The sequence below is a fragment of the Cyprinus carpio genome, chromosome B14, assembly GCF_018340385.1.
Source record: "Cyprinus carpio isolate SPL01 chromosome B14, ASM1834038v1, whole genome shotgun sequence".
NCBI lineage: Eukaryota > Metazoa > Chordata > Actinopteri > Cypriniformes > Cyprinidae > Cyprinus > Cyprinus carpio.
Genome location: NC_056610.1, coordinates 6,692,252 through 6,836,430, shown reverse-complemented (window position 1 = coordinate 6,836,430; position 144,179 = coordinate 6,692,252). Strand labels below are relative to the sequence as shown.

The 144,179-nt window shown below is 36.0% G+C and overlaps 1 protein-coding gene across 1 annotated transcript; it reads right to left on the bottom strand.

Moving 5' to 3' along the window:
- Nucleotides 1-47,827: 47,827 nt before the first annotated feature.
- Nucleotides 47,828-128,698, bottom strand: LOC109076949 (short transient receptor potential channel 7-like). Its single transcript, XM_042737713.1, has 11 exons — nucleotides 128,238-128,698; nucleotides 120,579-121,341; nucleotides 91,906-92,102; nucleotides 85,684-85,703; nucleotides 81,581-81,730; nucleotides 70,714-71,053; nucleotides 52,100-52,295; nucleotides 51,487-51,708; nucleotides 50,523-50,603; nucleotides 50,329-50,404; nucleotides 47,828-50,173 (listed from the first exon to the last, which is right to left on the bottom strand). The coding sequence occupies exons 1-11, from the start codon at nucleotides 128,588-128,590 to the stop codon at nucleotides 50,031-50,033; spliced, it is 2,541 nt and encodes an 846-aa protein (XP_042593647.1). The 5' UTR covers nucleotides 128,591-128,698; the 3' UTR covers nucleotides 47,828-50,030.
- Nucleotides 128,699-144,179: the final 15,481 nt, after the last annotated feature.

Sequence of the window (144,179 nt, the reverse complement as noted above, 5' to 3'; positions counted from 1 at the left end):
TCCAACAAATTTCACATTTTCTTCAACATTCACTTTCAGTTAATTTCCGTACTTTCCATTTCCCAGAATCTTTTATTCTCTCAACATTGCGTGACTCAGTCACCTCATCAGCTGCACTTCCTGTCAACTAACTAAACACGAGCAACACCTTGCCTTGGCAAATACCAAAAATAATGACTTCTTTCCATCATAAAGTGAACATAGAGACCCTGCGCTCCTAAAGCACATCCTTCTGTGAAATGCATTGTTGTTTTACAAGCCAAGGGGTTCAGAGGTGTTTCCCAGACTGCATCTCAATTACATCACGTGACGTCTGAGAATGTGATCTGATTTTAAAGAGCTACAAACACTTATTCTTCTAAGAATAAGTGTTCTTTCTCTTCTTGTGCTCTGGTATGTGAGGTAAACGCTCGTAAACAGACGCAGACGGTAGCTCTGAATCAGCAGTCATGTTTTCCTGGACGTCAGAGCATCGCTGTCGGATACAGAGGGATATGCAATTATTGTTCAACACTCAGGTTTCTTAAAAAAAAGCACCCTCAAAATGTCTCTCCTCTGTCACCTGGACAGACAGGCTTTGGTAGCTTCTGTCAGTCACATTGGAGGCAGTGAATCCTGTTGAATTGAATCTATTTGAGCGTTTCTTATCTTCAGCATCAGGCAGAGTGACTATGCCATCTGTCAGCATTCAAGTAAACTGTAAATACTCAAAGTTAACCATTCACAACCCAAACACAAATAAGGCCATGCTAACAAAAAAAGTCTAAAGTGAACACATTTTCCAAGCGACAAACAAGAGTAAAAGAGAAAATAAAATATATAAACATTTTTTAGATATTATAAATATTATATAATTATATAGATACAATTATTTTCTGTTTTATTTTTAGCAAAATACATAAATATATACTATTGTTCAAAAGTTTGGGGTCAGTAAGATTTCATTTTTAAATAAATTAATTATTTTTATTCAGCAATAAGGATGCATTAAATTGATTAAAAAATATATAGACATTTAATAAAGACATTTAAAATGTTACAAGAGATTTATATTTCAAATAAATTCTGTTCTTTTAAACATTCTTTTCATTACAAGCAAATCCTAAAAAAATAAAATGTATCATGGTTTCCACAAAAATACAAAGCAGCATGACTGTTTTCAACATTGATAATAATCAGAAATGCTTCCTGATCAGCAAATCAGCATATCAGAATGATTTCTGAAGAATCATGTGACACTGAAGACTCCAGTAATGTTGCTGAAAATTCAGCTTTGCATCACAGGAATAAATTAAATTTGAATATATATTCAGATAGAAAACAGCTATTGTAAATTTAAAAATATATATATATATATTTCAAAATATTCTTTTTTTCTGTATTTTTGATTAAATAAAACAGTCTTTGGAGTCTTTTTTCGAAAATAATTTTAATTTTTTTTACTAACCCTACATTTTTGAATGGTTGCAATTTTGCATAAAACAACAATTTCAAGCATATATGATTTTAAACTTTGGCTTGTAAAGCATTAGTTTGGCGCATGGGCTCAGGGTTTGAGTTCTGTCATGTCTGATTGCTGTGTGCAGCGGTGCATGCGATGTGATGCAGTTTTCCATCTGATCTTTCAGATGCACATGAGACCCATCTCAAACATCAGCGTTAACACCTCTGTAAGGAGCAGAAGTGAATGTTGTGAGCATCGGTCTGTCCTGAGAGGCCAAACTCAGCTACACCTGCCCGGGACACAAACCCCACAAGAGACTCATGTTGCATTAACGAGGTGTTTATACACAAACCTACTGCTCAGTGAGTCGATATTCCTCAGTGGAACGTTCTGGAACAAACCATGAGCACCGTCAAGATGAGCAGCATTACAGCTGTCAGGAGACATCCATCAGTGAAGTGAAAACCTGGATGCATTAGTGCACGATATCATTTACAAATTTGTAGTTATTCACTACTTGCAGCTACAGCTGACATATTTAAAATTATGTTTTTAGCCTCACAAAATGTTATATATATTATGTATTGCATATTATACTTTTGCTAAAAGGTGAAACCAGGTTCAAAATATTTAATTTTATTTGAATTAATTGAATTAATTAATTTTTATATTTTTCGGTTTGTATTTTAATTTCTGTGAAAGTTTTTGCTACATTTTTGCATGTTTTTTTTTGGGGGGGGGGGCTGGGACAATAAATCGATGCATCGCAATTCGTGGATCGATTCTGAGATTTTCGGAATGCACCGTGATTCTCTCTCGAATCGATTCTGAGCTTAGTTTTTAACAGCAGATGGCGCTCTAGGCTAGTTTTTAACCCGCACACGACACTCAAATAATCATGAAGAAGAGCACTTGTGCGTCTGGCTGAGTAATGGAATGTGTTTAAATGTACTTTGCACATCGGCTTTTATGTTTTATGAATGCAAGATTAATGTAAAACAGCGCAATGTGAACATCCTTGTAATTCGCTTCAAAAACTCAAATCCTTTTTCGAACTTTATGAAAGCTTATACGATTATTTTTAAGTTCAAGTGGTGCGTGTATAAGGTACTGGAAGCAAGCAGAATACGGCTATTTCCAAATAATGCAGCGCCATCTGCTGTTAAAAACTAAGCTCAGAATCGATTCAAGAGAGAATTGCGATGCCTTCGGAAAATCTCTGAGAATCGATGCAGAATCATGTCTTGTTTCGCGATGCTTCGGTTTATTATTCCAGCCCTAATGTTTTTGTTATTTTTATATTAAGTTTTAAATTTTAATTTACTTTTTTATATTTTAGTATTTCAACTTTAACCAAAAATGAGAAACGTTACCTTGGCAAAAACAGTTTAGCACAATAAATCAACCTTTTAAACACAATTGGCATTTTTCGTTTGTAACATTGTTAATGTTTACTGTAACTTTTAACCAATTTAATGCATCCTTGCTGAATAAAGGTTTTAAAGTCTTACTGACCCCAAACTTTGGAATGTGTTATTCTTTGACAGTGTTGAGTTAGTGTTGTGCAAACATTTCTGATAACTCACAAACCAAGAACATAAAGAACCAAACACCAAACATTTCCCAAACACAAAACACGCCTACATTTTTTTCCTTTTATTGGTTTTTTTTTCTTTAATGAAAAACTTCTCCGCTTCGGAAGCCCCACAGAGATCAACACAGATCACAAGATCCAACACGCACGAGAGGACACTGGAGGGGTACATGACGCAAAAGACTGTTTGCTCTCTAAACAACATAAATCCAAATCATGTACTTATGATCTCTGGAGACAATCTGTAAACATAACAAACAGGTAAAGGCAGGGGAAGAGGATGTGACATCACCAAACACAAACACTGGACCGCGGTGTCTCTCAGCAGAGGGACAAATGTAAGCGGCGACCTGCGGACATTCAGCCACCGATCCAATCTCCCTCACAGAAATGACTTCCGTACTAAAACACGACCTTCTGCTCGTTATAGAAAAACACCAGCGGCAAGTGTGTGTGTGTTTGACATCCTTGCTGAAGGGAGAGTATGAAACCATTGAGAGGGCAGATGAGAGACAAGGACGCTCGGTTCCAGACCCGAAGCACAAAACCGTTCCACACTACTGAAACTAAAATCAATAAAACATCTGAAGGCCTAAGCATAACTTGTAACGGAAACTAAAATACTTTAATACAATACATTACAACAATAAAATAAAAAAAAAAAAAAAAGCAAGATAAACACAAACACTGAACAATCAGAGCAGACTTTAAATCATCTAAACTCCAGATGCAACACAAGGCCTCTTAAAATACAAACTCAGCTTTGAGAAAGCATCTACTTAAGACCCATTTACACTAGTGTATTTTGTTTTAAAATGGCATTTTAAAAACACTGGCATTTTCACTACGTTTCAGAAACAATCTCTGTCTACACAACACGACTGAAAACGCACGTCACATGACCATTCATGCAGGTACAACCATAGATACGTATACATAGATGCCCTATTATTTAGATGGTGAATGCGACAGGCCTAACCATAGCAAAAGTTATGCGTTTTAAAACAAAAACGCACTAGTTTAAACGTATCCTTATTCATTACATTTTTCCCCTAAATTCTATGTTATGTTCCCAAATTCCACTTTTTCAGAAATTCCATTTTATTCTTACACAAAAGGTTTCTGAGGAACAGTTTAGTGAAGCTTAAAATAAATAAATAAATAAATACTCTTTTTTTAAGGCATGTAGTAGATTGTGTGCAACAGGTTTAACAGCAAAGTTGTGATCATGGTGATCATTTAGAGGCCTTAGAAATTTGAGTATCAAATGCAATACAGTAGACTTTATAGGGTTAATGTATAATAGTAAGGTGTTTTGGTGGTTAATTATGGTAGAAAAAAAGCACTCTGCTTCTACCAGACAGAAACCCCACGTGTTCAAACATACAGTGATGGTTTATGGTTTCCTCACATCAGTGTCTAGAGTTTCACTACAACACACCTGTTTGGGACTCTATGGAAACACTGTCTAATGATGCAATATCAGTTTTCCATCAGAACGAAGCCTTATTTGGATTAGCATGGTACCATCTTACAATATTCTGCATAAAATATCCCACTACATCTGCCAAAATGCCCATCTGCCATGAGATGAAAACCTGGCTGATTTCTCCAATTAAAAGAATAGTTCAGCCAAAAAATGAAATGAAAATTTGAAAATGTACTCTCCCTCAGGCCACCCAAGATGTTAATGAGTTGGTTTTCTTCATGGGAACCAATTTGGTGAAATGTAGCATTACATCACTAGCTCACCAATGGATCCTCTGGGCGTCGTGGAGAGACCCATACCAGCTGAAAAAACATCACAATAATCCACAAGCAATCCACACAACTCTAGTCCATCAATTAACATGTTGTGAAGCCAAAAGCTATGTGTTTGTAAGAAAAAAAATCGAGTCTTAAACTGTTTTTGCATTCAATTATTTCAAATCAATAAATCAATATACCTACTAAATAAATAAATAATCTTTTGCACTGGAAGAAGCATTATTATGGATCATGGACTCATATTTCGGGGTCAAAAGCAACACTTTAAAGTTAAAATACCTTCATGATGGATGGATGTTTTGCTACAAACATAGAGCTTTTCACTTCACAAAGATGTTAACTGATAGACTGGAGTGTGTCTGAATAACCGTTTGGACTCTCATTCTGACGGCACCCATTCACTGCAGTGGCTCTATTAGTGATGCAAGTGATGTAATGCTAAAATTAATCCATATCGGTTCCCATGAAGAGGCAAACTCATCTACATCTTGGATGGCCTGAGGGTGAGTACATTTTCCTCTCTTTAATTTAATGAAGTTTCTTCACAATCTCTGATATGGTGTATTAGCAGGTATGTCATAATAATTTTTTACATTCCTTGACATACTGCACTGTACTTTGACCATTAAGTTCTTCAAGCTATGAACTTGTCATAAAAAAAAAAAAAAAAAAAAAAACATGCTCATACTTTTTGCAAACTATATGTAAAAATGTATACATATAGGCTACACATATGTGGATGCGATGGAAGGCGAACTGGGAAGTTCAGACATTAAAAGTGTGCAGCTGGGAGAGCCGCTGGTGGGCGTGGCTTTGACGACACATAATTCCCTCACATTCGCGCTTTTTCAGTTCCACAACTTCCAAGTGTTCTATATAACTAAACACAATAAAACCCCATTAACTCAATCTTCTCCATAACCAAAACATCCAAGCGATATTTACCCAAAGGCAATGAAATTCCTGTTACTGAAACTGTTCTATAATCGACGGCCCCTCTGCGAGTGACAGGCGGCACCTGCAAGCCAAACGATGAAATGGTTACGTTGGAACCGCTCTAAAACATCGTTACACTTCACACTTCAAATGTTAGCCTAAACTTTGAAACAGAACGTTATTACAGTCAGAAGAATGCAACGTAAGCGCTCCATACAGAAACGTATTACCACGGTCTAAAAACATACTTTATATTTTACTATCAGAGGTGACAAGACAAGTTATCTAACAAGAAAAGTCTCCTGAATTGAAAGAGGGTGAGCGTTACTAGTGCTCGAACGTTTTGAGGTCCCTTCCTGATAACTGTAAAACCCTTTGAAGGAACAGTGTGATGCTTCAAAAACACACTTCACACTCGACATCCTCTTCAGAGAAGATTTCTTGCAGGAAATGTGAATTTTCAAACATCCTCTGAGTTTAATAAACGCCTGGTTCAAGCATAAACTCTATTTACAACACCCCTGACGCTTCAGTCCGTTACAGTACCTACTGACAGCAAACAACAGGAGCATCAAACACTTACAAACTACTTCTTTCTTTTTTTCTTTTCCGTCTCCTTCGTCATAGTTCTGTTCCTTTGCTTTTCTTCTCTTTTCGTCTGTTCCCACTTTTGGGTAGTACCACCAGATGCCTGAGATTTGATCCATTTTTGCTCTGTAAAAAAATCACTTATATTATCCTCGAACACAAACACCCCGTTCAGGGCGGCTCTTAACCCGCGGCCTGGTGCTTTCTCTGGCGCGCCGGCCTCTTCCTGCGCTCGTCCTCGGGCACAAAGGAAAGGAGGAGAAGTCAGTCTTCCGTGTTTTCGCGCTAGATTGTCTCAATGGCGAATAAACAAACTTCGAGTTAAGTCTCTAAATCTATCGAACCACCCCGCAAAACTCTCCGCGTCTGCACGCGCGTTTTGGGGCAAGTTTGGCGCGATCGCGAATAAACAAACCACGCGTTAAGTCTCTAAACCTAAGATCCACGCTGTCAATCTATAGAGCTGCCACTTCATGGTAAAGTCCTCAGATCTAAAGACCAGCCACGACAAGATCAAATTAATCATACCGCAATGAGGAGATCAGCTGAAGTTTTCCGCTGGTTCCCGCATTTCCCCCTCTCTTTTCTCTCTTCCTGTGTGTGCTGGCCTGGGCAGGTCAGATGGGCGGAGCCAGCATGCGCACAGACACACACCTGGATTGTATCACCCACACGGGCAGGTTAGACAACACTGACCCCTGCATACCCCTCCTCACGTGTCAGTCATCTAAAATATGAATTAAAAATGGCTTGCATTGTGTGACACATATAGCTATACTCATAATGGATTATTCAGATGTTAAAACTGACTTCCCAATAATGTTTTTACAATGATTCAGCTATGATAACATCTTTATAAATAGTATAAAAGTTTATTATTTAAAAATAAGTAATACTCCCATTCAGCAAATATGTTCAAGTTATCAAAAGTGACAGTAAAGACATTTATAATGTAATAAATTCTGTTCTTTTGAATTTTCTATCCACCAAATAATCGTGAAAAAAAAATAACATGTATCACAGTTTTTCAACATCGATAATAAGAAAAATGGTTTCCTGAGCAACACATTTTCATATTATAATGATTTCTGAAGGAAAACATTGTGACAACTGAAGAGACTGGAGTAACATGATGCCTTAAAATTCAGCTTTATATCAGAAGAAGAAATTACATTTTTAAAATATATTAGCAAGAAAACAAATTATTTGAAAATTTGCAATATTATTGTTCACTATATATATTTCACTCATGTATTTTTAATTTAAAAAATGCAGTCTTGTGAGCAGAAGATCATTGTTACTCCATAAGTCACACACGTTTCGCTTTCTCTTCATGCAATAAAAACTGTATTTATTTTGACCTTTAAACTGAAGGTGGATTTAATACTCCGTTTTAAACTACTGTAAGAACAAACTTAGGAGAAGGTTTTACTGGGTAAATTTATGTCCATATTTCATATGTCCCTGATATTTCTTAGAAAAATGGTAATTAGTTTTTTTTATACATTAGGCCCTACAAGAAAGCAAAATCTGAATGGGGGGGATGGGGGCAAATAATTGTTGTACAGAAAAAAGTACATTTAAATTTAAACGTATAGAGAAATTAATTTAACTTTTTGTTTTAAAACAAACTATATTGTTTTTCTCATCTGTTGGTATTTTTCCTTTCTATATAGTGCATATAAGTGGCAATTGGGCATTTTTAATTATAGCATTTTCTCTATTTCTAATAAAATAAATCGAATAAATAAAATAAAATAAATAAAATTCAAATAAAATCAAATAAAATAAAATAAAATAAATAAAATAAATATAAAATCAATAAAATAAAAACTCAATTTCTTCCTCACGTAACCCTTTGTTTTATTTTTCCAGCGAAGCGCGCCACCCTGCTGGTAAAAGATGATCCGCCTCCGCTTGTGTTTTGTGTTTTTCAAAGCACATTCCATGCATTGTAAAACGCAGGAAAACTTCATGTTAGACTTTGCCTACTCGTTTCTTATCTTTGTCCTATTAAGCAGGTAAAGCAGAAACAGATCCTGATGATTCATGTTGGTGTTAAGGCACTATTAAGAGCCGTTTCATTTTGCTCATCGTTTCCAATTTCAGTACCTTTTGATGGCAGACAGGAACACCGGAGAGAAGCTTCTGACAGTTGACTAATCAGTGTTATTCAGCGGTGTGTGTAATTAACAGGCCTCGGACGGTTACGGGTGTGTGTCATAAAGAGACAAAAAAGAAAAGAAAAGCTCTTTGTAGGTAGAATGTGCATCCATTTCTCTCTTTAAGCGAGTGCAGAATATTTCCTCCAGCTCTGCAGAAATCGGTCTGATATTGTCCTCAGTCAGTCAGTCACGGTGTGTTTCTTTGTAAATGTGCTGACTCAAACCAACCCAGTTTCAAACACTGTATGGTCATTATCATCTACTGCACACGCTCCCAATTTAACCCCAAACTCTCATCTAAATCCCACCACACAGCAAAAAAAACCCAAGGAAATATCAGGGGCCTGTGACACTGAAGGCCCCGGACGGACAGAATGTATGGTAATGATTGGCTGTTTTGGGAAGTAATGAGACATTCCCTGTCCATGCAGGGCTTTTCACCACACAGACATGTCTATTGTTTTTTATGACTGCAGATTACCCACAGACTAACGCTATACATTTTTAGAAATTATTAGTTAGTATCGTTAGGAAGCAGTTCTCTGTTGAGACAGGGAACAAACGAGTGTTTTATTGATGCTGAATACAGTACAAACTGGTGTACAATCGTTTTTTGTTTTAAATGAATAAAAGCACAAATAGCCGATGGGAAATACTGGATAGGTAAAATGAACTAAGAAATAATTAATACTGCATAAAAAGCTTGTTTTAAACACATCAAATGTCTGTATCTTGAACTTATAAGAACTTTTCGACTGCGTATCCAATAATTAAAATCAGATTACCTGTACTGTTTAAAAAGCTTGGGGTCTTGGGATCATGTGACCACATGAGACTGGATTGTAATGATGCTGAAAATTCAGCGTTGCATCACAGGAAAACTTCCATTTTAAAATATATTCAATTGAAACGGTTATTTTACAAATAGTAATAAGATTTCACATTATTACTTTTTTTTATTGCATTTTTTAGTCAAATAAATGCAGGCCCTTGATGAGCAGAAATATTGTATGTATGTTTGTATACATATAGTTTGGTATAGTATAGTTTCGGCCCCTTTTCCAAAAGTTCGAAAGTTTGTTTTAGATGTTCTGGGGACATTTTTCAGCAAAGTTGTCCTCAAAAGTATAGCTAGGTCAGAGACTCTCTCACACTCACACACACACACACACACACACACACACACACACACACACACACACACACACACCACAGACAACACTGCCACTTGATCTGTGGTTTTGTGAGGACTGTATTATATCTCCAAACAGTTGAATATTTTGTGTCAAAGGCCAGAAGCTTTTGCGAGATTTTACAGAGCGTAAGGCTCTTGAGGAAAGAGACACATCCATTTATCTTGGTTTCATATTATAGGCCCGGCTTCTATTTCTTATTGAGTCGCACCTGATTCTCTGCGTCTGTCATCTCGGCTTTGGCGCATTGGATGCGGATTAAGACAGATATCAGATTGATTTATATCTCCGCTGGAGCTGTTGTCTTACGTACTTCTGGAGAATAAAATAACTGTCAGACCAACATCCGGATAGATGATTGGGGCTCAGCTGAGTGGAAGTCAGGTCTAATTGCTGCTGGAGCTCATTTAGCTGCTGTGTCGCACAGGACATCCATAATTGACGTTTGTTCAACAGTATTTGAACCTCAAACCTTTAGCTCAGATCTTAAAGGACCAATTCCATCAGCATGTAAATTAAAATCCTGGCATCATTTACTCACCCAAATACTCAAACCTGTGTTTTGTTATTGGTAACTAGATTATTAAAAATCTTTGTTATTAAAATAATAATGAAATTTAAGAAGACGGAATTTTTATATGAAAAACTTGAACTAAAAATAAAAAAATTTTATCAACTATACAAATAAAAAAAAAAATGTTTATATACAAAAATAATACTAAAAAAAATATATATATAAAGCTGAACAGAAATAAAAATGAATAATTGTTAGAAATGAATAAAAATGACAAAAGTACATAAATTGCAACAATGAAAAATGAAAAACTGAAAATCTAAAAATAAAAGCTTATTAAAATTATTAATACATACTATCATTTTAAAAAAACTAAAATGACAACCAAATTATTAAAGTTAAAAATAAAATTAAAATGTAAAACTGAAAATATACAAAATAAAGAGCTTATCAAAATATTAATACATACTAGCAAAATAAAAATACAATAAATAAAGAATTAACAAAAGCACAAACTAATTTAGCTAAAGCTTAATTAAATTAAAACTGAAAATATAAAAGTTAAAACTTTCAAATATTAAAAAATACTATAATAGTATTTAAATAATACTAAATGAAGACTGGATCCAATGAAGACTAAATGATTGCCTTGGAAACCAACTGAAATAAAAAAAAAAAAAAAATTACAACAAACATATTAAAACAAATTGAACAATTAAAATGAAATCAGTAAAATATACAAATAAAACTTATTCAAAGTATTAACAAATAACAAATAAAATGACTAAAATTATTACAACTATAATGTAATATAAAAACTATTAATAAACTACTATAAAAAAAATCTAAATACTGTAATGCAACAAAAGCACAGAAAATACTAAACTTAAAATTAAAACTGAAAATATAAAAATAAAAGCTTTAAAAATATTAATAAATACTATAATCGTTCATAAATAACACTTGAATAATGAAGATTGGAAAAGTTGCTTTAGAAATAAAAGAAGTTTAAAAAGAAGTACTAAAACTAAAACAAAAAAAAAAAAAAATAAAAAAAAACAAAAATAAAAAAAAAAAAAAGGAGAAAAGCACATACTACAAAAACAAAGTAAAATCTGAAAATATAAAAATAAAAGCTTTTTCAAAATAAAAATCAAATATAGATAATATTAAATTAAAGGTTCTCTATACAACTCATGCATGTAAAACTCATAATTAGTGTTCAAGTCATATGTGTTTAATAAAATACAAAAAAACACAAGGATGAGTAAATGATGACATGAGGATGAAGACAGGATTCCTTAACCGCTAGGCCATACCTGTGTGCTCAGTTCAAAAGCCGCAGAGCTGAGATGATCTGCATGTTTGCTTCTTCTCATCACAACCTCATCCTATCCACCGTGAATCAATATCAGCACCTTTTCCAGACACGGACGGTCCCATGAATGGTGAGATTTAATCAGGATTTAGCATTGTACAAGAAAATAATCTCGTACAAACCGCACATGACTTTGTGATAAAGCGTATGATGGACAGAAAGGCCGTGCGAAGTACACAAACAGTCTTATATGCAGACGGATCGTCACTACGGGTGAGTCCCGGCTGCCCCATCTGGCGCAGGTTCTCTGTTAGCATTCCATGTCAGGCTCAATGGGGTCATTTGTAGGAGCTGCGGCCTCTCAGCAGTGAGCGGTCGTAAGGCATGGAGGCGAAGAAAGAGTTCCTCAGCTGACAGTTGTTAGAAGACGATGAGGAGGACCAGTAGGAAGAGCACCAGGCACATCACCACATAAGTGGCCAGTCCGGTTTGTCGGGCTCGCCCTCTCGCAGGGCACTCCCGCGGCCCGTGGGCTTCAGGAGGGCTGACACGCTCACGGGCCCGTGGGACCGTGTCAGGAGGTGCCTGGGCATGTGGTGTTGCTCAGCAGATCGAATGTCACCGCGCCACTGCCGTGGGGAGTTTCCCTCAGCTCTGCCTCAGCATGATGAATCTAGACTGAAACACACCAATACAACACTCGTCATAACTAATACAGAATTTTACAGTGTTATTCTGTGCCTCTAAGCATTATATATGCACTAAATATAGCTGAAAGCCTGTTTTGTGTTTTATATTTCTTATGTACCATAAAACTTTGACTATTATTGCATTGTATCATGTAAAATGACATTGGGTCGAGTTGTCACGGGTTCCTGTATGTCAGTTATATATCAGTTTCCTTTAGTCAACTTGTACAGATGCTTTGTTTTTTAGCAGAGTTTTTGTGTGTTGGTTTTACCCTAACAGTCTTTTTTTCTGACTTTATTCTCTACAACTACAAACCCAATGTTATATTATCTTAATTATTACATCTGTTGGGCTAACAACTGAAAACATTGAAACCACACAGACATAAACATTAGTACAAAATTCACTATACAGTGAAGATATATTTGAACTTAAACATTGAAAGTGTTCTCAGGACCAGAGTGGCTATTCTATTACAAGGCAAGTTGGGGCAGTTTATCACACGTTATTTATTTTTACTGCTATTTTGTGAATTTAATTTAATAATCCAAATTTTATTTTTGACTATTAAAACCACATTGACATAAATCAAGAGGAGTAACTACTTAGAGACAAAATTCACTATATCATGAGGTATACTTGAACTGAAATGTTGAACCTATTTTTAGGACAAGTGTATTTTACATACCAGGCCAGGCAGGTGGGGCAAGTTGTCACACGGGTTATTTATGTGTATAGTGTTTTACTGATTGAATTGTCATTACTGAAGGAAATCCATCATGATTTCATGTCATGCATTTTAAATGCAACACTTTTTTTAAAATATTTGTTTGCTACCTGTTTATTATTTTATTATTTTCAATCCAGTAATCAATGAACGCCAGCTTCTTATTGTGACAACTTACCCCATATCATTACATGTTCAATGTGTTGTTTCAGTGCCGTGGTCTTTTTATCCACACAACATGATCATGTAAAATAGCGGTGTTTTATTTATTTATTTATTTATTTTGTACTCAAGACTTATGATCTTTGTCTGCACAGTTGACTTTCATAAAATAACCTAACAGACTTTTTCATTGGAATCTAACCCGTGTGTCCCTCTACATGTAACGTTTATTATTAGTAAACTACACCATTGCGCGCCTGGACTCTGCAATAAAAACACTATAATTACTGAAAGTGCCTAAGCTGCGTGGCTCTGCTGTCTGTTGCGCATTATTTAAGAGGTTTCGGAGTTACGCTTAACGTCTGTGGCGCCGCGGACTGCAGTGCGAGAGGAGCGCGGCGCGTTTTGGCTGTTGCGGCGCATGGTACGCATTCCCGACTCCCCAAGACCAACCTCACCGGCCAACACACCTCAGACAGGGGCTCTGATCATCGGCACTACATCCATAGGTGGCTCAATCAGTCTATCCATGTCCCACATGTGTGCTTTTCCATAAATTTATGCGCTAGCGGAGAGAGACCTCTCCAATCACACCGACGGATCCAAATGTCTCCAGATAAACGCGCAGTGAAAGGGCAATAATAACAGCGCATGACGGGTTCTCAGTATCCTCGCACACACATAATCACTCCTTTTCCGACAGTTTTTCCATGGTTTTGGACCGGCGCCCCGTCTACCCAACATCCCGACGCATGTTTATATCCAGGGAAAGTGACTCTCCACACGCACGTCCGTCATCCGTGACCAGACCCAAGGTAAACTGAAGTCGAATCGATCCGGTGCGGTTGGAGAGGAAGAGTATTGTACGAACAAATAAAAGAAACATCAGAAACTACTATAGGCTACACGCGCATTTCTCTGATCGCAATGGAGATGGAGACGCACTCTGTCTCCTCCCTCTAAATCTTTCCAGACAGACTCTTCAATTTGAGACAAAGTGAGTGAAAGAGTTTCAGGAGGGTGCGGAATGTCTCGGAGAGGTTTTACCAGGAGAGAGAGAAACATGCAGCCTATCAGGTGAACCAGACATTTAAAGGGACCATTTGAGAAGCTGATGTCATTAACCCTCTGGTGTTGTTCGGTCATTTTAGACCGAAAATTTTATTTTCATTTTTTTTTTTAGAAAAAATAAAAAAAATAAAAAAAAAATAAAAATACGAAATTTTTAAAATTGCTATCGGATTGAAAAACACTAAAAATAACAAAAAAAAAAAAAAAAAAAAAACAACATAAACAACAAAAAACAAACAAATAAATAAACAAAAAAAAAAAAAAATAAAATAATAAAATAAAATTGTGTACCTAATTCCAATAAGCTAAATGGTCATAAAAAGTCACACTTGTGTTGTTGTCGCGGTCCAAAATATGGACCACCATTGGAATGATTGGAAATATGCAAAAGTACAAAATTTTTTTTTTTTTTTACAGTATACCAAATGATTCATGATGCAGATAAAAATGTCACCGCAATGAAGGGGTGACACTTAAAAAATAGCAGAGAAATGCACCTAATAGACACACTCCACCCACCCCCACCCCCAAAGACAAAACATACTGTATATGGATGCTAGTGTGACTAACACAAAGCATGGTTTCTGCCAATGTGTGCTAAATATAATCATTATTCAGCCACAATGCAGTATAAACACAGACCAAAGGAAAGAGTTACACGCTAAACCTCAAGAGTACAAAACAGACACACACTCACTTTACACTTACACACACTTCGCAACAACACAGGTATTTATACACATACAAATAAACTGGTGTAGCTGTAAGATATTGCAAAATTGCGCCCCAGAAGACTCAGATAAGAAGTTGAAATCAGGCTGATTAAATCTCTGATAAAGTATTCCTGGTCATCCGATATTTGTATTATTATATTTGATTTATTTACTATGGTGTTTATGTGTAATACAATGCCTTTCTCTGTGTCCCGGGTTTGGCTGTAGTAAAATTAATGAGAAAACTGACATTTAACCCCCCCTACAACAACAACAAACAACCCTAAACTTTTACAATAAAATTGTTTTGAGAATGTCTAAAATTTTTTATACAAACCCACACACACGCACACACACCACACCCACACACACACACACACACACACACACACACACACAGACACACACACACACACAAAAAATTTGTCGTAAAACCAACCTAAGAGGATTTACAAGCCTTTTATATAAGGTATAACTATATAGAATGCACCATCCCGTTGCTCAAAAAAAAAAAAAAAAAAAAAAAAAAAAACATGACTCGCCATTGCTATCCATCGCTTCGGCGAAGGAAAAAAAAGTGAAAATGAAGCATGTGCATCACTTTTAGCAGGCCCATAGCCAGCTATTTAACCTGGCTTACACAAAAAAACTGAAACAAAAAAAATTGAAAACGAAGCCCGTGCCGCACTTTCTGCAGGCCCCGTAGCCATCTATTGAGTGGTCATCGGGGGGGGGGGGGGGGGAGTCCGGACCTCGGCAAATGTTTCATGGTTCGGAAAAACATAAAATTTGTCCTCTGACTTGTCTCTATGCTTGTATAAAATCCTCGATATGAGGGGTATGTAGGCAATGACATTATAATTCAAGTTAGATAGTTTGCAAGAATGTTTAGCGTCCGTGGTAAAAATTCACTGTGCGAGATCACTGGCGTAGTGGAACGATGCTCGAGAGAGCAGTTTGAGGAGTGCTACTCGCGTGCCGCACCGCGGCTCCGTTTTGCCGGATCCAACTATTATAAGCGTTTTTTTTGTGAACCTGTCCTATGCTTTTCCACGTAATTTTGACCCTTTATAAAGTTTAATTAAAGGTGGGAAGATGCGTTTAGGGTCGCAATATCTTTTATGTTATCTTATTTGCAAAACTTTTTGGCCTTATTTTTACTTATTTTTCGGTTTTTGTTTGTTTTTAATAGCAATATATTGGCAACACTGGGCGGATCGCCGGCACCTAAACTGACCGTATCAAAAAGGCCCTTGGATACAACATTCGGTAAGTGAAACGATATTATTATCTGTCGAAACGTTATCAACGCTTGGTCAAAAATAGTAAGCATTTAACACTAGGCCACAGATCTGTAGAACAAGTAGTAGGTGACAGATAACGAATGAAACTGGCAAACACTAGCCATGAATTCTATGGCTTTTTTTTTTTTTCACAAATCATGCTATAAACGTTCACAAAGCACTAGACAAAGTTATCAACTATATAGCGATGGTTATTAATAACAACTATAACGTAATTTGCATTATAAATAAACAACTCATAAAAGTTATCCACTCCTAGGACGCTTGCTTTCAGGTACATTCAGACTCCTGTGTAACTTTTTTGGCTGCTATTGAGGTTAATAATGGTCTCCTGTTTATTTACATGTCGGATCGGTTAATATATTTCACCACCAACAAACAAATCTAATATTCCTCTCTAGTTTCCCATGGTGCCATTTACGAAAATTAAGAGCCATAATTTCATCAACCATAAAAACCAAAAATCCTATTGTTCTTAGGACTGGCCATGGTATACTGCCAAGAGTTAACCACATGGTTTTGCTAATTCACCATAATAATTTACAAAGAAGTATTTAGATGAGTATTTTTTTTTTTTTTTTTTTTTTTTTTTTGTTAGAAAAGTAGACCTAAGCCAAAAATAGCCTTTCAAATGACTTTCAAAATGCATTATATAAAACAATGAGTCAATAATGAATGGTTTAATTAACAATTATATGGTTTCATTCAGAACACTGTTAAAATACATAATGTAATACAAAATAAACGGATTTATGTACATTGCATGTTATTGACAAATTGCCTGCCAAGGGAGCCAAAAGCCATTAGTTGCTGCACTTACAGGAAACAAGTCAAACCTTTGTTGAATATGCCCTTACTGACTAAACATTTAATTAAAAGATCCACTCAATCTTTTATGTTTTTGGCCACCTTTTTGTTGCTATATATAGATGACACAGCCTCTATAATATCCTTCACACAAAAACATGTGGACATCAAACATCCTTACAAAAATTAACCATGGTAGTTTATTGTAGTAAAAACTGCTTAATTTTCTTCGGGTTTGCATGATTTCTGAATGCTTGAGACTATAAATCAATCAGACAACTGTATTAATTAAAATCATAGCCATCTGGTAACTGTCTAGATTGTTTATTGTCATATTTGTAAAACATGCAAATGCTATGCCAGTTTATTTACATTTTTAGATTTTATTAAAGTTCGATTCTCTGACCCCTATAGTAGGTGTTTGTTTTTTTTTTTTTTTTTTTTTTTTTTTACTTCCATAATAATTGAGGAGGGGGGCACAACAATACAATCCTGCTTAGAGCACCCATTTGACCAGCTAGCGCGGCCCTGTTGGCGTCCAAACCAACACACCATACGTGTAAACCTATTGTATAGTATAAGGCTATAAGAATCTGGAGGGGCACAACAAGGAATCATCAGCATTACAGCACAAATACCACTCAGATATTTCTCAGAAAATGTAAAAATCTAGTTTTTCATTAAAACCTGATGATAGACAATGGAGTCTGGTGGATTTGACATCTTTTACTTTCTCCTCAGAAATAAACCTGGCATACTGTATAATGTGCCAGTATAGTCCTTAATCTCATCAGTTCCTCTAAAATTAGCCAAACTGACACCATGCATTACAAGTTTTCTTAACAAGTAAGCACTGCTGTTTGATGTTCAGCTATTATAATGAATGCATTTTTAAAGCCTGAGGACACGCCCTCTTTGTGGTAAACACTACTGAAGAGAAGACTGTCAAGCTCATTAATATTAATGTTTTAAAGCCTGAGGACACGCCCTTCTTGTGGTAATCACTGAAGAACATCATATCACAGCTCAGAGGTTAAACGGCTCATCAATATTCATCAGCACCTGTCTTGAATTAGCATCGCACGCATGAGGTTGAATGGAGCAATCAGGACAGAGTCATATTGGTTGGGTGACCCTGCTAAAGTGAACAGACGGGCCGATTGGACACGACCACAAAAAGTCATTTAGACACAAAAGTGTTTATGCAGCATTAAAGAACTGCTCACACCTCAAGGACATTAACTAAAACGATAAAGTTTTTAATAATCAATTTCAGAAGTATTTTTTCCCCAGGCTAATGTAAATAAAATTCCAATCAGAATCCACCTGTCTTTAAAGAGTGCAGCATTTGAAGGTGGCAGACAACAAACTGCAGGTGTGTTTTATAACAATCCTACAGGAGACATCCTACTGTCCCATGTCCCTCCTTCGAAGGCTCCTTCAAGGAATGCATAGCCTTCAAATGCTGCCCTTCGTTTTGCTGGGAAAAGAAGGGTACAATAGCATGGACACTTCCTGTCCCTCGCCTACCCCAGAATTCATATGTGCAGCCAGCATCAGGTGACGACAGGATTCTTTTAAATAGAAAGTTGGCAGACACTTACTAAAATTACACTTTTTATAGTTCATAATTATAATAATTAGACTTATTAACTATTGAGTTATAATTATTTGAAATAATCAAATTTATTTATGATAAAACATAATGGTCAGAAAAAAAAAATAAAAAAAAAAAAAAAAACCAAATAATGCCTACAATAATACTAATAATAATAATAATAATAATAAGAATAATAATCAATAATTGGTGGTTCCGATGTTGACGTATTTACCAAGAAATGTGATTTTATATAGTTTATACACTTTGTTTACTTTTTGCTGTACTCAGTACAAACGCAACTGTTGATCGTTAACGGTCAGCTGTCACATTTTCTATGCCGACAGGAAGGAACAGTCCTTTATGAGAGCCCCACACATGGCATGCAGGGAAAACATAGTAGGCAAAATTGTGTGCATGATTTACTATTTCTTTCCCCTCAATTTATAAATTATGCGCGCCCCGATTTACTAATTAAAATCCCCTCGATGTACTTAAATGTTTCACACTAATTCTATTTTGTTCCCTCGATTTACTATTTCTTTTCATCCCTCATCTGCTAACAACTGTGCACTCATGATGTTAACCTAATCAGAGAACGAATAGTACAACTTGTGTGCACAATTTTAGCAAATGTGAGGGAAACGAAGTAGTAATCGTGGCGATGTCATGTTTTAGTAGACTCGACATGGCTAGGGACACAATGCACGTGGTTTAAATTTTTTTTCTTGCATGGCCATAAGTTCTTCTTAGGATCGTTCCCATTTAATCAACCCCATAGGTCCAACCTTTCGCTCACAATCTGAAGGTGTGGCCTTTTAAGTCTGAGTCCTTCCCAAGGATGCAACCTTTGAAGTTGAGTACACCATAAAAAAGTGAAGCTCTAAAACATTTTGTGCATCGCCATCTGGTGGCTGGCTGCTGCAGTATAGGTTCCTAAACCCCACCCTCTCCATGTAAATGAAGATGGACATAACCCAACTAAAAAAAAAACAAAAACTAAACAAAAAAAAATTAAAAATTCAAAAAACCCATCATTTTTAGTTATTACTTAAATCAATTATTTTTTCTAGAATATTTTTTTCTAACAAATTAACTTTTATTATAGATAGTTATTTGATGCTATAAAAAACGGGGTGTGGCATCGTGATTGTGTGCTTGTGATTAAATCTGCGACAGTTTGGGTGGAACTTTGATACCACAGCTCCGGCTCACGGTCCACTAAAGCGCAGACTCTGACTCCAAATCACCTCATTAGCGCAAGATGACAGTGGCTATACCTGAGCTGTTTTTGGCTTCACAACTTTCTATAGTGGAAGGCAAATAAAGACACATCATCCATATTTTTTTACAGTCTACAATCCAGATGCAGTTTTGACTGCCTAAGGTTTTTTAATTGCTTATATGAAGATTCAAAACTGCTTTTCACGTTACATTATAGGTTCTTCAAATCAGTGTTTGGTTTTTGGGCTCTTTAAAACACCACTAGTCAAGTCAAGTCACCTTTATTTATTATAGCGCTTTAAAAACAACAAAAAGATTGCATCAAAGAAACTGAACAACATTAATTAGGAAAACAGTATGTCCAGTAATGCAAAATGACAGTTAAAGGCAGTTCATCATTGAATTCTAAGTGATGTCATCATCCTCAGTTCACGAGGGGGGTTAAATAGTACCTGTGCAATAATTTTCAATCAAGTCGACGATATTGCTGTAAATGAAGTGCCCCCAGTGCTAAGCAAGCCAGAGGCGACAGGTCGGCAAGGAACCAAAACTCCATCCACTCCACTACACTTAAGAACTAGAAAATAAAAAGGCTTTTTTAGAGACTACACTTACAAATGCTCAGCCTGCAATTTGCTAAAAACTAAAGTCCTTTGAGAGTCACTGTGTGTAAAGTGTATAGAAGAAACAGCTTTCTCAACTCTGTCTGTCCCAATCTGAATAGAACTAAAATAAGCATTTCCACTATCTTACTATGTCATCATTACTTGTGTAGTGGTAATCTGTAACCAACAATATTTAGAATCACACAAATGTGAAAATATAGCAAACCTTGAATGATTAGCATTTATAAAGAATATTCAACCTCACGCAGTAACTTAAAGGGGTCATGACTGTGAATAAAAATTTCTGTACATTTTTTTGAACTCAAATATTTTTTGGTTAGTCTAAAAACAGCTTTTAATTGTAGGCCAATCTGGCCAAATGACAGCTTTTTGAATGAAGGCTCCAATTGTACGACTTTGTACTCGACTATGGTGGCTAAACATGCCTCCAGAGAAGAAAATCAACTGCCTGCTTCTACATCGCTGCCTTTTTTAGCCCCACCCACCGATTTGTGCATTTAGTGTAAATAATGAGAGAGGCGAATGCCAGGTCTACACCAAGCGGCAACCTCCTGCTCTCTCTCGTGAAGCCAACAAAGAAAGTGACATAAACTGTAATTCAAAAGACTGGCTGTTAGAGGCTGGCTGCAAACGGGCAGTCAACTCCAACACTATCTCATGACCAATTCGTACGTATTTGTATGAGGTGGCAATTCGTACGAATTTTGTATGACTTCACTCGTACGATTTTATGCGATTTGTCCTAAACCCCAGTGTTTTGGGTAGGTTTAGGGGCGGGGTTAGGTGTATGGGTCCATTTGTACAAGCTTCATACCAACTGTGCAACTCTTAAAATACGTACGATTTGGTAAAATTCGTATGAATTTGTGTACGAGTGTAGTTATACAAATTCATACAATTAGCCACCCTCGTAAAATATGTAGGAATTGCCGTGAGATCGAGCTCGTCAATCCCATAGATTCCCCATGTTAAAACGCCCAACTTTACATCAAAAAAATATGTTTTACAGCCTGGGACAAAAAGTCGTTTTGGTCTGGTATAGCTAATTCTGCCCTTCATGACCAAACTGTGAGGGGGTGAATTTTTTTTTTACAACTCATCCGTTTAAATTATATTAAGCCTTAAAGTTCTGCATAATTAAGGGCGTGGCCACTTGAATGACAGGTGGATTGCAGCTGCTGACACTGCCGTCGAGCTAGGTGGGCATGGCCAGTCAGCAACCAGCTCCCCACCTTTTTTGCCTATTTTCGATTATCCGGGAGTGACGCGTGGTGACATGCTGTCTATGATGCGACGTGACCGCCTCTGCCCCTTTGAGCTTCGGTCTAACGCTCTTGGTCAGAAAACTACGGGGATGTCACGGACACTGCGTCTTTGCGTCCATGTGTTTTATACAGTCTATGGTTGTGCTACACAGAAACACACATGATAAAGATGGCTCCGAAGAACAACAGGAACCCGTACAGTGTCAAGTTGTGGAAAAATTGTTTTTTTTTCTTCGTATCCAAACATTTAAGAAAGAGTGGATGAACTTTATTTTTAATGAAGTTCTAGACTGCGACAGTAAGAAATTTGTGATCCTTTGGATCACCTTCATTTTACCATGGATTCATTAACAAACAAGTCCACAAGTGTGTTTATTGCAGGGTCACTATTTGCTTTTGTCTGGTTATTACAGAGTCAGGTTTGATAGGAACTGAATATTTATTGCTTTTTTAACCTAAATCACAGCAGTGTCCATTTGTGAAGGATGTAGGCCATGTCAAACATACACAATAGTTAGCCAATCATAGCAAGTGGCCATTAACTTCCGAATTTAACAATCGCCCCCCCTATTCAACCGAGCGTTTTTCGTGAGAGGGGGGTCAAAAACAGGAACATAAAATAGCCTATTACTTCTAAATTTCTTTGTTTTGAGTTTTGTTTTGTTTTTTTTATGAAAAAACTTAACATTACAAGTGGACCTCAGAGAATAGTACAAAATAATAAAAAGGCAGTTCACGACCCCTTTAAAGTACGTCCTGAGTTTGTTTTGAAGCATCACATAGAAGCAAAATTCTTGCAAATCACTTCTAGATCCCCTAAAACACCCTTAAAAGGTTCCGCCTTGGGTAAGCATCTTACAAACCAACATTAGATGACCAGGTTAATGTTCTCTAGGAAGACTTTGTCGCCTTGGGTAAGCATCTTACACATGAACACTTTGCCGAAAGTGTAAAAATCTCCTTGCCACAGTTAAGCATAAATATCCTCCGGTAGTATCTGCATCCGCTGGAAGGGAAGAACGTAGCTGTAATTGCGGCAGGCTAAGGAGATTATAATTGCTTTGCAACTGACACTTTTCCTCTAAAGGGCCCGTTTGCCACCAGGAAACTTCCTGCCTCCCCCACCAAAACACTGACCCATTTTTCTGTTCTTGCACTGTCCAATTCAATCTACCTCTAATCCACTCGCTGACAAACTAAGTCGCTCGCCTTTATTAAATTCCACCTGGAGGGCCGTTATGATTGTAGAGATAGAGTGGACATGTACAGGAAGCAACTGAGGAAGAGAAAATAAATGTAAGGGAGTATTTTTAGACAACCAAACAACATCTCTTTGTTCACCCTCATTAGTATCTGGCCTGGCAATAGAATTTTGCACATATATGTTAAGAAGAAAATACCATTCCAATGGCAGAACAGCGCTCCATTACAAGAGGCGATGTGCAATCTTCCTCCTACGATCCTGCTGATGACAGGAGTGCGTTCTCGGCAGGGGAGACACGGGGTAATGCGAGATAAGCCTTCCCGCCACGGGCCTGCTGACACATTGGATGTCAGCCACATGAGTCTCGCTAACGAAGATCCGCAATTCATCATGTCAAACTCTGGGTCTTTTCGAGGTTATGTGAACTTAGCATCCCACTGCCGTTTGTGACTGGGTCACTGCGTGAGGTTATGAGCACAGTGTGAGTTTGCAAAAGGCGCTTGTGACAGAAATGCACACGAGGTGAAACGGGGTATGCGTGGAAACAAATATTCATGTAGAGATACGCTATGGAATTAGTTATACACCTAAAATAGATCACGTCATGCAGATTATATTTACTGCATGTAACAGACATACTTGCTTAGAGCGGCTTATGAAAAGTGCTTTAGCGTCAGCTGATGGCTAGCATACAATTTAGGAAGTTACAGTATAAAGATTTGGATTAAGAGTGGTTTACTAGTGTACATACAGTACATTTGTAGAAAATATTTAAAATAAGAGCCTTCAAATAATCTTTAAATTTAAGTATTAAAATAGTTCAATTAAGAAGTGTGGTGATTTACTTGCTAGATAATAATAATAATAATAATAATAATAATAATAATAATAATAATAATAAATATCTTATAGGCTATAGGCTGTGTCCGATGGCTAAAAAATGCTGCTTCTGCAGGCGGCATATGGAGGTAGGAAGGCAACAAGCCACATCTGAATCTAATGATAACATCACATCGTGTCTATTGAGACACCTTATTATCAATTTTTTAAAGGCAGCATAGGTGTATCCTTCGCTGCCTACCTAGCTAACAAAAATAGGATTAAGAAAACATTTCATTTTATAATTTTGCAAACATTATGGGAACATTACCCTTTGAATGTTCTCTAAACATTCTGAAACAAGTAGTTAAAAAAAAGTTAGATGATTGTCCAACTAAGGGTATGTTTACACAACAACAATATGCTAAAAATTGAGAAGTTCTTGTACAGACAACAACATGTCAAATGATTCACATGGATCTGTGAAAACAACTAAAAATGCTGTACTATTCATGCCAGTCCAGTAGTTGGCAATGTCCCTTTGCAAAGAACCACTAAATGCCTACACACATACCTATCCATGTTATTTTTCCTGCAACAGCAGCCACGGCCTTTTGTAAATTTAATGTGTCTGGCTTCATTCTGGCTTTTACTGTTTACTGCACTTTTTTTATTCTTCTTGTTATTTCCCTACAGCGGCTAATGAACCGGAAGTCTCACACATACACAGAAAACGGCTTACTTCCACGCTGAAAAATAAGAAGCTAGGCTGAACAAATAATATGCATGTGCATGACATCACCGTTTCACAAAATCATGGTTTTGTAGTTTACGTCGAGTCGAAAATGGTATTGTTTTCAAAAACGTGCACTTTGCAACCCGTTTTCAAGAGTTTGTGTTTTTAGGTCCCCAAAAAGTGTTTGTTCTGTAAATTAGTGGCCAAAAATGTTTCGGGAAAAAAATAAAAATAAATAAAAAATAAAAACGTTCCATGAATGCCGTATAAATAATTTTTTTGTGCTTACATTATGAAAATGTTATTAAAGACTAGATTACTTTGAACAAACATTCTTTTAATGTTACTGGAAGAATGTTTGTTCATAACTTTGAGAGAACCCAACCAGAACATCCAAAAAAAAAAATACTGTGTAAATGTATGTTTTTGTCCCATGAGTTCAGCTAAAAAAAAAAATGCTGTGTAAATGTATGTTTTTGTCCAAATTTGTTTTTATATGTTTTTGTCCAAATTTTGACCAAATATTGATTTAATATTCAATAAATTAATATTGTAGTTATTAAATATTCACTTAAGGCTGGCCCACACTAAATAATTTTTAATATCCTGATAGATTTTCAAAATCTGAGAGACCCCAAACATAATAATAAAAGATCATAGATTTAACAGTTTTGTTCCTATACTTTGTGGAGTACCGCAATGGGCAAAAAGAAATGGTGATGATAGTATTTGCATTTCCTTTTTACTGACAGCGTAAACGTGCACTTTACATGTTACAGCATGAGCTGGTGGATAGCAATAGTTACATCTTTCATCAGCTTGCTTTCTGATTGGAAATAGTTTTGTTCCACATGACAATCTACAGAGTGTGTGCACATTTGTCCTTTGGGTTCCACCCACACAAAATGATTAAGCGTAAATATTCAACATGTAGGATATTTATGATTTGAGATCTGTGCGGCCCCGATGTTTTGCTGAGCAGATTTGATCACCCTTAATACACACCACACCACAGGAAAATCTTATAAAAGTATCTGTAGAACCATCAAGATTGCTTATAGGATTGTTGGAATGCCATAAATTTAACATTAATACTACCTATTGTAATGTATCCCCAGCTTTACCCAGACTTACTCTGTTGTACATTATAAGCCCGCGATCAGAAGTCTATCTGAAATCATTTTCAGGAGGCACCTTGTGTGCCTGCAAAGTCATTGCCTGATAGGGCGGCAAGGAAACAAGTCAGCTGCCTAAGCTTCAAATGCAACCATAGACTTGCATGTAAGGAGGGACCTGAGCCATAGCAACCACCTGGCTAAAATCACTCAGACATGTATTTTCTTCATAAAATATTAAAATGTAGTTTAGAATACGTGTCTGTTTCTGTGTACATTATGCAAACATGTCTCGTATGGTCTGACACAGGCATGATTTTATGGCTGCAACACGCTGATCCCAGCCTGGTATAAAATCATCAGGGAATATAGAATGTGAATTGCTGTGGATCAGCGCTGGCAGAAAGCAGGACTTCATTTATATAACTCTGTTAAATAAACAGACACAATCCAGGCAGGGTATGGAATATCTCTCTCTCTCCCTTCATTTACAATACAGCTCAACATCGACCACCCACTTTTACAGCAGCCTTGGTTCTGGAAGTATTTTTCTCATTCATTTTCTCTATAGGGATTTCAGAAAGTGATTCATTATAGAGTTGTGAGCCAAGAACTGTTCCGACCAGCTCTCAGATGAATCACAACATATGATCTGAACTGTATGTGACAATCTGAAGCTACTCATCCCATAAAGCAGTCCGAATGACGCAATCAAAACAACATCAGTACAATATGAAACTATTGAATTTTAATTTAATTCAACAAATTTAAATAAAAAAAATGTGATACAGTTGAAAAGTTTGGGTCAGTATTTTTTTTTTTTTTTTTTTTTTTTTGAGAAATTAGTACTTTTCAACAAGGATTGATTAAATTGATCAAAAGTGAGAGTTTTGACATTTATAATGTAATAAATGCTGTTCTTTTGAACTTTCAATTCATCAAAGAATCCTGGAGAATTAAAATGTATCGTGTTTTCCACAAAAGTTTGAAACTGTTTTCAACACTGATAATAATCAGAAATGTTTCCGAAGACTGGAGTAATGATGCTGAAAATACAGCTTTGATCACAGGAATCAGTTTTTACATTTATTGAAATAGAAAACATCTATTTGAACTTTTTAATCAAATAAATGTAGCCTTGGTAAGCAGAAGAGACAAAACATAAAAAAAAAAAAAAAAAAAAAAAAAAAACATTACAAAATCAAACCCAAACTTTTGAACAGTAGTGTATATTAGAAAATGTATTGCAAAAATATGAGTAGTTTGAGCATGTACTGTGTCAAACTCAGTTTTGTTTTGTTTTTTTGTTTGTTTTTTGCAGTACTCCACAACTTCTCTGATTGGTGGATTTCTCTTTAGGATTATGGGTGAGGTAGATCTTCAAATTCTGATTTTTACTGCTAAAATTGGACTCCTGTTGTCTATTAAAGCTTGAGTTTAATTTTATAAACAGTTGTTACTGCTACAGTGAATCCTGTATAAATCAATTTGACATGTTCAAACATACACACACAGTGTGAATCAGACGAGGTTGTGAGTTCTTAACAAATCACCTGTCAAACTCTCTCCATTTCACCTGGAGTCTTTAACAGCCTCTCCTGAGATGTCTCCATCCTCTTCTTCACATCTGTCTCAGATTCGTCTCATCTCATGCCTGTCATCCTGTACGGCCAGAACGCCTCGTGCTGATTTCCATAAGAATGTCAGATCTCGCTTGCAGACTCAACAAAACACACACACCACAGGAATAGACCGGAGTGAGAGGAGGATTTGGAGATGACAGATTTCATTAGCAGAAGCGGCGGGTCGAGACACTCGCGTGTCTATCGACATGTGCCGGACACCAAATCCCTGACAGACACAGAGAAAGAGACCATATGCAGATGCACACACACACACACACACACACACACACACACACACACACACACACACACACACACACACACACTACGGGCTGTGTTTGTTCTCTGAGCGCACACATATTTATTGTGTCTGTGCTTGTATGCACTGTAAAAAAAAAAATCGTTAAAAACTGGCAGCTGTCGTTGCTGGAATTTTACCATAAAAAATATGGTAGCAACATTTTAGGTTTTATGGTTTTAGCTTAAATTTACAGTTAAATACCGTAATTTCATTAACTAATATAACGTTAATATACCAACCTATTGAAGTACTGAAATCTGTTTTGTACCTTTTGTACACTGATAACCACCAAATGCAGGTGGTGATGAGAAAGTCACATGATGAACCAAAGCCAATCACAAACAGCTTTAAAATACTAACATATATAGAAGGTGCACAGTATCATTCACGCAAATGCTAAACACCATCACGGTAATACACATGAAACTGAAATAATGCAATAAACATTCATTTAACAACATTAGGTGTAATACACAACCCTAATATACGAAACTGATAAGAAGAAAAAACTAAGAAGAAACATAGTTATCTCAACAACAAAAAACATAACATTTGAAATGTAACACAGGGAATTCTGGGAATGTCAATTTGCAGTTATTCACTGTATGGGGAATTTACTGTTAACCATTTAACAGCTTTTTACTGTAGCATTTTTGCAGTCTTTTACCGTTAAATGCAATTTTTTTTTACAGTGCAGCTTTAACCGTAACTAGATTGTGTTATGGTTCTGTTTGCCTGTCCAAAACCACCACATGACTAGGCTGATCATAGTGCATACCATAAGTAATGGTCCAGTTGCTAAGGTGTTCTGAGGTGTTTTTAGCATGTTGCTTCCAGTTGCTAAGGTGTTCTAGGTGTTTTTAGCATGTTGCTATGCAGTTGCTAAGGTGATCTTGGTGTTCTACGTGTTTTTAGCATGTTGATATGCAGTTGCTAAGGTGGTCTAGGTGTTTTTAGCATGTTGCTATGCAGTTGCTTGGTGTTTTTAAATATGTCACTATGTGGTTTGTGTGTAGTCGCTAGTAGGAGTCCGAATCATCACTGGTTTCATGATTCAATTCGATTACGATTATCATGTAAACGATTCTATTCAATTCAATATCCCGACGCATCATGATTATATCAAATTTATTTTGTGTATTTTTATTAAATTATACAAACAGACTACTTTTAAAAGAAATACAAATTAATAATAAATCAAAGCAATTGTTAAGAATTTAACCAAACAAATATATTTTCAAAACATACAAGCAAATATAAAGTAATAAAAGGGACAAAGGCAATTACACGTGATAAACAAAAAGTACTTTCAGTATCTGAGAGTGCTTTAGGTGTCCAAAAGTTTACAGACAAACATAGTTATGGGTTTTTCTTTTTTCCATTTGATTACTACTGCTGAGATCTGCGTCCAAATTGTGATGCATCAATGCAATGATTCATTTCAACACCCCTAGTCTCTAGGGTGTTGCCATGTGGTTGTTAATGTGTTATAGGTGTTTTAGCATGTTGCTATGGAGCTGCTAAGATTTTCTGGTTGTTGTGGCCTAATGGTTAGAGAGTTTGACTCCTAACCCTAAGGTTGTGGGTTTGAGTCTCGGGCCGGCAATACCACGACTGAGGTGTCCTTGAGGTGCACCGAACCCCCAACTGCTCCCCGGGCGACGCAGCATAAATGATACCCACTGCTCCGGGTGTGTGTGTGTTCACGGTGTGTGTGTGTGTGAGTGTTCACTGCTGTGTGTGTTGCCTTTGGATGGGTTAAATGCAGAACATGAATTCTGAGTATGGGTCACCATACTTGGCTGTATGTCACGTCACTTTCACTTTCACTTTTAGGACATTTGCTTGTAGTCACCAGGGTGTTACCTTGTGGTTGCTAAGGTGTTCTAGGTGTTTTTAGCATGTTGCTATGCAGTTGCTAAGGTGTTCTAGGTGTTTTTAGCATGTTGCTATGCAGTTGCTAAGGTTTGTATTTTTTTTTAAACATGTCACTATGTGCTCTTTAGGAAATTTGTGTGTAGTCAATATGGTGTTGCCATGCAGTTCTTAAGGTCTTCTGGTTGTATTTTCATGTTGCTATGCAGTTGCTAAGGAGTTCTAGGTGTTTTTTAACATGTCACTATGTGTCATTTGTATATCATTGCTAGGGTGTTGGTATGTGGTTGCTCAGTTTTCTTGCGCACACCCATTTTAACATGTCTTGATTGTCATACAGTCTGATATTAATGACAACTGAGATCCACAGTGTGACATGATCATCATGTTTGTACAGTCTGACAAGCAACAATCATGAAGGACTATTATTGTAAAGGACTATTATTATTAAGGACTATAATCGTGCAGTGTGCACCCAGCTTAAGTAATTTGTATTTAGTTACTAGGATGTTGCTATGTGGCTGCTAAGGCATTCTGTTTTTTTAATTTGTCACTGTGTGGTTGCTAAGGTGTTCTGAGAGTGTTTTAAGATGTCACTATCTGGTGATTTGTAGCATGTTGCAATGAAGTTGCCAGGGTTTTTTTCTGAGTATTTTTAGTATGTCGCTATGTGGTTCTGGGTTGTTTTCTTACCAGTCTTGTATGAAGAGAGCCCTCCCTCACATCTCTGGTGATCTTCTGGTCTATAGATTATGGCTTTGTGCCCCTCCAGTAAATCTGCAGGATTTTTTTCTCCTGTTTAACTTTCTACCAGACAAACACACTGAAGTTTAACTTTAGGCATTCACTGAGATACTAATATTAATGCTTCCCTTAGAAAAACACTAATATTCCCATTCAAATGTTTAAAAAATAGGCTCCAGATGGGTGAAGTCTGTGTGTGTGTAAGTGTGTGTGTGTGTGTGTGTGTGTGTGTGTGTGTGTGTGTGTGTATGTGTGCGCGTGCGCACTATATCTCAGAGGAACGACTATCGTTCTCTTTCTAGATAAGACTGGATACTGAAGGGTTTGGTTTAATGGGTTGTTTTTGTGCTATCAGATGAACAGACCTGCTGATGTTTAACTGGCACACATCTCACATCACATCCATCAAACCACATTCACACAGTTAACAAGAATAACAATAAAAAATATTAATATACAATAAAAACTCACCATTTCTTTTCACCTCATAGCTTTTTAGCCTTATGCGTATACAGTAGGCTGTTTGTTGTATACAGAGTCCTGCTGTGACAAATGAATAAAATAACAAATATTTCATGTTTTTAGATTAATAAAAAACATGAAAAATAAAAATAAATAAAAATTAAAAATAGATTAATAAATTTTAAAATAACAATTTTGGGGACATGTATTGCACCACTTTCCTTTTATGTTTTCCATGACTTTTTGGATCATTTTGTCACTTCTGCTGTGATAACATGGTTTGTGTGTGTACACTGCATAAATGTGCAGTTACTTCTTATAGTCTCTTAAATCGGTGGGATTATCCTCTCAATCACTCACTCCACGAGTGCATATATCTGAATCCATAAAGATCACCAAATGTGACAAGTGCATGCACCCATAGATAGAAAGCAATGAATTTTAATGGCTGTTTGTGTCAAGTGTTTGCCCGCATGGCTGGACAGAGCAAGGCAGAAATCAGAGCTGCATCTCAAAGATCAGACAAAAAAAACACACAAAAAAAAATCACATCAAAAAAACAAAACATATACTCCACAAAACAGTGGATTTTGCACATGCAAAAATTACATTGCTATGATGTGGCTCTGATTGTTTTAATACATTGCTGTGAGGTTGCTAGGTTGTTGCTATTCAGTATGGCATCATAATGCAGTATGCAGTATGGCACCCAATAAGCTAATAAAACGATATTTAATGTTCAGTGAATGTTGAAAATATCCAGTTTTTTATGTTTTAAAAATGTTTCTCTTGGTTTTGCGAATGTTAGCGAAAATGTTAAGGGAATGTTTCATTTTATCATTTTGGAAACATTCTCTGAACATTTTGGAACAAGCAGTAAGTAGCACATTAAAAAAAAAAAAAAATCATTAGATGAGTGTCCAAATAAAACCTTTAAGGGGGAAAAAAGTTCTAAGAACAATTTAATAACGTTCCAATTAAGATAATAAAACATTGTTTCTTAAAGATGCAGTCCATAACTTTTTTTGGTTAAAAATGATTTGAAATCAATATTTGGGTAAGTACAAAACCAGCCAGTGTTCAAAACTATAAAAACAATATTCTAAACTAAAAAAAATAAAAAAAATAAATAAATAAAAATAAAAATAAACCCTTTGCAATCATTGTGAGAACATTCTCTGAAGATTTTGGGACAGTATAACATTAACAAAATGTTAGGCAAATGTCCGTTTTAGAAATGAAACATTCATTGAAAGACGTATTTGCACTAATGTTTTGAGTACGTTATTAAAGACCAGATAACGTTGAACAAACATTCTTTTAACGTTACTGGAAGAACATTTGTTTATAACTTGAGAGAACCATGACAAAACATTCTTAGTTCTGTTAGCTGAGTAAACAACCTCACACATGGTCACATAATGACAACAGAGAACTATGCTAAATTTGGTCCCAATTTCACAATTTTCAGTGTAAAAGAATTGAAAGCCACATAACTTAAAAATGAAATGCAAATTAAACACACAATAAAAATAAACACATCCTAAACATGAACTTAACAAGGTTATTATTATTTCTCAACACAGCTTGATAATATTTGGTTTACCATAAACAATAACCTAAAAAGTATAAAAAAACTTAACAAGGTTATTATTATTGCTCAACACAGCTTGATAATAACACACTACTGGAATTAATCAGATAGTGAGAAAATAACAGCTTTTTCTCTGCAGCTTCATGCATTTACACATTTGCTGTATCTTGTCTTGAAACCGAATCCTCACAGGACTGGGTTTAATTATAAATCAATGGGCGAAAAATCGGTTGATATTTCCAGGCCTCTCCTGCTGTTGACTCGGTGACTTTAGCACATCCTACTCAGCTCTGACTCACTCCACATCTAATGCTTTCGGTTAAAATTAGAGCTAGCGTGGTTAGTTGGTTCGCAGGCCCTAGTTGTTTGTTCCAGCATGGGAGTGTTTGTGTGTGTGTTTATGAGCGGGGATTTGAGCGCTGCGTCCCCTAATAACCCATGAGTCGGTTGACAGGTGAGAGCAGACAGAAGCTGTGACAGAACGGATTCCGTGTGTTCTGCTTTCACTCTCCAGTCTGTAAGACGTCTCACCTCACATCAGATGGAACGACAGCGGACCATTCGCAGACACACACAGCAATGACAGAAGCGTTCTCCAAATCAACAAGGGTTGTTGTCTATATGGTACCAGACCTTTAGAACATTTGAGGATAAACATGTGAAGGAGACATTCATTAAGAGTGAATTGCGCCTTTTGATAGTATGTTTATTTGCACACATCTTTGTGTTCCCCATGTGATTTTACGGTTTCCAGCCTGGCCAAACAATTTAGACTGGTCTATTTTGATGGTCTCAGAGATGATTAGGCCACCTCACAAAGGTGGATTACATTAAACGACTTTTCAAATTTGAACAAATTTCAAAAAAGTAGGCATACAACTGCTGACTTTGGTTACAGAAGAAAAATTCAGCATCATGGACTAAATGACTGTGGATCGCACAGCTAGTAGCTACCTTTAAAAGTTGCTTCGAAACAAGAAACACACACACAAATTTCTGCTGTGCATCGATTGCTAGCTTACACATGACAAATGTAAACACTGTGTTTCTAAAACTAGAACTAGTTTTTTTTTTTTGTTTTTTTTAAAATCTATAGAACCTTTTAAATGTTGTGTTAGTTAATGGCTTCATCTTGCTGTATTGTGTTAGTTTTTCGGAGCAAAATCATCTGCTGAAGTCTATTGCAGATAGGCTATAGATATTCATGCATGTGTGCTCTCAAGCGTTCACGAACCTGCTTTGACCATTCCAATATCCACGGACCTGCTTTGACCATTCCAATATGGCGGACGGCTTACATATAGAGCAGCCCATAGAAACAGTTGCTAATTGGGCATCTACCTATCCACCTTATTCTTTAACATGAAAGTAACCCTATGGGTGAGCTTCCAGTTTATTAGTCGCTATAGGGAAATACAGAGAAGAATAACAACATGCAGTAAATGGTAAAACAGTTTGCACTTCAAACCAGTGTGTTCATAATTAAGATAATACATTAAAATAATATGGTAAGACACACCAATTTTCAATATCAAGCAGCAAAATGAGCAGTTTTGTACATCTAAAAAAGGCTGGATGCGGATGAGACCAGAAGCTAGGGTGGAATATATTCTCTGACTGGATAGAATTATAGTTTGAAGCTAAAAAAAATAAAAAAAATAAACAATAACTCAAATCTACAGACTCGGCAAATAGCGTTGACTTGTTAACTTATGCTAACATTTATTTTGTGCATTTTTATTTATTTTATGCACATAATATCTATACCATATAACATACTATATTTTAACAAAACTGTATATATTTAAATTAGCAAAAACGTTCAAAAATGTGTCACTTAAAACTTTAAGATTAACATCTTACATATCCCGTTGCATTGGTAACCAGATATTTTCTGTATTCAATTCAAAACATTAGTCACAATACGTAACAGATAAACATATTGTGACTAACAGATAAATCTCAACACTCTTTTCACACACCTATATCTGTTGGCCTTTGTTAATTCTGTCTGTTTGAATATCTTCTGTGGGGGGCAGGCCATTTTTCTGTAGTCAACCCTTGACTTCAGAAACTCCCAATTAACTCTGATCTTTCGTCTCCAAGATCACAATTAAAAAGGTATCACTTTTAAATTGTGCTGTCACACCATGAGCTCTTTTCGTTTTTTTACTTTGTTCTGATTTACTCTTTATTCTTCATGTGTAAAGAAACTTTAAGTCTAAGAAAAGTATCAAATTTGCCATTACTATTAATTTTTTATGACAGTCTTTAATTAAGGCCAGTCATTGCAGTTCTTGTACAACTGTGGGGTAACAAACAGTAGAGGCGATAGAGTGTCTGGACAGAGTTTCCTTCAGAACTGTGACAGTAAACCAGTAAGATTCTTTTCAAACTGTTGCTCAATATTTGAGCAAGAAAAAGAGAAAAGTGACTGTAGAAGAAGACAATTCACACTAATGCCGGATATAGCACCCCTTGTGCTAAACACAGAAAAAGCAACACATACTTGCTTTGTGCTTGGAATTTTTTGGACACATTTCAGAATGCCAAGATGCACGAAAAGGAGTTTGAGTATGTTTCAGGCATAAAAGTGAGCACCTCTTGGCTAGAATAATAATACATATGCCTAACACATTTTATTTGTAATGCACCTTAAGCAGCACAGTGAAGTGGATTTACGCTAATAGTCAAAATTTTGTCTCATCAGGGTGCTGTGGGATAACCGCTCACCATGGTGCGACTCTCAGTCGTCCTGTACCTATCCCAGGGTGTGCGCAGGGTGACTGGCTCGACAGGAAAGAATGAGATGGTGATGATGATGACGGCACCGGTGGGACTTTGCGACAGTAATGAGTGATGGCTTCTCTCCAGGGAAAGAAAAAAAAAGTGAGTAAGGAAAAAAAAAAAAAATATGAATGTATAGGGAATAAGTGGTGTCATTCTTCTCGCCATTCACCGGTGCGTTTGTGCCCTAGAGGACTGGAATATAATCAATATCCTTCTGTTCAAATGCACGCTCTCTCTCTCTCTCTCTCTCTCTCTCTCTCTCTCTCTTACACACACACACACACACACACACACTTGAGGTGTCTGTGGTGGAACTCTTCAGCATGATATTTCTCTTTAAGGTTCTGGTGGAGGCCGATTAAACCAAATCAAATGTTTGGGGGTTTTGTCACACATCCATAAATCTGAAAAGGAAAGAGGTGTCCTATATGAATGAAAAAACACAAATTAATGGACCTTAATCAGGAAAGATTCAATTTTTTAATTGGATGCAAATGAATAGGATTTTGGCTACTGGAAATGTTTTGGGAAAACACATTTTAATATTTTACTGACTGAAAAATGAAATGTTTTCCATTTTGGATTGCATTTATTCTGATTTAAGGTCCATAACACAAGGAGAGCAGTGAATGGAGATCAGACAGAAAGAGCTCCTATTTCTCATATGTTTCTCCTGAGAAAAAGACCCCAGAAATGAAGAGATTACATAAATCACTTAATTGAAATTAAGTTAATATCAATAATAGTAAATGAAAATGAGTCTAAGATGACGTACTAAAACTGAAATACAAATCAACTGAAGATAAACAGGACTATTTAAATATATAAAGCTGAAATAAAATATTAGATCAAAAACTTAATATATATATGTGTGTGTGTGTGTGTGTGTGTGTGTGTGGTCTATGCTGCTATCGACATTCAATTTATAGCTCTAAAAATGCTATATTTTTATTTTTAACCCTCATATGAAAACTGACGTCAATTGGGTCTGTTTTTATTCCTCATGTAGGAGAAATATGAGACAAAGACTCCGGGGGAGACTGCAGCTGAGAACTCTTGAATTATAAAGGAGAAAGCTAAAACAAATACAACGTTCCTCCAGGGAGAGACTGCAGCACATTCCAATGCATAAAAAAAACAAATAAATAAATTAAATGAAGAAGCCGGGCACATACACAGACCGAACCCATGCCAGTGTCAGTCATGCCACCGCATTCATATGATGCCCCCGGAGGGCGGAATCTTCTCACAGTGTCACACTCGCCTGCCTCTTTCTCCCCTCCTCTTTCCCAGCGGCTCCCTCAAGACATCTGGACACACGCCAGACGAGATGTCATGCACCCCGAGCCTTCAGGTCCCTCTCCTGGAGCTGTGCCCATGTTTATTTCCCATTTTATATCATTAGTTCGACGTTTGAATGTGTCACTGCAGCTGAAACAGGATTTAGACTGTTTAGAATTCAACAGCATGTCCCAAAACAACCTGTGCTGTACCTCGCCTGGGACATAAAAACAAAATATATTATGATCCAAACATCATGTCCCTGCACCCTTATGAATGAATCACTATCACTTAGTCTACTGGGAAACATAATTTGTCCAAATTTCAAAACAAGACATTCATTACCCTATACACATTAATTTACTGATTCAGATAATTTCAAATCCGTCCCTGACCTAAAAAAAATTAAGACAAAAATCAAAAAAAAAAACAAAACACAACCAAATCGATATAACTTTTATTCAAAAAAAATCAAGATCACAACCAAAACATAAACACAAAAATCAACATCAAAACCAAACCAAACCAGATTCAGTAACTGACCTGATTCAATTAATTTCTATACAAATTCTCAGGGAGCATAATGTCTTAAAACAACTTCAGTTTCGAGTCAAATACGTCTCCGACTGAAACAATGATATAGGTCTCAACTCAAAATTCAGTTTATGTGAAATCAATTTCAATGTAAATTTCAGAAAACTTTTTAACAATTAATACACAAAATTTCAAAACAAAAAACAAGATCAAAACAAAATAAGATACTTTAACCCGATTAAATTATAGCAAATTTAAATTAATCTCTGACCGGTACACAAGAATGTACCTGATTCAAGAGAGATTTATTCATTTTAAATCTACTGTATCTTTGACTGATATAAATGTCAAAAAAAGAAGAAGAAGAAAAATATGTTTAACACTCAATACAAAAGATATCCAGACTAAAATCAAGATCAAAACCAAATCAGATTCATAAATCTGATTCAGTTAATTTCAATGGAAAATCTCACACAAGGAACGTATGATGTCTTAAAACAACTCATGTTCAAAAATTGTTCTCATTTAGTTGTATTCAATGTATTCAAACTGGGTATTAATTCAGTTGCTGATCAGATTACAGAAACTATAATGTATAGAACATTGATTCCGATTCACATTCAAATGTAATACATTCAGCATTAAGTGCTGTAAAAGTTACAGGGTCAATCTGAAATTGGGATCGGGGTAGAGACGGTGAGGTTTGGAGTCAAGTTGGGTGTGTTTAGGGATCAGGGGGTGGAGACGGGGAGGTTTAGGGGTCGAGTTGGATGGGTTTAGGGATCAGGGGGTGGAGACAGGGAGGTTTAGGGGTCAAGTTGGATGGGTTTAGAGATCGGGGGTCAAAGGGTTAGTCAGTTGACGGGTAGGTTTATGGGTGGAGTTGGGTGGGTTAAGGAATCGGGGGTAAAAGACGTGGAGTTTTGGTGTTGAGTTGGGTGGGTTTAGGGATCGGCGGTGGAGACGGTGAGGTTTAGGGGTCAAGTTGGGTAGGTTTATGTATCAGGGGGTGGAGATGGCTAGGTTTAGGGATATGTAAGGTGGAAGGAGTTGGGTCTGGATCCAACCCCGCCCCCTGGATCTTTAGTTCTGCAGTGAGGACCATGTCTGGTAGTCTTGCATTTTTTATTTTCATTTGCAATGTCCAAGAACAGTTTCACATTTACATGATTTTGTCTTTAATCATATGAGAATATGGCTATTAATTATACTATTTGTGCAATATTGATGATTAAGTTAGAGGTTTGTTCATTTTTAGACAGAATTTTGTGGAAAAAAATAAAAAGGGAACACACACATACTGTCTGTTTGGACAATAAAAGAAGTTGAGAACCTTATTATTGCCTGTTTAATCTCTTTTTATATATAAAAAGATAGATGAGTTGTCTAGGCACTCGTGCAGTGCCATTTTTATGTCATCCAACTTGTGTCGGAGCACATGACTTTTCCCATCACATTCACATCAAGAACTAAAAAATCATATGAAAGCCAATTACAATTGACTTTGATATACCATCTTTTGAAATAATTTTCATTTGAGTGAACGTTCCCTTTTAGCAAATGAACCATTTCAGTTCTCATAAATATGTGTTGGAAATGCAGAGATGTTCACCTGACAAGTGTCTCTAAAAAAAAAAAAAACCTTAACGAAGAATCTCTTCTTACAAACAAAATACCACCTAAAACTCTTCCTAACAAACTAACATACAAAAGGCTTCCTCATCTTCTCCTCCACGATCCCGCTGGGTTGAGCCATGTCTGCCCACGAGCAGCTCAGACAAGAAACCAAGAAGATTCTGATAGACCACAAGAGGATGAATCATCCTGCCACTCACAGGGAATGCTGAATGGAAATTAAAGGCATATTTCATATTGAAATTCCCTGGGTGTCGAGATGACTCTCCATGGAGATAAAGAAGCGCAAATTTGATTTTATGTCTTAAAAAACACAGGAGTGACTTCCAGAAGGCCATAAATAACTAAAAATAGGCACACCTGAGCAAAGAAATCAACTATACATAGAAAAACATCTGAATAAATTGAAAGATTTGAAGCCAGAAATGAAATCAAAACTGACTGAGCGTGAGAAAACGATGACAGGTTTTAAATTGCTTAACGCACTTCCCAAAGACTTTGTCCACATTGTCTTTGTGTGAATGAAGAGCAGAATGAAAGTGACGATGAACAGAATGTGTATTTACGAGAGGACAACGATATTGAACCGTTTCTGTCAAACATCCACAATATGTTTAATGTTTAAGAGCAGCACTTCACACTGCAGACATGCTCAATAAATACTGGCCTTTAATAAGATGTCTGACCCCATCATTTCCATCCGTTTACAGCCTTTATGTGGTTTTCAGATGTGTGGTCAGCAAAGTTACAGCAAACAACCAATACAACTAAATTCAACTATAATAAAATAAAATTAAAATACTAAACAAAACATAAAAAATACTAAACCCACAAATAAATTTTATTGAACCACACATTAACAGTATTATTACACTACACAAGAGGATTTTGACTTTTTAATATAAATAGCAATAAATGCACAGGCATATTTAAATGCATAAGCATAAACAAAAACAAATCCAATGCTATTTACTGTCCAAATGCACATTTATGTTTCCCATCACCAGTGAAGTGCATACTAGTAGTGTGTAGTAGAGTAGTCAGACTCCTTTCATAAAATATCTTGAATGAAAGAAAAACACTTAATACATCTCTCAACAATAACCAGGAAAAAATTTAATGATAAAATCATTTGAAAAAATCTCCAAAATCATATTACAACTCTAAGTGTGTTCCCAAACCATCAATTCAGAGGGCATCTGTAAGTGTGTGTGTATCCCGTATCAGCAGATGTTCTGTCGAGCTCTAGTAATTGTCATTGAGGGTTGACAGCACATATGGTGTGTGAACGCAGCGATGACGGCAGAGGACGATGATGTCACAGACTTCCCTGAAGAAAAAAACAAGTGCTTCAAGATCAGCGTTACAAATTTCAGATAAAATGACCTATTTTGAAATCATCAGGTATGACATTACTGAATGCTGAACATCCCATCAGTGTAAGTCAGCAGATTTTTTATTTTTAATATTTAAATGATTTAAATATTTAAATTTAGATAAGCAACAGTGTTTTATTTTAGTTTCAAAATCATTCTGATGGCAAACTGACTTTTAATAAGGCGAATCGCTTCTGTTTCTTTCCCCAAACAGCTGTTCAGTGAACAATCTACATATGTTTGGTGAGCAGGTTCGAAATTCCGCGTAAAGGGCTAGTTGCTTTATGGCAGCAACAAATGCCCATATACATCTTAGACACCAAAGCTGCAAAACTTGTATCAATAATAAAAAAAATAAAATAAACTTCACATTAAACCACTGAATTGGAGCTTGATTAATTTTGCCAAACCATTGTGATCTATGATATATAGAATTAAATGTGAAACGAGCAAATGTAATGGAACACAGCACTTTGGAAAAGCTCAGAGTAATGAACTCTTTTTGTGATACAGTTGAGAGGTAAAGCCTCTGTGCTTTACAAAGCTTGGTTTACTAGCACTAGTAATTACAACAGCAACATACTGTAGGCCTATTTATGACTTTATTGCTCCCAAAAAGTCACAAAAAGTCACAAAAATACACAAAACTGCATATAGTTGCCTTAAGCATAACTTTGCCCCTTTTCAGGACTGTGCTAGTTGTCTTCTGTATTTCCTCAGCTTGAAGATAAGGTCGCATGAATTTATGAATGAACTGCTCATTTAAAAAAAAAAAATCAGTATACTGACATTTATGACGTACACATGCACATGATAACTTTCCTTAACTTTACAAATCCACTTCACCAGCTAATTAATCTTAAACAGTGATGCTACAGAGCTACCGCAAAACCCAGCTTTTAACCCCAGGTAGAGAAAGTTTCCCATTTGTAAGGTTGTGAGACCTTTTTCGGAAGCAGATTAGCACTACTTTTTGCACTGTTAAACGAGTGTGAAACAATGCGATGTTAGTATGGCTAGATGCTTTCAACCGACAGCAAATAAAAGAAAAGAATACTACATTATAATTTAGATTTTTGCTTAATTTCATATTCATAATTGCAAATATAGTAAAATCCAACCTTTGTTTTTGGTTCTTGGAAAATAAATTTCCATATAATTTGGAAAAATCATCCATACAATAAGAAAGCAGTGAAGACTGTTTCTCTGTGAGTCCTTAAGCTTATTTACTTGATTAGGATGTTCACATGGATTGTTTTACGGATGTATTTACATACGTTTGGACCTGGGAACATTCAGTTGCGTTGCTTTTCTATGGCAGGTCAGGATAGCTCTTCTGATTTCATCAAAAATATCTGTAATTGTGTTCCCGAGATGAACGGAAGGCCTTATAGGTTTGGGAAATGTGTATTTTTGCAGTACAGTCTTGTGCTAGAGTGCTTTTAGATCTAGATACTTTTCAGTCAGGTTTTCAGTCAGGTTTTAAAGTATATCATAGCACTGAGTCTGCACTTTTAAAGGTTTTTAATGACCTGTTTTTAATGACAGATTCTGGTGATTCAGCCATTTTAGTGCTTTTAGATCTCACTGCTGCTTTTGACACAGTTGACCACAAAATTCTTTTATCCCATTTAGAAAACTATGTGGGAGTCAGGGGGACTGCCCTAAAGTGGTTTCAGTCATATTTTTCAGGGAGATGCTTTTTTGTTAAAATGGGGATCTCTACTTCATCAACTGCACCTTTAAACTGTGGGGTCCCTCAGGGATCAATTTTTGGTCCTATTCTTTTTGCTTTGTACCTCCTTCCACTTGGAATAATTTTTAAAAAGCATGGCATCTCCTATCATTTGTATGCTGATGATTGTCAAATTTATATGCCAATCAGAAAGCATGAAGGCAGCCCCCTGACACCCCTTCTTGAATGTTTAAATGACGTTAAAGTGTGGTTGGCCCAAAAAAATTTAAAACTAAATGAGAGTAAAACAGAGATTATCCAGTTTGGCCCCACTAACCCCATGATAGATTTGGGCTCCCTCAATGATTTTGTGCATCCTGTTGTAACTAAACTTGGGGTAAAAATAGACAGTGATTTTAAACTAAACAAACAAATAAATGCAGTAGTGAAATCTAGTTTTTATCATCTTCGCCTTTTAGCCAAAGTTAAACCATTTTTGTCTTTTAACAGTTTTGAACAAGTACACAATGCCTTATTTCTTTCTCTGTAAGGGGCAAAACAGGTCAATTTAGCTCAAAGGGAATCATTTAAGATTTTAAAGGGGAAATTCGAACAGAATCACTGTTGTTTCACGGTGATCACTGAAACGGCCAGCGATTCACTGAACGAGCCGTTTAACATCAAATCTGCGCTGGATATTAATATCCAAAGTATAGTGAAAACACGATATTAATTTAGCACAGTAACAAGATCGGCAGTTTAAGACATTAACTTGTGAGCACAAAACACAAGATACCTTCTCTTTTCAACTATAAATAAGGCTTTATTAGATAAATCTAAAGGACATATAAAACTAATCTAACACATAAGCACACGCACTCACACATTCACACAAGTTGCAGGAGGATAGAACGTTAGGAAAGAGTGAGTTTAAGAGAATGAGAATGTGAAATCCCAAGTTTACAACAGCAATACGTGAAATTGCATAGACATGAACAACCATTTAATCACTTAATTACCCCTCGCACTGAGTTCCTCAATGAGGTTAAAATTATATTAGATAACACCAGTACAGATGTGAGTCTGGAGGTTACTTGCGTTGCCTGTTTAACGGGGTTCCCTTTGTCGTCGCTGAAAGGGGGGGTTTCCCGAGGTTGCTGATTGGCTGGAAGTTCAGTAGTCGTTGAAGTGACGTCTTGGGAAAGCCCGTGGTTGGGCGTTGGCTGAAGATGCAGAGTTGTGGGCTGGTTGTAGTTTCAGACGGCCACGCGAGGTCAGACTCGGTGACACGGCGTTACAAAACTTAACTCAGACACGAAACTCTCAACGGAAAAAAAAAAAGTAAAGTTTGACGAGACTAGGTGGTGTTTCTTCTCATCGTGGCTAAGTAGCAGCAGGCGTGCAGGCCGAAGCACGCTGGAACGGCGCTCGAAGAACGCTAAAAATGATGACAAAGCATGACTAAAAGCTTAAGCTAAAAACCGGCATGACTGATAGCAAAAGCTAAACGAAAGCTAAACGCTAAAAACATGACTAAAAGCTTAAACTACAAGCAAAGCTAAAAGCCGGCATGACTGATAGCAAAAGCTTGACAAAAGCTAAAAGCCAAAAGCTTGATGGTGTCCTGAGTATTTAAACTGGCCTTTTGGCCACACCTCAAATGTTGTCTTGACCAATTAGATATTGTCTTTTCTCATGCGTTGCATTGTTTGTCCCACCCATTCATAAATCATATGTTATCTTATCAAGCACGAGGTCCGAATTTTCCCGCTCTTGCAGGGTATAATTTGGACATGATTCCTATAACAAGAATATGATACATTTGACAAATAAAATAATGGTCAGAAACGTTTCAAGCAAGAATATTCGAACACACTCATACTAAACATGAATATGATCCCTTAAGCTATTCAAGAGTTATTTAAAAAGACATACACAATAAGTGATTAGAAACATTAAAATCAAATGTGTCGGTTACATAAATGATATGAAGTTAAGCAATGGACTGATATCCATTTAGAAGTCTTTTTTGAGTTCATTTTGGTGCATATATGCATTGGAAGGCATTCTCTGTGCCATTCTGGGGAGTAAGGATATGTCCTGTGTAGACCAGAGGGGTTACAGGTCTCCTTAGGAATTTCAGTCTGGTTTTGCTAGGTGGGGGGAAGTCAATCCAACGATCTTGTTTTCTCTGTCATGGCTTTACATGTGAGGCTCAGACTGTCCATCTCTTTGATTACTTGCCCCAAATTAGACAATCTCTTCTTCGAATTGAAATTGTCAATAATTGTTCTAATGGTGTTAATGTTGAAAGCTGTTCTGTGAAAGAGTCGGTTATCAGACTGTGGTGCTGGGAGTTGATTTACAACATCCTGCCTTTCTGTGGAATTCGGCTCATGTTTCCAACCAGGCTCCCGATCGAATCTTTAATTTGTCTGGTTCACGCTACATCTCGTTTAGACTACTGTAATGCAATTTATATTGGTATAAATCAAAACGCACTTTCACGCTTACAGTTAGTCCAAAATTCTGCAGCACATCTTTTAACAGGAACCAAAAAGCGCGCTCATATAACTCCAATTCTTGCTTCATTGCACTGGCTTCCTGTTCGTTTTAGGATTGATTTTAAGATTTTATGTTGTTTTTTAAAGCTGTGAATGGACTGGCCCCAACATATATCTCGGACCTCATCCAAATTTATACGCCAGTGCGGACACTGAGGTCAGAGGGCCAGCTACAGCTTGCAGTCCCTAAGTCAAGACTTAAAACTCGGGGGGACCGGGCTTTTTCTGTGGTTGGACCTAAACTATGGAACGCTCTGCCCCTCCATGTCCGAACTGCCCCTACAGTTGAGTGTTTTAAGGCTCGTCTAAAGATTCATTTTTATTCTTTGGCTTTTAACTGCACGTGAGTTGAGTGGTCCTTTTGTGGTTTTTATTATTTCTATTTTTTGTATTTTATATATTTTAATTGCTTTGTATGTTTTGAATCTTTTGTGCAGCTATTTTGGTAACTTTGTGTTTGTAAAATGTGCTATAGAAATAAAGTGGATTGGATTGGATTGGAACGACATGAGGTTGGGGGGAAGTCGTGGCCTAATGGTTAGAGAGTCAGACTTTCAATCCGAGGGTTGTGAGTTCGAGTCTCGGGCCGGCAGGAATTGTAGGTGGGGGGAGTGAATGTACAGCGCTCTCTCCACCCTCAATCCCACGACTGAGGTGCCCTTGAGCAAGGCACCGAACCCCCAACTGCTCCCCGGGCGCCGCAGCATAAATGGCTGCCCACTGCTCCGGGTGTGTGTTCACGGTGTGTGTGTGTTCACTGCTGTGTGTGTGCACTTTGGACGGGTTAAAAAGCAGAGCACGAATTCCGAGTATGGGTTACCATACTTGGCTGTATGTCATGTCACTTTCACTTTCACTTTGAGTAATTAATAACATACTTTTCATTTTGGGGTGAACAAACCTTTTAACTGAAAATTGAAAATTGAGTGTTTACTGTTGTCCTTTTGTATTATTACACACTATTTTTCCTATTTAATACTCAGTCTGTATTAACAATCTGTATTGTTAAAAGCGCTATATAAATAAAGGTGACTTGACCTTATTTTTCAATGCGGAAGCAAGTCATGAGTGAGACTTCCTGTTCATCGGCCACTGTAGGGAAATAACAAAGTGCAGTAAATGGAAAACTGTTTGCACTATAATCCAGTGTGTTCATAATTAAGATAATACGTTAAAATAAAATACCCAGACAAATGCGAATGACTCGAAGTCAGACACAATAAATTTACAAAAAGCCGTGTCCGCTCTTATGGAATAAATAAGGTGGATACAATTACCGTGAAACCAAGATATCAACTTTTAAAAAGCTTTCACGTCCTCGTAGAACTCGTAATTATAACTTGTGAACTACTACAAATGTTAAAAATTGTATCACTGGACCACCTCAGATTCATTGGATGCTATGTGCGATAGTTCCGAGTCCAAGGGTGTTCCAAGTAGAATGTCACGTGTTGTCATTTGGAAATCACGGTAATTACGACATGGCGTGAATGCATCCAGGCAAAAGTAGAAGGTCATCTGGGTACTTTTTGCATACTGTTTTTTTTTTTAATACTATGAATTCGGACATATTACTCTTCTGGTGTACTGTTTTTTTGCATACTATATAGTAGGGAAGTATTACATTTCGGACGCAGTGAGTGTTTCATGTTGACTGTAGCTATGCAGCTTGAGTTGAATTAACTACAAAGAACAGAAGACAAGAGGAATCAATGGATTTAAATTCAATTAAATCAACCGTATTACCGTTCATTCAAACTAATGCTTGGAATGCCATAGTGACAGAACAATCAGAGGGAATGCTGTGAAACATCCCGTGTACTGTATTTAGTTTATCCACCCAGAAAATAGACAGTCACATCAGGATGTGAATCACAGACACAATTGGACACACCGAGCACATCCTGTGACTGTGAGTGTGCGCCACATCATGTCAGATGAACAAAACGATGGCTTGATTTCCTGGTCCCAGTCACCGTCAGCTCGAGCTTGGGCTGTAGATGCCATGGTTACCGTCACCCCTGAGACTCTTTGCTTGTTATTCTGTCATTTATACAGCCAGCAGCCGCGATGTAAATATCTTCTGGCACAGACGATCTGCCAGCCTGATAAAATACCTGTCGCAGGTGTCAAGTGATGGCTTCTTGAAGACACTGTCTTCAATGCATGGCAAATATTATAGAATGGCCCGTTATATGTTGAGCAGTGACACTAATGCAGTGTGGATGTTACCGTGGAGACGAGCACGACCTCATCCTACGGGTTATAATGAAAGTTGCCAGATAATGTCACAATGGAATGGAGCAATAACCACAACCCTCTGAAGTTCATTTGTGTAATATTCATGTTTTATGTCATATCCTCTTGTGGAAAACTACATTTATTTCTATTTAGTGCTTGTTTGCGTAATCAAGTTTCTTATCAGCACATCTGCAGATTCTGATGTACTGTTTACAGCTGCGAGCTCTGAATATGATGAGCATCAGGGGAAATTTCATGTTTCAATTTTGCTGACATTCGTCTTCTGTTCCACGGTGTGCCGATAATATTCACAGAGAGAATTCAGTGAAAAAGTTATGATATCAAAAGGTAATTTCTGAACGGAGCCCATTTTAAAAATTGAATTTGGCTATAAATAGCATATTATAGGCCTACATCTTTTTATTTTCCTTCTACAGGTGAAAAATGTTTGATCTAGTCAGGCTGAAGTTATGAGACGCCAGGGAAAATTTATTGTATTGTTTCCTGACATTTGTTTCCTATAGAGAACTGATAATGACAATAATTAATGAAGAGAATTACATTTTAATATGTATATATACCCAGTGAAACTAAGAACATGTAAATCTTTTAATATTAGTTATAAATAGCACAATTACGTTGCTCAGTCATGTTTCTCCTTGTACAAGTGAAAAATACACATTCTGAATATCGGTGTATTTAATTAATTTACCATTAGTGAAACAAAACATACATTCAGATAAATCTAAAGTCTTACTGTAAAACTATCAAAAGTGTACATCATGTAAACACTCTCGTTGTCTCACACTCAGTTTCTATGAAAAACAAACAAAGAAAAAAACTCTTTAGTCTGTTTGAGCAAATGTTTTTTTACAGGCTATAAAGTCTTCAATAAAAGCCCACAAATATTGTAACGTGTGTGTGTGTGTGTGTGTATGTTAAGGTGAATCTCACAAAACCTGACAAGAACTTGTCTGGGTATTTACCATACACCAAAATTGAAAGAAAAAACATATATTTTGTACATTAAAATATTAAATATATAAATTAAAGCATAAATATTATTAAAATATATAAAAAAATCTTTAATGTAAAATGTCCAGGTGCCACCAAAAAAAGTTTTGACATATTAAAATGTAAAACATATAAAATTAAAATATATTAAGATGTATATTCATTTAAATATATTAAAAAGCTTTAAGTTAAAAATAAAAAAAAACAAAAATAATAATAATAATAATAATAATAAAAAAAAATAAATAAAAATAATAATAATAATAATAATAATAATAATAAAATATATATATATAATATATATATATATATATATATATATATATATATATATATATATATATATATATTTAAATGTAAAATATATTAAATTAAAACATTCATATGCATAATAGAAATTAAAATTCATTAAAATGCTCCAGGTGCATTACAGTAATGATAATTTAAAGGGAAATGAGCTTTAATGTCATGAAAATAATGCCACAAATCTTGCCACAAAGTTTCAAAAAATAAGCTCATTATTTCATGCAAAATATATATATTTTTTCTCTTTTGATCACTGGGTGAATTTTTTTTTTTTTTTGTGAGATTTGCCTGTGTGTGTGTCTGTGTTCTTGTGTTAATTAGATGGCCTGTATGGTGTGAAGAGGAAAAAGATGTTTATGCACCTTCTCACTGTTACTGCTCATCTGACTCATAATTAAATGTTTCAAATATTTTTAAATTAAATCATATCATAACTGGTCAACATCACAGTGTTTTTATCTACTGTTTTCCTTTTCTCTTTATGTTTGTCTCCCTTGAGATACAATCTCAGGACAGGAAATGACTCTTAAGGGAGGCTATATCCCAGAATGCACTGCATACCTGCTTTGAGCCTTTTACCCTCGTTTAGTCTGTTTGTCTCTCCTCTCACTTTTTCTCATCTCTCACTCTCTTTTCTGGAAGATGTTCAGTATCTGAGTGAATTCACATCAGTTCATCATTCACGGATCCCAGACAGTCCTGTTTGCTCATTTCCTTCACTTACCAACCAGCTCTGAGATAAATCATTTTGATTGGACTGATGATGTAATCGAATCAGTCTGGGGAACTAAAGCGGTTTTATTATCAGAAAACATTACTACTCTTTTTTCACTTTAATGCAACAACAACATCCCATATTTACTATCATTACAAATGTCTGAATGTGATTCATTAAATCAAGTGTGTGTGTGTGTGTGTGTGTGTGTGTGTGTGTCTGTATGTGTGTCTGTATCCGTGCGTCTAGAATCTTTTCTTAGCTGTTGATTTTTAGTGGATCTATGAATTCAGTTCTATGGAAGCTTGTTTCCACTACAGAATAAAAATAAATAAAAAAATTTGATTGCAACTTTTTAATCCCTTTTTTCTAAGAAAAAAAAAAGTCAGAATTACAAAACATAAGCTTGAGATGTTATTTCACAATTCTAAGAAGACTTTTTATCTCATAGTTCAAACTTTTCCTTTCAGAATTGGTAGCTTATAGCTTGCAACTGCGGGAATCTCGTAATTCAGCCTTTTTTTTTTTTTTACAATTGCTTAGTAATATCTCAAAATTTGGTCTTTTATTCTCAAAATTTGGAATCTCATAATTCAGACTTTTTTTTTGCAATTGCTAATTTATGTCTTACAATTTGTATGTTTCTTCTCAGAACTGCTAGTTTATATTTCACAATTTGGTCTTTCATTCTCAGAATAGGTAGTTCATATCTCGTAATTGCGAGAATCTCGTAATACAGACCTTTTTTATTGCAATTGCTAGATTATATCTTACAATTCGGACATTTCTTCTCAGAACTGCTAGTTTATATCTCACAATTTGGTCTTTCATTCTCAGAATAGGTAGTTCATATCTCGCAATTGCGGGAATCTGATAATTAAGACTTATTTTTTGCAATTGCTAGTTTATATCTTACAACTCGGACGTTTCTTCTCAGAACTGCTAGTTTATATCTCACAAGTTGGTCTTTTATTCTCAGAATAGGTAGGTCATATCTCATAATTGCGTGAATCTCGTAATTCAGACTTTTTTTTCGCAATTGCTAGATTATATCTCACAATTCAGACTTTTCTTCTCAGAATTGGTAGCTTATATCTCACAATTCTGTCTTTTATTCTCATAATAGTTAGTTTATATCTCGCAATTGCAGGAATCTCGTAATTCAGACTTTTTTTCACAATTGCTAGTTTATATCTCACAATTTGGACTTTTCTTCTCAGAATAGGTCGTTTATATCTCACATTTGCGGGAATCTTGTTATTCCGCCTTTTTTCGCAATTGCTAGTTTATCTCACAATTCAGATTTTTCTTCTCCAAATTGCAAGTAGATTTGCCCACAATTTTAAGAAAAACATTTTCAGTTCAGGTCCAGAAAAATGTCAGAATTGTGAGATAAAATTACAGTTTATTTTATTTATTTTTTTTGGCAGAATTAAGCTTCAAATTCACACAGATGTCAGATAATCTCATCAACTAGCACATCATCCACTAACCATAAACAAACAAATGCAATACTGTCTGTCTTTACACTAGATCCATTTTATCATATCAAACCATACAAACATCCGTCTTTCATCTATTTTGCTTGTAAATTGTGTTTGTGCATCTTTTGTATGCATTTTGTATCTAATGAATGACATTCAGACATTTTTAAGTGTCTTAAGTGTCCAGATACTGCTCCTAAACTACCGTATAACTCTCTCCATCTGTCTGTCTGTCTCAAGGTTGTTTCTTGGCGTTCCTGCCGAACTTGTCGCTGAGTTGTTGAATAAGGTCAGCCAGTTCTCCAGTGGCCTGAGATTTTTCTTCCAGAAGTTCGTAGCGCAGACTGGAGATGTCCTGTTTTATTTCTTTCAGTTCACCTTTAAAACATAGAGCTTAAGTTACTCATACCATAGATAAGCAGATTTTTACTTTTACTCAAGAAAGTTTGAGTGATCTACAAGACATATGATTTGAGCTGACAGTCTGGGGTGAAATAAAACCAGAGACTGCAGTAAATTTACTGGGTTTGTACCTTCATTAACTTCATCATTCTCTCTGTCGACCTGAGCCTTCAAAACATAGCGCTTAATCAAGCGCTTCATTATCTTCTGTTAGACACACAGACAGACAGACATGAGGGAGAAATAATTTGTCAATTCAAACGGACTGCATACAGAGATCTTAATGAACTCTCTTCAGGTTCATATGGTTTGTTGAGTCGCTCACTTGATATCTTGTGGGGTTTTTGATGGGTTTTTTGAAAGTGTTCTCCTCTCGGCTTCTAACATTTGCTCGATGGCGATCAGCCTAAAATTAAAATAAAAAAAGACCAATATTCAACGTGCATTACTGCTTTGAGTTTTCAGAATGTGAAACTGATTTTGCACTGACATGTTTCATGTGTTATGAATAACCAGATGTTTTAGTTTTGTAACTATTACATTCTAAATATAATCAATCAAATAATATAGAGAGTAACTACATTTCACTTTAAAAATATGCAATTAATTAAAGATATAAAAACAGGCATTAGCTCCTGGTTATGTAATATATATATATATATATATATATAGCGATTTTCAAAACCATCTATCAGAAACCAATCACTATATAAAATTATTACAAATAATATGCACTTTATTTATATTATACATATATATTTATTTAAACACACACACACACACACACACATAAATTATATTCATATTAATACTACTTTAATGATATTACTTCATATAAATGATATTATTTATATATTTTACACATATTGTGTACAAAGTATAATCTTTTGTAGTATAATTATATAAAAAGTATATAATAAGCATAATTTAATATAAGTTTTCTCATGCTGCATTTCAGAAGCATACAGAGTCAAAACACTGCAAATAGCAGATTTGTAGCCATTTGTTCTTCAAATAACACTTGATTGAGTCTCACTGTCAAGATAATTTCAATTTAAAGGATCTTAATCAAAGTCTTTCTGTCCGTCTGCATCTGCAAATCAGTTTTGAAGACACAAAACTGCAGATGAGTGAGAACTGAGACATCAGGCAATCTGACAAGACATTCAGATCAGCTGTGAGACGGATTAACATTTAAAGAAAAATGACATCTATGATGCATGAAGAACTCAAATATTGTTTAAAATCAAATATAAGTAGACACTTTTAGTGTGCAGTATGTGTTTTACCTTTAGGCGTGAATTGAGCATTCCCATCTCCAGCTCACTTTCATGCCGATGACCTTTGCCCTTACACAGTTGTATAAGGCAGGACTTGACCCGGATGATCAGATAGTAGAAGGATTTTGGAGTGGGCACCAGGTTAAACGGCGCAGGCAGCGTCCGTCCTTCATCGAAATATGACAACCAGAGTTTAGCACGAGCAAACTTCCACTCCACATCAGCGTCTTCCTGCAGAGACAGAGATTTATCAACTCACAAATCATGATTCAATGTCATTGATGATAAAGAATGGAAAATATTTTCTTTCTCTTCCTATTTTATGTAAACATGGTGCAAGATCAGTATAATCAGATTCATATGATAAATGAGTTAGCTCAAAAGTAACCAAAAAGTAGTCAGATGACATTACCTTAAATGTGTAATCTAATCGATTACGTTACTAACTACAGTTTTTGGTCATGTAATCATCAGTAATGGATTATAATCTTAAACATTCCCATCAGTGCTTGTCAGGTAAATTTATCTCACTTTAAGGAGATTTAGAAAAGGTTTTTGTTGTTGTTGTGAAACCAAGACTTCATTAAGATTGTGAATCAGTATTTTTGCAGTAAATTCTGACCTCAATTTCCTGGTAGGAGCTGTTGATCATTGCGATCAGCATGTTGAGAAGAACAACCACCATGGTGACGTTATAAACCCCGTACAAAACGTAACCGATGTTCTCGATGAACTTATGATCATACTTCAGAACCACAGAAATCACCTCCGACAGACCAAATATGGACCAGAACAGAGTCTTAAAGCTCTCCTCAACCCTGTCAACAAACATAGAGCAGAGGAACATTATTGCTGAGATGTTGCTCTTTCACTGCTATTTTTTCTTTCTTTTTTTTTAGACAAACTAAACGAAACAGGGTTAAACCATTATTTTAGAATTAAACAAGTGAGAAAGCTTGTGACATGGATTAAGTTTGTGACAGAGACTTTTGTTTGCAAACATTTGTGTCTTAATAAATCTGAGCAGTTTGAGACCTGTTGCGATCTCTTCTAGAGAGGATACATATGAGATTTCTGTGGTCTTTTTCTCAGGAGAAACATCTGAGAGGCAGAAGAGCTTCAAGTCTTCAACTGAACACTTCTGTGATTGTGCTTTCTTGAGCACGAAACATTTTTGTTCCATCTGTGACAGTGCCTGTTTTTAACAGAGAGCTGCATTTATGAGCTGAATGACTGCAGAATGAAGATGATGAATCACTCAGTGAATCAGATGGAGTGACGCTGGAGAACAGAAGAACAGAGGCTCTGTTAAATAATGGATTTGTTTTGTGATGTTGCTGAAATCTTTGTGTTTTAATGCTGAACTCATCGAGTGGACAGAGTCAAGGTCTCACTCCCTCCGTGTCGCTCTGAATATTTAAACAGATTGCGTCTGTGCCAAAGATGGAATATAAATCACCAACAAAAGTACTAAGGTTTGCATTGTGATTATTTTTAAGCACATTTTCTTTCCAAATTGTCACTGTTATGCATTTGGAAACTTTATGTAAACAATAATAATATTTTTAAATATTTTTAATATTAATTTGTAATATTAAATTTTTAAGCATAAATAAATGGCAGCACAACAAATACTACCATGATGCATAAATATTTTACAATTAAAATGATATATTATGTGTTTCATATTACAGTGCTGCACATTTGGGGTAAAATGCAGTTAATTGTAATGAAAAATGCCACAATGCGAATAAATAAATAAATAAATAAATAAATAAATAAATAAAATAAAATAAAATAAAATAAAATAAAATAAAATAAAATAAAATAAAATAAAATAAAATAAAATAGGTTAAATTTTCTTCATATAAATATAAATTATTATTAGTTTTGGGGTGTAATTAGGGTGATACTCTTAAACATTTATAATATTCTAAATAAATAAATACATACATACTGCACATACATAAAGGTCCTAAAATAGGATTTATTTTCCTCATGTAAAATATAAATATACATTTCTTTATTATGATTAAAGATAGAAATACTATCATATATACAGATAATCCATAAACCCTTTCACACTATAGTACAATTTAGCTACAATTATATGTGCTATATCTTAATATATTAAATATAATTGCATTCACTTTTCTACCATTTTTCATTCTTGTAAATTTTCCTTTTTAAATTTAAGTCTCTCTATTTCACACTTGATATTTTCTCAGTCTCTCATTCATTATTAATACATCTAGATGTGGTTTAGCGTTTCTCATCTCCAGTAATTTATTTGATGATTTCAGACAGTAGGTATATTATAGCCATGAGCAACTGGTTTTATTAACATGTAAATCCTATTAGAAAGAGAGTATTCAAAAGTTATCCACCTAAGAAGTTCTTCTATCGCTTGTTATGATCTCCTTATCACTCTCTCTCTTTCTATTTACCATCATAAATGACATCTCCTTCTCTTTATTGTTCTTAATGGCACCTCTTTTCTACTTATCTTTCCTGTTTTCCATTCATTAGTCTCTGAGAAGAAAGACCGGCCCACTCTTCACCCAAACACACCGGCATAGATGAATAAATATTAGCGGGAGATTAGATGCCATCACGACGCCAATCAAAATGATGAAACCAGCTCATCTGTTTAATATGAAGAATATTCTTTTGTGTGATGAGAGATAACAACTTTAGTTCCTCTGTCATTCTTTAGATGTTTCGCTGAAAAGATCAAAAGCTATTAAATGTGTGTGAGCTAAAACTGACCCCTAAAGTAAATCTGACAAAACCTCAGTGACACCCAGCGACAATCTGCCAAGAAAAACAAGTCAGCTCTACTTAGAGAAGAGCGATAATGGAATAACTCACCTAAAATTGAACAGTTGCTGAAAAGATACTCATCCTCAGGCCATCCAAAATGTAAATGAGTTTGTTTCTTCATCAGATTTGGAGAAATGTAGCATTACATCACTTGCTCAGCAATGTATCCTCTGCAGTGAATGGGTGCCGTCACAATGAGAGTCCAAACAGCTGATAAAAACATCACAATGATCCACTAGTAATCCACACCACTCCAGTCCATCAGTTAAAGTCTTATGAAGCCAAAAGCTGTGTGTTTGTAAGAAATGAATCTATCACCAAGACGTTTTAACAAACCATTGCTCAAATATGAGTCCTCTATCCATAATATTGTTTTCTCAAGGGAATAGGTCATTAAAAACAGTCCAAAACAGTTCTACACAAATATATATATACATCATTCTGACGGCACCCATTCACTCCAAAGGATCCATTGGTGAGCAAGTGATGTAATGCTAAATTTCTCTAAATCTGTTCCCATGAAGAAACAAACTCATCCACATCTTGACTGGCCTGGGAGTGAGTATATTTTAATCCCGAAATCCACTGCAACGGGATAATAATATGACAATAAAGGAGAAATGATTACAATGCCCTGCTTCATATTTGCTGAATAAAATCCAGCACTTGTTTTGGACTCATTTTGGGCTGCTGATTCTAAACGTGTCTGTTTTGCTTTGAGCATGTCACACTTTCTCACAAAATATGATGAATTTCATAGCATTTTTGCTTTTTTCACAACTATTTGTTAGGTGAAGTCGTCTTGTATTCTCCCTTAATCAGTAGAAAAACTGCCACAAAGACATGATTCCTGTCTTCCTCTGACCCAGATTACAACTATTCTTTCATTCTCAGCTCATTTTCAAACATATGAATGATTGTCAACAGTCCAATGATTGTGCTATGTCCAAACAGCCACAGAAAATTACAGATTTTGTGAAAATAAAAAGCTTATTTTGTACAATTGTTTTCACCATATATATATATATATATAATTATAATACTACCTCAATTATACAACAACATAAATGTAATGAAAATGACATCTAATATTAATATTTCATTTTATTTCAGTTTTTTCTATTAACGAAAATGTTAAGTGATAATGGTTATTTAGTGAAAGTGATGTGACATACAGCCAAGTATGGTATATATATATATATATATATATATATATATATATATATATATATATATATATATTATATATATATATATATATATGTGCTAATATTAGGCGATAATTATTGTTAGATTTGTGACCCTGGAGCACAAAACCAGTAACATAAGTAACACAGGTATATTTGTAGTAATAACCAACAGAGTCGGCGTCAGAGCAGATCTACTGGAGGGGCATTGGATCATCGGCGGGGGGGCACTGTCGTTTGATAAATATTTTTTGACGCATTGGCAACATCATAGTAGCATGGAAATCCAGACCTAAATCTGAAAGATCTAGTATAGAATGACAATGAACGATTTAGACTTGGGTTTTTATCTAAAAGAGGAACAGAAGACAGCGCTGAAATTTGTTGTTTTGCCGACGGATACGGCAAGGGTCAGTTAGCTCCAATGATCTATATAGAATGACATTCTACCCTAGAATGTTAGCTCCAAGATCTATCTATATAGAACTGTGACGAGTGGTGGGGCGGGGCCGAGAGCCGTGGGAACGGAGGCGAGGCCAGTGGAGTGATTGGGAAATGAGCGACACCTGCTCCACTCACCGGTCTCGAGTCCCACGGAGGAGATTGGGAGGATACAAAAGAGGAGCGACGACAGTGAAGGACGAGAGAGGACCAGGGCCTGGGCTTTATTTTGTGTTTGGTTTTTGTTTGTGCGTGGCAGTCGACCGTGAGGGGCTGTCGCGCTGTTTTATCTTTATTTGGTTATTAAAGTTTTATTTGAATGTTCGCCGGTTCCCGCCTCCTTCTTCCCGGGGACTATGGAGTTTTTTATTATTACAAGAATGTCATTAAAAAATTTTTTATTTTTATTTTTACCTGTCTTGATCCTAATACACAACAGATCAATATTTATATAAAAAGCTCACATAATACGATTCCATATAAGGTTAGTATAGCCTAGTTCAGCACTTTGCGAATGGACAGCGACTCAAGTAGCACAAATCCTATTCTCGAGTTCTACGAGTTCAGTAGCCTACATTTTTGGGAAACGCGCGAGGAATTGCGGCTAATGTTTGTAGCCTAAACAACAGTTCAGGACAGAAAATAATAATATAAATATAATATAGGCTAAATAAAAAACATAAAATAGGCCTACAATAAATAGCAATTTATTTTTTATAATTAAATAAGTAACAAATTACGACGACAAAAATAAACACACTGAATCAGTTTGAAGCTTTGAAAAACCGGCAAAAAAAATGTCCCCATCAGACAAAGTTTTTTTTCGTATAGATGTTTCTGAAAACTTAAGGCTTTTTTCTTCATAAAACGAGTTGGACATCATCACACAAATGTCTGCGTATTAAATCTTTTGGCGGTTGCCCGGAGCTAGGATTTGCAGAAGAAGCGCCAGCTCGGCTCTCATAGACCGTGGTACTGGTGGTCGTGGCTGGAGTATCTAAGTCTGCTGATTGACGAGTCTGCGGAGGTCTAAACCATTTTCGTAAATCAATTTTTTTTTTTTTTAGAAATTTTTTTAAATTAGCTGCTAATAACTCTCTATAATATAGACGGACAAACTGTTCTTCAACCTGAAATGGATTTTGCGCGCGTGCTGCAAATCAAATGTAACAAGTTTACTCGGCGACCAATAAGCATTCACCATGACGAAGCCTATTAACGTGCCATGAACAACCAAAATTATGCATTTTCCCCATTCTTTTAATTTTATTTCATTTAAGTTACAGTTTGTACATTTAATATTAAAAGAATAACTAAAAGTTTTTTTGGGGGGGGGGCATGCGGAAGAGGGCCTGTGGTAGGAGGGGCATCAATGACCGCTGGGGGGGCACGGTGCTCAAATGCCCCACCACAGCGCCGGCGCTGATAACCAACAATACACTGTATGGGTCAAAATTATAGATTATTCTTTTATGCCAAAAACCATTAGGATATTAAGTAAAGATCATGTTCCATGAAGATATTTTGTACATTTCCTACCGTAAATATATCAAAACTTAATTTTTGTTTAGTCATATGCATTGCTAAGAATTCATTAAGGACAACTTTTTTTTTTTAATAGTTGTATCTCAGCCAAATATTGTCCTATCCTTATTCATTCAGCTTTCAGATAATGTATAAATCTCAATTTCAAAACCTTATGACTGGTTTTGTGGTCCAGGGTCACATTTTATAAATATACAGTATTTAAATCACTATTGAAAAAAATCAATAACAATTGTGAGTTACACTATTTGTGTAACGCTTCAAATCCATCACTTACAAGGTTCTATTTCAATCAGGACGTCATCTTCAAAGAAAACATACCAAAGCAGCAGTGTATAGCAAAGCAGCTCACTAGATTTTGGAATGCAGCGACTATAATTAACTCCACAGAAGTCTACAGTAGAGCTTCTCAGCCACCTTTGCTTCAGGTGTGTGTATATTTGTTGGTAACTGGTTGGTCACAGGTAAATGTCCTAAAACTGCACAAACACACACAGCAGCATATATTTCCTTACAGCCATTCTCATTGTGTATGTTTCACAAAATTACTTCACAGTGAACGTACTTAAAGATGTAGGCAGAGCTTTCTGACTCATGTTTAGGTCATCTACCTTCCTAGGACGCACACACACACACACACACACGCACGCACACACACTCACAGCAGGTTCCAGTTTTGTGTTGGTTTATCTTCTGTTGCTTTCCGCCCACAGACTGGGCAAGAAAACATCCCCTCTCCTTCTCCATTTCTCCCTTTCTTAAAATATCATCCGTATTTTATCCAGCTGTAGACTGACTTTCATTCCCCTGTGTTTACAGGAATAGCTCTCACGTCTTCTGCTTCTTCAGGTCTTTAGCATTTATATTTAATTCATTTAGCAGATGCTTTTGTACAAATCGATTGACTAATGAGGTCTGGTGCTACACAAGCGATTCATCTTAACCAAAGCACTAGTGTTCTCCAGGGCTTCTGGCTTGAATGCATATAAGGAGGGCGGGGTCTTCAAACCTGTCCTGAAGATGACCTATAAAATCCTTACAAAAATCCAATGCATAATTCATACGTTGGAATAATCTACAACAATTGATTATTCTCTCCATATCTTATGTCTTTTCCCCGATAAACTGAGTGACATTCGATTGATTGCTAAAGATGCTCTGAGCATGAGTGTGATGCAGCATATATTTATATATAATAGGGCTGGGTAAAAAAAATCTATATCTCGATATATTAATCGATTCTCATTTTTATGGAATGATATCGATTCTTAAATCCCAAGAATCGATTATTCTAGCCTGTTTTCAGTGAATGGACAGAACACTGAAGGGCAACTCCCATCCGATATATCGCAATAAGCATTGTGCTTTGGTACTTTTAATATTAAAACAAAGTCTCAGATTTCTAATTCTCTGTATTGTATTCCAGTATTCAAACAATAAATGTCGTTTTCGCGCTGTTTAATCTGGAGTGACAGATCGCCATAGCACCTCAGTTCAACAGACACCACAGTGCAAGGCACACATGAACTAATCATCTCCTCCACATTAATACCAGTTTCAGCACAAAATAATCATGACTAAACATCCAAAGGTATGTTAAAAGAAAGAGTACAACTTTACAATCCATATCCAGTCTCTTATAATTGCTCAATTAGTGTTTCAGCTGCGCCAAGACGTCAATATAACCTCTTCTAAACAATGTCACGTAAAGTCGTCACATTTACCCCAGAATAAAAAAAATATATATTTGATGACCATAAACATTAGTCAGATAAAAAAAATAAACTGTAGAGAGAGGCATTTTGCTATTCATATATATATATATATGTCCTTCTCAAAAAATTAGGCATATTGTGAAAAGTTCATTATTTTCCATAATGTAATGATAAAAATTTAAACGTTCATATATTTTAGATTCATCGCAAATTTCAGGTCTTTTAGTTTTAATACATGATTTTGGCATACAGCTCATGAAAACCAAAAATTCCAAAAAAGTCTCGAAAAAATTAGCATATTTCATCCGACCAATAAAAGAAAAAAGGCTTTTTTAATAGAAAAAAAAGTCAACCTTCAAATAATTATGTTCAGTTTATGCACTCAATACTTGGTCAGGAATCCTTTTGCAGAAATGACTGCTTTCAAATGCGGCGTGGCATGAAGGCAATCAGCCTGTGGCACTGCTGAGGTGTTATGGAGGCCCAGGATGCTTCGATAGCATTAAGCTCATCCAGAGTGTTGGGTCTTGCGTCTCTCAACTTTCTCTTCACAATATCCCACAGATTCTCTATGGGGTTCAGGTCAGGAGAGTTGGCAGGCCAATTGAGCACAGTAATACCATGGTCAGTAAACCATTTACCAGTGGTTTTGGCACTGTGAGCAGGTGCCAGTCATGCTGAAAAACGAAAATCTTCATCTCCATAAAGCTTTAGCAGGATGGAAGCATGAAGTGCTCCAAAATCTCCTGATAGCTTTGCATTTTATTAAAACACAGTGGACCAAAACAGCAGCTGACATGGCACCCCAGACCATCAATGACTGTGGGTAAGCTGGACTTCAGGCATTTTGGCATTTCCTTTCTCCCAGTCTTCCTCCAGACTCTGGCACCTTGAGTTCCGAAGTGACATGCAAAATTTGCTTTCATCCGAAAAAAAAAGTACTTTGTGAGCAACAGGCAGTGCTGCTTCTCTGTAGCCCAGGTCAGGTGCTTCTGCCGCTGTTTCTGGTTCAAAAGCACACGCCTGTGCACTGTGCACTCTGGATGTTTCTACTCCAGACTCAACATGCTTCCGCAGGTCCCCCCACTGGAATTGGTCCTTCTATTTCTTCAGGGTCCGGTCACCTCTTCTCGTTGTGCAGCGTTTTTTGCCACACTTTTTCCTTCCCACAGATTCCCATGATGTGCCTTGATACAGCACTCTGGGAATTCGTTCAGAAATTTCTTCTGTGTCTTACCCTCTCGCTTGAGGGTGTCAATGATGGCCTTCTGGGTTGACCTCTTACCCATGATTGCGGTTTTGAGTAAGTGGGAGTTTTTAAAAGCCTCAGGGATCTTTTGCAGGTGTTTTTAAGTTAATTAGTTGATTCATTAGGTTAATAGCTCCGTTTAGAGAACCTTTTCATGATATGCTAATTTTTTGAGATAGGAATTTTGGGTTTTCATGAGGCTATATGCCAAAATCATCAGTATTAAAACAATAAAAGACCTGAAATATTTCAGTTGGTGTGCAATGAATCTAAAATATATGAAAGTTTAATTTTTATCATTACCATTATGGAAAATAATGAACTTTTTCACAATATGCTAATTTTTGAGAAGGACCTGTAAATATACATATATATATATTATATAGAATATATAGATGTAGAATTTACGTTAGTACACATTACAAGTAACACGAGTTATGTAATCAGATTACTTTTTTCAAGTAACTAGTAAAGTAACACATGTACAAGAAAAATTTACTTTTTCAAAAGAGTAATGCCAGTTACTTTGTTTTCCCCATTTTATTGATGTCTCTGTCCCCATATTGGATGTGAAGTGTTGTGCTGTGTGAACATGATGTTACTGTATCATTGTGAATGTCTGCATTACTCACTCACAAAAACAAAAACAAAAAACAAAACAGATTTAGTATTCTTCTAAATGAATTAAAACAGTGAAACGCATACTCAGAATAAGACGCAAACCTGCAAAAATTAAATATGTTAAATAACACAAATGTATCTAATCCCATTTTTATTAACCAATGTCTTTGCTGCTGACCTTTGATGATCCAGTTCAACCATACTTAAGCAAAAATTACTTTAGATATTTTTTTTTTTATTATTATTATTGCTGAAGAGTGTTCTTTTCAGACCTTCTTCTCCTGTGTTCTACTGTACAGGTGTGAATTTACTTTTCCTTCAGCCTGAGGTTTATTCATTAGACGTTTTGGTGTGAAATGGCTTTCACATTTGCTATAAATAGAACTTATGTTAAAAACAACCAAGCCCTGCTTATATTTAAAAAGTAACGCAAAAGTAAAGTAACGCATTAATTTCCATAAAAAGTAACTAAGTAACATAATTAGTTTACTGTATACTGTAATGAATTACTTTAGTAAAGTAACTTTCCCCAACACTGGTACCAACTGACTTTTTTTTTTCCTTGAGAAAATTTGGCATGCAGGCTACTGTACCTTATATATATTCAAAATAATCAATATTGAATCTTGAATATTGAATTAATAAAACCCAGCCCTAATATATAAACACACACACACACACACACACACACACACACACAAACACACACACGTACACGTTTATATTTAAAATCATAAATTACTATATTATTACATAATTATTATATAATTGCTTTGTTATATAAAAAAATCTACATTTATATTTATATTTTAAATGTATTTTATTAATAACAAATTAATATATTTCTATACGTATATACCACATTTATCATATACATTTATGTGTGTACACGTTTATATATTTAATTTGTATATAACACTTTTATTATATTTATAAATGTATGTTAATTATTAATTATATTTATTACATATGTATATATGCATATATGCTTTCATATTATATGTGTGTGTGTGTACATATTTATTACATTATTTACACATTTATTATAGTTATATTACAAATGTGTCATTATTAATATATATTGGTTTATTTTTGCATTAATATACAGTATGTATTACATTTATATTATCTATTCATAATTTTTCATACATTATAAATGTATATTTACACAAAGCTTAATGTATTTATGCATTTTCAAATAATTCTGCATGTGTGTGTGTGTGTGTGTGTGTGTGTGTGTTTGTGTGAAGCTTAATGTATTTATGCATTTTCAAATAATTCTGCAAAAGCCTTGAGTGACAGCAGGCCCCCGGGGGTGACATTTTTCTTAAATGTTTTTATATGTTCCCTGGTGAAAACCCACACACTGACGCACACAAAAAGAATCTATGAGAGGAATCCTGTGCTCAAATGAAGCTCCTCACACACTGTGGGAGTGTTTTCTGATCGATGTGCTTCAGCTTCTCCCAGTAGGAGAGTTTTGCCTTTTCTCTCCTGGTTCGAGGACATTTTCACTCATTCTGTCCATTCCTCTCTGCCTGTTTCCTCTGGTCCTTTATCTCTGGAGTGTAAAAGTGCAAAGCCTGCAGTGGCGCTTCACAGAGACGCTCCAGCATCACATCTATCTCTCTCTCCCGGCTGAATTCATTCAACACTGAGGCTACTTGAGCATGTTTGAGTATTCAGACTGTCACTCTCATTCTTTTTAGCACAAACCTGCTTTATGTGTAAATAAGCCTCAGTATTGAATGTGCCTTATTCTCTAAACGAGCACAACCTAACACTCAGAAACGACCTGCATCATGAGGATGGCGGCATGCAATGCTATGCAGCACATTTTGTTACTTATTACTTATTGTTGACTTATTACATCTTTAGTGAAGCTGGTACTAAACAACACAGATGGTGCATGCAAAGTCATGCTGCAATCCATTCTTAGTCAAGTTTCCCCTCTTTTTTATTTTTATACAGTATATCTATGCATCCACATTAAATTAAAACTAATAAAAAATGTTTTTGGTAATTTGGTAATTTAAATAAAGCTGGAAAAAATATAAATATTAGATGAAAAACTAAAACAAACAAACAAATAAATATATAAATTAAATAAAATCTATATAATTGTCATTAACTAAAAAGAGACTAATTAAAAACATTTTGTTCATTAAAAAATTGTTTATTTAATTAAAGCTGAAACTAAATATATAGATTATTATTATTATTACCTAAAACTATTTTTTTTTCATTAGAAACAAAGGTTTATGTCAATCATTATTATTAACAAAAACTAAAACTGTTAAAACATTTTGTTCAATAACATATGTTTAATTTAAATAAATATAAAAAAAATCTAGATTATTATAATTTACTAAGTTTGTTCATTGAAAAAAAAAAGTTAATTTAACTGAAAAAAATATAAATATTAGATGAAAACTAATTAAACAAATTTGAAAGGTTGACTTTACAATGTTTAACTTGAAGCACTAAAATCACTTCCTGAAAAGAAATAAAAACTAAACCTGAACTAAAAATGAATTAAACTTAAATAGTAATATTAAATAAATAAATAATGAAAAAATACCTAAAATAATAATAATAACAAAAAATAAATAAAATAAAATAAACATAAAATAAGAGCTATTTATAATTAAAATATAATAATACATACATATTATAGATCATATTTCACCCCAAAAGTATGAAATTAGACTTGGATGTGTTTTAAGCCCATTTTCCAAATATGGTCGCCTTCAGAACAAACCATCTCTCACCCTTGACAGGTCTCAGTGTAAGAGTGTGGTGTTTGTGTGGTCAGTTTGTGCTGTGCTGCTGTCTATCAAGTGTCAGCCAGCACTTCTTCAATTCTGTCCACTTACACACACACACCGTCCCAAGAGAGATCATTATCACATCCACCTGCATCACACATACGCGAGACACTGAGCTGCAGAGATACTACACACACGCACACACACACTTACACAGAAGTATCTGCGCTCTAACCTTCAAGGCTTGTTAGCAAACCTCTGAGTGCTTCCACATTGCTGAACCCTTAAAACAATCGGTCTGCCGTTCATTTCCCCTGATTCACACTGAATCCTGGGACAGACTGAGCCCGCGGTAAACGTACTGTAACTCTGGACAGAAAAAAAACATCTGCAGAACTTGAAAAGTTCACATCAGATAATTACATAAGTCACATTTGCAATACGACAAACTTCCATAATATGACACATTTCTGAGTTAAACTAAGTATCCAGTGAGAAAAAAAATGTACATGACAGCTATACTTGATTTTAAGGTACCACTTTTTTTTTTTTTTTTGCTATTTGCTTTTAAAGTTTTGCTATTATTAAAAGTTTTAAAAGTCAGGGCTAATCTGTATTTGTGTGGCACAAGCATAAAATATTCAGGGCTGAAAAAATGTCATTTTTATGGCAAAAGCACAGGGCAAATGTCATAGAAATCTACTAACAAATAATATGTTGTTAAAATCATAAACGTAGATTAACATTAATAAACGCTGTAAAAATTAGCTCATGTTAACTAATGCAGTAAACTAATATTCACAAATTAAACCAAATAAAGAAAGCAAATAGCAGCAGTAAACTAATATTCACAAATTAAACCAAATAAAGAAAGCAAATATAATTTCCTCTTGAACAACATGCACTGATTGATCATGCATAATAAAAACAGAAATGTATCATTAAACTAAGGCCAACTATTATTGCAGTCATTGTGGTCATGCAAGTTAACATGTTACATGTTGTATTTAAGCACTTATTAAAGTCTGTCCATCTCCTGATGAAATATATGAAAATGCACGCACTGATTAAATGTATTTCTTAATGCACTGAGAGTCACTTTGGATAAAAGCACCTGCCAAATGCATAAATCTAAATGTAAATGAAATATCTAATGGTCAGTCTGACTTTAGCAAACACATCTTTTTTTCAAAGTGACTTACCGGTAAGTTGCATTTAAGGTCTGCATTTGATGAGTTCATGCATTCCTTGAGAATCAAACCTATGACCTTTGCGTTGCTCTACTGTTTCAGCTGCTGTGATTTTTGACACGTTCTGAAGCTATCTTTTACTTGCTCTTTTTACAGATTCTCATACCTCCACATTAAGCCTCCATCTTCCACATCTGAGGTTAGTTAAGTTCGCTGGAGGTGCAGAAGTTTTTGACGGTCTCATGACTAATGCGTTCCACATTCTCCATGTGAACTTTAGAAAGGCACGCTGGGAAATGCTGCGTGTGGTTCTATAAGGAGCTGCAGATGAAAGATCCACACTGCCCTCTACTGACACACACCGTCAGTTCAGCAAAATGGATCTATACATTACCAACAGTAAATATCTGGTGGTTTGGGTAGTGTGATGGTTCTGGGGCTGTTTTGCTGCTTCATTGTTGACCTGGTAAGTACTTGCGTGAGTAAATGGAACCGATGAATTCTGCGCGTTGTACCGAAAAAAATCCTGAAGGGAATGTTGGCATCTGGTTCGTGACCTCAAGACTGAAGCGATACTTCAGTTGGGTTCTTGAACCCGTGATCAATGAACCAAAACACACCAGCATAGTCCACCTATGAAGGACTGACGGAAAAACAATAATGCGATCTTTAGCGTGGGCTTGTCAAAGTCCTTGACCTGAATCCTATTTGAGTGCTTGTTGTGGGCTGACATTAAAAAGGCGTTTCAGCTCGAAAACCCCCCAATTTTTATATGTGGAGAATTACAACAATTCTGATGGAGAGGAGTGGACCAACATTCCTCCACAGCGTTGTTTAATGTAACAGGCTCTTTGCAGAGTTATCGCAAAACGCTTGATGGCAGTGGTTGCTGCTAAGGGTCGCCCAACAGTAGGGCCATGTAGTTTTGGATTTTTTTTCCCTTTATAATAAAAATCTTTTAAAAACTCTCTCTCTCTCTCTCTCTACTATATAAATATATCTGGCTGATAAAGTGTGACAAACAAGCAAAAAAGTATCAGGACCAATTATTAACACTGTATTACATTAAAATCAATTATTTTTGTTTATTATGTATTAATATTTATTATATATATATATAAATAATGGTCTGAGTATATTTTAAAATAAATAAAAAACAAAAAAAAATTATAATGAAAATATTAAAAAAATATAAAACAACAATAAAAAAAAAAAATAATTATTAATAAAATAAACATTTATTTTATATATAAATAAAAAAAAAAAACTTCAATAATAAAAAAAAAAAAAAAAATTAAATAAGTATTAATAATAAATTTTTGGGGAAAAAACCCTACCTCAAACCAAGATCAACACCTCACAATCATAAAAAACCAGCAGGAGTCACACGTCACCATGTTGAACCTCGAGCTCACTTTGCACATCAAACCTGACCTCAAACGCAGATCACCTTCTCTGATTCAGATTAAATCGGCTGTTGGCTCTCATTGATTACATCTGCTCCGCAGCTCTTATTGTCCTAAAAACAGTCGCCATCTCTGCAGGACACTCTGTGATGTGCACCGAATGATTAAAATTGATACCTCCTCTGACAGGCCCAGATATGTAGATGGGACACAATCACTCCTCCCGCCTCGACTCTGCATTTAGAGGCCCCACAGAGGAGCGTAACCATGGCGACGCTAACAGGGTTTCCATGGGCTGTTACGGGCCTTTAGCTGGCAGTGCATCGCTTTAATCAGCATGCTAATTTCCCACCCACAGCGAACAAAACTACCAGTGCAGACACAACACATTGTAATCAGAGTGAAACACACAGCCGAAGCCACATTACTGGCCAACACCAGCGAGATCTCTTTAATGCACCCATTCATTCTCACACATAGTAATAAAAGATTGCAATATGTTTTGTTTACAATAATATTGTGATTGTTGTTTTAACGATATGTATGTCACTTACTTTCAAAACAAACCAAAACAGGCCGTAAAAGACGCCCAGCAGAATGCAATTAAAATGACCCCCAAATTCAATCTATGAAGGCAAAAATGCCCCTCTATGAGTTTTTGTCTTGTATTTCTACATGATATAGTTTAGCAATATCACATGAGCAAATGTGCTGTTTTTCCCAAATATTTGCACGACTGCAAATGTAACATTAATTTTATGCTGTTCAAAAACCAGCAAGAGAAAGAAATACGATAATAATAATAATATATTTCTGCTATTATTAAAGGATATACAGTTATTTATTTATTTGAAATGTGATAATGATTTTACAACAGCTTCTCACTTCGTTCCTGAATTAATTACATCATGCAACATCAAGACAAACATCTTGTACATAAAAACAAAAGCTAGGCGAAGGTCGTAACCTTCCCAATGACCAGAGCAAATTCAGACCTTGGTACCGAGAGGGACCAAGTAGTGAGTATATCGCTGCTGGAGGAGCTCATGCTGCTGTTCCGTCCCCAAACATTTTTGGAAGAGATTCCAACCTTCAATAAAAGATTGCTTCAAATCTTTCCTATTTGTTCTTTCAGCCTGGCAGAATGATGGGGAAGCCAGCCTTCCAGGAAAAGGGCGCTACAGATACCCCATCCTACCCGTGGTGAGGTAACATGTGGAGATATTGATATGAACTGACCTAGGGGGTAGTACTACATATGGGATGGATCTCTGAGGCAGGTCCTACCTGAGAGTAGGGATGGAATATGAAGCTCGACGTACCTGCCTTGATGCTTTCACAGCACGGGACCGAGGAGCAGTAGAGGACGCAGGAGGGTGCCCACGGCAATGAGCAGGCTGAGGAACGGCCCACAACAGAACAGTGGGAGCCGGAGGATAACGTCGAGGCAAGATGTGCTAAATGGCCTCAGTCTGTTTCTTTACTGCCGAGAACTGCTGGGCAAAGTCCTCGACAATATCACGAAATTGGCCAGCCTGGAACATGGAAGCGTCAAGAAAGCACCTCTAATCTCATCCAGGTTGAGCCAGAGATGCCTCTCTTGGACCACTAACGTGGACATTTGTTTTAGTGCCTTGGCTTGGTGTACCTGCAGGATAGCCATGGCATGCAGGGCAGAGGGGAGACATGGACGATTCCTCCAAGTGCTGGCGTTTTGCGGGCACAGGTGCACCGCAACCACTCTCTCCACCTAGGGAATGTCTACGTACCCCTAGCCGCCCCGCCATCGAGGGTAGTGAGGATGGAGGAAAGAGACGATGATCAGAATGAAACTCTGGGACCGCCGTAAGAAGCTGTGAATGCCCAGACACGGAAGACAACACTCGTGGCTGTCGTCAGAGGAAGGAAATGACCACAACCAAGAGGACACGAAACGGCATCTTTAAAAAGATTTTCTTGCTTAGTATTTTTGTCTTGTTTTTCCAGTAAAAATATTGAAACATTGCTAAAAAAAGGAAAATCAAGAGACATTTTCATGATATAGAAAACAACACAATATAATAAACCAAGCAAATTAAAAAAAAAAAAAAAAAAAATAATGTTCTACGTTTATGCCTTAAAACAAGAACATATATCTGCTAGTGGGTCGGAAAAATAAACTTTATTCAAAGTGAAACAAACCTATTGAAAAGTATTTTTCTGACTCCATTGACATTTGTTTTTTTGCTTCAAGCATGATCTTTTATTATTATTATTATTATTTTTATTATTATTATTATTATTAATTAATTTATTTATTTTAATAGAAAATAAGACTTATTTACTTGAGTCATTTTGCTTTTCAAGTAAATGTATCTTGATTTAAAAATGTTTAGAAATTTATACTGGAAATCTAGATTGAGTAAGAAAATCCTTTTTCTGTATTGTATGACAAAAGCTGACTCATTTATGTTCATCTCTCCAGAGGATTTTTTAGGAAAAACATTTGTGACAAGTTCTCAAACTGAGGTTTAGGATCTTCTTAGGGTTTTCTTGTCTCTAATGAAGAGTCTTTTGTAGCGTTTTATGAGGAATTTAAATGAAAGACAATGAAAGCAGCGGTGCAGCTGAACGGCCCCCTTGAGGACCGGCGGTGCACCTCATTCTGTTGGCTTTTAAATGAAGCCAGACCGCAGGGATCCACTTCAAAACCAACTGACCAGAACTTAAAAACCCATTTTCAGAGTGATTTGGAAAATATTACAGCTGAGCCATTCTCTCATGAGCCTGACATATCCGTGCGCTGAATACAAATCAGCGCTTACTGCTGAAAACAGCTCTCACGCTAATACAAGATGACGGCCAGAGAGACCGAGAGTTTGAATAAAACCAAAGAACGGATTATAGGTGAAAATCTGACAATTCACACAAAAGCTGATGTGTTTACCTTTTAGAGTCAGACTCTGAGGTTTCAGCAGCAGGTATTTGATTGCCAGTGTATTTTTATGTACGGTACATGTGGACCAACATTTTATGACTAATCTCAATGAAAACAGCATAATAAGGGGACTAAATAAAGTCTAGTGCATAAGTTTAGGGTCTGTTCACAGTGCAAAGAAAAGAAAAGAAAAGAAAAGAAAAGAAAAGAAAAGAAAAGAAAAAAGAAAAGAAAAGAAAAGAAAGAAAAGAAAAGAAAAGAAAGGGAAGCAAAGGAAAAAGAAAAAAGAAACAGAACAAAAAAAAAAAAAACAAGAAAAGAAAAGAAAAGAAAAGAAAAGAAAAGAAAAATATATTTTCAGAGTTTTTTTCCTAAACTAAAATTTCTTAAATTGATGTATTAACTTTAGAATGACAATAACTTTAAATTATATTATTTATTTATATTATAAAATAAAATAAAAATTAAACAAATAAAAAACAAAAACTAAAAACAAAAAATAAAAAAAATTTATATACAAAAAAAATTCTATTCAGAAAAACAAAAACTATTAATTCTTAATAATAAATTCATAATTTTACAGATTATTGGACAAAAGTCACAGTAATATTAAATCCTGTAAGCAAAAAAAAATGTTTAAAGTTAATACCTTTTTTTAATGAATGCACGATAAGCAGTTCAGCTCTTACCACATTATTAATTTTATATATTAATGGCCAATTGCAGGTCACTGTAATATTAAATAATTTCAGTGAGAAACATTTAATTTAAATAAATATTTTGTATTTTTTTGCAATTATTTTTGAAAGATAAATTTTTCTATTCAGCCCATGTCACATTAATACATTTACATATTGTTTGCCAACTGCAGGTCACAGTAATATAAAATAATTTCAGTAATAAATGTTTAGTGTAAATAAACACCTGATTTTTTATACATTTTTTTTTTTATTTACGAACAATAAACAATTTATACTCAGCTCGTGCCACATTAATTATTTGAAAAAGTGTTATCCAATTGCAGGTCACAGTAATATTAAACAATCTGAGTGAGGAATGTTTAATATAAATAAATATTTGATGTTTTATTTATGCATAATTTTTACTGTGTTGCGTGCGCAATGTAAAATCTGTGCCATTTAATTTCAATTACAGATCTAATAAAGTAATCTACTATTTAATCTATATAAAAATCATTAAACATTTCATGGATAATAATCCATGTTTTGTAATTGTGTAATTTCTGCACCACTAGCATAATAATTTTTTTTTGCAGAAACAATTCTCACATTTTTTATTTTCCTCATAAAACATGTGTGTCAGTGTGTTTTGCGTGTGGTTGCCAGAGTGCTGCCATGGCTGTGTGTCACTCACGTGGTGAAGGCGGGGTTATATTTGGCCCCCAGGTAATATGAGTACAGGTTGAACATGCCGATCATAAAGGCCACGAAAACCATGATGAAGATGACCATGAACTTGAAGATGTCCTTCACCGTTCGTCCCAGAGAGATCTGCAGTGGGCCGAAGCTCTCATTGGCTGGCAGGATGTAGGCGATGCGAGAGAAGCTCAGGACCACAGCGATGGCGTACAGACCCTCCGAGATCAGCTGAGGATCCGACGGCCTCCACCTGTTCCTCGCTGCAACAGAAACACACACAGAGAGCTTTACTGAAAATACAGCACCAATACCATGGTACATTATGTAACTGGAAGCTGACTCAGATTAAAAGGAATGGCAAAGTAATGTCACGCATGTTCAGGGTTTGATGGTTTGGATTCAAAGAGAATCAGAGGGAGGAAGTCAAAGGTAGAGAATGCTAATGAAGACTTTGTTCAGGGATTCTGAGTGAACACAATGAAGATCAAACACACAGTCAACGGTAAAGCTGATTCAAAAATTTCACCAGCGCACACACTCTTTATGTATGTATTCATACAGTATATGATTGTGATTTCAATAGAACCAAAAATTAAATTGTAAACATCAATCAAATTTAAGAATATATATATATATACTTCATATATATATATATATACTCGATACTAAGTATATATATATATATATATACGATAGATATAGATAATTAACCTACTTACCATCAATTATAAAACCCAAATTTATTTCCAGTTTTATTCTATAATTAACGAAAAAATTAATCTGGCAGAAATGGTTAGTTAGGCTATTTTTAATAAATGAAAGTCAACTCAATACAATTCTTACACATATACTCCGAATTATCAAAATCTAACAATGTAAATCTTATACCAAAAGTGATATAAAAATATAAACTTAAACTGAAATCATAATAAAAATCTCTACAGGTCCATTTAAAAAAATAAATGAAGGCAAATGCCATAACAACAAACCTACAATTTCTTACATGGTTGTACTGAAAACAACAATTAAAAATATGAACTAAAAATCTAAAATAACAGTTTTAGAATATAACATTAATATTTTTACATATTTCAGTATTTTTGTTTTTTAACAAAAAAAAAAAAAAAAAAAAACAAAAAAAAAACACTTTTTAAGCTTTCGAGTTTTGATTTGGTTAATCACATAACAACAGCTGATATTCCATCCAGTCCACATGATTTTTCTTTCTCTGGACTTGGCCGCACACTTCGATTTCAGATACTATGGTTTGTTTTGGTTTCTCTATTGGTTATGTTAGTTATAATCCTGAATCAAAGCAGTAGTTACACATTAACGTTGAGTAATAATAGTTACAGCTAATCTATTAGTGCTCAGAGCGAATACACAGCACAGTTTGAGTGCGTCAGGTTCAGATTCGAGGTCAGATTTCAGATGAGTAAATGATTGCTAAACACTCGCCAGATCTGCAATCACAGACTCTCATTAATGATTCTACCCCAAAATACTTGCGCCAACAAGAACATGAAAGTCTGTGTCAGTAACATAACCTACACCAAAACAATGGAGTATGTTTTGGTAAACAAATTTTCAGCTAGAATCTCTAGAATCAGTTCGTGGTATGACACAATACAAATACGCTAAATCGGTTATTATCTAACATTGTCAGTGACGCAAAACAGGTATTACTGAACCGATTCTGAAGGCTTCTGGTACTGATTTTAAAAAATCCCACTATTATAATGTATTATTGATTTCACAGCAAGTAACAGGGGGATGAATCTCATGAAAAAATGTCCTGGCCCCATTCACCATTACTGTAATGTGCATAAGACACATAACAAAACCAATTTTTTTTTTTAATTGACTACTGACTACAAGAATAATATAATACGTATAATAAAATGTTTGCATTATTATGCCTTCATTAAAATCAGGTTTCGTTTAAATGAATACATTTACATTTTAATATAAAATAATTGAGTACCAATCAAGTAAATAAATGGAATTAAAATAATTGCATTAATATGAAAGATTTTACAGGTTGATACAATATAGTTGTTATTCCTATGGGTAAATCAGTTTTAAATTCATTTCAAATATTTTACTTTTTCATTTTAAATCAGTTATGTTTTATTCATTGTGGTTGTGAGGTTTTGTCATTCTTTAACAGTTTTCTTATACAGTATGTCATACCTTACCTTTACTATGTCTTTTTATTCATTGTTTATTGCAGCGTGAGTACTTAAGTTATTTTAGTAACATGAAAGTTTAAATTAACATGTAAAATGCACCGAAAGGCTGACCTAGGCCAAAACTAGCTGAAATAAAGAACTTTCTTATTTTTTCTTTTTTCTCTTTTCAGTTAACACTTATTTAAAGTTAACAAAATTCTTTTTATCGGTTTTTTCATTTGACGTTTCAGTCTTTAGCTTTCACGTAAATAAACGGCTAAATGTGTTTCATCCTGAAAAAAAATAATGTCACACTGCAAAAACATAAAGATCTTTCAATGAACATTAATATCTCTACGTACAATATTTGATCTTCAGGTGAAATGTCGACATTGACATGCCCTTAACCAAGATTTGTAAGCTTTACCCCAACATCGCCGTACTTTTTTCACATAATTGGTTCCAGGCATCCTTATGTTGTGAAAGGCTAAAGAGGTCAAGAAAGAAGTGTGAGGTTCCGTGCATTCATTTACACACCATATGTGAAGTAGGGGCATCTTTGTTTTTCTGACAGGTTTAAGCTTATTGCGTTGATGAGTGTCATGGCAGTTGGGGCCGTGCACGGCTACGTAGAGCTTGCGCTTAGATGCCTTGAGGAAAACGCCCCATGAAAACGGAACGCGGTGCAAGGAGGCCACGACAGATCCGACGGCCAATCCCGAAATCCCACGAAACATCCCAACAGGTTGCATAAATACTCACGCCCGGGCTCCATCAGCCCAGATCCTCCTTACACTCGAACCAGATTCATCGCCCCTGAAAATCACAACACACAAGAAACACACACCCCCAACCACACACACCAGAGATACGAGAGAGAATAGATTCAACACTCCCGATCAATGGAATTATATGGAACAAAACGCTTCTGGAATCACACTGCAAAAAAAAAACTGCATGTTCTTAATCAGTATTGTGTAGTCTTGTTTTCCAGAGCAAAAAATCCAAGATCCTTAACACCAAGCTACAGTTACTTGAGAAGCAAATATGACCTAAGAATAATGAAAAGAGATTGTTTTATGTAGGAATTTGTCAAAATGCTTTGTAAATGAGACCCAAAAATCTGCTGTTGTGCTCCCCCACGAACCCACAGCCATTACACAATGTGCCCGTCAATTTGAAAAAACGACATATTTTATTTTAGTCGTCATCAACGGACAACTAAATGTCACCCTATCCAACAAACTTGTCATCAGGAAAACTTTGTAGTTGTTTAAGTAACAGGACTTAAGTGTTGGTCTAATTTTAAAAAAGCACCCTTTGACAGGATTATCTCCGTTGAAGTTAAAACAAAGTTGTAAACACAAATCGCAACCACAATAAAGTTTGTAGCAGGTTTAAGTCTCATGAACACGTAGTTATATGAGCTAGTTTTATCATAAAATAATACTTTTATAAAAACCTCTCTTGAAATCAAAAACCTTGATAGCAATAATCACAAGACATAAATCTAAACAAGTTTGTGCTCACCAAATTTGACCGGCCCTTGATACTGTCCTGAATAAATAAGAAGCGTTTGTTAACGATTTTGTATTCTCAATTAGATTCCTGATAAGCTCCGCTGGCACGTAGTACAGGACCATTCTCTTTCTCATACATTATGGCCCCGTGCCAAACACACAAAAAACACAAAAAATGTATTCAGGACCCACATCTATGAAACGCCATACCAACACACCCACACAACTTATAAGCTGCATACCCCATTTATCACAATGGACTCAATAATCAGAGATGAATATGCACTAGGGCCGAAAACCAGGAATAAAGCAAGTATTTGCCTATACCAGGGATGGCTAACTCTCGAAAAACCAATGTCATAAGCTGGTAACAATAATAGTAACAACAAAAAACAAAAAACGCCCTTTGAAGCCTTGCCAAACAAGAATGAAAGAATATTGCATCATTTTATAGTAAAAATGGCCCTGGGATTAAAAATTGCAATTTTAATGGGTTTCGATGAGGATATTTTTGTCCTTAACCCGTCCTTATAAGGTCCATGAGAAGAAAACTATTTCTTTTCTGTCCCTAGTGCCTAAAATAGCACTTTCCATTAAAGAACCATAAGGGTTGAAATATATCAACCCCCCCAATGGGCCAATGAAAAATACACACATGTGCCAAATATTTATTTTAATAATTATTCTAAAAAATAAAAATATAATATTATTAGGTCACACAAGGGTTAATACAAAAAGAAAACAACTCAGACACAATACCACAAAAGTCTTAGAAAAAAAAAAAAAAACAAACAAACAAAAAAACCCAAAATATAATAACACATAGACAACAGCCCAATTACAAACACCAACCACAAACAAAATAAATCCACCATTATAATATATTTAACCCCTTCATTGATGTCATACAATATTATTACAATAACTATTAAAAATCTGTCTACTTTATTCAAACAAAACAAACAAAACTATAATGAATCTGAAACTGGGATGTTAAATGTCTATCTATTTGGCCCATGTCTTAGACGCAGAATAAGTAAAAATATATAAAACAATCACCACCCCACCCTATATAGTGCCCTCTATACTTAATAATATTAATTAACATATTCATTCAAAAATATTATTTAAACACAATACATTTTGAAGTCCCCAATTATTCCTGTGTAATAAGTTGCGGAGCGTTGAAAATGAATGTCTTTTGACACAACACATCACCTGTAAACAACACATCGGTTTTCAGTGAAACTCTTAGTAGCGTTAATGAAGCAATGTTAATCGAAATAAACATAGTGAGGATTCTGAACAGTGTTGTTTTAATTTATATCTTCACAGCGAACAGAAGATGGCTGCAGTGAATTAGACAACCCTCATTTTTACCCAGCTGGTTTTTGATTACGGATTGTGAGTTCTTCTAACTGGACATTGTACGAAAAGGCCCTTACAAGTATTAATAAAAAGTATAGGTTAAGAATAAGTAATGTGTAAAAATATATAGGCACATCTCTCACGAGCAAACTAAATGAATTGAGAAAATTAATATCAGTGGCTGCTCTTCAAAATCCCTGAACCCTAAATATTCAGTAAAATCTATTATTAGCTTAAATTAACATTGACTATTAAAAACACAATCACTTGACACTGACACCAGTTCCATCTACACAAAATGGCCAAATAAAAACCTCGCACCTTATTCTCGTCTTACTACACATGCACCGCACACCTGAACAACAGCATCTATAACTCACCGAACCATCCCCTTTATTCCTTCACTTTCCATTATCCTGTCGCAACTGCCCACCAGCAAGACCCCAGTGCTGCCGCGCGCTACCCCGAAATCAGGCATAACCCACATCCACCACACCCCCTCAACCCACCCCCACACCACCAACACCACACACCCCCCACACACACAACCACAAACACACCAAACACACACACCCTGACCCAGGTCTTACAACCCCGAAACCACATTTCCATGCATGAGGGAGCTCAGTCCACGATGAGAAAAATCGCGTGGTCTTGACGCGGAAACACCGCCCGCGGGGACTGATTCGTCTATGGTACCTCGTTGGGTGGAGGTTCTTTCACACCCTCGGAACCGGGTCTGATGCATGCAGAAATCAGCAGACCCAGGAAAGTAAGGTGAACGACACGGCCGGGGCCGTGCATGACCCGACAATAAAATTCATGAAGGGGGATCAGTACGTAATAATATGACCCAACTGGAAAGACAGAAGATTACGAACATGAGATAGTTTACTATAAAAGCTATACAAAGATACAAATACACGTCAAATAGAACTGACCTCGAAGCCAATAATTCAAAATTAAAGGACTTACCCTTTACGTCCAGACCCAACATAAAATTTTCTCTGATAATTTACTCCACACCACTGTCTACCAAAAATGTTTAATGATTTTACTTATTGCTTCAGTCGAAAATAAATATTAGATTTTTGAGGGAAAAAACCATTCAGGAATTGTCTTCTGTCATGCATTACGTAATAACGTTGGAAAAGTCAAGCAACGTTAGTTCTTTGTCTCGAGTATTCATGCATTACGTAATAACGTTGGAAAAGTCAAGCAACGTTAGTTCTTTGTCTGCGTTCCATAACCATTATTGTTTTAGCTTCTTCTTTCCTATCCTTTTTCTTTGCATGTTCACGTGGTAAAAAAACAAGGGGTCCAGTACTTCCAAGATACATCTCGCCGTGAGGTCAAGCTAGTTAATGCGTGTGAGGTTCAAAAGCTAGTGTAAGTCTTAGAAAACTTTTTTTAGAAAATGCACCTAGATAAGACTCTTATCCTCAGCTGGGATCATGTAGAGCCCTTTGAAGCCTTGACTGAAACTGGCACACATTTGGGATCCTTCCACACCTATTGTTTTGACACCTGATACAGCTCCAATTCTTTTTACTTTGGAGAAACCAAATCATGCTACATGTTTTCCTCAAAACATTCATTTCTTTTTGACACCTGACAGAAAGAAAACCGACATCACTGGGACCCAGTGCTCAGCATGACATGGGACGACGTGCAGTAACCATTATCAACAAATACTTTATTCATGGAAGGGACAACCAACCCATCCTTTAACCAAGGGTATGAAGATGAAACTTACAAAATGAATAATACAAAGTTTTCATCTTCAATTTTACATGACACAAACAACGGTGGAAGGGAAAGTAATTCAGGTTTAGTGCAACATGCACGTGAATTATTCCTTTAAAGTGTGACTCATCAAAATTCATGAAGATGATGTGAATGCATGAGGGTGAACTTTAACTACAGATGATGCCCTGTTTGATTATTAGCTAGAGACTCCCAAGCACCACGAGTATGCTAAGGAATAATCTCAACTTGTGTTTACTATTTGATTCATTTTAAACATCCCCCGCGTAATACAACATTTTCCTAACAACATCTTCACAGAGAAAGTTTCGGCTCAGAGGAATGGCTCGTTACTGGAGGTTTATGCAACAATTTTCTCCGACGAACGCTCATCAGAGCCCTTTGTCCGTAACATCAGAACAGTGGTATTCAGTCAGGGCTTTTTCAGCCACAGTATGATCGTGAAACCGTTCTGATTGCCCTACGCGTTTCAAGGGTCTCGCACCAACCCAATACCTTCCCTCAATCATCAATCATCAGTTCGGCAAATCCATCTGCCCTCCTGGTAGGTTTTCATCACCTCTCTCTCTCAGACAAGTTTAAACACTTTAATGACGACATTGCTGCTACTACCCTTAGGCAGCTTCCTTCTCAAAGGAGCATCCCACTAGCTCAAATGGGCACCATCCATCAAAGTCCGACCCCAAGAGACATTCGAAAAATACTCCTACATAGGTAATCATCACAGTGCTCTTCATCTGAACTGAAACATGAACGATTTCAGCGTTTGACCGCTAACTATGCAGGGATGTGATACAAAAACCAGACCATTTTTAGTATTTTAAAGTTTACGTTAAAATTAAAAACAAAAAGAAAACAATACATACAGATATATAACACACACCAACACAACACACACCACACACACGCCAACACACACACAATACAGCTGTTATTTATTTATAAACGCAACGCCACCAATTTCATTTATGTTTGGAAACGGCAGCAAAAAGGGGAAACACAAAACACACATGTAAATGAACACACAACACAGATCTCTATTGTTTCATATAATACTAATCTATAACGTTTTAGACATAATCTTAATCCTAAAAGACATCATCCACTTGTGCAATTGTCTCAAACCAAACACACACACTTTCTTTGAGAAACCTCAAATAACTCTTTCCCTTCCTCTGTGTTCTCTCGTGTCCGTCACGCGTCTCTACAAACTCACCCATACTTCCTGTTATGACCTAAGCTCTGATTAGACTTCCAACCCAAACACCTTGAACAGACCCACCGCACCGGTGGTGATGGTGGTGTGTGTGTGCTGTGGTGTGTTGTGGTGTACGAGTCTGCATAGCATCTCCATGAGGACGCGCTATGTGTTGAAACCGTGGCCATCAAAAACACAGAATCGGTTTTTGTTTTTTTGGTGTAACTCCTCATCCTCAGCATGGAAATGTGAAGCGTGAGTGTTCTATCTGTGCCTGTGCTTGTGCTTGTAGGAGAGTCAGTCTGTAATACATCTAGAAAAGATTTTTTTTTGTAGTATTGAAAGTTTGATTACATGTGTTGATTATGGAAAAGGTTGAAGCTTTTACCCTATAGTATATGAATTTTAAGGGGCCTCTTGATCACGTGAAAATTGGGATTGTCCTTTGCTCTCTTTAAAATAAAACAGCTCTATTTCCTGCATTTACTGAAACCAAACTAAAAAAAAAAAAAAACAAAAAAAAAAAAAAAGCATTTTTGTATAACCTATTCTGAAAAACAAACGTTTTTTATAATATAATATAAATATAATATAATATAATATAATGATAACGATAATATAATATAATCTAATACTAATATAGGCGCTAATCAGTCGATTAAAAAATTTTGAATCTACATAAATTCACATTTGACTGTCTGAAAATACACCCTAAACAGCACCTATTTAATGTATCTTTGTGTTTAAATGAGAAAGTAAGTCAGTAGACCAATCTATCCACAATAGTAGCTCTTTAGAAAGACATTATTTTATTTGATTCAACAAAGTTTTCAACTTAAACAGTCTTAGGCCTACAACGACCCAACAGTAAAACTATGGACACATAAAAGAAGATGTATTTGAGAAAACCAACATCTCATTATTTTTTATTATATTTTTTTTGTTCTTGCAACAGAAGTCATTGATACACCAAAAACAACTTTGCTTTTACCAACATTATTCAGATATGTTCAAGTTCAAAAAAAGAAAGTAAGTAATTTAGGTATGAGTAAGTTAAATGATGACATAATTTTTTTTATCCCTTTAAATTCCCCCTCCCTCACTTTCACCTTAAAAAACAAATAAAGCTCTCTTTATGAATGGAATAAGAAACTAAAGCTGCCAACAGGCGGTAAATGTCTTTATGAGTCTTTCATTTGATTCGATCAAACCGCTGATTCATTCAGGAATATAAGTAAATGGCTCTCTTTATGAATGGGTCTTTGAATCATTGATTCACACGATTTTTTCAAAATGCGGATTCATTCAGAAACTAAACACTGCTGTGTTGCGGGACCCCCCCCCCCCTCGGAGGGGGAACAGTTCTGCTCTGGCTTTAAAGTAATACTATTGTCCTGTTGGGTAATAAAACTGAGCAAAACAGACAAAACAGACAATATCGTGTTTGAAAATATAACACAATATTAATACTGTAAAAATCCAACTCACAAAAAGTTTAGACTTTTAATGATTTATATTTTAGTTAAACTGGAAAATTAAATACAAAAATGTTGGCTTGACTAGTTTGAAAATACGTTGGTTCAACAATCATTGGACCAACGCTAGTATTAATTGCAAAATTCGAATTTGTAAACTGCAAGTTAACAAAGCATACAAGGTGGTTGGTTGAGGGTTGGAGCATGTGCACTGTAACGACCACGAAGTTGGAGCATGTGCAATGAAGCGTGCCAACACCGAACAGCCTGGACAGACGAAGGAGCCATTTTGAGCATCTGCGTGCGAGACCTACGGATTTACTCGCATTCAACATGTTTCTTCTCAAAGTCATCGTTTTAATAAAAAAAAAACAATAAATATAATATATGCATTTATTTTGAAGTTGTTTGTAAAAGTAGTATGTATATTGATCGCTTACTCATTGAATTGAGTTAAGTGAACTGCTTCGGTTAAAAGTTGAGCAAACTCAAAAAAGCTGTGCAGCAAGTTGCCTTGTAATTTTAAGTTATGTCAGCTTTTCTTTTTTTACAGTGAACTGTTGTATAAAATCACATTTCCACTCGTTATATTCTAGATAAAACCAGCACTTGTGTGGTATTGGTCTCGCTGCTTGTTTGAGATTGCTTATCATGTCATATAAATATTAGACAAAAACTCATACAGGAGCATTTTTGCCCCAATATCTTGAATTTTAGGGCATAACAGCATTTATGGAACTGCAAGATGATGTACAGGTCTGGGGGCGGGTCTACAGAGAGAGCAGTTTCTACACATGAAATACACATAAATAACAGGCACGTCTGATGTTGATCAGAAGAGTAAACAGAAAGTAACTGAATTTATTCTTTCTGTTTTAAAGATATTTTAATATTTGTCTGTATAATGAGTGTGTTGTAGGTCTGTGTTTTCTTGGTTGTTTTCTCCCCTCTTCCCACCCTCTACTCTCCCACTTTTTCCACATTTTTACATGACGATTTCGAGAGGCTTTTTCAGATCTAAGGTCTGAAAGACAAGTGCTGAAACAGGGGTGTTCCATGACACTTTAAAAAAAATGAAAGAAAAAACAAAAATGTAGATCTAGTATATATATCATATATATATATTTATATATATATATATATATTATCATATATATATATATAATATATATATATATATACTGTATATATATGTCAGAGAGAAGTAAAACTAAAATTACAAGACCAGTAAAAGAAACATGCACTTTATGTAAGAAGTGATCTTCTACTACAGCAGTGTTTAAACAGAGTTTGTTGAAGATAGTGTGTGATAGTGTCTTCTCATCTGAAGAGTCGGAGAGGCAGAGATGTGTGTTTTGTCCACCTTGCTGCCGGAGCAGATCCAGTAAGGCGATGGCGAGGAAAGGCAATCCGACAGTGACGCCCAGAACGGTCAAACACTTCACCCCGATGGACTGCTGCCGCAAACCCGACAGATTCTCATACCAGATGAGAAAAGAGGAGGACGACAAATCACATAACAGCCAAAAAAAAAAAAAAAAATATACAAAAAAAAACAAAAAAAAAACATAATACAGTAGCCAAAACACGAACATTTTCACAATTTATACACACACAACACAATGATAACTGTGTCTACTGAAAATGTGCTAACACAGACACTGGAGTAGATGGTAATAGAAAATACGATGCTATAATATTGATTTATTATAAATATTTAGCTAGAAAATATTTATGTAATTAGATAAATGTTGATACACAATAATTGGGTACAATTACTAAAAGCAATGCTTTTATTTTTAATTGAGGTAAATGTATATGAAATAATAATAAATAATATATGAAGATAATAAAATTATTATCATTCACTTTTAATTAATCATTTAATAATTTATTAAAAATTTTCATCAAAAAAAACATATACCAGACCGATCAATGGCAGACTACTTTCGTCTTAATAAAGTATTTTATACAACTACTACTACTAATACATTTGATCATTTTTAAAGACATTTAAAGAAGTCACCATCAAAATGTATTTGTCTAACCAATGGCAGACTACTGTCATCAAAATAAAATAAAAAAAATAAATACTAAATTAATTTGTAATATAATACAACATAATAGAAATTGAGAAAGAAATTGAATGAAGTCACAAAAATGTATTTGTCTGGTCATTGGCACATTGCTGTCATCAAAATAAAATAAAATATATAAATATAATAAATATAATAATATAATAATAGTTTTTTTATTCGCTTTAATATTTTTTTTTTTCACAAGTAAGGTGCATATTTTCAAAACTCTTAGTACAAAAATCCAAACCAATGACACCTGTAACATTGCTAGTCATTCTTTCAAAACCTTATCTCATGCTTTCAATACAATTACACAGATTTTCATCCACATAATCAAAACATAAGATTATTGTAATATATATGTAATCACTGAAACGCAACATTGGTGATCGTTCCTTTCACCAGTTAGTAGGCTTACTTTTAACAATCAGTTCATTCAAGAACAAACAATGCAAGATACATGTTTCAAATCACCTTTGTTGCTAAAATAATTACAGTAATAGAGGCAATAATTGTCATGTTAGAAAACACACTTACATTACCTACTGTAACTTGCTGTTAAGTGGGCATGCATGAAGAGAAATTGTCCTGTGAGTGATTTATTTATTTTAGCCTGTAGGTGGAGTCCTGAGGAGAGATTTCCCTGATCCTCTAAAGTGGAATGACATCTTCAAGGATTTCTTTTTGTTATAAAGGGGTCATATGATGCGATTTAAAGTTTTAATTTCTCTTACAGTACTAATTACTAAGTTCAACAGACTTAATGTGTGTTTCTTATAGCAGTTAAAATATAGTCATTTTCTTTATTATTTATTTTCATTTTTAATTAAGTGATTTTAACTTTTAATTTAGTTATTTTAAATTATAATGGTCTAATGTTCTGCTATCTGTTCTGCAGACTATAAAAGGTGCAGCTGTCATAAAACAAGAGAGAAAGGCCTACATGGCTGCCTAAAATTGTAAAAAAATAAAAAAAACATAAAATTAAAATAAAAAGTATCAATAATAGTGTGTGTGAGAGACGTGGTAATATCATTGCGTTCCTATTGGCAGTGTTAGAGGAACTCAGCTTAGTCTGTCAGTTAACCTGCTTTAGACCAGGTTAGTTTCCAGCATAAGTTGCCAACGGTGACTAAGCTTAAGCTAGCTAGCCCTTATGCTTAAATTTGCTTATGGAACCAAAATTTCATTTGGCGATGAGTTAGACTAACTGAAATAAGCCTGGCCTTATTTGGTAACACTGTTTTATGAAGAAGCCTGGAGGCGTTAGAAGTTAGAAGACACTTAAGTTAATTTATGATTTGCTGTCTGTCTGAACCAAAGAAATAAAAGTGATCATATTTTTTCCATTGTATCATATTGCATCAAATAGGGTTGCCACCTTCAGTGAGGCAAAATAAGGGACACCCACTCGAGTTCAAGCTTCTCAGCAAATTGCGTGTTCATCATTAGTTACTGGACATATCTATTGATAACTTTCCCATTCAGCCCTACATCATGTGAGAACCTTGTGTTCAAAGATGTTTTAAACCGTGCAGGTTTGTTTACCACGTGCAGCAGTCACGTGACAGGGCTGGGCGCGCGTTCTGGAGACTCCGTCGCTATGGAAACAAAGACGCCAAAATGCATGTATATATATATATATATATATATATATATACAGATTTCTGATGTTTTTCCTGTTGTTTGGTGTTGTATTTCTATTAGAGGTAAAATAACACGAGCAGTGAGCCCGTCTGAGATATGAACGACCAGACATCAGACAGATCGTCGACATTGATTGTGTGTAGGTGAGCCGCTGGCTGATAGTGTGATCCAGAGCTCAGTCTGACCGACCTAAAGTCCACAGCGAGTATGTGTGGTGTGTGTGTGTGCCCTACCCGTGGTTCTGTGTGTGTGTGTGTGTGTGTTTAGAGTTTAATAATAGACAATCTATTTCATAAGTACAAGGCGCGAGTATAACATCAGCCTCAACCTGTAATCAGCAGTGAAGTGAAGCTTGTCTGTGCTTCAGTGATCCAAGCTAAATTCTGCACCCACTGAGAGAAAAGATTGTTAGTTATCGCCTCAGTCTCTGTGTGTGTGTGTGTGTTACACTCGAGATCACGCTGAATCTGTACCTGGTTGCAGTAGTAACAGTCCCAGAACCCCCTATGCTTTTAATTAGAGAATTTGTCACGCACTCATTCTGATGTTGAATAAAAGATGTTTAGTGTCAATCTACGATAAGCACCAATTTGTATTTGTATGCATAATTTATATTTTAATCTACATAATTTTTAAAAGCTGAACTTGAAACAATTTGATTTGCATAATTTTTAAAAGTTAAATGTGAATCATTTGAGATTCATATGCATAATTAATTTTTAAAAGATAAAGAGTTTCTGCTGAATTGATTCTCAGGAAACGTGCATGAATTTGGAAGCTGTGAAGTGATCTTGTTCACAAAAAAAAAAAAAAAAAAAAAAATTCGTAGTATTTTTGTCTTATTTTTTAGTACAATATTTAAACATTGTGTTATTTTATTATAATTGAGATAGTAATATTTTGTATTGTTGGTTTTTATATTTTCAGTATTAATTTGAATTTTATAGAACTTTTTTGTAGCTTTCTTTCAATGTCAATATAGTTTTTAATCTTTATTATTTACGTTTTAGTTTAAATTATTTCAGTACATTATGTTAAACAATTAAAATGAGAAATGTTGCTTTGGAAACAAAAAAAAAAACTTTATATTTTATTTATTATTTCTATTTCTATTTTATCATTTAAGTTAAAATTAAGTTTATGTTTTAGTATAGGATAAGTTACAGAATGTAATATCAAATTGTGTTTTCTGAAAATGTATCAAAATTAAATGACTTTTCATTCCTTTTGGCAGAAGTGACTAATTACATTTACTCGTGTTGCTGTAATTAAGTAGTTTTTTTGTACTTCTACTTTTTAAAGCAATTTTTAAAATCAGTAATTTTACTTTTATTTAAGTATATTTTGTTTGAAGTATTGTACCCCTGTTGCTAGGCATTTAAAAAACACATTAATTATTGAGTAAAAAAAAAAACATTGTGCACAATCGAACCTTCTGCAGTAACTAATGGGGCTAGTGAGAACAAACTGGTGCTAAATCACACAGAAAAGATGGAGACGGACAAGACAGGGCGTTAGTGCTGCAGACCCCAGCTGAAAACCCCCAAAAACCTCATCGTATTGTGTGCTGAAGTTGAAACTCGGAGGAGGAAATGAAAGTGAACCCCTGCCATATTAAGCTCTATGCAGTGCTAGCTGTGTCTGCCAAGGGAGACTAAACCTAGCAGCTTATAAAATGAAGCTTTGACAGTTTAGCAAGAGGTTTTGCACAAATAAGCCAAAAAGACAGTGGTGCAGGACTTGGGGTGTGCGATATATCGTCTGCCATAATATCGTAATTGTTGTTTTAACGAAGTGCGATTTGACATTATCGAGTATTTTGCAAAAAAAAACAAACAAAACAAAAAACTAAAGTACATTGCCATAGTAGATTAGACTAGACTAGTCTGCGTGCGCATATTACACAGCTCAGTCAAAAAACATTTAGAATGATCACAAAATTGAAGATATAGGGACAGAAAATGTATATATTTATATCATTTCATATAGTTAATCAGTATCACACAAAGAGTGCCAATCTTTTCCGCAAAAAGCAGAGTGATAATAGCATCAGATTTTTTTTTTTTTCAATAAAAAAGAAGTTAATTAAGAGACTTAACGTTTTAGACACCATATTGCCTGTTTTTGCTCCATATAATTCGACAACCAAAAATTATTCCAAATAAGGCAGCCACCAGCACAGTTGTGCGTCTTGAGCAGACGTTTCATCCTGAATGAATCAACTGTTTAAATGATTCAGTTCAATCACAATGACTCACTTATTAACACATTATTTGATGCACCTACTGGTGGATTTAATTTCAACATTAAAGTATCTTTTTATTTTTTATTTTATATAAAGCTGGTTGGCACCAGGGTCAGATTTGTCAATATCGCACACCTGTAGCAGGACTTATAATGCTGGTTGGCACCAGGGTCAGAAATTAATGGGGGCTTGAGGCAAAAATGTCGCCCAAATTTTTTATGACAAGGTGCAAAAAGTGTCCCTGGACAATTAAGCTGAATTGGGAGCGTCAGCGCAAGTTCTACTAGGAAGACTTAATGCCACGTCACATTACAATTAGATCTAGCCAATCAGCACTCAACATGAGGAATATAAAAGCCCTCTACTCACACTTCTTTGTGTTTGCAGATACTGCCGCGAAGTTTCCCCTCCATCCTCCCCACCACCACCAGGTTGGCCCCGTCCATGCGGGGGTATGCTCCGCCCTGCCTTGGTCTTCGGCAGGAATAGCTGGAATCTACAACGTCTGATTCAAGCTACAGATGGGGCCTACGCCAAAATAATTTTGTTCTTTTTGTATTGGTTTTGTAAATAAATACTTTTGCATTTCATCTTCACCTCCTGAGTCTTTCTGGTAGAACTATTATGGCAGTCACAATTTACATGTAATGTGAAATGAATGAAGTGTTACATTTTAGAGTAGATCTGCTTATGTTACATCAGATGTCTTTATACTCGCATTTGCAGCGTTGAGCATTATAAACCATTCACACACCTTTCTGTTGAGTTCATGAATGCAGTGTCCGATCAGAGGCATTTTGATTCATCACTGCAGAGAACGCCGGAGTTGTTCAAGTGTGCGCGCTCACTGACTGAATTATTAGAATTTATTAGGATTAACCCCTTGAGATGTATCATCTCGTTTTCGAGGGGGTCCTTACAATGAAACACAATTACAACTTAAAGAGCATAACAAGATTACAATTAACAAAACATCAACAAACAGGCAAACAATAAAAACACCACCCAAAAAAAAAAAAAAAAAAAAAAAAAAAAAACAGTACACATAACAACAACGACAATTTCAATGGTAGCATGTGCAATCTACTTTAAAATAAGATAATAGAGATTGTTTAAACAACCGAAAAGAAGTAATGGATCTAATATCTACAGGCAAATTATTCCAGTCTAGTACAGATTTAAACATAAATGCTCTCTTACCAATTGTTTTTTTAACACGAGGAACGAGAAAGTAAATCTGGACAGAGTGCCTAACTGATGATTTGAAGAAAAGAGTACAAAGTATTGTTGTAGATAACTAGGATAATCAAAGTAAATACATTTAAATATAAATTGGAGCCAGTGAATCTGCCTTCTCACATTCAAAGATGGCCACTGAAGTGCATCATACATTGTACAATGGTGAGTGAAAAAAGAACATCCTAAAACGAATCTGCAAATTCTATTATATGCCGAATTAAGTGGGACAAGATCAGATTTTATTCTGAATCTGCATTTGCAAATTCTGTCATAATCATAAACAACAAAGTGCAAAATTTATTGATTTGCAATTGATTTCCTTCAGTGATTATGGGAGTTTTTGCAAAAGTGCATAGCTCACATTAGACTGGACCATGGACCACTAAAGCGGTTTAGTGTCCTTTGCTTGCTTTCCTTGTATTATTTATAATAATATTTGTTTTGTTTTACATGCTGCTGAAATAACCAATGTGAAGTTTTGATTTTCTAAGCTTGTTTTTGTCGGTAGCCAGAATGTAACTTGCTTTTTCTGCCTATACTTGGTGTGATGGCCTGCATTGAAATCTCACATACCTTTCTTAATGTTTTAAATGTCACATGTTGACATGTTTTTGGTTACTTGTAAAGGTGTTCCTGTATCTAAGTTTTTGACTTTACTAAAGCATAAAAATACCATAATATGTTTGCAACATGCTTAGTTAACATAGTTATTTATCTGAAAAACAATGCTACAGTCAGTTATTCTCCTTTTAAAATGTGTGTTCCGGGCCGGAATGTCAGTTTCTGTTTTGGTTTGTGAAGCCCACCCACTGCCAGTTTACCCAGCTGTATTTCGGCATGCCGGGTTGCCAGTTTGTGGAAAACACAGCATATTTCATTTCATTCATCGTCAAGTGCGCTCGTTCCTGTTTGTGCCGTCAATCTGGCAACCTGCATGTGCGTCAAGTCTGAGGAGGAGGGGCCGGGTGAAAAAAACCCCTCTCCAATATTTTGAATTTGGCTGCAATACCTATTTCAACCACTCGGTGTCAATCCTACATACAGCACCTTTAATTAAAAACAACTATTTTGAGATTTATAGGCCTATCCTATTGTTTGCTCCCCTCCTGCTGTTAAAATGTAACTAAGTAGGCTAACATTAACTCTGAGTAAATTTTAAATGAGTTACTTTTTACTTTTACTTGAGTAGATTTTTAGAATGGTACTTTTACTAGTACTTAAGTAAAATATCATTAATGTAATGGTACTTTTACTTGAGTAGAATATTTTAGTACTCTTTCCACCTCTGCTTTTTGGACTAAAATATATACATTTCTACAAGAGTTCCTTAAGTTGCAATTCTGTTTCTCTCTGGAATTTTATTTGTTATCTATTGGAGTGGAGACAATATTTGACTATCATGCTAAACACTTTTTAATTTTGGTCTGTTTGGCAGATTAATGTATATTGTTATTGTGGTCATCCCCTCAGGTACCTTGTTTCAAAATGTGGATGCCTCAAATATCTGCATTACTTCTACTTGAGAAACTCACTTATGACACTCATCAAAAGTCTAATGACTTTTAGAAGATTTGGACACCTCTTTATGTTAATAACCTTCTCTGATTCCCTATTCTACTTTAATTTTCTATTATTTATTTATTTATTTATTTATTTATTTATTCTTTCCCTTTTCCCCCAAATGTATGTTTGAGACTGTATCTTTATGTTTCTGGACATTGGAGTAACCAACAAATAAAAAATAAATTTATAATAAAAAAATAAACATTAAGGGACTTTATGCTTAAACCAACAACAAATATCTGTCAATAAGGTCAGAAAAATAAAACTTGTTTTATTCAATTAACTTTAAAAAAAAAAAAAAAAAAAAAAAAAAATCCAGAAAACAAGACTTTAGTAATACCTTAAGTAATTTTAAGTAAATGAGTCTTTATTATTATTATAGCATTTTTAGATATTTATACTGTAAAACAGGCCAAATAATTTTTTTTTGCAGTGTACATATCTAAATTAATGAGTTTCAGTGCTCGTCTTCATCAGCAATACACAAAATGCACACAAAAGTTATTGTACAGTCAACATGCACAATTATAACATATTACAATCAATATAATCAGATTCTGTATAAATTGAAAAACCCTCAATTCATGGCTCAAAGGAAAATGGGTAATTATGACATTATATCACAAAAATCATCTCATCTCATAAACACGATGATTGCAATGCTCCTCGAAGGCTGAATTTAACGAAAGGGTCTTATTGTCATGCTTCTTCAGTCAATAAAACTATTAGGATTTCAATGGCAATCTGAAAATGATTAAGATTCAATCAAGCTGGCCTGTAATGAGAGCTCATCTCAGGAGGGTTTGGATTAAGCTGAGGGCAACAGGGCTAATTACTCTCACGTTATCTGCTTAACAAGTTCGTGATCCCTTTAAACCCACACCAGTGATGGATGACATGATCAGATCATAAACTTCACGTCATCAGTTGACTACAACAGTCACACCCATAGGAAAGAAAAATCAAAAGTGAGATCTCTTTAAGATCTCAATTATTTCTCCTAGACAGAAATGAGGTTACTTTAAGATCAAATGGAGATTTTTGCTTGAGTCTCCTGCTTCTCAAACTTGTCTCCTGAAACAAAAACTCTAACATTCTAACAGTGGTCTCCTTTAAAGCTTTAAAAGAGATCTCAACAACATCGCACACGGTGCTCAGATATTTCTCCTTAGCTAGAGACTCTGGATCTCTCACATTTGTCTCCTCAAAAGTTTAGAAGAGGTCCCAACAACATCAACAATATATTTATATATAATAAATAAATGTGAATTTGATATATATTTAAATTTGGTGAAGTATTTACACACAATAGTAGTGTTTCCTACAGTTGTGCAACTTACAATTTACGCGGATAAAAAAAAAAAAAAAAAAAAAATATATATATATATATATATATATATATATATATATATATATATAAATATATATATATTTACATTTTAAAAAATTAATAATACACAATAGTTTCCTACAGTTGTGCAAAACTTGATATATACTATATTAAAAAAAAAAAAAAAAGATACACATATATATAAAATTTTTATATTTTTTATTATTTTTTTCTCCAATCATTTTTACAAAATATTTTTATGGCCTACTGTTGTGCAACTTGTAATTTATGCTGATTTAAATAAATAAATATTTATTTATTTTTACATTTTGTGAAGTATTTATACACAATAGTAGTATGTCCGATACTGTTGTGCAACTTGTAATTTACGCTGATTTAAACAAATGAACAAAAACATTTTTAAAAGGCACCTGGAATGGATGCTTTTATTACTACAGAACATTATGCTGAGAACGCATTTTTTCATTGCTCAGATGTTGCTCTTTCATTGCTCTGGAGACTTGATGCAGTTGCAGTTATGTTTCAATGAAGTATAATTCTTGCCTCAGATATCTTCTACAGTGCTTGAGGAAAAATCTAAATTAGATGCAAACAAAGCCAACAGCTGACATGCAGTAAGATAACAGAGCTACAAAATCAACGTGAAAAGCAGCTCAGATCATTTGATGAGATCTCTTGTGAAACCGAGCCTCGTGTGAGATTATGGGCTCTTTTTCTCAGGAGAAACATCCGAGACACTCATTTCATGGTGATGCAGATCATCACATGGCTCTTGGACACATCAGCGACTGCATCTGTGTTTATCTTGTGAAATGAAAGCAGCGCTGAGACGTGTTGCCACTGGCCTGCTGTCTCTCCTTCATTTCCTCTCTCTAGCGTGTTTGACATTTAGTCCAATAAGATCAGATGAAGCCAACTACAATTCTCCAGCCCACAGCTCATGGTATTTACCATCCAGAAACACCCATGCATGAACTAAAAACAATAGTCTGTGCAATGATTTCATGATGAAGCTGATGGTTTTCCATTTAGTTCCAGCATGTGAGTAGAGTGAGCGCTGAAGTCAGAAGGTGAGGAAGTTGTGGAGCTGTTAGCATGCAGACAGTGAGGTCTCCATCTGAGACACAGTCCACCAATCACGAGTTCAGCTGAGGTGAAGAACAGAAGCACTCAGATGAGACTCCAAAGACTTGATTAGACTCCAAACCTGAACACCTCATCTCACCTCACGTCTCCAAAGCCACTGATTTCATCCTGATCGGATATCGGATCGCTTAAGATTTGTTTGTATTGCAGTGCACATTTATATTTTCTTCATAAAGCCTGACATATGAAATAATAGTCCTCAAATCTAATTTAGACAAAGAAAAAAGTTTATTATTTTTTTTTTGATTATCATCATTAATAATACATTATTCTATTACTCATAAAATAGTAATAAGAATATGGAGGAAAAACAGCTCAGTTTTATTCAGAGACACAAACCGAGCAAAAAAATGCAATTTGTGTATTGTGTCTTAAATATGATACAGTAGGCAGGGTTAACAGTTTCTCACCTCACCAACTTAACATCATATTTAAAGTCTAGTTTGATGCGGCTCAGACAGGGTCTCTGGTGTTCTGTGGGCGGGTTCTGGTCCACATCACCGTTCAGAATGGCCTCCACTTCCTCTGTGTCACGACAGAGATCCAGAACGCCCACCACGAAATCCTTACACTGCATGGACAACTTCCTGTACCCAACCCACCTGTCAATTAAATCCTGTTACAAAGAATAGTCAGGAGACCCCTCTCACCTGTCAATCAAACCATATTCATTTGACATATTTTACATATTCATTCCATTGAAGAAAATTTGGAGAGATTTAAGAATTTATTAGTTAGTTATAAGAAGTTATCCAAGAAATTTTCTTTTAGAAAAATATTTTTCTTTAAAGAAAAAAATAAAAATTAAAAAGTTTGAACTTTATGAACGTAAAAAAAAAAAAAAAAAAAAAAAAAAGGCAAATAACACTAAACAGTTTTCTCTCCATGTACAGTAAATAAAAATAAAAAAATCGAAAAGCAGACAGCAGTGGACAGCAGACAGGAAAATAATATTTAATATTTATATAAATAAATATAAATTTTTTAAATATTTAAAATAAAAATAAAATATTAATGTTTAATTATTGAAATATGTTTGTAAAGTATGTATACATCATTACATTCACATTTAGCCATTTTGCAGAAGCTTTTATCCAAAGCGACTTACAATAGGGGGATACATGAAGCGATTCTTCTTAAAGAGGCAAACAGACACAGGAAGTGCTTGTAATAGCAATTTTTAGACATTGTTCAAATAAGTACAAGCTAGAAAGAGAAGGAATAAATAAAGAGAAAGACAGGATTTTTTTTTTTTTTTTGGTAGTTTTGTTTTACTACAATATATTTATTGTAATTTAAATGCATTTAAATTATTCTATATAAATACAACTGATACTTAAAAACAATCAAGAGCTGTTTATTTTTTCTTTAGTTAAATAAAAGAATCTGTAAACGGTGAAAAATTTGTAAAAATTCACCTGCAGTGAAAATTTAAAGGGGTCATATGATGCTGCTAAAAAGAACATTATGTTGTGTATTTCGTGTAATGAAATATTTATGCAGTTTAAGGTTCAAAAAACACATTATTTTCCACATAATGTACATTATTGTTTCTTCTCTATGCCCCGCCTTTCTGAAAGTTTTACAAAGCTCATTGGTCTGAAGGAGCGATGTGTGCTCTGATTGGCCAGCTATCCAGTGGTTTGTGATTGGCCGAATGCCCCAAGCATGTGACGGAATTGTTATGCCCCTTAACATACTGTGATGCGTGTCCCGGTCAGAACACAAGACAAAAACAATAAAACTCATTACAAATGAGCCATTTATTGCATCCAGTGGGGACATAATTATGGATTATAATGACTTATACTGTCTTTTTACGCGTTGCGTTGCATATCGCACTGCGTAAACATATAACCCTGTATGCATTTGTGATCGGGGAAACGACAAACAACAAGATCTACTCCACACTACTCAAAACTCACTTTTGATTCATCATTGGCAAATTCTTTAAATATGAAAACATACTTACAGGATGTGAGTCAGAAGCACCAGACTGTCCTTGCAAAGGATATATGTACATACAAAGGATATATATATACATACAAAAAAATATATAGTAAAATAAAATATAAAATATGTAAACAAGGTGAAAATAGTGATTTATGTTACTAAAATTATTTAAATGTTTTGTTTTCTACTTATTTTTATTTTATTTTACATTATAAGAAAAGGCTTAATAAGAAAGTTCTTTTAATTTCATAATTTTGTTTATTTTCATTATGGCCTAAAATGAGTCTCCCAAAAGTGATATACAAACTACATAAAAAAAAAACACTACAACAAAATCACTCAAATAATTTTACTGACAGACAAGGTGAGAACGCAACACAACACACTGAACTTCGACAGCTCACAAACCAGCATTCACAATGACATAGAGATCCAAACCTGCAATCCTGCAAGACTGTCACACCAATAATCATGTGGAGGTGTCCGTCTGTCCAGAGAACAACTGCAGTTATCAGCCCTTTCAATCCACATCAGTGTCCTCCAGCGAAATGATTTCTGACACTGAGGTCTGTGGGTGGAATAGATGCTGAGCCCCGGACGGCCGTCAGACTGATCTCTGAGATAACGAGCAGTCTGTCCGTCTCAGGAAACAAATCCCTTCACTCGTGTGTGTCTGAACCACAGCCTGTTCAAGCACAGACACGGATCGGCCTTCGCTGTAATCAAGGTCTGCCTGCGATAAACTCTCAACCGTTCCACAGTGTGGGCTCAAAGCAGCCCATCGTTGTTGGATCAAGCTGACTAAGATGGATTTGCCAAACAAAATTCATCAAACATGCTGACTAATGAACATACATTTTCATTTAAAAAGTTTGGTCTCAGCATAAGATTATATTTTCATTCAGCAAGGATGCATTAAATTGAAAGTAAAGACATTCGTTCATAATGTTACAAAAAGATTTCTTTTTCAAATAAATGCTTTTCTTTTGAACTTTCTATTCATGAATAATAAAATGCATTACATTTTCCACAAAAAATAAGAAGCAGCACAACTGTTTTCATCACTGATAAGAATCAGAAATGTTTCTTTAGCAGCAAATCATCATACTAGAATGATTTCTGAAGGATCATGTGACACTGAAGACTGGAGTAATGATGCTGGAAATTTATTCAAAGTTATATTTTACAATATATTCAGATAGAAAACCATTATTTTAAATTATAACAATATTTCACAATTTTATTGTTTTTACTATGTTTTTAATCAAATAAACGCAGCCTCTGTGACCAGAATAATCTTCAAAAACATCATGAAAAAAATCCTTACCAACTGTAAACCAAACAGAAGAAAACGTTATTTTAAACAAATTCATTAAGTGCCATCCATTTGCTATAGGATCTAGTCCCTGACATCCATTAGACCTATCTACTAATTATGTGAACTCTAATGTGTATTTTAGAGCATCTGGAACACTGCATTTACAAATCATGCATTACAAAATATGAAAATAATTCATAATACAATGCAAAGTTTCACGTCAGAGCTGCAACTCTAATGTGGATTTTAGAGCATCTGGAACACTGCATTTACAAATCAGCATCCATAACTGAAACTGTTTTATAATGTGAAATATGATTATGACGTCTGCCTCGGGCATTAAGTGATCTGCAGTCCTTACATTAGATGGAATATCTCAATCTTCTACAAAACCAATAAGATTGTTGTCTTAAAATTACTCGCATTAGCCGAAGCGAAAGCATACGGCAGTCAGATCACACACATGGGTCTCATTCTGGACCAGCAGCTGTGCTGAGTGTTGAACCCTTTCAGGAAAATACCTCAGCATCAAATCAGATCCAAAAATGCAAACCGACAGATCCAGCAACAATTAATCTTCATTTGCAGAAAACACATACTTTAGACTTAAATAATAAGCAGAAAAAAAAAATAATATACTTATATATAATTAATTATATATCATATGATAATTTTTGTAAATGGAAAATTGTGTAGAAACTGCTAGTAAATTTCACAAACACTTACAAATAAACAGCAAGTAACATTTATTTAAGCATGAAATTTTGAAGTAGAAATTTTCCTGTAAAACACACTCCAATAATCTTTGTTTAACTTCGAAAAATATTTTTTATTGTTAAGTCATTATTTTGTTGTACATAATTTGCTCTGTTTGCTTTATGCAATATAGTTACTTTTTACTATTTTTCATCGTGTGAATCCTGCTTGTATTAAAATTTGTTATTAACATCGTATTAAAACCAACAAAAAATCATAATTTTTAAGTATTATAAAAGTTCACAATCCACAACAATTACAAAACAAAAAAACAGAAAATGTTTTTAAAATGTATAAATAATAACAAATTTCAAGTATATTTTGAATATTTTTGAATGCTGAACTGGACATGGCCCTGGTCTTTATTTCAGAAATCTGCTCACTATAACCAAACAAACAGAAATACACAAGGACTCTGATCAAGCAAATTGGTTAAAATGACCAAATATCCCCGAAAAAACACAGTGGAGACAACACACACAAAAAAACACTCACAAAATGAACTTAAATCAATTAAAACACTTTTAAACTAGAAACATCGGTTTGGGGAGACTCTTGTAATTGGGGCTGTTTACGTAAGATGCTGAATCGATGCTGCAAGAAAGCAGTTCTACAAGGGCATTTTTAGAGGAAATAAAAATCTGAGATAAAGGCTATTAAACTATTTAAATGTATGCAAAAACATTCTAACATCCACAAATTAATATAAAAAAATGCAATTTTTGTTTCGTTTCCTTGCAATAATACAGCAATACATTAATTATAGACTGTATTTAAAGCTGCTGAGTGTGGATTTTAATGTTCAGAGACATTATCAGAGGCAAACAATGATATCTCTTTTTTGAGTATGTGTTTACGATTACATCTACAGAACAGATTTAGAGAAATGTAGCATTACATCACTTGCTCACCAATGGATCCTCTGAAGTGTATGGGTGCCGTCAGAATGAGAGTCCAAACAGCTGATAAAAAACATTACAAAAATCCTCAAGTAATCCACATCAATCCAGTCCACCATTTTGTAAGAAACAAATCCATCATTAAGATGTTTTAACTTTAAACTGTTGTTTTCGGCTAAAATATGAGTCCTCTATTAATAACTAATGAAAAAGTTGACTGTTCTGAATCCGCAGAGAAATATGCACAGAACCACAAAAGCACAAAAACAGTCCAAAACAGTTCTAAACAAATATTTGTGTGGATTTTGATGTGAGAAGACAACAGAGAATGGACTTTATCACTGGAGGAAGGGTTATTACGGATTATGGAATTGTATTTTGATCTGAAGCAAAGGTTTGATGATAAATGTCTTAATGATGGATTTGTTTCTTCCAAACATGCAGATTTTCACTTCAAAATATGTTAATTGATGGACTGGAGTGGTGTGGATTACTTTTGGATTACTGTGATGTGTTTATCAGCTGTTTGGACTCTGATTCTGACGGCACCCATTTACTGCAGAGGATCCACTGGTGAGCAGGTGATGTAATGCTACATTTCTCCAAATCTCATGAAGAAACAAACTCTGAATGTTAATGTGTAACTAGTTGTTTTTGCAGTCAAGTTTGATACTATATTAGACATTGAGAGAGTTTCTGTTCACTGCATCTGGAAAACAATTTGCTTTTGTACATTAGATTCCTCAACAGGGCCAATCTATGGGGAACAGAAGCAGAGAACATTGAGCTGTTTCTCAGGAAATAGAGAACGGAGTTGTTCTGCAAACATCTGCAGGTGTGTGTGTTTGCAGGGGCTCAAACTGTATTCCAGCAGTCTGACCTCAACACTATATGATGACACAGCATTTACTGCAATGCTTTTCTTCTCTATTTTTACAGTGTGGACTGTATTTGTTCTGTCTTCTACATATTAATGATTTTTTTAAGGTATCAATGATACCTTAATAATACCGACACAGTGTCATTCATTGCATTTCAAACATTTGGATTCATGCCGAATGAGAGAGGTATGCATCAGTTTCTCCTTAAATTAATTTGTTTTGGCACTTGACGTTTATATACTGTATAAGATACCAGATCTCCTGTGTTTTCTTTCTTCTTCTTTTTTTCTTTTTGAGTAAAGAAATTGCTGTACTTTATTATTATTATTATTATTATTATTATTAATATAGGCAAAGAAAAAGTTTAAAAACAGTTTTTAAAAAGTATTTTTTCTACTCTAATCGGTTTCGGAATGGTAATAAAGCAGAGGAATGCAGGAACAGAAACATTAAAATATTGCTCGGAGTGAACCGATTGATTTTTTTTCTTTCTTTTTTTTTTTTTTTTTAAGCCCTGATTTGATTGTACTTGAAATAAAATATTAAAAAACATACTAAAATACTTAACTAAAACGAAATTAGCCCAAACTAAAATGTATGTATTAAATAAATAAACTAATAAAAATGACAAAAACACAAAACAAAATCAAAAATTTAACTTAAATTATAATGAAAATAAAATCTAATTCAAAATATCAACCTTAACCCGTTTAATCCCAACTCCTTCCCAGACATGAAAATATCCAAATGATGTGTCATTAGCAACCCTTTGAAATAATCAATAATTATTTTGGGGGGAAAAGTCTGTGGAAAATTGTGTTTTATGGTCGGTCACAATTGTGACCGGTGGCATAATGTGTGTACTGAAATAACATATTTCTGCAGTCATAAAAATTGTTATATATCTTAGCCCAGCTATTGTAAACAGTTTGATCACATTCTAGGGTTACTATTATGCATAAAAAACCCTTATACAACATTGATAGGAAATTGTTGTTATTATTATTTTTATTTGATTTTTTTGTAAAAAAACAGTATACAACATCGATATTGTAACTTATTTGTAACATTTGAACTTTTAATTTAGTGCAATATTTTGTCATTGCAGCATTTTAGTGTAATTTTCACTTACAACTGCAACTGGATTTATATTGTACAGTATACCTAAGTTCACTGTTATCCCACCGGTCACTATTGTGACCATCAAGATGTTTATTCATTCTATGACCACACTCAACAAAACTGAATAATGTGAATTCATATATTAATACTAGACACCTCAAAGATAAAGTGTACCAAAAATCTTTGGAGCATTGATGCAGCCATCATCTTCTCAAGGTGCAAACAGGAAATAAGCTGATCTGGTCATGTGACAATTTGCACTAATCATGTGAAACAGCACATATTTAATTGAGACCCTTTATTGTTTCCATATTTGCAGGAAGTGCACTAAAACATTAGACAGTAAGATTTTTAGTGCTTTATAAATGAAAACCTTTTTTTTATGGTCACTATTGTGACGGGAGGGATTAAATGGGTTAATAACCTTAATAATACAGACAGACACAGTGGCATTGCAATAACACACAAAACTGGGTCAAGTTTAAGCTCAAACCAGTGTGCACCGTTTTGCTATGGTTTCCGGTTTGAATGACATGTTTCCTGGAAACGGTGTGCAACAGGGTTTGAGATACATTTTCTCTTGTTTGGTGAGTGTGTCAAAAATGTCAGCCCAATAATCAGCTACATTTATATAAACCATGCGGTATTAAAGAAACAGCACGCACAATGTAATTAACATCAAAACAAATTCACAAGAGCAAGTATATTGTTTGCACATTTAATTACATTATAGGTAAAATAACTAAAATAATAAGAGCACAATTATACATCTGGAACTTCTTTACGTTTGTCTAAATATCATTTAGTAATTGCAATGTCTTCTGGTCCATATCCTTTCCTTAGGAAGGTGTGCTAGAAACAGATTAATGTAACATAAAAATACTATACATATTTATATATTTTGCTATTGTATTGTGGAGTGACACTTTCATTAACTTTTCTATACTACTCTGATTATATAATGGTAAATATTACAATAACATAGCACAACAACAGTGATCAGCAATAATGATAAGCCTAATACTCACAATAAAAATAATAATAAGGTCATATAGATCATAACAAAGTTTTGGAGGTAAGAAGTGGATTATTCTTCACCTGAAATGTTTGCGAGGCAAATGTTGGATCACAATAATTAGGAACCACAGTTTCCACAAATCTCTTCACTTGATTGGGATGTTCTCTTTTATTCTGGACAGCAAGGGCAGTGACTGTAACATCAAGCCGATTTTGCAGTATCAAACACGTATTTATACCAATCATATCAGGCTCTGAAAATTTTTCTTAAAAAAAAAACAAACAAAGAATGGCCTTCTCAGGTGCCGTAGTTGCAACTCTGGCTTCATCAGAAACGGGTGTTCAACGCACCACCGTTTCCGTTTAAAAAAATTTTGCACCGTTTTTGCTGGGGCTGAATGCAGCCCTGATGACAGCACCACCTACTGGTTAGAAATGATAAACTTATTAATAATTTTGCCAATGGAGGTGTAATGATAAACAAACTATATGCATGTCAGTGTTCAAGCTCTGTAATTCCTGCTTGGATCTACTGTATATTCCTAAATATTTACTTTGCAACTATTTAGTCACTTTGGCAGACACTTTTATCCAAAGTGACTTACAATTGGGGAAAACAAATTCTTCTTAAAGAGGATTCTGGATATTACCAGTAATTGCATACAAAAATACAAAGTATAAAAAGGTAGAAAACAAAATATTCCATCCTAGCAGCAAGTAATAATTTAAACAACAGATCTACAAACATGTATCAAGCAAAACACTCATACGCTGCCGTCCGTCTCTTCTGTTGACTAATCGCTTAAAAATATTTGATTATTAACTCTTTCCCCGCCAGTGTTTTTGAACAAAAAGTTGCCAGCCACTACCAGCATTTTTTGATGATTTTCACTAAATTCACTTCACTAATATTTTATTGTGTGAATATCTAAACATGCAATACATCAAAATAAAGAAGAGAGCGCCTAATTTTAAACCGCAAGATAGCATTTTATTCTTGCTTTAAGCATTCTATTTTTAATCAACACTTGAATGTAGGTAAGTTTAATGAAAATTTGAGCCAAAAGCTGAGAAAATCACATTTTTAGAAAATACTACATCTGGATCATATTCAGTACAATGATCAAAGCTAAGGTGCAGATTGCTTCCATCAGCACCCCTAAAGCTTGTACAGTCCTTTACCACTTCCTTGATCAACATTTCACACTGTAACATTATACACTGTAAAAAATGCAACTGCACATTTTCCAGTTTATGAAACCTTTTGGGTCTCAAATGCTAAAAAATACTATTTTCTTGAAACTACATTAAAACCCTTGTCAGACCAACAAAATTACCCCAAATGTTGTCCCAACTAGTCAAACACAGTTGTCAGAACAAAGAATGTCATATTGTTGAAATGTGAAAAGACTTTGTTAGTTCCCAGCATGCATTGCAGCATGAATAAATTATGCAGTTACTGTTCGTAAATAAATATAAAATCAATAATGTCATGACTTTTTAAACTGTCTTTTTTTTTCATCCAGGAAACAAAAAAAATAAAATAAAAAATGAATAAATAAAAAATACTCAACAACATTAACTGTCGTTTCAGTTGCTGTGACAAGAATTTTTCTATTATCAAAATAAGTCAATCAACATTGCATGAACAAACACATTTATATTGGGTAAACAAAGCATCTTTACTGAAAAATACCTAAAAAACTATTGTTGAGAGAACTCAAGTCTTACTGCATCAAGTTGCTTTATCTATTTTTTCTTTGTTTTTTACAGTGTAGGCAGTTTTCATTTATATGCTGTTTATTGTTGATGATCGCATTATTTTCATATGCATACATACGAAATTGCTCATTTCTGCATCTTCCTTGCCTGTGTTTTTGATTGGCACATTCTAGATTCATTCAGGAGATGAGTAATAGAGCCCCTAAGTAAACAGTGAAAACGTGGAAACCTGGAAAATTCTGTGTTTGGCAGGGAAAGAGTTAATAGGGGAAAAAAAATCAAATGACATGCAAATATCCAAACAACTACAACTAATCTTCTAGATAGTGATGCCTGAGCCCACTTTCCTTCATGATTTGTTTACTAGCTCTTTCTAATAGTTGCTCTCTCGGTTTAGCATATGATGATGGAGTGGATATGATAATGTCAAATGATGAAAATGATCCCCTGTCACACACTCCCATGAGCCCGACCTGCCCGAGGTGTGTGTGTGTGTTTCATATGACTGATAGCCAGCTGATTTAGCAGATTTGCCCTTTTCACTGGTCTCTTGTGAAGAAATCAGTCTTTCTGAGGGATGAGAAAGACACTGTGAGCTCGAACAACCCAACACATGAACACTGCCTCAACACACACACACACACACACACACACACACACACACACACACACACACACACACACACACACACACACACACACACACACACTCTCTCTCTCTCTCACCATCAAACATAAGATAAATCCTACACACAGGGTCTGTGAAACTTCATATAACACAAAAAAAAAATTAAATATAAGTTAATTTCTGCATACAGGGTCTGTGAAATGTTGTTGATCACAGAAAATCATTTAGACTCTTTACAGTGATACACTGACAGTGAAAGTCTATGGGGAAAGAATAGTCACTAAACCAAAGTCAAAACATTAGAAATCAAAGCCAGTAGAGCTGGGAAGAAACAGTTTACATAAAAATCCACCAAACAGGGATAACATCAGTAACAAATCACCACAAATCACAACTATCTGTCATAGAGAAGTATTCTCACCAGCTTAAAGGATGATTTTAGACACTTTACAGCTCAAATAACACACATTTTTTTGCACAGAACAGTTAATTTACAAGCTTTTACCAAATGTGCACTTCACATTTTTAGCCTATTACATTTAACTGCATTACTGTAAACACCATTTTTATTTAAACTCATTAATGAGTCTAATTTCTAAGTATAAAGGGACTTTATACGTTTTTTTCTCCCAAATGTCACTTTGCTTTCTGGATTAATCTAAAGTCTGATTTATTTTATTAAATTTCACATTGGAACTTCTGCTAAATGAATAAATGTGAATGTAGCTCACACAATCGCAATTTAATCTCTCTTCCTTCTATTATAAACACACAGACGGTTTCATATTTAGCCTTCATTTAATGATATGGATTTTTCCATTACAGCCTCAATGTCACAAAAAAAACACAATAAAACAAAAAAACACAAAAATACACAATTACATACGGTTTCACAACTGTTATTATCACACAGAAACACTCTGGGGTTTACTAATACGTGTTAAACAAGATCAATCATGTTCAATGCTTTAAAAATAATATATTTGTAAAAATTTAATATCTAAAGAAAAAGGCACAACAACAGATGTATTATGTCTAATATTCTGAGTTACTGTATATATATATATATATATAAAGATTGCTTACATTCACAGATACATTTTAGCAAATTTTTAGCAAAATGTCTTGCCTACAAAAAAATAAAATTAAAAAAATTAAAAATTAAAATTGCAAAATTTCAAAAACTATATATGGAGTAAGTTGTCACAACGCAGTGATCCTCAAATCTGGCTCGCGAGATCCACTTCCTGCAGAGTTTAGATCCAACTAGTAATCAAACAAACCTACCTGTGATTTTCTAATGATCCTGAAAACATTGATTAGCAAATTCAGGTGTGTTTAATTAGGGTTAGAGCTAAACTCTGCAGGAAAGTGGATCTTGCGAGCCACAATGAGATGCTCATTATTTGCACTGATTAAAAAAAAAAAAAAAAAAAAAAAAAAAAAAAGATTAAAAATGGCTTTTTAGAAATTAAATGTCTGAAGCAAAAAAGTGAAAAAATCTTTATTTGTAAAATGAACTATTTAACACATAAAATATAACTAAACATTACCTAAAAAATAAAACCATAATGTCTAAACTAATATATAAAAAATAAATGCATAATGTCTAAACTAATATATAAAGTAATTATGAATAAAAATAGCTGGCATTCACAGCTGCATTTTAGCAAAATTAATCAAACTTTAAAAGTCTTGACTGCTAAAAAAAAATACTAAAATATAAACTATATCTGAAAAAATACCTTTGTATATATAAAATAAAAGTAAAAAAATCACAGTATGTGTGTTTTTATTTTTACTAAGTGTATTACAGGCTTATTTAGAAGTTATTAAGAAAAAAAATTTAAATGTCCATTAATATTCTAAGTTATTATAAAAAATAAAAAAGGCCAAAACTTACAGCTGCATTTTAGTAAAAAAAAAAATAAAAAATGTACTACAAATGTTCAGGGAAAAAAAATAGCTAATTTTACATCATTATTTGCACTGATTTGAGAAGCATTTTGTATTCTTAAGAAAATATCTAAAGTAAGACTTCTTATAGCCCATTTAATAGCTTCTACTATTATTAATACCTGAAAGTTTTTAGACAGAAAATAAATTTGTAAAGTCTCAATTTTAAAGTAATTATAAATGAAAAATTGCTGGCGTTCGCAGTCCCATTTTAGCAGAATGAATGCGGTAATTTGTAGCATTCTTTGCTGGATTGCATTCCTCCATCAGTCGCGGCCGCGGGGATCATCTGGAGTCTGTCGCTCCTGAAACGAGTCCCGCCTCGTCTCTAATGAACATTCCTCAGAAACCTTCGATAATCCTCGTCTCAAACCGAGACAAACGGGAGGATTCCATCAGCTGAAGGCATGGCAACAGATGTGATGTTACCGGGGGAAACAGTGGTCACATGACCCATGGAGTGCCAAGAGGCCCGGTTAAATATGGGCACTTCAGCGGGAATTAGCTCAGAGACGTACCGGCGTCTGACCTCCACACAAAAGTTTATATGAGGCTGGGGAGTAAAACCCTCATTACAATGAGGAAAGAAGGTAAGAATGAATGGATTTGACAAACCAATCCAGTTTCATCACTGAAGATTCAAGACGATACCGCAGGAACTACAGCTTTTCATCATATAAACAGGCCTTGTAATGTCTGTTAATATTGTTAACTTAAATTAAAACTATATAAAAAAAAAAGTCAAATAAAAATAAACAATAAGTAAAATAAAATAAAAAAGTAAACATATTTTATTAGTTAACGAAGTACTAAAATAAATGAAATAATAATAATAATAATTAAAAAAGTGAAAATAATATTATATTATAATAGATTAGCATAACATATATCTGTCACACCCCAGTGGTCTGTAGCATGAAGCGAGATGAACAAACAAAAGTTGCGGAGTGAGTTTTGAGTGACAAAACCTGATAAAGCCAACCTGGTTTAGATCAGGTTTACCAGGCTCACAAAGCTCAATATAAACCTTCTGTCAACTCAGAGTTTGAACCAGAGTTTGTGATTAACTCTGGAGCGCATGCACCTGAATGTGTGACACGTGCGGCAAACAGCCAATCACAGGGAAAACAGAGAGAGTATCAGCAAAGTGTCATTTGAATTCACTTCTCGCGAGATTCAGCGCAATTCACTTCTCTGCTGAAGATTAAGAGATGTCATTACTAAAAATGTAAAAAAAAAAAAAATGCATTTACAAGGCAGAAAAAAAACTTCTGCTGCAGCAAAAGTTTTGCAGCACAAGGAAAATATATGACTATGAAAAGGAATGAACTGAATTTAATTATTTCTATATAGTTTCACACAGAGCTCAAAAGGAAAACATAGGTTTAGTCATTTTAAAAGTTGGATGCATTAAAGCTTATCTGTCTGTCTGTCTGTCTGTCTATCTGTGGAGCTTAAAATTAACTGCCATTTCACACAATAATTATATGAATATATTATATGAAGGTCAAGGTCAGTTTATTTATATAGTACATTTAAAAACAGCTAGTGTATACCAAAGTGCTGTACATATACAGAGTCTAGGACCAGCTACAGAAAAACAGTGAACTGTGAAGTAACAGTGAAGTTTATTTTAATTATAAACAATTACTATAATAGAAATATAATGTGACGGCTGGGTGAAGGAAGGACTGGAAACAATAGCGAGTTATGGTTTTTAATGAAAATAAATAAACAAACAGGGAAAAGACAATGATGCTGGGAAGACAAACATCCAAGATGGTGGTGAGGTGGTGAGGAATCCGGATGATGACGGTGAGAAGGCAGCAGGAGAGGATGGCACAGGAACTGCGGGGAATAGAGCCGAAGGTAAGTATTCGTGGCTGAGTGGAAGTGCGTAGAGTGGATGAGGTTCCGGGAAAACACGAACATCCAACGCAGACAACACTGAAGCCAACAAACAGGGTAAACGACATGAAACAACGATCTCACAAACACAAGACGTGAGACAAGCCAATATAAAGGGAATGAGTAATGAGTGACAGCTGTTGCTGATGACAATTAACGGAGACGCCCACAAACTAATCAGTGCAGACGCGAAACACACAGACTTTACCACAAAGTCCCAACACCCAGAGATCACGGTTTACCAACCGTGACAGTACCCCCCCCCTCTAAAGACGTGATAAAGAATCGGGCTGACATTCTTCCTTGGTAGACATGGAGTTTGTAAGGAGAGTGATCCAATATGTCCCTAGCAGGTACCCAACTCCTCTCCTCCAGACCGTAACCTTCCCAGTCCACCAGGTACTGGAATCCTCGTCCCCTCCGTCTCGAGTCCAGAATACGATTAACCGAATAAGTCGGTTCCCCATCTACGAGACGCGGGCGGCGGGGGAACCGGAGTAGGCGGATTAATACGTGCATAAAAACATGGGTTTAATTTTTGGACACATGAAAGGCGGGGTGTATCCTCCTGTACGCTGGAGGTAGTTTAAGGCGGACTGTCACCGGACTAATGATCTTGGTGATAGTAAACGGGCCAATAAATTTGGGAGCTAATTTATTAGAAACGGAACGCAGAGGAATGTTACTGGTAGAAAGCCACACTTCTTGACCCACGACGTAAACGGGAGGCTTTGACCGGTGGCGATCGGCCTTAGCCTTAGTGCGCGCCCTCATCCGGAGCAGAGTCTCGCGGGCTCTGGTCCAGGTGCGGCGGCACCTCTGGACAAACGCGTGAGCGGAGGGGACCGCGACTTCAGATTCCAGACTGGGAAAAACTGGTGGCTGGTAACCTAAACTGCATTGGAACGGAGAAAGGCCCGTGGCTGACACTGGTAACGAATTGTGAGCGTACTCCACCATAGAGAGTTGTTGACTCCAGGAAGAAGGATTCTTGGAGACCAAACATCGCAACGTCCTCTCTAAATCTTGGTTGGCTCGCTCAGACTGTCCATTGCTCTGGGATGATAACCCGAAGACAAGCTAACTGACGCTCCTAGCAATTTTACAAAAACTCTTTCCAAAATCTGGATATAAATTGGGATCCCCTGTCAGAAACCAAGTTCTACCGGGAGGCCATGAAGCCGAAAGACGTGATCTAGGACAGTGACCGCTGTCTCCTTGGCTGTCGGTAATTTGGGCAAGGGAATGACCTTCGACTCGACCTCCCATACGAGTGCTGAGACCACTAACTTCTCAGGGAAAATACACTCGGGAGTCACCGGGCGGGCGGAGGGATCAAAAAGACGTGATAAAGAATCGGGTTTGACATTTTTGGAACCCGGGCGGTACGATAAAGTAAACTCAAAACGACCGAAAAAAAGTGCCCACCGAGCCTGCCTGGAATTGAGTCTCTTGGCAGTTCTAATGTACTCTAAATTCTTATGATCAGTCCAAACGATGAAAGGTAACCCTGAACCTTCCAGCCAGTGACGCCACTCCTCTAACGCTAATTTGACGGCCAACAACTCTCTATTGCCAATGTCATAATTACGTTCAGCAGGAGATAATCGATGAGAGAAAAACGCGCAAGGATGTACCTTATCGTCCGAAGCAGCCCGTTTGGACAACACTGCTCCTACCCCCACCTCTGACGAGTCGACCTCCACCACGAACTGCCGCGTGGGATCAGGGGCCACCAGGATGGGAGCCGAAACGAAGCGGCTTTTGAGTTTAGCGAACGCAGCCTCAGCTGCGTCCGATCACCTGAACGGAGTACCGGGAGATGTCAAGGCTGTCAGAGGTGAGGCTAGTTGGCTGAAATTGCAAATGAAACGCCGATAGAAATTGGCGAACCCCAGAAACCGCTGTAGGGCCTTACGGGAATCTGGAGATGGCCAATCTATCACAGCCTTAACCTTGTCAGGGTCCATACGTATTCCCTCGCGACGAGACGATATATCCTAGGAAGGGAACAGACTGTGCATGGAATACGCATTTCTCCGCCTTGACAAAAAGCCCATTCTCAAGTAACCTTTGGAGCACTCGTCTGACGTGTTTGAACATGTTCCTGGAGAGATGAAGAAAAAAACTCAGTATGTCATCCAGGTTAACATATATAAACTGATCTACCATATCTCTCAACACGTCATTAACGAGTGCTTGGAAAACCCCGGGCGAGTTGGAGAGCCCGAACGGCATCACCAAGTATTCAAAGTGCCCTCTAGGGGTATTAAAGGCGGTTTTTTCAATTCATCCCCCTTCCTGATGCGGACCAAATGATAAGCATTACGTAAATCCAATTTTGTGAATACGGACGCTCCCTGCAACCTCTCGAAAGCTGAAGACATGAGTGGTAAAGGATAGGTGTTCTTTATCGTGATGTTGTTCAGCTCTCGGTAATCAATGCAAGGTCGCAGAGAACCATCCTTCTTACCCACAAAAAAGAATCCCGCGCCCGCTGGAGAAGAGGAAGAACGGATGAACCCAGATGCTAAGGAATCAGAAATGTATTTCTCCATGGCCTCCCTCTCAGGAATAGAAAGAGAGTATAACTTGCCTTTAGGCGGAGATTTTACCTGACACTAACTCTATGGCACAGTCGTAGGGACGATGCGGAGGAAGAGTAGCAGCACGGGATTTACTGAACACTTCCTTCAGGTCCAGGTACTCTACAGGCACGTTTGGCAACACCCATGTTCTCCTTCTGAAAGACAGAAACAGGGACAACAGGACAAGCAGAAACCAGACAAGACTCATGACAACTTTCACTCCACAATGTGACTATGTTGGAAATCCATTCCACTCGTGGATTATGTTTGGTTAACCAGGGGTGACCTAACACAATGGGAGCAACAGGGGAGTCCATGAGGAAAAAGGATATGGTCTCGCAATGATTGCCAGAAGTGAGTAGTGTGATGGGTTCAGTGTGGTGTGTGACGTGAGGCAGTTCCTGGCCGTTGAGTGCGGTGACGTGGATGGGGAGAGACACAGGCAGGACAGGAATGTTCAGGTGATGTGCCAGGGAAGAATCTATGAAATTACCTTCGGCTCCGGAGTCCAGAAGGTCGTGACATTCATGAGAGTGATTCTTCCACCGCAGTTTTCACCGGAAGGAGGGTCGATGATGTTGTTGAGGATTTCCCAGCGGAGGAGATCCCACCCGATAGTAGCCTCAAGTTTACTACCGGGCTGGCTCTTTTTACCGGGCATGAGTAGATGTTGTGTTCTGAGCCTCCACAGTATAAACATAGTCCTTGGGATCTCCGCCGTTCCCTCTCCCTCCGGGACAGCCGAGCTCTACCCACCTGCATGGGCTCGTGGTCGTCGATGGGACCGACCGCGTTCTCTCGACTCGAGCGCCCCCTAGCTGGAGAGATGGTATGATGTGTAGGACTGGACTAGCGACCCAGGCGATTAATCCGGGCATCAACTCGTAAGGCCAAGTCGATTAATCCATTTAGTGTGGGGGGCAGCTCGAGGAGATAGATCTCCCTTTAGAACACGGTCGGATAACCCATGCAGGAATCGATCCCACTGCGCCGCCTCGTTCCACTGGCACGCGGCCACCAGGGTGCGGAATTCGATGGAGTATTCCGTGACAGATGACGTGCCTTGACGAAGGTCTGAGAGCTGGTGAGCGGCCTCCCTGCCGGCCGCGGCTTGATCGAAAACCCTCCTCATCTCCTCAGAGAGGGCGTGGAACGAGACACAGCACGGATGTCGATTCTCCCACACCGCCGTCCCCCATAGGGCTGCCTTGCCCGACAGTAACGTGAGCGTAAACGCCACTTTGGATTCCTCGGTGGTGAAGGTGCGGGGCTGCAAAGCGAAATGCATAGAAACATTTATTCAAGAAAGTTCTGCAAAAGGCTGGCTCACCGGAGTAGTTTTCAGGCGCCGGAAGTCTCGGCTCTGGCCGGAAATGATCCTGGGGGGGTCTCCCGGGGGACGGGCAGCACAGGCGGTGCGATGGGCGCAGTGGGAGAGGTGAGCTGATGGATCTGCTGGGTGAGCTCAGACACCTGTGCCACCAGCACTTGGACAGCGCGTCCGGTGTTCGAGATGCTCTCCTGCTGCTGATCCATACGTTTCACACTGTGATGCATAAAGTCCGGTGAAGGAAGGACTGGAAACAACATCCATTTATGTTATATCAATCTGTGACGGCTGGGTGAAGGAAGGACTGGAAACAATAGCGAGTTATGGTTTTTAATGAAAATAAATAAACAAACAGGGAAAAGACAATGATGCTGGGAAGACAAACATCCAAGATGGTGGTGAGGTGGTGAGGAATCCGGATGATGACGGTGAGAAGGCAGCAGGAGAGGATGGCACAGGAACTGCGGGGACTAGAGCCGAAGGTAAGTATTTGTGGCTGAGTGGAAGTGCGTAGAGTGGATGAGGTTTTCCGGGAAAACACGAACATCCAACGCAGACAACACTGAAGCCAAACAAACAGGGTAAGCGACATGAAACAACGATCTCACAAACACAAGACGTGAGACAAGCCAATATAAAGGGAATGAGTAATGAGTGACAGCTGTTGCTGATGACAATTAACGGAGACGCCCACAAACTAATCAGTGCAGACGCGAAACACACAGACTTTACCACAAAGTGCCAACACCCAGAGATCACGGTTTACCAACCGTGACATATAATAAATAAAAAATCAGGAAATTTTGTCTCTAAAATTCTTTGAGTGTAAACTGCTTTAATTTGGAGCGCGAGACACAGGGGAGTGGCTTCATTGCATCATATATATGTCACTTCACTCACAGCTGATTGGTCCAGTTTAGGTTTGCGATCTCTAACCCAGCATAAAACCTGCTCAGGGGCAGGGTAGCCATGTAGCGTAAGTTACCAAGATAATGAAACACAAAACCAACCCATCTTCTTGCGTGCGAAAACTCAGAGTTTGCTCAAACTAAACATGAACTTAACTGGATAAAAACTAAAACCGGCTTCGTGCTGCAGGCCACAAGACTGTTTTGTTTTCATCCTCATGTGTGAATTGACCCAGTTTCTGTCTCTCTTTGATTAGTTAGTTCACCTCTCTGTCCCTCATTAGCTTCCCTATTTAAGTTGTAATCAGTTCACAGTTTGATTGTCCAGTCTACTTCGTCCCTACGCTTGTATCCTGCCTGCCTGTTCTGTGTATTAACCCCCTAGACTGTGTGCTTTGATCTTCATCTTCTTTGTGTGCTCATACACCGTAGCGTGACATCACATTTAATTAATAATGATAATAATACTATTATTACTATTATTATATTAATTGATATTTATTTAAATATTAACATTATTAAATATTAATATTTAAAACATATTTATAATATCATAGAATTTATTATTATTAATTAATTACATTTGATACATTATGCTTTATAATAAAATATTTTCTCTAATATTATGTTCACTTATATATTAGCATAAAATATATAAAGAATATTTCACTTCAAACTTTGTATATTATACAAATGTAATTTTATATATTATAATCACATATTACTTTCACTTATATATTAAGATCAAATATATGAAGAATATATTTGTTGTGTTTGTCATTTTTTACAATTATAATTTTTGAGAATGTCAGTTTTATTTTTATTTTTTCTTATTTTCGTTTTTTTAGTACTTCAGGTTAACTAAATGAATGTGTGTTTGTTTGCGTGTGTGTGTGAGTGTATTTTTAAGTAATTGTAAAGCAATTTTAAGTAATTGTTTAGTTTTAATTAATTTTATTTAATTAATGAAAACAGGAACTATACAAATAAATACTAAAGATTAATGCAATGTATAATAGTATGTAACGTAAGTAAATAACTTTATATGTATATAAAAACACAAAGACAGATAAATCTTAGATCTGAAAATTATATACAGTATATAGTCAAATTTGCATGTAATATTCATCAGACTGTGTGAATGCCCTGAATCCATCTGAGGATGAAACTACAAAAACACTGAAACCAACACTGGACAAAACTACATTAAACATCTTTTCCACATGAATAGAACACATGCGGTATAAAGTACGCTGTCAGGCAGCTCTAGAGGAGGATTGATTCGGGCCACAGACGGATCTGATCCCTGAGGAGTCCAGCAGGATTCGGCCGTCAGATGGATTAGACTCATACTCATTAGTGAGCAGTGTGTGCTGGGAAACAGATGCTGCTCTGGTGAACGTGTGGACTCTTTACTGAAACACTGGATGTGCAAATTAACATTCAAATACACACATACACACAGAGCCCTAGAGAGAAGGGCTGTAGTTAATTACACACACTCCTGTGTGAAGAACACTTTAATTTACAGTTGTGTAGTGGACGCACACACCACCATCTGAGTCCTGACAAACACACACTTACACCTGATCCTCACACACATCCAGTTCAGTTGTCTACCATAGGGAACTACCTTCTAAGGAGATGTTCAAGTAAAACATGGAGGTGCAAGAAATGTGACTTCCATTGATGTATTTGATAAGTTGATACTTTAATATGCATACAAATACAAAACACACTCAGAGCTATTCTGTTTCTATCTCATCTTCTTTCTGCTGGCTTCTCATCTTCTCCAGGTCAGGATGTCCGTATGACGTAAAAGCCATCTGCCCAAATATCAGACATTATCTGACTGTTTCCTGCTCCATTTCTCACAGACATACACGCTGTTATTTATTGCTCTCATACAGTGAGAGCTGATTGTATTGCCTGAAGATTCATTGTTGCTGCTGCTTTAATGTAATTTGGGAAGATGAGACATGCTTGTGAAATATTCTCATCATTTATATTGAGTGTTTTTGTTGACTTTCCTTACCTAACACCACATGACTTTATACACACAGATCTGTATTTATTGTATGTGCTCCAATTAGTCTAAACAGGTAAAGTACACACAACCTGTAAACATCTTGGAAAAATTACTTTGGATGAAGAAAAATAGTTTTATTAAGATTTTGTTTGGATTGCAGCAATATTTTAATATATTTAATATTTCTCTTCCCAAATTCTCCTCCGTTATATTAAAAAAATGATGATCTATTATTTTACTTTTAAAGTGTTTATAATGGTAGTGTTTTTGCACTGAATTTAATTTATTAAAACTAGGGATGGGTACTCTTCACCGTACCGTGCATCCCCCCCAACCCTTCTATTTTTTGGCAAACAAACTGAGGTTTACTGTTGAAATCAATAAATGGAAGAAAAATTGTGTGAATATTCCTTTAAAAAAAATTAATATGCCAATAATTGTATTTTTTTTTCTACAATTAAGTGATTAATCTGGTTGTAATATTAATTTTTATCATTTAATTGTTTTATTTAAATTTGATAAAAATTTATATTTAAAGACGTACATTATGCTGTACAAAAGTAATACAAGAGTAATATATTTCTGTTACATATTAAACCGTACTTTTATTTTGACAGGTTGCCATGAAGTTCCTGTGTGTATACAGTATGATGATGCTAGTTTTCTCAAATGAAATGGTAAAATTTGCCAAGTGACACTTACAGCAGCTCTGGACATTAAGCTTTTGTGTTCATGCTGTCATATAGTGAGACGCATGGCCGGAAATCACCGCGAGCATCACACGTGCTTCAGTATTTGTGTAGAAAACAAAACCGTGTTTCCGCCATTCATACAATACAATACAAATTTTATTTCTATAGCACATTTAAAACAACTGCCGCTGACCAAAGTGCTTTCCAGCAACATTATACAGTCACACAAACCAGATTCAACATTAAAATGTAAAACCTGGTCCCTCTAATCAATTCTAAAAGCTCTACCAAAAAGGTACGATTTTAATCTAGACTTAAAACCATCCACAGATGGGCAAGATTTAATGTGCACTGGGAGAGGGTTCCATAATCGAGGAGCAGCCACTGCGAAAGCCCTATCACGCTTTGATTTAAATCTCGTTTTGGGAACATGAATCATCTTATTCGAAGATCTCAGGTTTCTTGAATTTTGATAAGGAATCAATAGGTCAACAATATATTTTGGAGCAATGCCATGCAATGCTTTAAAAACATTAGCAAAACCTTAAATTCAATTCTAAATTCTACAGGCAACCAGTGTAAAGAAACCAAAACTGGAGTAATTCTCTCTCTCTTCTTTGTGCGAGTCAAAAGTCTGGCTGCAGCACTTTGTACTAATTAAAAACGAGATAACTGACCCTGAGAAATACCTATATATACAGAATTACAGTAATTGATGCGTGATGACACAAAGGCATGAATAATAGTCTCCAGATCCTTATAAGAAAGAAATGTTTTCAGTTTAAAAATAATTCTGAGTGATAAAAGGCATCCTTAACAACACTAGTAACCTGTTTATCTAAAACTGAGGCTGAATCCATTATAACACCCAAATTCTTAATATGATCTGAAACACTTTCCCTTGGAAGCAGAAGAAGGTCCAAAAACAACACACTCAGTCTTATTAGTATTAAGATGAAGAAAATTGCTTGCCAACCAGGCTCTAATCTCACCTTAACACTGAACAAGTCCATCAAAGGATCGAGAACCATTTGGATCTATTGGGATATACAACTGAGTGTCATCTGCATATAAATGATATAATATTATATGTATTAAAAATTGAGCCCAAAGGGCTAATATATAATGAAATTAAAATAGGCCCAAGTATAGACCCCTGTGGCACACCACTATGTAATTTAGCTGATGTAGAACTCAGATCCCCAAGACAAACCAAGAAAGATCTATCTTTAAATTATGGTTTAAACCATTCTAGGGCAGTACCCTTAACAGCAACATATCTTCCAAACACTGCAATAAAATACCATGGTCAATGGTATCAAAAGCAGCTGTGAGATCAAGTTAAATAAGAATAACTACCTTTCCTACCTTTCCCAATAAAATATCATTAAAAACCTTAAGAAGGGCGGATTCTGTACTATGAAGAGACCTAAAACCTAACTGGAACACATCTAAACAGCATTAATATCTAAATATGATGCAAGCTGAGACAGAACAACCTTCTCTAAAATTTTTGATAAGAAAGGTAGTTTCAATATAGGTCGGTAATTACTTAAAACTGTATAGTCCAAATTTGGTTTCTTAAGAAGTGGCTGCACTGGTGCATGTTTAAAGAAAGCAGGAAAATTTCCATTAATTAAACTATTAAAAAGAGATTGAAGAGTTTTACCTAAAAGATCAAACAATTTTAACAACAGCCAAGGAGGAAGAGGATCGGATGGATGTGCATCAGGTCTAGTATGCCTTAATAAAATGCTTCAACTGAGGTAAAGAAATACGTTCAAAACTACTAAATGAACTCTGATGATTTAACTCAGAATGAAAGGTCGTTACTGGTATAATCTGTGACTGAAGATTATCAACTTTTTCTAAAAAAAAATACAAAAAATCCTCACACATCTTTTGAGTGGCCTCTAGACAATTAGTAGGAGCAGGAAAAAAAAAAACACTTTATTAATTGTATTAAATAAAATATTAGGCTTGTTTGAGTTCTTATTAATTATACTTGAGAAATATTTTGCTTTTGCACCCTTCACAATAGACTGAAAATTTGTCAAAGAATCTCAACATATCAAATGATACTTGCAGCCTATCCTTCTTCCATTTTCGTTCAGCCCTTCTGCAAATTTTCCTTGACGTACGAATTTCATCATTTAGCCACAGCTGTGATTGTTTTTTTGATTCCCTATATTTTAAGGGTGCAATCTCATCTAAAATTTCTGTACAAACCAAATTAAAATAATTAACATACCCATCCACACTAAGATCCAGAGAAGAAAACTCTAAATCATGACAGAATGATGAGGCAACAAAGGCCTCTGAAAATTTATCAACAGTTGAAATATTTATAAAATGAGTGAAGTGGCCAGACCTATTGCTTACTGTATTCAGCGAAGGAAATGCAGCATCAAAACAAACAAACAGATGATCAGAAAAACAAGCATCATTTACCACAGCATTAGTAATAGAGAGACCCAAGGGCAAGACAAGATCAAGAGTATGGCCAGCTCCATGAGTAAATCCTGACACAAACTGAGTAAAATTAAATGAATCGATCAACTGCAAAAATTCACTAGCCAATGGCTTAGAGGGACAGCACACATGTATATTAAAATCACCAAGTATAAGAAGATTATTAAAGGTAGGAACTGTGACAGACAAAATCTCTGAAATTCATCAATAAAATCCTTATTATACCTTGGAGGTCTATAAATAAGTGCACATAACAATGAAGAAACAGAATCAACCCTAAATAATTGTATTTCAAAACTAGTATATTTCCTGGATGGCAGTTGACTACATTTAAAATGATTTTTGTACACTGTTGCAATACCTCCACCTCCTCCAGAAGTTCTAGGCAAATTCAGAAATAGATACTTAAAAGGACAAAGTTCAGACAAAGGACTTGAGTCCAACTCATCAAGCAAAGTTTCAGTCACAAAAAGGAAGTCCAAGTTATTTGATGAACAATATTCATTTGAAAATAAAAGTTTTATTCACCATGGGCCTCGCATTTATTAATGCCATCTTAACTGAGATTGTGTTATCAACTTGTGGAAAATTCATGCACGAGATTCATCTTGTTTGAGCGATCAAAGATTGCTGACATTTACTCCTTCATTCTGATGACGTGAAAGCCATTGGCCATTCCAATAAGCTGGAAGCATCCCATTAAGCTCAACAGGAACCAACCATGAGCATCTTAATTCCCCAAAGATGGAATAGTCCATATGCAGCACCAAACAATTCTTTTGGGAGGCCCAAAATTGTTTATATTTATTCAGAAGTCCTCCTCATTTCCCATGTTTTTAACGACCTTTCTTCCTTTGCTGGGAACACCGTCGCTGAAGCAGCTCCACAGGAACTGAAAGTAACACCGTGGGATGAGCGAAACTACGGTGACAAGCGTCCCAGGATCCCAACGCCTACATAGATGTCCGAATGCTTATAAGAGATTAACGATCGTAGCACAACATGTCTTTACCACTTGGCAGAGGGCAACCAAAAGTACACAATAGACATAAACAGGCAAATAAATTCCATATCCAAAGCCTGACGGCATGCCGGCAAACACACTGGCGCCATCTTGACTACAGAGGCAAGCAGAACATGCAGGATTCATATTTAAACCATCTTTTTACATTTTAATATTCACAGACACTAGTTCATATCTCAATTCGAATTAAGTGGCAGACCTACTTTTGATTTATTTGTCTAAAAGGGTCTGTCTTTCTCTCTCTGTAGCTTATGCGCCCAGATGCTTTCTTAGGTACCGAAATTTTACACCGATTGATTTAACGTGAATCGGTACTCTGTAGTACCAACGCAATTCGTTCGGCACCCTTAAAAGTACCGAGTTCAGTACCCAACACTAATTAAAACATAAATCGTTGAGTCAGTGCCGGTAGCCATGTGGGCAGTGTGCTGACATATTGTGCTGACAGCTGTGCTTCGGGTGTCCCGAGATTGAATCCTGCCTCGTAGACCTTTCCAGTTCCCACCCCCCATTTCTCTCTCCCACTCACTTCCTGTCATATCTCTACTGTCCTGTCAAGGAAAAATGAAAAAATGCCACAAAAACATAAATCATCGTGAAAAGATAATTTTCACTATTTGTAAAAAAGGCCAAAAAAAAACAATGTAATATATTATTATTATATTTATAGTTGCTATGTTTTCTAGATATTAAAGGATCAGTTCACTTTCATTTAAAATTTCCTGATAATTTACTCACCCCCCATGTCATCCAAGATGTTTATGTATTTATTTCTTCAGTCGAAATGAAATTACGGTTTTTGATGAAAACATTCCAGCAGGTAGTAGACGTCATGGACTCCAAACGGTTGAAGGTCAGAATCGCAAACGGAAATTACAGTTTCAGTGCAGCTTCAAATGGCTATAAACCATACCAGACGATGAATAAGGGTCTTATCTAGCGAAACAATTGGACATTTAAAAAAATAATAATTAAAAGTGTATATGCTTTATAAACACTTTTCTCTCACTTCTGCCGACTGTCAAAACCGGAAGCTGGATGATGTAGCACGTTGGCGTTGCGTGATTAGTGACGAGCACCAGGGAGAGAACAAAACAAAACGCTGTTCACGAATTTGAAGCACAAAACAAGGATTTATTAAGGAAAATGTTGGAGGATTTCGATATAAGCCAAGAGGAGACTGGTTTTCCTTTGCTAAAGTAAGGAAACGTTGTTTCCTTTTCTCCTACATTTCCCAGAGGCACACGCGTGGCCCATACGTGCTACGTCATCCGCCGGAACGGCTTCCGGTTTTGACAGTCAGCAGAAGTGAGAGAAAAGTGTTTATAAAGCATATACAATATATATATTTTTTTTAAATGTTTTTTTTGTTTTTTTTTTTTTTTTTTTTTTTCTTTTTTTTTTTTTTTTGTTTTTTTGGCTGTTTTTTTTTTTTTTTTTTTTTTTTTTTTTTTTTTTTTTTTTTTTTTTTTTTTTTTTTTGTTCATTTATATTTTTTTAAATGACCAATCGTTTCACTAGATAAGACCCTCATTCATCGTCTGGTATCATTTATAGCCATTTGAAGCTGCACTGAAACTGTAATTTTGACCTTCAATACATTTGAAGTCCACTGAAGTCCACTATATGGAGAAAAATCCTGGAATGTTTTCATCAAAAACCTTAATTTCTTTTCGACTGAAGAAAGAAATACATTAACATCTTGGATGACATGGGGGTGAGTAAAATGTCAAGAGATTTTCATTTGAAATTGAATTAATCCTTTAAAGTCTTTTTTTTTTGTGACCTTTAAATATCTTAATTTACCCAAAGACTGTAAACCTGTTTACATTTAGCCAATATTCAAATCTTATTTAGGTGTGTTAGAGATGTTGGTCAGAGTATAAAAAACACTCACTAATTTTGAATATTCACCAGATGCAATGCGTAATGAAATATGCATGCCTCCAACAACAACAACAACAAAAAAATCTCAAAACAAGACATAACATGTCGTGAAAAACACACATTGTGCCTCAGGTTCTGCACATCTTGCTGTATTTTCAACAGAAAATTCATTTTAAGGTTTATTAGCAGACTATTGTAATGAGAGTCGAACACCTTATGACCCACCAAACTGAAGCTTAAAAAAAAGGAACAGGACAACAACCCAAAACACAGACTAAGTCAACAACAGATGAATACTCCCTCACATATCTACATTACTATGTAGGAAATGCATAATGCTGCACAAATACATAAAGAATGAAGCATGGTTCAGGTAAGGCAGTAGTGCTGTTGCCACCATGTTGTGGAGACTCTGTGTGTTTCTATGCGAAAGCAAAATAACTTTATTTGACCTTTCAAAAAGTGAATACAGTTAAGAAACAGTGGTTAAAATGTATTTACAACACTGTTCCAGAACAGTGCAAACCAAATGTTTGAGTGTGTGCAGCTCATATAACAGAGGACAGTTTCCTGAACCTGAAAGAGTACAATGCAGCAGTGCACAAAGGCTGTTTGTAAAAAATGGGGCAATTTCAACTTTGCTACAGGACAATTTGGTGCTTCTGAATCAGAGACTGTAAGTATGTTTTATTATTTGCTACTGACTGTTTAAATGGCAACGTGTAGAGTAACACACGTTGTTTCCGATCTATGTGCATTCAGATTTTTTGATATGGTATGGTAAAACTGACAACATTATTATCTGTCTTTCTAATTGCTTTGGAAGCAAATGTTTGTGGTTATGGTAAAGGTCATTACATTTCCAACACAAGCTTAAGATGTTTGGCCAATAACAATGCATTGAGTCCACTGACCTATGAGAGCACACTAACTATTCAGAAGGAGAGGCTTTGTAAAAAATTATGTGTTTTAGAAAAACTGGGCAAAGAGGAGTTACAATAATGTATCAAATGTGAAAAATAATGTGTTTTTTTCAACATTAAAGCTTGCTAACATATTCTATCTCACCCGATACACAAAATAATGATCTTTGAAAATTGCATCATATGAGCCCTTAAACAAACGAAAACAGAGTGTAGCAATCAGAGTCCTGACCTCAAACCCACTGAGATGCTGTGATATCACCTTATGAGAGCAATTCACACCAGATATATCAAGAAAACCGCTAAAATTAAACCACTTTGGTGCTAAATTCCTCCAAACCATGTGCAGGTCTGATGCACAATTACAGGAAACCCTGTGTGGAGGTTATTGCTTTCAAGAGTAGCACAAAATCACTAACAGCAATTACAAATAAAACAACAAAAAAAATAAAAATAAAAATAATAATAAAATTAAATCAAGATGCATTTACTTTACATTAAATAAACATTAAAATACATTAAAAAAAATTAAAACAAGACAAAAATATCTGCCAGTAGGGTCAGAAAAATAATCTTGTTTTCCCTTTGTATTAAGTTTATTTTTCTAAACCCACTTACAGATTTTTTAAGCATAAACTCACTTCTTTCTTATACTTTTTTTTTTTTTAGAAATCAAGACTTAATATTTTATGTAATTTTGATTCTCAGGTAAACGTATCTTGATTTAAGAATTTTTATATATTGTATTTGTGCTAGAAAACAAAACAAACAAACAAACAAAAAAAAACCACTGTGTCAGTGTCCCTGTTTTTTATTTATTTGTAAATGTTATCACCCAGCTTTTTATGTGAATTAGATATAAAAGTAAGTCCAACTTTATCTGCATAAATACATTATATATGTGTGGGGCAATATGTAGCATCCTGGTCTAATCTGCTTAATGCGACTATAAGGCATGAAGATATTAAGATATAACCATTAACATCATCTTGTGTTAGAAACAATGAATATTGAAAAACAAATAAAAAACACCCTACATTTGTACTTTAATATATAACTAATTTTTGTTTGTTTCTTACCTTAAACTCCGTCTCTATGTTAGCAAGTCGTGCGAGTTCATTGCTGAGCTCTAGTGCGGTCAGTACGGGATCTTCACTGGACAGTGACAGGTAGGCGGCGCTAGCAAGCCCTTTATATGCATTCATGCGCGATCTGGAGTGACTGAACGAGTCGCGTCTCTGTTTCTCTGTGCACTCGTAGCACTTGCAGAAGTAGTCATGCGGCCGCTCGATCCTGGCGCCCTTCATCAGCAGGATGTGTACGATCTCGTACTCCTGACAGTGCGCGGCCAGAATCACCGGCGTCACATCGTGCGAAAACCGCGTCCCATCCTCGTCGTAAGCATAGAAGTCGTCGTCCCTCAGTTCCTGCTCCAGCGGGCTCAAAGTCAGTCTCAAACCACCCGCGAATGCCGGATGAGCCAAAATGGCCTCCACGATTCGCACGTAACCTTTGCTGATCGCCAAAAGAAGCGCGTCGCCAATGCGTGCCATCCCGTCCTTCTTTAGCAAGAGCTCTGTGACCTCCAGGTGCTCGTTACCGACTGCTAACTGCAGCGCGTTTTGCCCCATGTAGTCTACGCAGTTGAAGTTAAGCGTTTTGGACTCATCCAGCATTTTGCGCACAACGGGAATGTTACCGTACTCTGCTGCATCAAGGAAACGCTCCTCCTCTGCCGTGAGGCTGGTGCCACGTTCGTTGAACATGTAGGCAGGGCCTCGGATGGCCTGCCGACGGCCCTTCTCTCGCAGGGTGGTGTGCCTGCGATGCATGACCTCTGACCTGAGAGAAAACAAAATATATATATATATATATACACATAAAAATCTTTCTTGGAAAGCAATAGTTGAATAATTTCCTTTTTTCTTTGTGAACAAAAAGTATTCTCGTAGCTTCATAACATTGCAGTTGAACCACTGATGTCACATGGACTATTTTAACAATGTCCTTAATACCTTTCTAGGCCTTGAATGTGTTAGTTGCGTTGCTGTCTATGGAGGGTCAGAAAGCTCTCGCATTTCATCAAAAATATCTTAATTTGTGTTCAGAAGATGAACGAAAGTCTTATGGGTTTGGAACGACATGAGGGTGAGTAATTAATGACAGGTGTTTAATTTTTGGGTGAACTATCCCTTTAACAGAAGTAAAAGAGTATAAAAAATATTTCAGTTCATTGCTAAGGTAAAATTTCTAATTTTCATTTAAATTAAAATTAATAAAAAAAATAAAAAAAAAAAAAAAATAAAAAAAAAAAAAAAAAATACAAAAAATTAAATAATAACAAAACAATAATAATAATAACAATAATATTTAAAACAATTACTAAAACCTCAAAATATTAATAAACACTATGTTCATAATGATACTAAAATAACAATGATTTTAACATCATCAAGAAAACATCACAAACTAGCTGTAAAAGGTTGCTGCTAAATACTGTAGCTTAAATGAGTGTGTTTAATTCAACTAGTCTAATCTGTTCTGCTCATTGCACAGCACGAGATTCAATCCATGACTGTTTGTCGATAGACTGACGGTCTAAAATGGCCAGTCACAGCTCTCCTTTTAGAAGTTGCTAAATTGGCCTTTCACACCACATGGGACTGTCTGACCTCTGATTGGCCCAATAATCAATGACATCAGAGATCAGCTTGGGGCTGCCGTGCTTTCAATGGACCTAAAATAGACAGACACGTGAGTAGGAGCAAAAGCTAAGAAATTGCCGCAATTTCAACACACACATTTCCGTTTTTATAATTTCCAGAAAAGAGTCTGTGTGATAGTTTGATTTTCCATCATAAAACACAAGAGGGTGAATATATCACACTTTAAAAATGACATGATTGCAGGATGCAAATGTGTTTGTAAAATCAGATCAATTTTAGCCCTCTTGGTCACAGTCTTGTCTAAAATTGCACACATATGCTTAAGGAGAAAATTTACTCAGAAGCAACTTTTACACTGACCAACTGCTTATACAGCATAGATACATAGATGCACTCACATGAAACATACATGTGCAGTGAGCAGATCAATATGTCATCTGGTACATGCTGTGCTGCTCTGAACATGAGCAAGATATTTCATACTGCAGCAAATCACAAGAGTCACAACCTGCTATAAAACAAAAACACTCTCATCTTTTACACACACACAAACAGCCCCAGAGAAAGAATCCAAAGTTTCTCAGCTAGACACACCAATGCAGCATATGTTGTTTAATTATTGGGGTTTGTAAAGTCAAGCATAACTATTGCTGTTGCTCATATTTATGTTTATGATGTGATCAGACCTCTAACACTAAGTATGAAAGTCCAGTGTGTGCATCATGCGATGTTGAGGAGAGTGTGCCTTTACTAATTTACCAAACATAACAGTAAAATCAAACAACCAAAAAACTAAGACTACTGGACTACTGAGAGGAAGAACACACCTAGCAACCACCCCGACCACCTTAGCAACCATTTAAGAATAATGTCCTTGGAACCACCCTGAATACTCAAGCAACCACTTACAGTAGGAATTCCCTTGCAACACCCTGGCAACCACCCTGAACAAGCTAAAATCACCTAACAATGCCCTAGCAAAACTCTAACAACCACCTAAGTGTGTCCCGTCAACAACCCTATTAGCTGCCCTGAACACCTTAGCAATCACTTAGGAATGCCCTAGCAACACCCTAACCACCAACCTACGACTGTCCCAGCAATGAATTAGTAACAGCCCTGAACACCACTAGCAATCACTTAGGGGAACAACCTAAACCACACCCTAAGAGATGTTAATATTAAAAACACCCTAAGTAACTACGTTAATGAAGTGACCCTAGCAAACCCAGCTATGTCCACAACACTTGAGAAAGAAGCCTAAGAGTGTACCCACCAATCGGACGTGAGTAGAACCCACCCAAAAACATCGCAAGCAATCAGCTTATGACAGGCAGCCTAGACTAGAATCACTCCTAACAGATACCTACGAGTTGTCACGAGAGAAGCACATGGCCTAGTAACCACCCCCAAACACACCTGCAATCACTTAGGATGCCCTAAGCAACGTACTGGGATCCACTATGCGATCCATGAGATCAAGAACACCCTGAGAAGTGCAGTATTTCGTGAATACCACCCTATCAATTGACTCAAGAACTGCCAATGAGGCAAACAACCCTAACTACGACACTTAAGAAGGACAGCACTTGCAACACTCTAACAACGCACAATGTAAGATAGCCCTCAGCAAAATCTACTCTTTAGCAACCACATGAGAATGCTAACAACCAATCACATACGAGATGTGTCCCAGCCGCAACCTAGTAACCACGTGAGAACAAAGACAATCGAACTACAGATCATCCCGTAGCACCATCCACTTAGCAATGCCTGGTGTTTGCAATCTTCAAAGCTACAGAAGAACCACTTACAGTCCGCCTTATAAAGCAAGAATTGACTGTAGTTTTACTGTTAACTAGAGCGACCTTGGTGAGTCTGTGGATGATAGATGTCAAAATGTAAAAAGTCTGGTGCACAATTGATCTGGTTTTCTGTGAAGTCTTTAATCAAACTCTGGAAAATTTATTAACGCAAATCTGAACTGCATTCCTTTTATGAGATGACAGTCAAGGATTGGACGGCGTTGGGCCAGGGAATATCCTAAAACCACACCCCTCCAAACGGTTAGATTGCTATGACTATGAGTAATGAGACACACTACGAGTGAGGAGCGCTACTAAGATAATAACCAATGCCCTCTATTACAATAATTCTCGTTCAAAGATGGAAATACGTCACTACACTGAAATAAAGAAAGCAGCAACTTCCGGTTCACGCCGAACTTTAAGATGAGTTAGCCTACCTTTAACGCGCGGCTTAGCAACCCGTTACAACTGCGAATGCCGTTTCCCATAAGCACCCTAGTAACAACCCCTGAACACATGATGGCAATCACTGAGGAATTGCCCTAGCAAATCTAAACAAACCACTCAGGGCTTGCAATAGCAACCACCCCACGAATGCCCCACAGAAACATTCAAAACAAGCTGAGAATTCTATTCGCAATGCATGGAAACTAACTAGCACTACACTAGCAATAGCGTGGCAACCACCACCATTTCTAGAGAAAGTTATTAAAAAGAATAAGAGTAGTTTTGCAGTGATGTTCAGTCAGTCAGATGGGCCAGCAGTCGCCTTATACTCTTCTCCTCAGAGACGAATAAAAGAGTGACGTGATAAAGAGAGCGGAAAGATTACACTGCACTCTGACACATCAAACACACACAAGAGCGCCTGAAAATGGAAGCCATTCAAACAGAGAGTAACTCCCCCTATCTACTACCCTGAAGGACATAACACTACAGACGCATACTGCTAAAAGTGTACCAATAACTGCCACAAAAAACACCCATATACCTCACACACACACCCTTACAGGTGCACAAACTGCATGTGTTTGCATAAAGTCTGTGTCAGATTAAATGTGACCAATATCTGCGGCACCAGCTCTACAAAACGGAGTTGCATTAAAAAAAATAGATTTGTACTTTTTCTGAGGAAAATGTAAGCATTGTTTAACTTTTATGTTGCCCGTGCAATACACGATTCATTCATTTTATAAACCAATGTTTTGTTGCTAGGGTGTTCTGGGTGGTTGCTAGGTGGTAATTTTGCTAGGGTGTTCTGGGTGGTTGCTAGGTGGTAATTTACTGACTTCAGAGCCCAACTCTAAGTCTATATGGTATTCTGGTCTCTATTAGTACCCTAATGAAAAGCTAATAATTAATTATATCAAAGGAGGAGTGAGACAGATGAAACAGAGCGGAAAGTGCGAGATAAAAGAAGTGATGACCCTTGTAAAATTTAAAGAAACAAATGCGATATAACTTAGTGGGATTATCAAATCAAAGGCTGAGATTAATTAAAGAACTGTATAACATAAAAAAAAAAAAAATAATAAACTTAAGGATTTGAAACATTAGCTTTTAAGATTAACATGAGTGACGTTTAAACAGGGAATGAATTATGAGTACATCCATATGGAGAACATATGGAGCTGATGGACACAGACACACAGAGAAGGAATAATATGCAAACTTGGTCTATCCTTTCATCCTACTGTACTGTAGATCACCTCTCATCTCTCTCTTGTACCAGCATCAGCATAGAAATTGTTTGTTTTTGCTCCTCATCGCAGCACAAAGAATGAAAGGAGCAAGGAAAGTGCGAGATAAAAGAAGTTGATGACCCTCTTTACAAATGCTTTGAAATGACAGATCTTCTGTTGGAAAGTGCGAGATAAAAGAAGTGATGACCCTCTTTACAAATGCTTTGAAATGACAGATCTTCTGTTGATATTTTAAACAGGGAGAAAAATTAAAAAAAAAAAAAAAAACCCGGAAAGGAAGCTGACCAGGGAGTAACTGTTTTTATTCCAGACAAGAACAAAACACCTATCAAGCACCCTATAGCAATCAAAAAAAAAAAAAAAAAAAAAACATAAAGTTAATCAAAACTTAACTAAATTTAAAATGAAAACTGAAATATTAAAAATAAAATGTTGAGGTGACTGATAGTATATAAGACCACAATCTAAAAATTACATTCTGAGGCAGCATGGACTAATGATCCTATTTTTATGTAGTCCATTTTGTGATAGACTGAACTAAATCTAAATTGACAGTACTGTAAGCACAAAAATACCGCACAAAATACATAAATATCTGATTATGTAGTCCATTTTGTGATAGACTGAACTATTTTTAGCAGTACCCTTCTGTAATTTTCTTCCATCATGGTTTTATTGATCAGAATTGGTTTGTAGTTGGGCATGGCTTATTCAAGCCAATCTGAAACATTATTATAAATGAGAGAGCATTTATAAAAGTAAACTGCATGATCTTCTCCTGGCAACGTTTCACATAAAATAGTGTGTGTTATGAACCTTTTTTTTTTTTTTTTTTTTTTTTTTTTTATGAGTGTCAGCAATATTTTATAACACTCTCCATGTCTGCATAAACAAAAGGGGGAAATACTTTCATTTTTACTATATAAAATTTACTATATAAAATAATAAATATAATTTATATTATTATTAATTTCTACTTTTAATTATTCATTCATTAATAATTTTAGCAGGATAAAAACTATAATTCAGTCTGCCATTGTTCTTCCAAACTCACTATTTATTAAATTACTGAATATTAATTTATTCATTTATTCATTTGATTTACTTTCATGTTGAATATAAAAGCTACATATGTAAATAGTAATTCACCCCAAAACATAAAAAAAAGAAAAAGAACACCCTCTTGTTGCTTCAAACCCATGAGTTTCTTCCTTACATAAAACACAAAATAAAATATCCTGAATGTCCACACAAATCTTTTCTATATGGAGAAAGTACATGGTGTCCAGGGACTGTCAAGCTCCAAAAATGACACAAAAAAAGCCTAAAACTTTGGTCTGTTTCTTACACAAAGCTTTTGTATTGCTTCAGGTGACATTGAATATTGCAAACAAGTCGCATAAACTACTGTAATGGTACTTTTAGGAGCATAAAAACTCAAAGTTACTGTTGGAATGTATGAGGAAAAAACAGAATACAGATTCATCAGTTTATTCTTTTGTGTTTCAAGGAAGATACTGACAGCTTCAGACGGACATAAAGGTGAGCAGATGATGACAGAATCGTCATATTTGTGTGAACCCTGAAAATGCTTTTGGAAAATACTGTAGCTCCAGCCATGTTCAAGTCAAGTCTCATCTGGAGATTGACGTGGAGATTAATGAAGATCTGATTCTGCCTGCAGTATCATTACCACTGGAGCGGATCGGATGATGACACAGACAGCTTGTCTAGAATATTTTGGCAGGTTATTATTGTTTTCACCTCAGGCTGAAGGCAGAGTCTTGAGACCAGAACCAACAAACACTTTTCTCATGCCTCTGTTTCTTTCAACTTTGCATCAGTTAAATATCACACTTTAAAAAATATCAAGCTGTCAGACATCAATATTTAAAGATTTATTGTGATGATTCGGGCCAGTTTCTCGCACCAACTCAACGGTTCTGGAGGAAATGCGGTCAGCGCATGCGCAACACACTGGAGAACGTCGATGAAGAAACTTCTGTCATAATACCTTAAAAATCAGACCACTAATTCTAACAAAATGATCAGTCAGATAATAGTTAGTCCTACTACTTTCAAATAATAAAACTTAAATTAAAAATAAAAAGCGCCACACTCACACGAAAAAACTGAGGTTCTAATGACCAAAAAACTCAAAATCAACTTATTACATTAATAACGTTAAAGAGACATTATAAATTAATATACAACAATTTATTACTATTATTATTATTATATTATAACATCTAAAATAAAAAAAAATAAAAAATAAAAATAGCCTAAAAAAAAAATAAATAAATAAATAAATAAAGACAGAATCTGGGCTATATCTAAATTCACTGTAAAAGTAAAAATAGGCTGTTCTTACACTAGGCTGCCTCTTCCGATCCTAAAAATGACTTTGGAAGTTTGGACATTGATTCGGTCGTACAAAATTTTGACTTGAATAAACCAGTTAACGGAATGATAGGTTACGTTACCACATGAAGCACATTTTTAGGGCTTCCTGACAAACATTTCAGAGTGATCCCGTTAAGAGATCTGAAGGTTGGACTCACGTGTCCGGTGGAGCGCAGCTGTACGGGGTCTCGATCAACTCCTCCGGGCTGCGCGTCTCATGGTCGGCTCTGTGTGGCGAGCGCCGCCGCTGTCCGCGGTTCTGGAGACCGTCGCGCACCGGAGACGCGGCGCAGCATCGCCCTATACGCGCCGGCGAGCGCCCGATCAAGTCCAGCGGATCGCTGGGAAACGCGTCTCTGGGTCGCGAGTCGGTGCGTGGAAGTGGCGCAGATGCCCGCCGCTTCAGGGGTCTCGGCGGCTGAGGGAGACGAGTCTGAACGGCAGGAGCTTGAGAGGAGGGCGGGGAGGGAGAGGAAGAGGAGGCACGGAGCCCCTCGCCTTCGTCAGACATCGGGAGAGCTCGTGCTCCGCATCTGGTGAAGGAAAGGGCTTCCTGAAACTGAGACGCGCAACTTCAGCAACAAGTGGGAGCAGAGTTTTAACCTCAAAACACACCCAGTGACACGCACACGCACACTCAAACACCTCAGATGAGAGCTTGAAACACTACACAGACACTATACATAGTGTGGCTTTAAACATTACAGAAACAAGTATATGCCTGATGAATATTTATCCGTCATCCGTATTAGTTTCTTTCTTCTGTGGAACACAAAAGGAGATTCAGCAAAGAATGCATGAGCTGCTCTTTTCCATTCAATTAAACTGAAAAAAAGAAGCTTTTCCTTGAAAGTCTTACTTGAAGGTCACCAGTCACTTTTATTGTATGCAAAAGAGGTAATCACATTCTGAACGTCTTCTGAAGTGTTTTGTCATTGAAATGAACTGGTTTTATTATGCTAAAATACACTCAAAAAAAATAAATAAAATTAAAATTAAATTTTGCTAAAGATGTACCATCAAACCATCCAAGATGTAGATGAGTTTGTTTCTTCATGTGAACAGATTTGGAGAAATTTCGCATTACATCACTTGCTCACCAATAGATCCTTTGCAGTGAATGGGTGCCGTCAGAATGAGAGTCCTAACAGCTGATACACACATCACAATAATCCACAAATAATCCACATGACTTCAATCCATCAGTTAACAATTTGAGAAGTGAAAAGCTGCGTGTTTGTGAGAAACAAATCCATCATTATAAAGCGTTTTAACTACCTTTGCTTCTGGCAAAAATATAAGTCCATAATCCATAATAATGCTTCCTCCAGTGATTAAGGCCATTCCCTGTTGTCCTCTCGTATCAGAATCCACCATCATATCTGTTTTGGTTTGTAAACAGTGATTGATCTGTACTTATTTCTCTCCTGATACAGACAAGACAACTTTTTCACTGGAGGAAGCATTATTATGGATTATGGACTTGTATTTTAGCTGGAAGCGACAATATGAAGTTCAATGATGGATTTATTTAGGTAGTGAAACCAGACAGAAAATCTATCCATCAAAAACAACCCTGTTTTGTATTTTCAACCACAAAACCCCACCAAGTTCAAACACTTACTCTTATAACCTAAATAAAAACTGAATGGTTAACATCTGCAATTGAGTCCAAGGACTTTAATCAGAAAGAGTGACCGTGTGGAAACATATCTAGGTGCTTTGGTTCAGAGGTGAAATGCTTCATGGTCAAACACTTTAAAGCTCAGTGAGCGCTGAACAAATAAATCAACAATGTCAGGATTATTAACCTGGAGATATCAGGGTTTGCAGAAATGCAGACCTGTGCAGTTTGGTTTAAAATGCAACACTGCAAAATTATCTTAATCTGTATTTTTGACTTGCTTTACAGCACACATATCTAAACATTCTTAAATCATGATACAATTTCTCGAGAGTCAAAATTGCTTAAGATATTACAACTTGTTTTCTGAAAAATCTAAACTAAGTGAGGGGTCAAAAAATAAACTTAATTCAAATGGAAAACAAATTGTAATCACTGGGTCCCGGGTTCTTCTTTTAAGCCACAAATGAGATTTTTCAAAAAAACAAGACTTTATATCTTATCAATGCTTCTCAAATAAATGTTTAGAAAATAAAAACTTAAACAAAAACCCCACTGGCAGATTTTATTGTTGTTGTTGTTTAAGGAAACTTGCTTAATTTTGATACATTTTCAGAAATTAAAATGCAATACCTCAAGTAACTTTGCCTCACAAGTAAATATATCTTGATTTAAGAAAGTTTAGATTTTTAGTGTAAAACACGACAGAACAATGCTGAGAAAAAAAATAAAATGCTGTGAAAATATTAGCCTACCTAAAAACCAACAACACCTAAAACCTCTTTGTTAAGTCAAATCAGCTATTGTATACTGCTTTTTGCAACAGATACTGCTTCAAAGCAGCTTCACAGAAAACAGAGCCAACAAAAAGGCTATAGTAAGTAAAAAACGTCGTTTTGAAGACAAGGATGAAACCTTGGAAAGAACCTTGGAAACACTGAATTAACAAAGCAAATGAGAAAAAGACAGAAAAACAACTGGATGCTGCTACTGTGATTAAAAGGACAAATGTAAGAATTGAAATATTCTGAGCACAGCAGAGAAGATGATTAGAGTGTTTGTGATGGTAAACAGGTACGTGTATGTGCGTGTGTTCACATGTTTTTTTTGTGTGTGTGTTTTGTCCAGGAAATCTGATCGCTTCAGGTCACTTCCTGGGTCTTCTAGGAACATCCGCAGGGATTAATTGGAGACAATCACATGCACTCACACAATCAGACGCACACAACACACAAACACACGCAAGCAGAAAGCCTGAGCTTCTCTTGACACTGAGAGCACAATCACTCGACTTCCTACTGAAATCAGGAGGCATAATGTTCCTTCTCCTCATCCGTATCACTCAGAAAATCTATTCCATACAGTTTCTCACTGCAATCAATAATTCACTCGCAGGGGAAGAGTCAATGTCAGGGGCGGAGCCTGGATTAATAGTGAACACGCCCCCTGCTCCTTTCAAAGGGCGTGTTTGCTATTGATTGACAAGCTATGATGAGTTCCACATCTCTACTGCAAAAGAAAGCCCACAGGTGTGTGTGTGTGTGTGTGTGTGTGTGTGTGTGTGTGTGTGTGTGTTTGTGTGTGTCTGTGTCTGTGTGTGTGTGTGTGTGTGTGTGTGTGTGTGTGTGTGTGTGTGTGTGTGTGTGTGTGTCAACTATCCCTTCAAGCTACATGCTATGCCACTTAGTGTGTTGCCCATCTACTGTACATTAATTTAATCTTTAGACATCCTTGACCTCTCTTTCTCTCTCTTTAACACACACACACACACACACACACACGCACACGCACGCACACACACACACAAACACACACACACACACACACACACACACACACACACGTTGGTTTTTATGGTTTATGGGAACTATCCATAGGCGTAATGGTTTTTATTCTGTACAAACCATATTTTCTATTGCCCTATCCCAACCCTAAACCTAAACCTACCCCTCACAGGAAAATTTGTGAATTTTTGGATTTTCAAAAAAACTCATTTATAATCCTTTTGAATTACGGGGACACTGAAAATGTCCTCATAAATCACCTCCTCATTGTAATACCTATGTCATAACCATGTTATTATACAAATTTGTGTCCTTATAAACCACATAAACACACACAAACACACGCACACGCACACACACACACACACACACACACACACACACACACACACACACACACACACACACACACACTGTCTGATGGCATTTGAATCCCATGTAGCAGTTTGGAGCTATTAAATTAGAGTCAGTGTAACTGTGCACATACAGACACACAAATACTCACAGACATGCAGCATATAGTAATGGACCCATTAATTTTCTCGTAAACAATTACTCACATACACATGAACACAGTTATTCAGACTGAGCCAGAAAATAATTATAATAATAATTAACATGCCTAAGGAGAGAAAAGATACTGTTTTCTTATAGGTCAATGATTTTGGAAAAGAATGTATGTTTGTATGTAGTATTTCACTGCTTGCTTATTTATTTATTAACTGCTTGCTTATGTATTCATTTTAGCTTGCTTTATTTCATTGCTTGCTTATTTATTTATATTTGCTTTAAGTTCATTGTTTAAAGCTCAGTTTCATGATAAAATTAGTGTATCATAATCTTTTTAGCAATATTTAATAACATTTTACTATACATGTTTCTTCTTATATAGACTGTAGATTGTTTTTATGGTCAAACGTATTTAAAGGAGTGTTCAAACATGTTGTACATGGTTCCAATACGTGAAATATTCATATTTTAAACTGTATATATAATAAACTGTACTTCAAGGGCAAAATACATTTCCAATATTAATATATTTTATAATGAAATGCAAAGGTGTGGAAATGTGAGTATATACCCCCCTTTGAAAGTGTTAAAACAGTAAAGTTTATTTATTTGTATACAGTGTGTATGTATATTGCCACACAATTTATTTTATCAAAATACAGTAAAAAAAAAAACAGTAATATTGTGCAATATTATTGTAATTTAAAATAAACTATTTTCTATTTGAATATATTGTAAAATATTATTTATTTCTGTGATGCAAAGCTGAAATTTCAGCATCATTACCCCAGTCTTCAGTGTCACATGATCCTCCAGAAATCATATGCTGAAGAAACATTTCTGATACATTTGAAAAAAAGATTGTGCTACTATGTTTCTGTAAAAAAGATTGTTTTTTCTTATGGTGAAAAGAAAGCTCAAAAGGAATTTTTATTTATACTGTAAAAACTGTGATCTTTTTTTTCTTATTCACAAACTGTATACATGTACTATAGGCTGTCTTGCACATACAAAGTATATGTACAGTACAGGTCAGAATGATCTGCAGTCAGCACAAAACATCCACCTCACTATATCTCTGTTAACCCAGCGCTTATTTCAGCCATCATAACAGTGTAAAGATTATGGGCTCACAGGTTCAGCACTGGAACTCAAGCAGCCCGAGAAGGTTTTCACAGCCCATCGTCTCCCAGCAGCATTCGATCATCAATCAACTACAGCCTCTACTTTTAAACACTATAGAAAGAGGAAAGAAGAGTTTGATTCCTTCCTTCCTTTGCAGTGGAAAGATGGCGTAAGAGTTTCACTGTTTCTCTATCATATTCACACTCAGGTCTGGATGAGGTCTTCTGAGGGGTTCGGCTCTGACATGTATTATGTATAATGGCTCTCTCTTTCGGACTCCTCTATTTGCCCCAAGGCCTCAACAAAGTATCCTCTCTATGAAACAGAAATTCATTTTATACAATACGTGCATGTAAGAAAAAATATTTTACTTGTTTTATAATACAAATACTTAAACCTTCTTAAATGAAGTACATTTATGTACATTTTAAGCAAAAAAAATCTGAAAATGTTCACACATAACAAACCCCAGAGTATTTCAAGGCCTTAGATGGTCCAAGCTGGTTTCCAGTCTCATATGGACTCAAGTAGTGTGAAAGTGGCCTGAAAGTGCACGGCTTCAGATGTCTAGTCTGCAGGAGCTGTCAATCAAAAGACAAGAGATATTCAGCATGTCACTCAGATCAATAAACTGTCCTCCTTTCCTGTTCACCCTCAGCTGCGGTCTGACCCCAAGATCTGCCTGTCATCTCACATTGGGGACAGAACAGTTGAAATCACATAAATACCTCAGCGTTCACAGCGTCTTTGAGCGACGGGCCGCTACTCAGGGTTAAAGATCTGTGACAGCACACAGAAACTCCTGTAGCATTTCATTTTCTCCCTGAAGTCCATTTATAACGTCAGTCAAGGTTACTTGCACAAAAAAATTCATATTTTAGTTTTTTCATAGCCATCTTTTACCCTCTTGCTGACCTTTTAGAAATACACAAGCTGTACCTTTAAGACGTGAATATGTTAATGAAGACATGGGTGTGATGTCATAATCACAGTCATTTTTGCAGTTTTACTGATAATGAAACTTATTTATTCTAAATATGTAAATAAACAAAACAACAGCACTGTGTACATGAAACATATACAGTCAAATAAGTTATGAATGGATAGGCGTAGATTGATTAAGACAGTACCAGGTCATCTATGCATTCAGAAAATTCACACACTAATAGAATTAATACAGTTATGAGTTTTTCTGAACACAGCAAGTGTCTGTTTTCTCGGATAAAGAGGCCTGCGAGGACCAAATGACCCATGACTACATCCTGGCTTTTGTGTAATTTACTGAGTTGCTCTTATTGTTCCTGCAGATGCTCGGGCGCGTTCCGGTGGGAGATGAAATGCAAATGAATGTGACAGAGTGATGGTCCTCTGAGAAAAAAGGAGGGAATGTTGTTCTGACAGCACTTTAAAAGCATTACAGACGCTTACAAAAGAGTGTAACAAAACTCACATGTAACCTTCATGGAGAATTCAATCCCAGAATGCATCACCACACTCAGTAGAAGTGTTATTTTAGTATCACTGAAATAACTGAGGTTTTTTTTTAAATTAATTTTCATTTTACATTTTTTATTTTTGTTCAGGTTTTAGTAATATTGTTGTGCGTTTTTATACTTTTTATCGAATGTCTATATAGTTTGTATTAAATTGTATTTCAGTTTTAGTTATTTTAGTACATCAACTTTTTTCAATTACATCAACAGTAATTGAAAGTGAGTCATGTTGCTTAGCTGAACTTAAAAAAGTTTTTTTTTTCTTTTTTTTAGATTTTAGTTTTAGTTTCCCATACTGATTGATTGATTGATTGATTGATTAGGACTCACCTGGCGCCGATGAAGATGGCGGCCTCCGTGACGTGCTCTGCTGTTGTTTTTGTGTTTTTGTTAGTTTGTCTTGTCTTTAGTTATATTCCTGCAATCAGTTTCACCAGAGATGAATTGCTGGACATTTGGCACCACACATCACACACTCATCGGCCTCATTCAGGATGGTGACGAGTCTGCTGACAGACAGGAGGTTAAAGAGCTGGCTGTCTGGTGCAGTCTCAACAATCTGGAGCTCAACATGCTCAAAACAGTGGAGATGATTGTGGACTTCAAGAGAAACCCCACTGCTATCCCCCACTCACCATCATGGACAGAACTGTGACTGCAGTGGAGTCATTCAGGTTCCTGGGCACCACAATCTCTTTTAGGACCTGAAGTGGGACATTTACATTGACTCCATTGTGAAAAAGGCCCAGCAGAGGTTGTACTTCCTTCGCCAGCTCAGGAAGTTCAACCTGCCACAGGAGCTGCTGAAACAGTTCTACTCTGCCATCATTAAATCCGTCCTCTGCACTTCAGTAACTTTCTGGTTCAGCTCAGCTACCAAATCTGACCTCAGAAGACTACAGAGGATAGTCCGGACTGCTGAGAGAATCATTGGTACAACCCTCCCTCTATTCAAGAACTGTACTCATCCAGAGTGAGCAAAGGGGCTGGCAAAATCACTCTGGATCCCTCACATCCAGCACACTCCCTCTTTGAACTGTTGCCATCTGGTCAACGCTACAGAGTTCTGAGCACCAGAACCAACAGAAACAGGAACAGTTTCTTCGCTCAGGCAATCCATCTCATGAACACCTGACAATAACAGTAGAATACACAACACTATTTATACACTCATACACTTATTTATCTAACACACATACTTAGTCTACACTTCAATTTGCACATAATATACCTGTACATACAAAACTATTGTAATGTACCTGCACATACAACTGTCAGTTTGTATATTGTTATTCCCTGTTTACTTGTTCTATTTTTTTTTAAATTCTTTTATTATCTGTGTTTGTTCTGTCGCTGTCATTCTGTCACACTGCGGAAGCTTCTGTCATGAAAACAAATTCCTTGTATGTGTAAACATACCTGGCAATAAAGCTCATTCTGATTCTGATTGATTGACTGACTGACTGATTCATTAATTCATGCCAAAATATATTTTAAATAAATCTTAAATTAATGAATTATTATTATTTTTTTTTTTATTGAAAATATATTTAGTTTCTGCCTTTTCAACCTTTCAATATACCAAAATATATTCCAAGTTGTAAGAAAATACATTTACAGTTTTAAGTTTTAAGTAAAATTTTGGTTTGTGGTGTATGTAAATGTATTTATAAATTATAGAATGATTTTACACTAGCATCAGTGTTTGAGATCTGACAGATTTTTTTTTTTATTTTATTTTTTTTGTTAACTGGATTGGTGAAAACTGCAGATAAACAGAAACTTCCTGGTTGGATAAGTTGAATATAAATGACTAATCAGTATGGAGTCTAACAGTATTAATAATCTCTATCATAAAGTGTCTCTTTTCAGATGAGAAGCTCCTAAACTCAGCAGCGGTTGTGTGATGTGGTGTGTGTTCGTGGAGAGATTGGATTTAGGCCTGAACCTCATGTGTGAGCGCTGATGTTATTGCTGTTCAGTCGCTGTGTGTCTGGACTCTGCTGCTGTAATTCAGTTTCATATGCTGCTTTATCTTGCTCTGAATCTTCATAGTTCTCGTCTCTTTCTCCACCATCCATCTGCTCGTTGTCCACACACAATCTGAATTACGTTTGTATTTCTGCTCTGATATACTGACCTTTGTCACGCACACAAATCAAAAATATTTGTGTAAAATATTTAAGAAATATTAGTAAAAAAAAATATGTATGCATGTATATACACACAATGTCAAACATGTACACAACACAAACACAGACAAACATCCACTTAAACACACCTAAAAATCACACACACACACACACACACACACACACACACACACACACACACACACACACACACACACACACACACACACACACACACACACACACACACACACACACTCATTATTGGTGTAGCTCTCCCTCATTCATCCATATTTCAGGGTTTGTTCAGCAGCGAGAGAGAAAATGATGGAGGGGAGAGTGTGTGACGGAGCTGTTTGCTTAAGCACTGTTTCTGTCTGTGGATGAACAGCTGAGACCAATTACCATCCAGAGGAGCCGTTCCTGAGCCTTCAGAGAGACACCCTGAGCCATCAGATCAGCTCCAGCGGAGTAAAGACACGTTCAGCAGTTCAGAGATCATTAAACAATCAGAAAATCACTGCAAATGAATGATTTCATTAATGTATTGAGCTTGAGCTGTTCAGTAGTGATGCAGGCTTATGCTTGTTTTATAATGGAAATCAGTCACACATTAGTTCTGTTCCAAATCTTAATTGTTTTGCTGTCTATAGGCAGTTCCTTTCTAATGCTGCATTCTAAATTAAATGGACACTAATAAGTGACTGATGGGAAGTGCTCTACATAGGCAGCAAACAGCAACAGGCATACAGCTTTAGCACGTGAAGCACATAGAATATCCAGTGCAGTTTGACATTAATATATTGCTTAGCTAGTGAGCATTCTGTAGTCCATTTATAATTCAACTGAAACAATTTAATCAATATGTTGCAATATTGAATGAAATGCATTCATAATTAGCATTTCTCTAGGCTTATCTGCCATCCTGATTTCTTTTAAAAAAATAGCTACCATGATTATTCATTCATTCATTCTATTTTATTTTATTTTATTTATTTATGCTTTATACAAATCACAAACCCATTGAAATATAACATGATATGAAAACTTCAGATACAAAAACCTCTTAAGTCCATCTGAGATTTTTCTTTTACATGAGCATTTTTATCACGCTCCCATGAAAATAACATTGGACTTTTTCAAAATAAGGAATTTAATAACCTTTCCATTGCCATTAAAGTAAAATTACTGAACCTAAACATAGGAGCATGATAAAATGCTCATTTAATAGAAAAAAATCTCAGAAAAATCTGTTTTGCATCTTAAGTCTTCGTAAAGTGTCAAAAATGAAGGCAAGTGATTAATATAAGTCTAATATCTGATGCGGCTGTTGTTATTGAGTCTCTTTCATTATCAGATGTGATGCCAGCGATACTTGAAACACCAACTGTTGTTTTACTCTGAAAGCTGGCAAACAGCTTGAGATCCGTATTGTGAATGTGAACCTGCCAGTGCAACCAGAAAATTAGCTATATTTACAATATTAAACAAAGTCAAAATGAACAAGAAATGTTATGAAAACAATCATACACCATAATTAGAGTCAATCCTATGAGAACGAGATCAGATTTCTCAGAGGATGCATGAGTTAGATGAATAACAGAAGGCTGTTTGTTTCTTAATTTTTTGATTATAGGGCTAAAACTATACATTTCTCCGACCTCCACAGGGAAGACTCGGTCCTGCTCAAAAACAACTTTAGAGCTTATTTGAGCCCTTATTTGAGGCAAAGTTGACTGGAAAGAAGAAAATGGATAGGAAAAGGTGCACAAGCAACAGGGATGACTGCAAGCTTGAGAATACTGTCAAGCAAAGCCAATTCAAACACTTGGAAGAGCTTCACGAGGAGTGGACTGAAGCTGGAGTCTGTGCATCAAGAGTCACCACACTCAGATGTCTTCAGGAAAAGGGCTGCCAAGCCACTTCCGAAATAGAAACAACATCAGAAGCATCTTACCTGGGCTAAAGAGAAAAAGAACTGGACTGCTGCTCAGTGGTCCAAAGTCCTCTTTTTAGATAAAAAATACATTTTACATTTTATTTGGAAATCAAGATCTGGAGTCTGGAGGAAGACTGGAAAGGCACAGAATCCAAGCTGCTTGAAGTCCAGTGTGAAGTTTCTGAAGTCTGAAGTGATGATTTGGGGTGCCGTGACATCTGCTGGTGTTGGTTCATTGTGTTTTATCAAGTCCAAAGTCAATGCAGCCCTCTACCAGGAGGATTCGGAGGACTTTATGCTTCCATCTGCTGACAGGGGCAGCTGTGGCCTAATGGTTAGAGAATTGGACTTGTAACCAGAAGGTTGCAGGTTTGAGTCTCGGTGCTGGCAGTAGTTGTCGGTGGGTGGGGAGTGAATGCACAGTGCTCTCTTCCACCCTCAATACCCATGGCTGAAGTGCCCTTGAGCAAGGCACTGAACCCCCATTTGCTCCCCGGGTGCTGGATATATAGCTGCCCACTGCACCGGGTGTGTGTTCACTTCTCACTGCTGTGTGTGTGCACTGGATGGGTTAAATGCAGACGACCAATTCCGAGTATGGGTTACCATACTTGGCAAATGTCACGACTTTCACAAGCTTTATGGAGTTGCTAATTTTCTTTTCCAGCAGGACTTTAGCACCTGCCCACAGTGCCAAAACCACTTCCAAGTGGTTTGCTGACCATGATATAACAGGGCGTGACTGGCCAGTCAACATGCCTAACCTGAACCCCATATGGAATCTATGGGATATTTTCAAGAGAAAGATGAGAAACAGTGGATCCAACAATCCAGACATGCTGAAAGCTCAATAGTGCCTCAGCAGTGCACAGTCTGATCGCTTCCATGCCAAACTTCACTGATGCTGGAATTTGTGCTTAAGAGTCCTGACCATAATTGAACATACTTTAAAGAACTTGAGCTTTTCTGTTTTGCAAATCCTTTTTTTTTTTTTTTTTTAGTGATCTAAGGAAATATTCTAATATTTTTTGAGATACTGGATTTTCGACTTTCATGAGCAGTATGCTCTAATAATCAAAATAAAAATAAATTAATAAAAAAACTGCTGGTGGTTCCAGCTAACCCATCGTTTCATCACAACTACTCTATACAGTTGGGTTCATCAACCATATCTCCTTCAAGGACAGCCAGAAACCTAGGAGTTGTGATAGATCAGCTTCAGTTAAATATTGCAGACAATATTGCTACAACAACACGGTCCTGCAGATTTGCCTTATACAACATTAGGAAGATTAGACCCTTCCTGTCAGAGCAAGCCACAAACTTCTTGTCCAAGCTCTTGTTCTCTCCAGACTGGACTATTGTAATGATCTCCTGGCAGGCCTTCCTGCATGTACTATCAAACCTCTGCAACTGATCCAGAATGCAGCAGCGAGGGTTGTCTTCAATGAGCCAAAAAACCTCACGTTACTCCTCTCCTCAGTTACACTGGCTACCAGTAGCTGCTCACATCAAATTCAAGGTACTGATGCTTGCCTACAAGACGACCACTGGCACGGTACCAATATACCTAAACTCAATAGTTCAAACGTATGCGCCCTCCAGAAGCTTGCGTTCTGCAAGTGAACGGCGCCTTGTGGTGCCATCCCAAAGAGGTTCAAAATCACTCTCACAGACCTTTTCCTGGACTGTGCCGGGCTGGTGGAATGACCTCCCGATCTCAATTCGAACATCCGAGTCTTTACTCATTTTCAAAAAACATCTAAAGACTCATCTTTTTCGCTAACACTTGACCAACTAATACTATCACTTACCTTTTCTTGTCTATCCTATTTTTGGAGAAAAAAAAAAATCCTTGCTACGGGTTCTGTGCTAGACTAACTGAGACTTGTCATGGCACTTGTATACTGTTGTTGTTCTCTCGTTGGTCTGTTTGCTTCTATTGTTCTCATTTGTAAGAAGCTTTGGATAAAAGCATCGGCTAAATGATTAAATGTAAAAATTAAAAAAAAAACTTTTTAAATGTTTTACTTCCACATGTAATGAATCTAGAATATATGAAAGTTTAACTTTTTGAAAATAAGTTACAAAAAAAAAACTTTTTCACGATATTCTATTTTTAGATGCACCTATATATATATATATATATATATATATATATATATATATATATAATATATATATACACTATATAAGGTTTTTGCCATGTTCATGTTTTTTTTTTTTTTTTTTTTTTTTTTTTTGTTGCATATTTGTCACACTTAAAAGATTCAGATCATCAAAAAAAAATTAATATTACACAAAGATAATCGAAGTACACAAAATGCAGTTTTTGATGATTTCATTTATTTAAGGAGACATATTATGCCCCGTTTTACAATATGTAATATAAGTCTCTGGTGTCCCCAGAATTTGTCTGTGAAATTTCAGCTCAAAATACTCAACAGATCATTTATTATAACATGCCTATTTTTAATGGAAGCAGAAAACACGTTGTTTTTCAGGCCTGTCTCTTTAAATGCAAATGAGCTGCTGTCCCCGCCCCCTTTTCCCAGAATAGAGCTGCACCATTTACAGCTCGGACCTGCTAAAAAACATCGGTTTTGGTTCTGATTATCATTTTTATCATGCTTTTATCATGTGTTTTAAACCATATTAGTTAAAACTTAAGATATATATTGTTTTCTGAGTACACACATCCGAAAGCACACGAACAGAAAGCAGCTGTCACAGCATGGGAGTCCTAAGCTAAGTTCTCATTTACACACAAGTTTATGCTAAAAACACACGAGTTACAAAAACAGCGGTTATGTCTGCGAAGGTAAACAACTTGGAAATAAACACTTGTTTATTTTAGATCTGTGTTGCAGGAGGAATATACAGTAAATAAATCAATAAATCCACTGCTCTTGTCTCCTCTGAGGCTGGAACTCTAAACAGTGTAGCCAAAGGCAGTACAATTAGTATGTTTTGCTCAAACTTTCATCATGGCATTAGAGCTGGTACACCGTTGTTACTTGCAAAATCAAAATGATAGAACCGTGGGTGGAAACTTACAGATTAAGGGGCGGTGATATTATAATGAGATCCCTTTGCCATGTCACCAAGGGAGTGAAATCAGACGCGCTACCAAAACGAAGTTATTGGGTTAATTTTTTTCACGTTTCCTTGGTTGGTAGATGCACCGGTGACCTGATTATAGCTCTAACCTGGAGAAGTCAGATTTTCATGATATGTCACCTTTAAGGGAAAAAAGCTGTCCAAACCTGCCTGGCCCTACATGAAAAATCAATTGCCCCTCCTGTTAAATCACTAAAGAACTGTGATTAACCAAAAGCTGAGTTAAATTTCACTAGCCACACCAAGGTCTGATTACTGCCAGACCTTTTGAAATCAAGAAATCACTTAAACAGAAGCTGTCTGACAAAGTGAAGCATGCTTAAAAAAGCAAAACATCATGCTGCAGTCTAAAGAAAGTCAAGAAGAGATGAGGAACAAAATAGTTGATGTATCAGTCTGGAAAGGTTTATAAAGCCATTTCTAAGACTTTGGGACTCCAGCAAACCACGTTCAGAGCCATTATCCACCAATGGAGAAAACTTGGAACAGTGGTTAACCTTCCCAGGAGTGGCCAGCCTACCAAAATTACTCCAAGAGCACAACAATGACTCATCCAGGAGGTCATAAAATAACCCAGAACAACATCTAAAGAACCACAGGCCTCACTTCACTCAATTAAGGTCAGTGTTCATGATTCAATGATAAGAATGAGACTGGGCAAAAACAGCATCTATGGTAGAGTTCCAAGGCAAAAGCCACTGCTGACCAAAAAGAACACAAAGCCTCATCTCACATTTGCCAAAAAATATCCTGATTAAGACTTTTGGGCAAATATTCTGTGGACTGATGAGACAAAAGTTGAATTTTTTGGAAGGTGCATGTCCCGTTATATCTGGTGTAAAACCAACACAGCATTTTAAAAAAAAGAACTTCATAGCAACAGTCAAACATGGTGGTGGCGGTGGTGGTAGTGTGATGGTCTGGGGCTGCTTTGCAACTTCAGGACCTGGATGACTTGCTACTATCAGAAAATCCTGAAGGAGAATGTCCGGCCGATTGTAGTTGTTGCTGCAAAGGGTGGCACAACCAGTTATGGACCGCTTTTTTCCCTTAAATTAAAAAATCATTATTTCAAAAACTGCATTTTGTATTTACTCGGGTTATCTTTGTGTAATATTAAAATTTGTTTGATCTGAATCATTCAAGTGTGACAAATATTACAAAAATAAAAAACTGGAAGGGGGCAAAAACTTTTTCACACCTGTATATATATATTCTGTATATGGAGGTTTGAGGTGATTTGAACCTGTGACCCTGTGATAGTCAAGAAGAAACACGCACACAAACTATGACAAAGCTGAAACATGCATTTCTCTCCATCATTTGGCCACATTCACAAACCTTATAAACATGCAGAAAACAGAACGAACAGGAGTTTCTGAAATTCAGTCTGAATTTCAGCACTTCCTTCATTCACTCCATTCTTGCTCACTGTATCCCACACTTATCACCTCAGGACAGCTGAGAGCAGCACCAAACCAGACAGAGACACACACAGAGAGACATATATAGGTGAGGTGAGTTTGAGGTGTAGAACAGAGTAAACAAGGTAAAAACACAGCATAAAAGTGAGAATGGTAAAAGAAAAGTAGGCTTGAATCAGAATGAGAAGAGACAGTGTCTTCAAGTCCATTTCTGCTCACTAAGGATGCATTTATTTGATCAAAAGTACAATAAAAAAGTATAATTATGAAATATTATTACAATTCAAAATAACTTTTTTTTCTGTGTAAATGTATTTTAAAATGTATTTTGTTCTCTTGATACAAAACTTATAATGCAGTCTAGATAGGCAGCTCACTGGGCTGTGTTTGAGAGGCGTTCAGAGGTTGTGTTTACATGACTGTCTCTCTCGCTGTGGATTTGTGTATAATTGCAGGTCTCTGACAGCACTTTAATACAGTAAGGTCTTACAGTGTCTTCAGCGAACACCCCCTCGCTTCTGTCTGGCTGTCTCTAGTGAGGTCAAACTGTGCTGTTAGAAAAGTCTCATTTCTTTTATGTCTCGTCACACTCAGCAGGAGTTAATTAAGCTTTAAATCTTGTTTAAAACAAATTAATAATTCATCTAGCAATTTACAACTGCAGGTCAAGAGTGTGTGTGTGAGAGTGTGTTTCTAAGCGTGTTTTTGCTCATGCTGCTTTCAGTTTAACTCAGAAAAGGATAATTTCTTCTTGAAAAGGACAAGAAATGCTCAGAAATAAGATTTCACTGAACAACACCACACAAATATGGGAAAAAAAATGGCAGTACAATGATATTACTGATACCATTACTGTACTCTAATACATTTGAACATGCACTTTTTCTGAATATTTAATGAAATACACAACTTCATTTCAGTTTGGAATAAAGATTTTTTGTTGTTGTTG

Coding starts and splice junctions, on each gene's coding strand:
- LOC109076949 (XM_042737713.1), bottom strand. CDS start 128,590: ATGTCTGACGAAGGCGAGGGGCTCCGTGCCTCCTCTTCCTCTCCCTCC. Junction 92,103..120,578: donor ACATAGAGACGGAGTTTAAG/GTAAGAAACAAA, acceptor TCTTTGTAACAG/GATTTAATTGACAGGTGGGT. Junction 50,405..50,522: donor AAAACCCCACAAGATATCAA/GTGAGCGACTCA, acceptor TGTGTCTAACAG/AAGATAATGAAGCGCTTGAT.